Below are 144,179 nucleotides of genomic sequence, written 5' to 3'. Positions count from 1 at the left end.
CATCAGGGGATGGTCCACAGCTGCAGAGTAGACCTTGGGGTTTTTTTGCCAGAGGACACGAGGCTACTTCTGAGTGGTAAATCTGTGGTTTGGGTTGTGGCTGCCTAACAGCAGGTCTCTTTCTTCCTGCCTTGATGAGAAAGCCTCAAGCCAGAAGGGATCATTGCATTTTCTCCTTCAAGCTCCAGGATACGACAAACCACATCTGTTTGAGGTCCAGCACCTGGGGACTGATGGCAGCATCAGAAAATGGATGCTGGATCCGAGGAGATGGAGCGTGGTCCCCTCCCCGCAGCAGTTTATTACCCTCACAGTTAGGGGGAAAACACAAATCCTTTTTCCTGGCTGGAGTTTGCCTGGCTTTGCCCTCCAGCACCAGTTCTTGCAATGCCTTGCTCTGATAGATTGAAGACCCCTTTAGTACCCGGTATTATTTTTTTCAAGAGAAGGTACTTATGGGCTCTAATGTCCTCTCAATCTTTCCGATAAGCTAAACAGCACAAGCTCTGTAAGCCTCTTGCAAGCCATTTCTTCCAGCCCTTGTATAATTTTTGTGGCTGTTTTTGGCACCTTCCTCAATTTTTCAACTTCCTTCTGAAAACGTGGGCATCAGAACAGTACTCTGTGTTCCAGCATCGGGCTCGTCAGCTCAGACGCTGTCTAATCAGCAGGACCATTTCCAGTGTCAGTGTCTCGGAGGAGGGAGAGGGGGAGGGAGGAGGAATCCCTGGCAGCAAGCTGTGCCTCGTCGAGGGCCCTCTGCTTTGGGATTTTGCACTCTTTTCCCAGCTACAGAAACCAGCCTCTGTGCGAGCACATCTGGTTTAGAACCATAGAATGCTTTGGGTTGGAAGGGACCTTAAAGATCGTGCAAGAAGACCTCGTCTTGTACCCTCCAGGACTCCTGTTTGGGCTGTCCTGGGCTTCAGCTGGATTTATGCTTCCTTCTGCGCTGTGCAAACATGCATACAGAAGGCTTGACGGCCACATATCACAAGCCTTAAAAATCAACGGTCTGGTCTAACCCAGCTCTTCGCTCCCTCCTGGCTCTGTAAGAGGTAAGCCTGAACAATCGTGAGTCTCAGGACACCGGCCTGAGGCACATCTCTGCCCGTCTGCGTGGGGGCTGCACGGCTTACAACCGAACAAGACGTTATTTATAGCCATTCCCATGTCCTCAGCAGCTCTTCCTTTCGAGGATGGTGTCACCGTTGCTTTACCGCCCCTGTAACCACGCCAGGGCTGAGCTCTTACACCGGTTTGCAAGCCGTCCTGGTGCTATCCAGGCAGCACAGGAACAGATGAGTGTTTGGCTGTTGGCATCCCCGAATCCAGCCGGGAGGCAGGGAGTGCTAAGGTGCTGCTGCAACCCATCTGCAGCGACAGCCTCTCCATCTCTTACTGTTCAAGCAGGGCTTCTCACTGTAGACAGACGAAATCGCAAGTTCCTGAGCTTTGCTTTTCGCCCCGCTGCACCTCTCCAGCCTCTCCCGAACTCTTGCGTTTGCACCCAGGAGCAAATCCCTCCACCAGGAGTCCTGATAAAATAGATGTCATTGATAAAGGGTCTTCCCCTTATTCCCTGGACCTACGGCTTCCAGGCTCCCACTCAGAGAAGTGGGCTCTCCACCGTGCTACCTATTTAGTGAGTGCATGAAAAGACAACCCGTCCAGAAAGACAACCAGGGAAGTCCTCCCAACACCATGCTGGTGGTTGCACGCACAGGCAAAGACGTGTGGCTTTGCAAAGCAATAGATTACACCAGCAAAGCAAGTGAAGTAATGTCTTATTAAAAGAGCCAGGCTTTTCCATCGCTTTCCTAGAACGGAAAACACTTTCAAATTTATTTTCATGAACACCACCCTATTCATTAGTAAAGTCATGGATCACCTTCTGCTGCCCACCACCAGACAGCCACTTTTCTGTAAAACATTTTTTTTTTTTTTCACAGGGGTCTTGTTCTTTCGATGTAGAAATAAGGTCTAAAATAACATGTTTCAGAATAAATTCTCTTCCCAATTACGTGAGTGTAAACTTTAGGTTTCTCCTCCTTGACGCCTTTGCGATTCAGTCTGTGTTTCCAATGGAGCAACCAAACCAAGTGGGGACTCTCAGCACCCGGCCTGCATGAAATGAAAGCTGTCGCTGAGACCTGTCAAGAGAGTCACACACTTCAGCGATTGCTAATCATGGAACAAATGAATGAATACTTCAGATCCAGCCAGCTACTAGCATGGTCACCAAAGGAAACATTGAAGAAATAGACCAAAAATGGAAAAATGTTTGGGAATTAATCCAGATTTTAGTGCAGGTTTGATATACATGGTTGTGAGTGAAGGTTCTACCCGTCAGAGCAATGTGAGGTTTTCTTTTTTCCTCCCATTTTCTCCATCTTTATGGAGCTGAGGAAAATGCCCCTGATGCTTAGTACCCACAGGTGCTCTGGGAACAATAGCAGCCTGGGCTGAATTCAAGATATGCCCAGAAAAAACATTACTCATTGCTGCTAGACATTTTTATGGACCTCCTCAACGTATCCCTTGAGTGTCTTACAAATATTAACATATGAATCCTCACGCTTCCTTCCTCTAGGAGGCTGTTATTGCCTAGACTTTAAAAGTAAGGAAGCTGAGGCTGAGAGGTGAATAGACTGGCCAAGATCACATAGGAAATCTATGATCCTTGTGGTATGGACACTCCTGACCAACAAAACCTTAATTTGGCTTCTTGCCCATGGCAGATATGAAAGCGGAAAGTTTTGAGTCACGCTTTTAAGGGAGAGTTTCCACCATGTCATGGAGGAGCAGCTTTACTGGCCCATGCATACAGCAGCACAGGGCTGGTGTGTCACCATCCCTGTAGGGTACGGTGGGGCATGGACCTTATCGGCAGAAGGCAGGATGCTCTCCCTCTGCAGGCATCCCAAAGAAATTCTTATAGGAGTCCAGTGGAGACTTCTGCACTTTTATTTTATTTTTATTAGGACTATTATAAAGGCAGGTGCTTTTGTCCCTTCCTATCCAGCTAGATAAAATTCAAGGGCAACCCAATAAACCCCTCTGCATGCTCTACCGTGGCTTTGCTTCGTTTAAAACCGGCGCCGGTTTAAAGTTCAACATCTCAGACTCTGCTCCGGCATCTTCCCCGAGATGACAGTGAAAATGGCAGCGCTTGGAGGAATTACTGGCTGGAGCACAAACTCCGGCTGTATGATTTTCATTAGCACTAACGAGCATCAAGCAGCTGACGTCCTGCCTAGGAAAATGACTGTATCTCTAAGTATTCATCCCAAATCGACATACTAGCAGAACAACGGGCTCTGCAGCCCTGGCTTTCACAGCTCTACAAAGGGACTTAACTCTCCCAGGGTTTTGCTTCTTTTGGTCTGTTTTGGTGATTGTGACATTTGATAACAAGCCTGTGTATGATTTGGCGTCTGCTTTCCCAGCTCCCCCAATCACGTCAGAAGTCTATTTGGTTTATTTAAATAAGCCCGTGGCTCCTGGAGCTGTAAACTGTATGCAAAATCTCTCTTTGGTTTTTAAGATGATTTTATGAGTCTCTCATCACTGCAAGGAACACTGAAAAAGTGAAAAGCACTACACAGTCCAACCCTACGTAGTGCAGCCAGCCAGGAAAAGTACCCCACATATGCTTGTTTTTAAAAAAACCCTGATGGAGATATTTTTTCGCCCAGTTAATCTCAAGATTAACTCAAGATGCTCAGCTGACTGTGCAGCTCTCAACCCTCTGCCATCCTCCTCCTGCACCAAAAAGCCCGTCCCTGCCCCACCAGGTTGTCCCATGGAGCAAAGTCCTCGGGGGAGTCACTACCTGCATCGTGGCTGACATTTCCCCCGTTGTAGGTGGAGGTACCAAGGAGATAACTGGAACAAATAGGAGAGAAAGGGAGGTGGGTTCCTCTTCCCCTGTGGCCCCACCATGACCACCGTGCTTGGTCCACCAAGCTTGCATGCATTCAGGGGTCACAGAAGTTTGCTAACAGAGCTGAATTGAGTGAATTTACTACTGCACATCAGTGAAAATCAAATAACTGCTTAACAGATAGCTGTGTGAGCTCTCACCCCACTTTGCGGTCAGCAGCCGTGGCAGAAGTTCCCTCTGGTGCTACTGCCCATCCCATCATCACTGTCAGGCCTTGCCTCACCCTGAGGGTGAGGGGTGATTCACGGTCTCCACCAGGCTCCATCACCGCTGCATCTCCAGAGGAAACCTGCTGAGCTCTGCAGGTCTGGCCTGGTCTGTGTTTGCAGCTCATCTCCGCTGACGTTAGCTTTCAGCCGCAGCCTTAGCTCACACTGAAGTCCAGAGAAATGAGGCCATTGCACCTCTCAAAGCAGTGTGGTAACTCCAAGGACAGTTTTATTCTCTCTGTAGCCAAGTGAGCAAGAGGCAATAAATAACATCCCCATCCAGGGAAAGGGCAGACGTTATATGTAACGGGGGAATCCAGCCACAGTGGTGAGTAGAAGGACTGGCTTCTGAGGAGAGACTGGAGAGATGAATAATAAGATATATATCTTAGCTAAATGGCAACCATGAGAGGCAGAACTTGAATCTATATGTTTTTCAAGAGCATATCCTGAGATGAAGAATATTTAGTGACAGGCCAAGGGGACAGCAGTCAAGAAACTGATGGTTTTTCAATCTGTATTAGTAAGAAAAATAAAGTCCATGTAGATACACTGGAAGTGATAAACGCCAAGTAAGGAAATGCCTGAAGAGTCTGAACGCAGACAAAACAGCCAGGATGGAAACACTAAGTTTGTCTTTGTGGCGAGTGGCAGGGGATGGCTTATCACAGGGCTTTAATCATTCATGTTAAAGTAGTACCAAAGAATCAAAGACCAGAGTATCAGGCTCTATACATCCTGGAAGATCTTTCCTGCACTAAAAGTTGGTAGTTTAAGGTATGGAATGAAAGGTGAGGGACGGAGAACAGCAGACACCAGGGTCGTACGAGGGAGGACCAGGCAGCTCTGGCACTGCAGAAGGCAGTGGGCTTTGCTGTCAAGCCCTGGGCAAGGAGCTTATAGAGGGAAAAAATTATTTGCTTTGGCAGATCTCCTTCCTGCTGACAGTGAGAGAGAGCAGGGAAGATATTTGTGCGATGATCTGAGCAGGAAGGACCAGCATGTCCATTGCGATGACATACCTGCACCATGCCTTCTCCTTCCAGTGCTCCACTCCTCCTGCAGAGCTCAGTGAGTGACATGGGGTGAGCTGGCACCCATCTAGGCTGGGGGAGGGAGACCTACAGCCTTAGTCCTGGGGGCATCCAGGCATTGGCCCACTTCTTTGGACCCCTTCTTCCATACTCAGGACAATCTTGGGAGCTTAGGATAGGTTGAGAGGCCACATTTGCAAGCAAGGATTTGTTTTAAGTAGCAATGAGGGACCCGACCTCATCAGATGAAAGTGCTGGTAGGAAAGGCAGAGGGGAGAAGCCACTCAGGAGCTTGCAACTCTCTAAAACAGAGGAGAAAAGCAAAGGGAATTTGGCACCAGCCATGAACCGCCAAGAAGCAGAAGCCAGAAGAAAGAGATGGCATCTCCCACAATGGCAGTGAGCAGCACACTGGGCAGGCGTCCTGGACGGATACAGACCTAACATTTTTTCATAGCTCCTTCGCTCCCTCCTTGGTTCTTTCGTCCACCCATGACCTGCTTCATCACAGGGGCTGGGAGAGAGCTTAGCACAGAGATGTGCTCTCTCCCCGTCTGCTGGCAGGACCACAGTGCTGAAGGACACAACCAGCCCACCCTGCTGTCCCCCAAACTTCCTCTCCAGGGAGCTCCTCGTGAGCTGCTGTTCCCTTGGAGATACCCACGAGCTGCCTCAGCACCACTAAATCGATCCTGCATGGATCTGCAGGTGACATAGACCAGGCAAAACATCCTTGGGGTGTTAAAATCCCAGGTGGTGTGTGGATGCTGACCTGCCTCGGGAGCAGGTTGTGTCACCCCTGAGTGTTACCCACCCTGTCTGGGAGAGGGAGAGGACACAGTCCTGCTGGGATGTTTCCAGGATCACCCACTGACTCTGTCACCAGCTGCTCTCCATGTCCCACAGGCTCTCCCAGGCTGCCGTGACTGTGAATTTCTGAACCACACACTCACTTGACAAAAATCAAGTTGGACACTGCCATTTTGGTTGATGCACTAAGAGAATAGTTTCATCCTTAGAGATAAACACCTGCATCCTGAGTTCAGTTCGTATCAGAGGTCACAGCCCAAGGAGCCAGGGCGAAAGTACCCTGATTTCCAGCTGTGCTGCCAACTTGTTACATGTCCTTGGTCTATTCACTCAAATTCTTCACCTTGTTTTCCCCAGGTATCATGGGGGTAAGATTCCCACCTCCCCTGAAGCTCTGCAGAAACAGGGTCTATGCTGTGTAAAACACACACTATATGGGACACTGCAAGCAGAAATGCTTCTCTGTCCTCCATACACACTGAGGGCTCACTTGGAGAAAGCAAAATCATGAGGCAGCAAGTATGGAAGAGAGAGAAATCTAATGGAACATTTTTGGGGTTTTTTTTTAAGACAAGTATTTGACCTCTAGAAGCCGTCAGAGGATGTTTAATGACAGACTGAACAGACCCTCTGTCCCATGCTGATCAAAAAGCCTGAAAAAGCTCTAATCAAATGCTCATGAGCACTTTTTTCCTACTGTAAAAATGGAATTTAATTAAAAATGGAGAGACAGAGACTCAGCTGACTCAGTGGGACTTTGGCCCCTGCTTTGCAGAGCACTTGGGGATATCTTTTAAGTCCCAGCTGATGGCTGTGGAGTATCAGCTAGTGGCTGGCTCCAGGGTGGATTCCCCACCATGTTTAGGGGCTGTGCTGTTGGGATATGGATTTAAGCACATGCTTAATATTAAGCATGTGCCAAGCATCTTTCTAATTCACAGCTTTTCTGAGAAGGTGCTGGTGTCATTGTTTCTCCTTGGAGCTTATCCCTGTGCACATGTGAGAAGACACATCACAACAGTCTGGAAGAGCAAAGCATTTTGCAATGCTTTTCCAGACAGTAAATTCAGGACAAATTCATTTGGTTTGAATATTTTGGCACTTTTGAATGTAAAATTCTCCTGTTTCCATTTTCCTCTGCTTTCCACTTAGAACAATATCAATATCAAACTGCTCATGGTCCGAGCTCTCCAGTCTTTGGGCAAAGTAAGTCTATAAGTGAGCAAATTTGCAGTTTTCCCAGGGCAGAGTTGGGCCCAGCACATCCCTATACATCTGAAGCTGCACTGCTGGAGCCAGGATGGGTAAAAATTGTTCCCAAGTATCCCAACGCACTAGCCCCGGGATAATAGGGGCTGATTGTAGCAGGTCCTGTCTTCATTCTGCTGCTGGAATGCTTCTTCCTGGAACTTTAATGGCTCATGCCCATCAGGGAGGGCCTAAAGCTGCCAAGAAGGAGGTAAATGGAATTAATAACTTGGACTCAACCTCATGAGCAAAGGACCAGCCACAAGGTCGTGCCAGAGAAAACCACGGAGATGCTCCAGCAGGACAGACAACCTGTGGGACAGATGGCAAAAGCTGCAAACAGCCTGCAGAGATTGCTCCCCAGGGTGATGGTACCAGTGCTGGGAAGGATGCTTTAATCTACTCTCTTGTCCCGAGGTGATTTCAAGCCAGCCCTTGGCTGTGGGCAGAAGATGCATTTAAACCCCACTGGAAAGCACCAGAATAGCAGATAGCCAGTGGCTCTGGAACACAGGGTGAGATACCAGCCTCCATTTAAGGGGTCTAACCAGCAAATCAGACTGCCTCTCCCTTGCTTTCTGCCTGCCCAGCCTGATACTGTTCCTCTCACGACCTGTGCTACTGCTGAGCCCAACTCTCAGACCCAAAATCCGTCACCACTGCCTGTTCTTTGAGGGACACTGGAACGACCTGCCTGACAAGGAATGTCATTATTAACGCTGCCTGTACACTGCTGAAATGTTAACGCTTCTATTAACACACTTTATTGACTTGCTTTTAACACCACAGGTGGCTTTTCAAGAGCTCAGGCTTGATTTAAATCACATCCACTGCTTATTGCTTTAATTATGGAAATGGCCAGAGCAAGGGAGCACGTTTCTGGAGTCAGACTCTCAAGAAAAGCAGGAGGGAGGCAAAACTGCATGGTTTTATTTTCTGAGCAGGTACACGGAGATCAGGAATGGGAATGGGTGTGGATGCCTCTCCACAACCTGGCTCGGACCTTCCCCAATGATCTACCATGGGCATAAAGTGAATCCACAATTCAGCGTTTTCTTGTGTCTGTGGTGGAGCTGGGTTGAGAAATACAGAGAGTCTCACCTCATCTTTTAGCTCAGAGCTGTGGCCCACCTCCGGACCCACGATTGCCTATGAAACCTGGATCCCATCATGTTGGAAAGCCGCAGAGATGCAGGACCACAGCTCCAGCCTTTGGACATGAGCAGGAGCCTCCTCCAGGTCCGTCTGCAGGGAGATAACCGGTCCCAAGGCTTCACTGCTCTGCTCCCAGCTGGAAAACCCTGACCAGGAGGAAACAAGTCCTCTGCCATGTCAACCATCCCTCGTGTTACCTCTTATCTAAAGATAGTGCTGGATCCTGCTGGGAAGGCAGCTCAGCGCAGGAGCAGGGCAGGCGGGAGTTCATCCTCCCCCCACCCTCCCTCTGCCAAAGGGCAAGGGAAAGGGGCACGTCTCCATCTACACTTCAGAAGTGGCTGTGATGGAGGAAGCTGGAGAGGTCCCTTCTTGCCTTTTCAGGCACAGCATTCCGCTTCATTGTGGGGTGCCTTCACTTTCCAGGGTCCGAGGCTGGAGCGTGCAAGGCCAGCGCAAGCCCAGAGCAAAGCCCTCACTGCACAGGAGGGGGCCAGGACCCTTACCAATGTGCTTGGGTTCAGTCTCAGCAGCCAGGGTCTGCACAGAGAGGGTGGAAGATGGCATACACCTGTGTGACCATCACTGTCTCTGATCCCATCATCCCACTGCAAAAGGATGTGATTTCCCTGCTCCTCAGTTCCTGTAGGGTTGCATCCATCCCTTGGTTTCCATCACACGGCCTCCAACATCACTCTGCGTATCTCCCTGCTCTGGAGGCATTTCACAGCTTCTTCCGAGCCTCCCCCAGGCACGTTCCTCTCCATCCCCCCCTCCGCTTCGCTCTTCCACCAGCTTCTCCCCTGTTTTTATCTGCATACCATTCATCGCACTCAGCCCTTGTGCTGTCATGCAAAACCGTGAGGAATGAACCGAGCAATAAAGCAGCCAGGACAAAAGCATGGAGGCTGCAAACCCCCTGGTTATGTTTCGGAGCCATAAATTACACCCTCCAGCAATGGGTTAAGCAGGTCATTAAAAAGTGAAAACACCGGAAAAATTTTCAAAAAGCAGCACCCCCTCCTCTTCCCGCCTCCCTCACTGCAAGGGACCTAAATCACAACCACTTTACCGGTGTGCTGGGATGCCGTCATTTATGCCAGGTATTTTTGGCATTGCCTTGGCTATGGCGGTTAATTACTATTACTCTGGCTGAGCTGACACCCTGCCAGAAAAGTTATGGGATAAACTGAGTGACCCCGGTGTGGGGATGTGGGGTGGGCGGCTGGTACATGGCAGGGGGATGGCAGGGGCTGCGTGTGTCATATTGGCTCCAGCTGGAAAATATCTGTGTAGTCTCGGGACCATTTCCACAGTCGCTGTCAGGCTAAGGGGCTGCTGGAGTCAGGAAAGTACCGTCTCCAGAGCAGAAATGTGGGAGGAAGAGGTGATGAGCAGGTCCTCAGAGTTAACACAGGTGAGGACCGGAAAAGATTGGTCCATGGGTACAGCCTGGTACTTTCCAGCAAGTTGGAGCTTATAAATCATTTTGACAAAATAATTAAAGCATGTATGTGCTGTGATTTATAATACCGCCTCTCGCCTGTAACACCCTAACCTACAGTGCCTCTGGATACAGAGATGTATAAAACCAAGGGAAAGCCAGTCTGAGATACACCTGAAAAGATTATTCTTGTCCTTGCACCGTGAAGTCTGAATCCAGAACGACTCCAGATCAAAGGTACCGCTCTGAATCAGTGCTGCTGTGGGTTTGGTGGCTCCACTAGAGCTGAGGTCTGCTGAGATCAGTCTCCACCACGAGTCAAAAAGTGGGGCTTGGCTGTCTGACTGCAGCCTCCGGACTGCTTCAGAGGGAATCGTGAGGAAGAAAGAATAAAAACTGAAGGCACGAATAGCCACCTTCTAAAGTCCATGTAGTATTAAACTAGAGAGAAATCCTGTTGCGGAGGCAATTACGGAAATGCACATGTGGACTGAGAGCTTAGCCTGACCTACAGCTTTCAGTGATGGGCAGACATCATTATTAAAGTTTGTCAGACCAGATCCCATGCTGTGGAGGCCAGCTGAAAACACCAGAATGACGTTTACTATTCAGCTTTGCTTGGTACAGTCATAAAAGAGAGAAATAAAGTAATTTAGCATCAAATTAGTCCTTTAGATGGAAGAAGAGCCTTGGCCCTGGCGGTTTAACAAGGAGGGGACCTAAAGAGTTTGGACAGAAGGGAATGGCCCCTTATTAATGTGCAGTGATGAACCACATAGATCTTCATGAGAATTTAATTTTATTGTGACCAGTCTGAGGGCTAGTCCAAAAATTAATAAACCAAAATTATTTTAGGAGACTGTTTTACTGGGGAAGAAAGAGGTACACAGGATTCAGAAATACTGTCAGATCTTCTCTAAGAGAAAAAGATGTGATTTCTCAACAGCTTCATCTAGACCACCCTTTGAGGACACACCACATGAACCTTGAGATCCTGGCCCTCTGAACAGCCAAGGCAGGGATGGGAGGGATGCATTGATGGTCCCACCTGGGCTGTGCCCCCTGATATCCTTTCCCAGGAAGGTCAGAAGGGAGCAGGAGCAGAGGGGAACGGGGGCTCAGCCAGCTGTGAACTCAGGACAGAGCCAGGAGATGACTACCACATGCCAAATCAGCAATGTCCACGGAACAGCTCAATAAATGAGGAACTATTTAGGAGGAAAATGAGACCATTTGGCTCTAGATTATTTGACTGACCCAAGCAACAGCAGAAAGACTAGGTTGGGATCTTGATTTTAAAAGTTTCCTCTTTTTATGCTCTAGATTTGATCAGTTCTGCAATATACACATTCATTTCCCTCTCCCCTTCCAAATCAACTGCCAGTGAGTGACATTTCAGCGGAATGGCATCCTACTGGTACATAAATGAAGCTTTTATACATTCTTGGAAGAGGTAGTCGTCTTCTGAAATTCTTGGAATTCAAGTCAATGATGAAAAAAAATGTATTTTTTTTAAACCTGCAAAACTATTTTTTTTTCCTAACAGATGCTCTATGCAAATGTTGAAATAAGTATATTAATATCAAGCTCAGCCATCTGTTTAAATAATTTCTCAGGGGAAAAAAAATTGCAGCAAGAGTAACATGAAAAACTAAAACTGGGTAGCAGGTTTCAACAGGGTATATCCCGTCAGATTACACGGACTAATGAATGAGACGGTTTCTGCAGGGAGCAGCCTCACTTTCAGAAGAACTGGTGGTTTTCCAGCAACAGCCCCAAACGCTGCTCCTTACACCCCTGTCGCTGCAAGATCACCCTCTACCACACATTAGTTTTAACTCCTGCAAGGCCAGGATGCTACTGAGTTTTCCAAAGTAAAAAGGGCCTGATCCAGCATCCAAAGGCAGTCAGCTCAGCTCTCCATCCCAGGCTCCCTTTGGAGCTGATGGAGAGATGTAGTCACTTTTAGGATGTGAAACATCTGCCATGCTTTGGGATGAGCTGAATCATGCCCTGGGCTCTTGAGCAGGCATGCGGGAAGGCTACAGGGCAAGGGAAGAACCTCCCAAATATCCTAACCTTGCTGCTAGGTGGGAGAGAGGAGGTCCAAGCTGGGTGGGCATCGTGACACATCCTGGATGCTCTGCAAACATTGTGAAGGTCAAACCTTCTCCAAGAGTGAGACTGGAGGGTATTCTGCCTTCCTTTGTTTTGGGGTCATGCATTCTTGTAGGGGTCCTCCATCCTCAAATAGGGCATGGCAGTGATCAATTGATGACCTGTGTATTTGCTCCCCAAACCTGTTGGGTCCCCCCCACCATCTCCCCATAGGTTCTGAGCGATGCTAGGGAGCGCAGGATGAGTGAACCTGCCCGGCGGGAGGGTGCTGCAGTGCTGCCCATGCAGTCAGTGCGAAACAAACCTCCAGCAAGGCAAAGAAGGCTCATTAAAAATAATCAGCAGCCCTTTCAAGCTCCAGGAAGTGGTGCTGCTGAATGGAGCTGCTCTGAATGCGCGCAGATGAGGGGAGCAGCTGTGCAGAGTCGGCGAGCTCTGCAAGCGCGCCGGGGCTGCGCATCCCCAGGGATGGTGCCTGCACCCAGAAGAGGACCTACTTCCCATCCCTGCTTCTCCCACCAGCTCTGCCTGGACCACCACCTCCCTCTCCATAAGGTGGTGGTGGACTTAAACTGAACGTAGAATCATAGAATGGTTTGAGTTGGAAGGGACCTTAAAGACCATCTAGTTCCAGCTCCCCCTCCCACCAGACCAGGTTGCTCAAAGCCCCATCCAACCCTGGCCTTGAACACCTCCAGGGATGGGGCATCCACAACTTCTCTGGGCAACCTGTTCAGTGTCTTGCCACCCTCACAATAAAGAATTTCTTCCTAATAGCTAATCTGATGCCTGTCAATGGGAAGAGCTCTAGGAGAGGCGGCCATTAATGTGGCATTGCACATTCCAAGGATCACTTTCTTTCTCCCAGTGTGCATCCCTCCACGTCCCAGGGTTTACCATCAGACCAAAACACTTGTCTGAACTCTTCCTTGATGGCACTGAAGTGAGGATGGAGAGAAATATATCAGCCGAGGCAAAACAGGGAGTTGAATTGACTTCCATAAATCCTCTCTCTCCAAACACATATGAAAGGAACAGACAAACAAGGGGACTCCCCCTCCACCCATCCTCTTCAAAGATTTTCTCTTACAGGAGATTTTGGGGGCTGGGTGGTGACCATCAGCAGCACATGAGATGGAGGGTCTCACCCAGCATGAGAGACAGGTCCTCAGCTATGGGAGGGGACGGTGGGATGCACCCCTCCCTTGCACTGCCCCAGCAGAGAGATGCCCATGCTTTGTCCATCACTCCCACCTCATTGCATCAACTCAACCTGGACCTAATTGGCTTATTCCAGTTCTTGTTTGAGTTGTTTCTACAACTGCCAAAAAAACCCACCAAACCCAAACCCAATCCCAAACTGTGACTCATTCACGAGGCGTATGAGTGGAGCTCAGCACAAGTGACTTAAGACATCGGTGGTGGAGATAAGTCCCAGTGCAAAGCCACACTTAGCGGTCGGGTTCCTGCCAGGAATTTCATGGATGGCTCTTAAATCCAGAGGAGAAATTTTCTGCATGTTTCTGGGCAAATTGGACAAGACGTTTGGGAGGCTAATGAGGCATTGAGGAACTCCGCTGGGCTTGGCTCCTGAGCTGTTTTTCTAGCTTATTTTTGCCTTGGCTCATAGTTCCCAAAACATCCATCTACCCTCAAAGCCCAGGCGGGTCTGCAGGGGAACGATGCCCTTGGCTCACTTTGGGGAGGGCATTATTTTTCCATGTAGAGGTGAGTCTGCATCCTACAGCTGTACTTGAAAATAAAATGGATCAGGGCCGGCTTTCCGCACTGAATAGCTCACATCCTCATCTTCCTGCGATCCCAAACAGGGCTGCAGTGTCCTGCCTGCATGTTGGGTATAACGCTGGGTACCATCTGTGGGAGAATTAATTGGTCTGGGACAATGCACATGCCATGGATCATGCTGTGGATGATTACAGGAGCCTTGGCTCTGGCCCTGGTCTTGTTTAGGTTAATAGTCCAGATATAGTTGATGTGCTTCTAAGACAGAGACAAAAGCCCTTAAAAGCCAGTATAAAAAGGCCCTTTCAGTACTCTCTGCATATTACCATCTAAACTTAAGCCCTTTCGTTAGGAAAGCGCAGCGTGCTGAAGCATCATCCTCAGTAAAATTAAGCCATAGCTGTTGACCCATCCCTGCTCTGCACTTCCCAGTGCTGAGAGGCAGAGCAGAAAGACCCATGGACCTTGTCAAGGCTGGAAGTGGATTTGCACTTGCTCAGTCCAACTTCCAAGTGGCCACCACACAGGAACTTCCATCTGGTGCTCATTGCTTGTTTAAGGCACGACCTCTTTTAGAAGGAGAACCTACCTTGATCAAAAGACCAGAAAAGCTGTCTAATTAATTTTTACCTTCTTTCCTCATAAATGTAGAGTGAGGTTAAATCTGTGAGGTGCCAATGACCCATGTTGGGTAAGACTTATCTGAAGCTGCATGTGAAGGTAAATAAACACAGTATTTTAGTTTTCAAGGGTTGTAAACTGACTCTTTAGTTACCTGTTCTTAAGCTACATAATAGGTTCTCCCTTTGGAAAGCTGAAACACCTGCTTCAGTTTTTGGACCAGTCACCCTGTGACACCAACCTTAGAAAAGTGATTCCAGTGGTGTCAGATATGAGTAAATGACCTTTAGCTCTGGGGAAACAGCATTAGTGGGACCTCACATCGGTCCAGAGCACTGTGTCAGGATAAATGAGGCTTGCAGCTGAGGAATTCAACTGACATTGCCAGTTCACACCATGCTGTTGGAAGAAATGGGCCAGTGCTGTTATTTATGCATCATCCCGTTGCTGTAGATGCCTTGCAGGTAGAAAAGGATTGGTGGGGTGCCACAGTCACCCCAGAGTTTCTCTTTGTTAATGGCCACACGTTGCTGGATCCAGCATGATGGTCCGTATGTCCCATCAGCATCTTATGGTTGTCTCTGAACCCAACCTCTAAAGCAGGGTCCCACGTGGGACCTACCCTCAGGTCACCACCCCATGGTGAATCCAATCAAATCAGCAGCAAGGTCCTCCAGACATGGAGGGACCATGATGTTTCCACTCATGGCATGAGTAGAAGCCACTCATAGCCACGAGTGGAAACATCTTAATCCTCTCCATCCCCTACCTAGTTTGGCATGTGACTCTGTCAGCTTTAATGACATGGCTTGAGTAAAGCCATTATGCCACCATGGAGGTCCCAAAGGAAGGAGATCAGAGCCCATGGTTAGCAGGACCCTGTGTGATGCCATGTGGGTGGGATTTTCAGAAGAGCTGCAGCATCTTCCCAGATAACATTCAGGAGAGCAAATTTGTCAAGGGAGAGCTTGGCCAAACCTTTGGGGCCCAGAGGAGCCATGTTACCACCTCCACTCCCTCCACACCCCATGTCTTCTACTCTCTGTCTCTCAAGAAATAGCCATTAATTACCAAAATTTCACAGCACGTCCTACCCTCATCTGGGTGACAGTCACCTCAGGGAGCTCAGGTAAGATCTCACCCTCCAGAGGGAGGTGGCAGTTCCTCTCTCCTAAAGAGAGAAGGAGCAGAGAGGGATGAGAGCCCTCCCAGGGACCTCAAAGGTGTGCCTTCAGCCGGCGGGAGTGAGTCCAGGCCCTGTGATCCCTTCCCAGCCATGCATACCGTCTTCCTGCACTGCATCTGCCCTGCAGAAAGCCCCATCCCATCTTCTTTGCTTTTAGCTGCAGAATGCAGCTCAATCCTCTAGTGTGAGACCAGGGCTGAGAAACATCAGAGATCAGAGAAGCGAGAGAAACAGCAGGGAGCAGCTTTTATTTACTGCAAACACAAGGAAGGGGGAAAGATGAAGCTTTCCTGCCCGAGGAATTTATTAATTTTTTTTTTTTGTTTTTATTTTTTTTTCTGAGATGCAAGATGGATGATTAAAGAATTTCCCACCCCGTTTGCAAAGGAGATGAGCATATATGTCCCACCCTCTGGGCAGATCTCAATGCAGGTGATCGCTGTTGCCATTCAAAACCATCCCTGGGGATTCCCTTGCACCCAAAGCTCCTTCCGTCATCCCAGACTTTTTCTCATTTACCCCAGCATGGACGTGATTGATTGCTCATGAGATGATAGCATAACCCAAGAGGCTCAGCCTCTGTCTGCAAATGCATGTAAGAAATTTCCTCTATGCACTGAGGCTAAACCGAATCACTCTGGGCTGAGACAGAACCAGCTTTCATCAAATATTAAGTGAGCAAAGATTATTCCTTTTTTTCATCATTTGGGGCTTTCCTGATATCTGCTCATACAGGTCTGTTCCTCTTCCACCAAGGTGGAGAAGATGATGCCTAAAATCAGTGCAAAAAAGGCTCCTTCCAGGTGAGAAGTCCTGGGAAGGAGGATTATTTCCATGCCAAAGCTGCCACGTGGGCTGTCACACTCATCCCTGCTCCTCCCCGAGCTGCCGGCTGCTGATCACAGCCCCAGATCCTGACCAGGGAGCCACTGGTGTTGCTCGATGGGTCACCAGAGCCTTTACCTCATCATTGCTATGAGTCATCTTAACTCTTTTTTGATAGAGCAAAGGCAAGGACTGCCAGACTGGAAGTAGGAGAGCACACACAGCAGTAACAGGACCAAACAACTCCTCTAACATTAACAGCAGGTGATAGATTTTCGCTTGCTGCTTGTTTTCCCTTCCCCCATCACCCCTTTGACAGTGCGGTGCCAGTGCCCTTTGTTTTGTGTTCCACTGTGTGTGAGTTTTTTTTAAAAGCAAAATAAAAAAGCACATTTTACACCATCCGCACATGCAAAAATAGCAAAGGGAGCCTTGAACAGAAGCCGCATTATGTTTGGAGTGGGTTCCTCCCGCCAGGCGTGATGTGTCACTCCTTTCCAAGTCTTGGCATGTTTCAGAGAGCGTCCGTCCTTCCTGCAGGCACTCAGGATGGCCGGGGCCAGAAACCCGACAGCTCCACTCGCGGCTCCTGAGCAAACCCTGTGGGCAGCCGGCCACGGCGTGAATCACAAGCCCCGTGCACTTTTGCAGGTTCAGACTTCTGGTGGGATTGAGGCTATTTTTCTCCCCTCTTGGCTTATCCAAGAGAGGTGGGTTGTCCTACCGCCTCTGGTTTAGCCTCTTGAGGATAAATCCCAAATTTAATCCCAAATTCCAAAGCCTTTAGAGATGAAAATGGGTGGTTTTGTTATCCCAGTAAAGGCTGGATAAAACCAGGCATGTTTAATTTCAGACCCTCACAAGGAGGTGCCCATGGAGACCAGAAGCAGCATAAGACATTTACCACCTCAGGTCCCATGGGTTGTGACAAGCTGTCTGGGTCTGACCAGGGACACCGACTATTGAGCAACCGGATGCTCAGTGGACAAAATCAGGTAATTCTGGGGGTGTGATTCATCTGGCCTGTTTTGGACACCTACCTCTTGATATTCACTAGATCTGCATGGCCTGCAAAGAGAGATGACATGGTGAAATCCAGTGCTGGTGCCCACCCAGGGCATCCTGCCCTCTGTGCCTGGGAGAAGCAAGTAGAGGTGACAAGGAGACACCAGATGGGGAGCTTGTTCCCATCCCCATGAGGGAGACCAGACCAACCCAGCGACAGCACCTATGCAGAGCCTGATGCAAGGAGAAAGGAGGCCCAGGGAGCAAAATATCTCAGCAAAGTTCTGGACCTTTGAGGACATGAAGTGTTAGGATATTCCATAGCATTTGAGTGCATAAATATTAAATAAGCTGCAGTGAGAAGAGAGATGTCTGTGCTGTTGGCACCCTGGGGCAGGGAGCAGGAGCCGGGCCATCGCATAGATCCCAGTACAGCCCTGTGTCGGGCACAAAACGATCCGCGGGCTTGGGCAGCAGCACTGAGCATCCCTCGGGGAGCTTCTGCTTTCATTCAGCAGCTCCTCCACAGAGGCTGGCCCTGAGGTTCCCCGCTTGTTTTCCGGACCGAGACACTTAGCAAATCCCATGTAGCTAATTACACTCCAGTTCAATGCCTCGTTGCCTCTGGTATCGTTTCTTATGTTAATTAGCAGTACCCAGTGGGGGAGCATGCATCCCCACCGTGTCTTGCTTTCCCCCTGCCACAAGTGAGAGATGAAGACCGCTGATGGGAGCTCTCCTCCATGTCCCCATGAGGGGACACTCAGATTTGCTGCAGTCAGATTTGCTGCAGTGATTTTTCTGTGGTACCAAAAGCAACTGGGTTGGTGGGGTAGAAAATGTCCCTTGTCAAGACCTTTCAGACAACAGGAAAACTCATGAGATGGGTTATGGTGCGGGCAGCCGGTTGCAGAAGGAACAGACATCCCTTATCCTTGGGCCAAATCTCCTGACCATGTTCCCTATGGCATTATCAGGCTGCCGTGTTCCCCATGGGCTGAGTGGCTTGTAGCACCTTTGAGGATGTCTGTGCATTAATTTAGTCTAGATCAATCTTCTCCTGGTCCTGTGAGGGCCGGCTCAGCTGGCAGCATCTGAAGCCCCTTGATGGCACATGAAATCTAAGCAGGCACAGGTAGGGGACAAGCAGCCACTGAGTTTCCTGCAAAACCATCACTTCTTGGCTTGGCAGGAGGAGACTGGAGGCAGACGCTCTCCAGCTGGCACAATACCAGCAGTTCCTTGGCTCTGAGCACACAGCTGGTGGCATGGGGCATGGGGAGGGCTTGCATACAACGGCAGCTGTGAAATATAGGTGCCTGAAGCCCTGAGGGGCTGAAGAGCCAGCGAAGTGAGTATGGATCTCAGCTGCTGCAACCTCACCTGCAGAGATATCTCCAGGAGGGTCAAAAGGAGTTGGACATACCTCATGGGGCACCTGCAGCCAACATGTCTCTTCTTTCAGCCAGGAGATGGCCAGACATTAGGGTTCAGACTCAGATCCCTTGGCTGGTGGTCCCTCAGGCTGGGTCTTCAGTTCTGGAGGAGAGGGTCTAACCCCGTAAAGGTACCTGGGGGAGGCAGAGGGGACCTGCAGAGTGGCAGACTTGGGTGCAGTGTTGCAATGAAAGCTGGAGAGCAGGAGAGCAGGGAGCATTGGTCTGGACCCATCCTCTCCTCGGCAGCAGGAGGAGAGCATCCCCAACTTGTGACCATCAGTTCTCCTGAAATGTGTCCCTTCGGTGAGCACCCACAGCAAAGGGGAGGCAGGGTCTTTCCCTGCAGACCTCTCCTCCCATGGGGGTCTGCAGGGACCTCACTATTTATACCACCTAAAATCCAGCCAAACAGCCGTCAGGGTCCTGCACGGTGAAAAATCCCCAAATTCCAGCCCACAGCCAGTTAAAACCCACTAATACCCATAGGCATCCGGAGCGTGGGGAGGCCCTGGGACACCCAGAGAAGGTGCTGGGATCCTGTCATGGCTCTCTCGCCATCGGGCTCAGAAAGCTGCAGTTGTTGCCTCTCTCCACCCCACCTCGACAATTTTTTTCTTTTCTCCTTGGATTAAACAAACCCTGCGGTGTTTCCAGCGTGACTAATTCCATAATGACAGCAATATCCCCTGCCTCCCGTGCAGCCCAGGAAGGTGCCAAGCGCCATTAACGTGCTGGTACACATTGCTATTGCATAATCAGCTGGATCTTCCTGGGGGAAAATGAGCTGAATTAGACAGTCTCCTTCTCTGGAATAGCAGGGACCAATGGGGATTTCCACGAGAGAGATTGTTATAAAAGGAAAATCCATATGATGCCATCAGAAACAGCCTTGAAAAACTGCTGTTGTCTGACAAATGCCAAAAAGGAGTCTGTAACTCTATCTAACACACATTGATGTGGCTGCAAAAGTGAAGGGGCTCTTTTCTTCAGTCCTCCCGTGCTTCACACGCTGTTACCCTCACACACTGCGTGGTTCTGTTCATTCCTTCACTCCAGGGCTGAACCTACAGCAAAAGGTGCAGAAGGGTTTATCCAACACCCCTTGAACTGAATTGAGTTGAGGTGTATCTGTGTATCCCCCGTATCTGTTCCTCGCCCTGGGCTGCTAAAGGAAAGTCTGGACAGCTCTGGGACCACACTGGGAGAGGCTGAGCACAACCCACAGACTCCTGGTGAGACCTCAGCACGATGCTTTGCCCCTCGGACATCCCATCTCTGCAAGGAGGGGTGGCGATGCGCTGCGGTGGGGGACATGTGGCTGCCACGTACCAAAGAAAAGGACTGGCTTAGTCTCTGTGCCATTATCCCAGAGCGATTTTGGACAAGTAACTAGGTAAACAGCTGAATTAATTATTCTGTTTTGGCAAGGAAGATGCTACGCGTAAAGTCTCTTTACTGATGCATTGCCACAGAAATGTGTGGCAGGAGGGAGGAAATCTCACCTGCAATATCTCTAATGTAATTCCCTTCCTTGTGCCCAAAATCAAAAGCCAATGACTGGAAATGCAGCTGAGAAAGGCTTTACCTTCCAGCCCTTAAGTGTTGAAAACTGACACACCTGATGATGGATAGCAAAGCATCTCTTTAATTTCATTACGGTTGTCAGCGATAACAGCCTTTGTTGGCTCTGATTTCTGGGCTGGCTCTCCTGGATCAGGGGCAGGCAGTTCCCCATCCCCTCCTGCATTTCGCAGCTCTGGGTATAGCCCTACGCCGACGTTCCTGCGTACCCCTGTGGTCCCTCTTTGCTCATCTGCTAAATTTCCCTGACTTGGAAGCACTAGCGTTCATACACGGGATGCATGAATGTTCCAGACGGCTCTGTTTATTATTAATAAGCTTCTATACGTGTGTGAAAGTCCCTGCTGCTCCCGGCAAAATGAACCTCCAGATGCAGATTTTGTATCGCTTCCCTTGGCCGGCTTTCCCTCTCCGCAGAGCACAACGCAAATGGGTTTCTAGCAGCACGTAGAGGCTAACGAGCAAAGAGGGACCAGATCAGCCCTTGGGATCCTTTTTTGCTTGTGACCAAAGGTGTTTTCTAAGTGATGGCCAATCAGTTAATTGGAAGTGTTACGTGGATTGTTTCCTGCCCACGATGGCTATTGTTTTATAGCCTGAAGAATGGTGTTTGCTCACCATCAGGTTGGTTTGGGAGATGGATGCCGGTTAGGACATCATCCAAGTGAATCCAACCCTCACGTTTAATAAGATCATTCGGTGTTTGTCAATAGCTTGTTGAAGAGCTTTGGAATGGTTTGTAAGTATGATTATCCCCATCTTACAGAGAGGAGACGGAAAGGCGGACCACAAGCGGAACAAGCGCAGAGCTGGGACTACAGCAGAAATCACGACTCCCAGCACGGTGCCTTTCCCTGTGATTCATGTGGGAAACAGGAGGACAAGAAGGGCTTTAGGGGAATCTTTTTTCTGGGGAAACAACAGCCTTCCCACGGTACCACCAAGGCTTTTATTTTTTATTATTTTTCAGCTCAGACAGGCTGGATGAATTGTCCTCCAGTGGAACCACCAGTGCCGCCTCTGATGCTGTGCCTTCGGATGGCTTTGATCTACAGCACAGCAGTTGCCCAGGGCTTTTGTTGGAGTAACTGAGCAGAGAGCTCTTAGTTTCCTCTCCCATAAAGAAGTTTTCCCCAGGCTTTGGTGTACACATGTCCAGAGAGCCATCACTATGCAGGGGACACACACACAAAGTTTCCCCCATTTCCAACATCCAACAGCTCCTGAGCTCTGCTTGACTTGCATCGGGGGTCACAGAATCACAGAATCACATGGGGTTGGAAGGGACCTCTGGAGATCATCTAGTCCAACCCCCCTGCCAGAGCAGGTCCACGTAGAGGAGGTTGCACAGGAACTTGTCCAGGCGGATTTTGAATGTCTCCAGAAACAGAGACTCCACCACCTCCCTGGGCAGCCTGTTCCAGGGCTCTGCCACCCTCACCGTAAAGAAGTTCCTCCTCATGTTTAGGTGGAACTTCTTATATTCAAGTTTGTGCCCATTTCCTCTTGTCCTACCCCTGGGCACCACTGAAAAAAGATGTAAAGCCCCTGTTGGGTGTGGAAGGACCCCAGGCATGTTTCACACTCTTACCTGTTGAAAGAGGAGGAGATGGTTAATGTGATGGTTGCCTGGACAACTTCAGGTGGTTCACACACATGTACTCCCTCCTTCTCACAAATGGCCTGCTAAAGGAAATCAGATTGACCTCCACTTTATTTATCACCACCATCACTTGCTCTGCCTTGTCAGAGATTGATGACGGTTCCCACTATTTGCACCCCCCCCAGACCACAGTCGAGAAATACTATAAGGCCCCACTGCCTTTTTGGAGAGATGCAATCACAGAGCTATAGGCAATTGGCCAGATTAATTTCTGATTACAGCACAGAATATATGGCCGGTGATTTTTAAATCCCACAATCAGCTGGTTTAGGCAGCCATAAAATAAAATACTGCTCATATAATGGCTGAAATCCATCTAAAACACCAGGAGGATTTAGTCCCTTCTCCTAGGGATGACTCTCCATTCCTCTGACCTTCCTCACAGATCTCTTCTGCACCCTCCTTTGGGTTGAAACCCCCCTCCTTGTACCCAGGGGACCTGCATACAGCATTCAGGGTGAATTCTTCCAAGCTCCCCATATGCCTGATAGAAACACTCCCCTGATTTTTAAATCCAGAGTAACTCAGGTTTTCCTGCCACATTTTTCTGCCATCTCTTGCTGACTTTGTCACACTTCATGGGCATGCTTAGATGAGGAATTTTTAGGTCGATACAGGATTGCCTGGGAAAAGTCAAGTGAGAAATGCCTTTCATAGAATATCAAGCTGGATTCAGTATCCGAAATCACAGAAGTGTTGTGACAGGGCATATTTCCTTCGTAAGCCAAAGAAAAAAAAGAGACTAGAGTGAACACTTAGGTGGGCTGGTTAATTCTGGTGATGGGAGATCCCTGCCAAAGCCCAAAGTGTCAATGCTAAAGATATCTCTGCAACCCACCCTGTGCTGCTGGACCCCTCAGGGTCCTGAAGGAGTTAAATGAAGCCCTAAATTCTCCCTCAGTGCCTTCTCCTAGGGGCTGCCTCTAGCAGGTAGACCTGTTCCCAAAGGATTACCTCCCACATCTCCATCCCCTGCCCCAAGCAGTGCTCCTGACCCAGCTCCACAGTGCAGGCGCTGTCATCACCCTGAGCAGCCTGTGGTCCTCTCGCAGGAGGCATGGTCTCCCCCAAACCATGGCCACTCAAGGCCCCTCTCTGTGTGCCGGAGCTCTGCCTGCCACATATCCACACTGCAGCCGTCTGGCAGGGTGGCACGTTGCCTGCTCACAAGCTTCGTGCCAGTGTCCCCCAGCTCCTGCTGCCAGCCTACACATGGGGGGCTTACAACAGGGGTCCCCTCGCCCGGCCACCGGCCCCTCCAGAGGGTCTGCATTCCTGTGTGAGACCCGTGCAGGTGGCCAAGAGAGGCTTTCTGAGGTCTCTCCATCCCTCCCAGCCCCTCTCTCAGCATGAGGGATGCTCGCACAGAGGAGGAAACATATGTGTGGGTTTGCTAGAGAAGCAGCGCACTGCGTGGCACCTCTTTGGGACATCTCCCTCACTGGAGACCTTTCCCATCCTTTTATTCCTGTGCGTGGTGGAGAGCTAAATCGCTCCGCGAGCATGGTTTATTTTTAGAAGGCTGCACAGCCAGAGACATGCTTTCAGTAGCCAAAGTAAGAGGACACCAAATGGTCCTGACCTTTCTCTCCAAGGCCCCATGTCGGGCCCGTGCACCGAGCAGAGCAGAGGGTGGAAGGTGGAAAGGAAGGAATTTGTGTATATTTGCTTGGCCGACTGCCCTTGCCTGGGGCTTGCACTTATAGAAAGAAGGTGAGGACACCACACAGGGATGAGGGTTTGTTGGCCATCACGGGGTTTGGAAGCTCATCTGACAAGGTCACGGGCTTGAAAACGCTTTCAGAAATCTCCCCAACAGGTCTCTTGGAAATGCTTCTCCTCATCTCACCCAGGTGCCAACCTGAACATGCACAGTGACTCTACCTAGAGACTGTGGGTTTTTTCCTGTGTCCTTATGACACCCCAGTGCTGCGGCAGGAGCACTGATGCGGTCCTGCATGCATCCAAGCCATCATTTAAAAAAATAAATACAAAATAGCACGGGATTTATCCCTGTATGCGGATAGGAGTCCTGAGAGGCAGATAAAAGGGGTCTCACCTTTGCTCTGCCTTGTGCAGAGCCTCAGTTGTCCTCTGTGTTTAAAACAAATCTCATCACGTCGAGGTGTGGTGTTTATTTCATAGAATCATAGAATCATAGAATCGTCTAGGTTGGAAGAGACCCTTAGGATCATCGAGTTCAATGATCTACCCTACTCTACAAAGTTCTCCCCTACACCATATCCCCCAACACCACATCTAAACGTCTCTTAAACATATCCAGGGATGGTGACTCAACCACCTCCCTGGGCAGCCTGTTCCAATGCCCGACCACTCTTTCTGTGAAAAATTCTTTCCTAATGTTCAGTCTAAATTTCCTCACTATTTCATGTCACTCTTCCTCCAACTGTACGCTGCTGTGACCAGCTCTGGCTGAAGGATGTCTTGGCTGCTGTGACCAGCAGGGTGGTGTTTAGCAGACGGCCCAGCTCTGCCACACCAACCACCTCCCCTCCCTTCCTACCCCTCGACTGGTGACTGCACAAGGCTGGGCGCCGCAGCCAGGGTGGTAGATCCACACTTGAGCTATCCAGGTCTGATCCCTGCTTTTCTAACGGACTTTTGAAATAAATCACTGCCATCCTCTCTCTCCCAGACTCACAGCTGTAAAATGGTACTGTTTGAGTTAAAATTATGCTTCCTGGGCATGGAGCAGGGTCCTGTGGTTCTTGCTGCTACACAAACTAAGAAAGGGAAATTCTGGCTCCAACAAATTTGCAGGATATTTTTAAGACAGGAGAATCAGAGAATCATAGAATGGTTTGGGTTGGAAGGGACCTCAAAGATGACCCAGTTCCAACCCCCCCTGCCACCGGCAGGGACACCTCCCACCAGACCAGGTTGCTCAAAGTCCTATCCAGCCTGGCCTTGAACACTTCCAGGGATGGGGCATCCAGAACTTCTTGGAGCAGCTTGTTCCAGTGTCTCACCACCCTCAAAATAAAGAATTTCTTCCTACTACCTAATGTAAACCCACCCTCTTTCAGTTTAAAACCACAACGCCTCATCCTATCACTCCACTTCCTGAAAAAGAGTGCCTCCCCATCTCTCCTATAGACCCCCTTTATGGACTGGAAGGGGCTATAAGGTCTTCCTGGAGCCTTCTCTTCTCCAGGCTGAACTTCCCCAGCTCTCTCAGCCTGTACACCAATGCAGATGACCAGGGTAACAAGATACCTGCTGTGCCTTTTTCCCCAGCTTTGCAACCTTCTGGCCCATAAACACACAGCAGCAAACACAACGGTGCAGCAAAGGACTCAAGCGTGTACCACAAATCGGATAATTAATATCATCAGCCCCAGCCCTTGCTTGGATGTGAAAGCCAGGCCAAGGAAGCCTTTAACATGCCTGGAGCTGCTGCAGACAAAGGGGAGGCTGGATCCCTGGGAGGGCAGCAGGAGGAGAGGAGGAGTCGCTGCTCCATGACCCGTCAGCTCTCCCGAGCATAAGGACGCCTTTGTTTGCTTCTCCTTCAGCCTCCTGCTACCCAGAGGGGGAGAGGAGGGAGACGGCAGAAACCTGGAATTTTCAAACATTTTCTGAGTCAGATGCAGTGGGAGAGGAGGAGGAAAGATTTCCCGCACCCAGCCAGGCTGAAATAAACAGGCTGGAGAGCGTGCAGTACTTGCCTTGGCCGAGAGCAGAAATCTCGCCTGAAAAACAAAAGTGCCCGAGCAAACCCTTAGGGACTTGGGGGTCTGCTTGGCTATCTCCCCTCAAATCCACCATGGGCAGCCCCTTGCCTGGAGGTAGCATCACCCACGGCCTTGAGTTAGGGGTGGTATCATGATGGGGGCTGGAAGTTTTCCTCCTCACAGCCAGGGATAGGCAAACCGTTCAGCTTCCCACTGCCCTCAGGCTGCCCCAAGCTGGGGGTCCCCCCTCATCGCGCTGTCCTTTCCCCAGCTCCTGCCTGTGTCAGGGCTGGAGCAGATGGAAAAGTTTTCTGGCTCTGAAACACAGCCTCCCCTATAAGTTTATTCAGCGGTTTGTCAGTTGGGGGATTTCCCCCCCTCCCCCAGTTATTTTAGACAGAAGGTTTAAATTACACCAATTGTCTCCCTGGTCCCTCTTTCTCCTCCTGTGCAATTGTTGTAAGAGACTGGAATTACCTGAATGTTGAGATTTCATCTGAATGTCAGGAGGAAGAAGGCAAAAATGCCATTAATTATCTCCAGTTGCTTTTATTTATCAGGTATAAAAGAGCAACTGAAAGCTAAACAGACATGTGGGGAAGTATGTTCAAAGGGGCTGCTATCATTTAATGGATGAAATGATAAGGAGATTTAGCATGAGGTTGAATTTAGGGTGATGCTGGCAGAGAGCTCTAGGGTTCTTTTTCCAGGCCAGAAAGAAAAGTGGAGGACAACCGCACTGGCTTCGGCTAAACTCAAATATTCAATGGTTGTTCTTAACTTGTAGTCAGTTCGAAGGCATAAAAAGCAGCTCCAAACCTGAAAAAAAAGGATCATGTGCCTGAAATCCTGCCTGACTTTTTCCAACTGTATCATCTAGTCGAATAAAAGACAGTAACTCCTCCTCCCAACCTTGCCTTGCTCATAGCCTGAAAACACCAGAGCTTCAACAATGCTACTATAACAAAGGGAATGAGTCATTCATCAAAGCAAGCATTTGTGCTCGAGACCTTCACAAAAAAAAATTTCTGCATATTCATTTATTCTTGTATTTAGCTAAAAAGATCTGGTTTACCTGTACCAAACGAAATTTAAAAGAAAAAAAAAAAAAAAGAAGAAGGAAAAAAACCCACAAAAAAACCTGTGGCTTCTTGAAATTCAAAATCTGGGCGCAAATGGCTGAAAAATATATCTGAGCATGAATAACATATTTTTTTCCAGCCATAAGCAGAACAGCGGGAACAAAAGACTTGCTGAAGGATTACAGCTAGAGCAACCTCTGGGGAAATCATTTCAGCAGATAGGTGGATGTAAGGAGACCCAAATGTCAGGAAATGGCACCCAAAATCTGACAATATCCAGATTTCCTGAGCACGCCGGGCAATGAGGAAGCTGCTGCAGTTTCATACCACAAATACTGATCGTCTGCATACAAAAAAAGAAAGCCACGCGGCTTCAGAAATTTTCTGGAGTGACAGAGAGGTGGTGACCACAAGGCGGGCACGTTGTCAGCTGCAGAAATTTAACAACACTCCAAAACCCCTTTTAAAAATGGGTTAATACGTATGGCCTCTAGTCTACACAGCAAGCGGATGGTCTGTCTTCAAAGACATTTCCCTAGATCTTCATAAAGCTTTTTTTTAAGTGGGATCCGTGCTAGTTTGTGTCTCTAAACACTGGGATATGCTCCCAGGATCAGCATAGCCAGGAATTGCAGCGGTGCTCTGAGCTGAGGCTGCTGCTGTCTGAACAAGGTGTCTTCGCCCCAGCACCTGAAGAAGTAGTGGGTTTTGGTAGCTTCAGTGAATCTTAATTGCACCCGTCCAAAAGTAGTGACCTCAGCTCTGCTAACCATAAAACACTGCTCACTTCTTGGGCTTAATGGTGTGTGGCCTGCCAAGGAATCTTTTTTTCTCCCTTTCAGAGACAATCTGTGGGAATTTATTGGCTTTTTAAAGCTGTCTGATCTTTCAGGGAAGGAAACTAATGGAATATCAATGACACCAGGTATTTGTCACAAGTATCGTTTATGCAGGAAATATGGGTCTGGCTTAGGAAAGCTCTCCTGCACGTGGTTAACCGATTCCACGCACAGGTCCGGGCAGCAGCTTGAATCAAACCCATGCTTCTCTGCAGCTGCAGGCTTATCAGTCACTACCAAACACAGAAAAGCAAAAAGCATTCCTAATTCAGTTAACTAATTCAATTTAAAACCCCAATGAGGACAAGGCAGCTTGAATTTTCATGGGAGGCTGAATTTAGGATGGCACCTTCGCAGCTACAAAGAAGAATTTTTGCTTGATTTTAAGCACCTTTTCAAAACAACTGGTCAAAAAACCAACTTTATAAAGATGAAAACATTCATTTTCTTGTTTTTTATTGGTGTCTCCATTTTTTTCAGCTCTAACTTTTCACTGAACTGCACCTTATTTTGTGAAAGGTCTGCTTTTTCTTCATCTCATTTTCATAGAATCATAGAATGGTTTGGGTTGGAAGAGACCTTAAAGATCATCCAGTCCCAGCCCCTGCCCTGGGCAGGGACACCTCCCATTAGACCAGGTTGCTCAAAGCCCCATCCAGCCTGGCCTTGAACACCTCCAGGGATGGGGCATCCACAGCTTCTCTGGGCAACCTGTTTCAGTGTCTCACCACCCTCACAGGAAAGAATTTCTTCATAATATCTAATCTAAATCTATCTTCTTACGGAGGTAGATTGTCTATCCTTGTCTACTCTTTTCTGACAAGTTAAGAGTTATCTAAAAGAAAATGCTACCTAAGAAGTGCCATGGTAGATGTAAGTCTTCAGTTTCTAACAGAATAAAGCTTTATACACATGCCACATGCTTATGGGGGTCATCTACCCCACGGGGAGGACTCGAGCCTGCTTTGCCGAGGTCTCACTCCACAGGGCATGGTCAGAGACGTGGTCAGGTCCCCCTTGCTGAGATGTGCAAACATCCAACGCTCAAACTCCAGGCTTCGGGACACAGATCTGCTTTCAGGTTTTTCTCACCAGCGTTAAATCCAGCTTGGGTTTTCAAGAGCCCGCTAAGGACCATGCCCAGCAGTGAGCCTTCCTGAAACATGGTGGAAAAAACTGCTCTGAAAAACACAAAATGTGCCAGAAAGAAATAAGCAACATGGCTCATTCCTCAGATTTTTTTGGAACAGTGCTTGAATAACAGAGGGGATGGAGGCAAAGGGAAAAAAGGCCACTTCTGTGCTCAAAAGACTGCAGAAATGTTTAAGTACCTGAAGCTTCGTGTTAAATTAGTGCAAAACATGCTGATCCGCTGCAGGGTTTGGATTTCAGCTACTGCAGACCTCAGGGGAGAGGTGAAAGGGAAAATGCGGGTCCTTATTTGGACCTCTGAAAACAGTCTGAAAACAGTGAATAAATTAAGCCCGGGATCCTCTAACCCCAGGAGTGTGTCAGGAGAAGCCTCCATACACAAAGGCAGTGGGAATTTCCCGCAGAGCTTTGACAGTGCAATTAGCAGCGGGGCTTGATCAGGCAGGGAAGGAGAGCAGGAGCAAAAGTAGCCGGGGGGGGATTATTTGTTAGCTCACATGCCGCTGAGCTGCAAAAGCCTCTAGAGCTTATATTCACTTAGACCTCACTTAAACCGTGATGCCATGTCCCCTGAATTCAGCCCTTGGTTTGGCGCATCACTGCCACCGCTTGCACCCACCCACCAGCCCACAGGGGAACCGCTCCTGTCTTGCTGGGAGAGCTCCTACCGTTTGCCTGCTTTACTGGGGAAACTGGGCTGTGATGGGAGCAGGGACGGCCCAACATCACCGATCCCTTTAATTCCTCTGTTCCTTCAAAGGTACCCACAAATGAGACAGAGACCCAGATTATGGTGAAAAGAGGGTCCAAAATTTAAATTTTTTTTCTGGAGTCAATTTTTTTCTGTGGGTTTTATGGACTGATCCTTAAATCAGAGCATGGCAGTGCTGCAGGTTCACATCTCAGCTGTCTCTAGGTTTATCTACATTAAATGCTGGCAGTTCCTGAAACCGAGAGCAAGAGAGAGAGGGAGGGAGAGAGCAAGCAGGAGGGAGATGTGCTACAGATACTCGCACGCTACAATATCACATGAACATGTTTAGTATTTTTCCAGTGTTATCAGGGGAAAATATCATCCAAGAGGCATAATTATATCTCGGGTTCCCCTTTTTTTATGGGGCTTTTTAAGCAGTTGTTTTCTTTCATTCTTCTCCTTTTTCTATTTTCGAATTACAGCATTTGCAGAAATAGGAGGAGGATGACAGTTAACACAAGAGAAAAGCCATGAGTGCTTGAAAGGGAGAGAGGGGGAGAGAGATGCTGCTGCTCCTCACCATTTGGCAGAAACCAGCACGGTTCCAGCCACGCTGCTCAGGTTTGCCCTCCACCAAGTATCTTCTACCACTCTCCAGACTCCCTAGTCCAAGCTAAAGGTCCAAGACCCATGATGCATTTGTGGGTACCTGGTTCAGACAACTGTGTTCCTCTTTTAGATGGAGGCTTGAGCACCTGGCTCACATGAAGACATCTACAGAAAAGCAGCTACATTTAGGCCTTACTCTTCAAGCTGACTCCCACCCATGGTAACTTGCAAAGGGACTCTTGCTTGACCATCTCTCAAAGGACAAGACCTTGGGAAGAGAGAAGCTCTCTGAGTTCCCACCATCCCAACAAGTCTGGAGCTCCAGTTTCCCTGGGAACATCCACAAGAAGTTGGTTAAAACAACTCAAGTTTTGTCCCATTGTACTGAGCACTGATGAGGCCGCACCTCAAATACTGTGTTCAGTTTGGGGCCCCTCACTACAGGAGGGACATTGAGGTTCTGGAGTGCGTCCAGAGACGGGCAACGAAGCTGGGGAGGGGTCTGGAGAACAAGTCTGATGAGGAGCAGCTGAAGGAGCTGGGGTTGTTCAGCCTGGAGAAGAGGAGGCTGAGGGGAGTCCTTCTTGCTCTCTACAACTCCCTGAAAGGAGGTTGCAGAGAGGTGGGGGTTGGTCTCTTCTCCCAAGCAACAGGAGATAAGATGAGTGGAAATGGCCTCAATTTGCACCAGGGGAGGTTTAAGATGGATATTAGGAAAAATTTCTTCACAGAAAGAGGTGTCAAACATTGGAACAGGCTGCCCAGGGAAGTGGGCAGTCACCATCCCCGGAAGTATTTAAAAGACAGGTAGATGTGGTGCTGAGGGACATGGTTTAGTGGTGGTTTTGGCAGCGCTAGGTTAATAGTGGGACTTGATGACCTTAAAGGTCCCTTCCAACCTAGGGAATTCTATTATTCCCTGATTCTATCCTGATAGGTGAGACGTTCACCCAAAGTCACCATCAGCCACCCAGACCCAGGGGACTGCTCTCCCTTTTCCCTGTCATCACTCCTAGCCTTTTTGTGCTGCTCCACGGGCTCCGTGCCGCAGCTGGAAGGCAGCAGCCCTTCCAGCTGATGCCAGGGGAGCTGGGAACACATCACGTTTCCACAAATTAAAGTGCCTAGAGGCACCTAACGTTGCACGCTCTCTCCTTCTAGGCTGTCACCACAGTAACAAGGGGCTTCCCAAAAATAATCAACAATACGATTATGAGCCGCTCACTTGTCATCTCATAATTAGCAGCGACTCAACATTTTGGCTGAAAAATGGTACCAGCAGGCATTGCTAGTGGATGTTTCAGAGGGGAGTTTTACACGATGCACCTTGTGATTGGTCACCTGTGGGCATCTGCAGTGCGCGGAGGACAGATTCCTTCCCGATGCCAGGAAGCTTTCTGTCCTGAAGCATGAGATCTGATTAGAGCAGAGAACCGTGAAAGCTATTATGGGTCATAAAGTCATTGAGGTATAAAAATCTCTATTTACTGTTTGAGATCCCAGCTCTAGTCATTGCCTCCCGTGGCAGAGGCAGACACCCTCCAAGGAGGAGTTTCTCGCGGTTTATTCTCAAGGCATGGAGGGGGTGATGTTGTCGGCGATGTTTTTATTCCTCATTCCACTGACAGTGTTAACCTCTTCAGCGAGGATGTGCACTCATTTACCAATCTTAGAGGGATGTCATTGACTGGAATTAGCTTTTCACTTTAGGATTTGTCAAATTGCAATTTTACTAAATGCTTTACTGGTTGCAAAGTGACAGCCCTGATGAAGTTAATGCCATGACCCATTGGCTTTGAAGCACTGTGACCAGACCCCTTGGTCTCTTCATCTCCTCAGGATTTGCATCTACTGAGATATATGTCACAATATTTTTTTTTTTTGATTTTTCAACAGAATACTTCTTTTTTATGTTTTCTGAGAATTTCAGAGCTGCGCCTGGATCATGTTTTCAAATTTATTTCCATATTTACAAGGCTCTGAAGCCTGTTTTTATGTCTGCAGTCATTTACTTCACCGAGCATCGGAAGTAACACTGAGTTTGGGGGTGGAGAATGGAAGGACCAGGTCTCACAATAAAATCAGGTGAGACAGCAGTACAAATAAGCTGCAGGGCTGTAGTAAGGACAGGGAGAAAGGATTTCTCCTGCAGAGGGGAAAGAGCCCAACGACTGCAGTGGATTGTGGCCCAGACGTAGCTGGAGACTGGGAGCTGAAAGGGTAAGATGCCAGTTGGTCCAGAGAAGATGCAGTAGTATCAGATCTCCTGGTCCTTCCTGTACAAACACCTTGTGCCATCACACAAGAGGGTGCTCAGAGCTTGGAAGATCCAGCAGGAAAAAAATCCCACTGATCTTAGCTAATAAGGTGTCTAGTCCTATTCATAAATCCACGTGTCAGCATTAGGCACTGTAAATTGCTAGAAAATGCCAGCCCAGATGCCCAGCAAAGAGATGTTGTTTTCTTGTATGATGGCAGCCATTCTTAAAGTGGCACCACTGGGATGTGACACCACTGAAGCACACCTGGCTGATGAGCATTTGTGATGAATTAAACTCCAACTGCCCTCCTGTTTTCTCTACAAATGTCCCATTAGGATCTAAGCAACAGAGTCGAGAATGCAAAGACAATTATGCACTAGAATTTAAACAAACCATTAATTACCAAGATACTCTGGCAGATGATGGCTCCAACAATGCTTATTACAAGAACCTTCATCAAGTTATCTGCTTTTTCATGTAAGCAGAGGTAACGATCTTAACTGAGATGAGAAAAATAATTAAAAACCATATAACAAGATGCTTTGTTAATGACACGCACGTCTCCATCGCTCTAAGAAAACTGGGCAATCTGTTCCTACACCACAGCTCTCCATCAAGGGTTTATATTTACCATCATTTAATAATGACTTGCTAAAGTGCTATCTCCTTCCCTTGGGTTGGCTTGAAGGAGGAGGGGAAAAAGGAAGCATTTATTTATTAATGGCACCCATTGAGGAGCAGTTCTATGGCACAAAGTGAGGTAAAAGAGGAACAGAAAAAAGCATTGCAAAGAAGACCCCTGCTTAGCTCACAGGGCTGTTTTCACAATGAGGGTGGTGAAACCCTGGCCCAGGTTGCCCAGAGAGGTGGTAGATGCCCCATTCCTGGAAACATTCAAGGTCAGGTTGGACGGGGCTCTGAGCAACCTCATCTAGTCGAAGATGAACTTTACAGGTCCCTTCCAACCCAAACTATTCTATGATTCTATTCTGTTTTTAAAGAAGGTCCTCAGCAATGCAACAACAAAATTATAAATTACTCAAAAAAAAATCTCTAGGAAAACTACTTCCTCCTCCCAAAAAACCCACCTTGTTTTCTCTTTACAAATCTAGGTCTGTTCTCAGTTGACCTGGTGTCAAAGGTCTTCAGTGGGAGCAGGAGCAGACCCATCAGGGAATTTGCAAGGTTTGGTGAACCTGAGTTCAGTGATGGGACCACAGAGCATAGCCCTGGGATGGGAAACTTATTTTCATTGCCCTTCATAGAAAGTGTAAGGTTGACGTGTCTCAAAATTGAGGACGTGTCTCAAAATTGAGGTCCTCTCTTGATCTGTGATGAAACCCCCAACAAAACAAGCTTTTCTAGACCGCTCCATCAATTTGCCTCAGTGCTGCCCCCGAGGACTGCACAGGAGCATCCACTCCTCCCATCCTCAGGCTGGCACTGACAGTGGAGCCACCAGGGAGATGACTCACCAAGGTGCTGAGTGCCTTCACTGTTCCTACTGAACTCTAATTTACTTAATCACCACAGATTAAAGCGTGTCTAATTAAGGATAGATGTTAGATCTGATGGGGACTGGGTTCTTGTTCTGTTCACACACTTTCTGGCTGGGCAAGTCCGATGTCCCTCACCTGGTTTCAGGCTTTCAAACTGAAATGTTTTCTTCCTTTTCCAACAGAAGTTCAAAGTGTACATTTCACCGAAAAGATGAGGCTATAGAAGAACCCAATTTTCAGACCCCCCCCGAAAATCTTTCAGGGGAAACTTTCCCTCTGTCCCAAGTATTGATATGAATGTGCTGGGTCCCAGCAGGGATTCAATATTGTCATAACACAGAAGGAAGATCACTTGCCACACGCTCACCGCCCAGCACGACCATAGCTCTGCATGGACACCAGGAGAGACCAAGACCCTTCTCTATAAGGACTGCTTTGTTCTCCTAACCTCATCTTTCCTGAAGGTGCAGTCTCAAGCTATGTGGCGCTGAAATCAGACCGAACTCTTCCACATATCACTGTGTAGCCTTGAGTGAGGCACTTAACCTCCCTCAGATGCACATTGTATGGCTAGAGAGGCATGGGTACTCCCTTTCTGCCATCACTTGGCTGATGGGACTGTCAGGTGTCTATGGTGGCATCCATCTGTTACCAGGTGTGGACAAATTTCTGACATTGGAATAAATAATAATATCAATATTGGGCTTCTCTAAGGCACTTATCACAAGTAGATCTTGAAGTGTTTTCTAAAAGGTGTAAAAACTCATTATTCTTAATTGGTAAATGGGACCCTAACCCTGGCAGGAGTGTCCAGAGACTACCACAGTGCCTTTCTTCCACTGTTGTCTTTGAAACACAGTAAGCAATGGAACTGCCTTGTAGGATCATCCAGGGCTGAGGGCCACCAGTGGTTCATGACTCTCATTCATCAGAGCACTTTCATAGACATGTCTCCCTGACCTCCAGGAGAACCATGCGCCTGCGTAGCTTACAAACAAGCTTCAGAAGGTGCCTGCTGGGCTGGCACACTGGAGAAGCTCAAGTTTTGCTTCCCAAGACGATGAAGCACTTGTTTAGCACTCATTTGGTTGGATGGTGCAGTGAAGTTATTTAACCCTACCAAGGTTTCATTACGAGAAAAGACAAAATAGTTGGTCTAGCATGATCGGGGCTTTTCTTGGTATTTAAAGGTCAATAATTTCAACAGAAGAAGCACTTGCCTAACACTGAGATGAATCACGGCATGCACAGGACAATGCAGCACAGTGAGCATCACAGGCGCCCACCCTGACACTGTCATCGTGTGGCCAACAGAGGCTTGAAGACCTGCAAAGGGTCTCCGGTAATAGGTCACAACATGGATGTGCCAATGGCGTCCCAAGGGTCTTGCAGGGCTGGGTTTGTAGGATGCGGAGTGACCGGCAGTGTCAGCTTTCTAGTCAGAGGAGAAGAGGCTGCTGGAAGGTCAGGCTGGGAGAGCAGGGTGCTGCCAGCACCGTCTGTGTCACGAACGCAGCGATGTCGAGGGAGCGAGAAGCAGTCTATCGGCCAGGAAGAATACGAACCCAAGGCCAGAAGCAGGGATATCTGCCCAAGAAGCAGCAAGAAATCTCTCCCCCAGCAAAACCCTGTGGGCTCCCAGCCTCTAACAGCTGGCGATTCGGATGATGCAGACACCCGGTGCCGGCAGTGCCCTGAGCCATTCACAGAGGTGTCCACCATGGCATTGGGGACATTTGTTCCTCCCCAAGGCCCACCAGCCCACGCATGCTACGGTGAGGCCCCAGCTCTGCGGGCACCTCATTGGGATGCCAGGCGATGCCGAAACTGCATCCTTTCAAAGCAGAGAAGGAAACAGCAGGGAGTACACGTCTGCATGTGACCTGGGTGACACAAGCTAGCAGGACCAAATTACATACTTCACAAGTGACATTTGCTGTCATAGTGGGAGGTTTGAGTGAGGCTGTTTAAAATTCAACTAAACTCTGCCTGGAAAGAGGAGGGAATGTGGTCTTCTTTTCTTTTTCACTCCCCAGGGTAACACTGTGATGTTGCTAGCAAGGAAATCCCTCTTCTGCTCCCAGATTTGGCCGTGGGTTTTGCCCCAGGGATGGGATTCACATGTTGCATACGAATCTGTCTGCTTTGCAAGCTCCAGGCCAGAATCCTTGCCAATAAGCCCCATGGGAACTGATGTACGCCATCAGAAGGTCTGAGCTAGACCACCTAGAGTTACGCAGCCCAGGAGAAACTCAGTAGATTTGTCCCACCGGCTCCACTGTGCAGAAGGAGAAACCGAGGCACAGTGGCTCCATGTGCCTTTCCAGTGCAAGCAGTCGTAACAAGAGGTCATAACACAGATCTGCTCACCTTGTTCACATAACCTGGAACAGCGTCCACCTCTTCTTTTACACTATCTGCAGTGAGAGTGATTAAAGAAATGGTAGCCATGCCCAGAGGCTCCACCTGGGATCAGAAGCACTAGGTGATAGCGAGCAGGGGGGGCCTTAGCACTCTTTTCTGGGTTGTCGTTCAAGTTTTTCTCGTTTGATGTATAATACCTACATGAAGGGACCTCTCTCTCACTCAGCCTTGAATCCTACTGACTTCAGGTATCCTAATTGCCTATCTTCTGAGCATCTCTCCCATGGAATAAGAGGCCAAGATCCTCACCAGTGAGGTTAGTCATGGTGCTGGGGCACATTCTGAAGGGGATGAGACCACCTGGTAGCCGCACAATTACATTTAGCCTTCCCTCCTCTGAACTTTTCCCATTGCCTCTTCTAAGCTGCTGTGCAGTTTCAAGTGAAGTGAAGTGAAAGAAGCTGAGTGAAGACTCAACATCCTGTTCCAAAATCTGGGATAAAAGAAAATATTCTGAAGAAAATAGTCAGAAGGCTTCAAGAAGGGCATCTGTTCTGGGTTATACTGGAGCAGTTGTCAAAATTAAGAGTTGCTTCCACCAGGAGAAATTATTGTAGGATCAAGATCTCCACAGTACAATCCTGTTCATGGAGAAAATCTTTTCTTTTTTTTTTTTTTTTTTTTTCTCTAGAAATCGTGGAAAAGAACTGAAAGCTATTTCTGAGCTCACATCTCCAATCCATTTTCCAGATAACTCAAGACATGAAATCAAATGTATTCTCATTCTCCTTCCCTCCGTTTTCTCAGCATTCCTGTGACTACGTCCATTGGACATTCTGTCTCCAGTTTTCTGGTCTTTCTGACTCTCTTTGGACATAAACACTTTGATATACAGTTAAACTCACCCGTTCCTATGTGACTTGCACATAGCTTTGCTCAGATTTGTCACAGATGGCTGTATCACGATGATGTTGTTAGTAAGTCAGTTATCTCGTAGCACGAAATTACTTAATAATTTGCTCCATTTGTCCTCATTGACGGAAACAATGTGTTCAACCATGTGTTATCTCAGTTCTTGGGAATTTTAAGCAAACTTTCTAGGCCTTGAGCAGCTCCAGCTCTTTATTTTATCAATGGAATGATGAGAATATATGACTCACTGCAGTGCAAAAGGATCCTGCAATCTACTTAAGAGAAGCAGGACATAGACTGAAGCCAGAAGTTCAAACCAGGCAAATACAGATGACACAATTACCAGTCATGGGGAAAATCTCTCAAATGAATTGGTGGACTGCCCATCTCCTGAGGATGCAACTCTTCTGATTAAATGACTGTATCTACATGGAAAAGCCAATGCCGAGTCCTATCCCGCTATGCATCTTTTAGACCCTGTAGAGATCTAGTCTATGTGGTCAGAAGAACCAAAGGGTTATTCTTGTCTTTCTAGAGAAGACATTTAAAATTGTGCAGATGAATCATGCCCTTGGAGTGCACATTTCCTACCACCTATGGTAAAGGAGCCGGGAGCAGCCACGTTAGATTTAACAGTCTATATTATGAATGTCTAGTTAGGAGAGAAGAGCTCCAATTTTGGTGCTCAGCTCAGCTCAAACAGATTTGTCTAGTGCTCCTTGGATATGTTAGGTATCTGCACACTTATCTGCTGGCAGATATGATAAATGACCTATGGATACCTGCACCTCTCTGGAATTTGATGTCATCCAGACCTGGTCCCCTTTCAGTCCTTTGTCATGACTGCCACTACAGATGCCATAGGTATCCTGGGTATCAGCCACCTGGGATAATCTGGAGCATCTCACATGGCAAAAGGTGCCAATGCTTAGAAAACTGTGTCCCTCCTAATGCAGTCAACAGAGCTGTTCATCTGACCAAACGAGTCACTCACTGGGGTCCGTTGACTGGAGGGGCAAGATCTCCACTGACTGTAACTCAGTCAATGCTCATGTGGACACCATTCTGCAGACACTTAAATTTAGTTGTCTCCATCTGTCAGCTGAACCCTACCCTTCATATCATGCAGAGAACTCAACTCTGTTGACAACACAGATCTCTCACACCTCTTAAGGGTCTTGGGGGTATCTTGCCCAACTTCCAACAGCTGGTCCAAGAGGAAGGGAGCCTTTAGGCCTGCATCATTTCCTACCAGACTTGTGTGGATGCCTCAGATTCCCACAGCATCTCAAAAAAAACCAAAACAACCCCGTACACCTTCATTTAAGCAACTGAACAGTGCCCTGTATGTTTTCCAGGAACAGACGCATTACTCAGGAATGCATTGCTGGACACAGTGCAGAAATACGTGGGTGAACTTATATGGCGTGTGTGTACAAGTCTCAAGACTCAGACTCAAAGATCAAATAGTGTTTCTGGCCATAAAGTTTTTAAATGCTCCTTACCTATCTTACAGGATGTTTGCTTTGCTCAGTTTGCTGGTGTAGGCAAGACACTTTTACTGTGCTTTATCGCAGGATCTCAAAGTGTAAATGATTTATATGAATACCGATGTTTACTCTATCAATGGGAACACTCAGTGAAGTTAAAATATAGACAAAGAAGATGCACTAGGACAGAAATCCACAAGTTGCGTTTCATGCATGCCCATAAACAAGCTAAGCTTATCAGAAAAAACAGGTACAAATGTGTAAGGGGGGCAAAGCGAGCTCTTGATGACACAGCTTCGAGTCCCTAGCCAATGTGACTATTAGACGCTTTTCAGATGAGCAAGTTATAATCTATGTTGGCATGTGTGAAATAAGGAATTGGCAGCACTTGTTAAGAAATAAAAGAAATGGAAAAACATGAAAAAGTAAGTAGCTTTACTAGTGTTTCCGTTTCCGGTGTTGAATCATAGGCATTCAGGGCTGTGGCCAGGCTAGGGTGAGGAGGCGTCTAATTTGGGTGCCCAGTACTGACAAATTCTACTAAGGAAAAATGCTAACCCTCTTCCCATAAAAGAAGGGGGTAAAGGAGGGTTAGAGCTCAGTTGCTGCAAGGGATTCTCTTTCTCCACCCTCCCCAGAAAAGCCATCCCCCTTTTCAAGCTCTCCATTCCACCCTGGTCAGAGCCCAGCACTCTGCTCCCGGCCCCACAGGCTGTCTTCAGCCTTATCCATAAAGGCTGCTCTTAAGATGTTCAACCCCTGCTTTCCCAGCACAGAAAGAAAAATCCTGGCTGTCTGGAAACCAATGGCAATATTCTCAGAGACTGCAGGGAAAGCAGAAGAGGGCTTCGGCATTTTCCCCATCTTCCTGTATCCAAGCCCTTACTGGTGCAGACTGGGAGCAGACTCTGGCCCCTCTCACCAGCAGTGCTTTCCCTATGAAAATAGGAGTTTCCAACAGAACGAGTTTTCCCTAATTGTTCCTGGCAGGCGTTTCACCGTCAGCCTCTCCGTGGGCAAACCAGCTACCGGTCCCTCCACTAAAACAACAGCAAACAAGGTCTGGAGAACAAAACTCGAGATGACAAGGAGAGCCTTAATTAAAAAGGAAGGAAGGAAATAAAAAAAAAAAAAAACCCAAAGTGGCAGGCGCATAATCAAGTGAACCAAAATGCTTTTCCACTCTACCGACAGCCGGGTGATAAATCTGCCCGGCCATGGTGCGAGGGGCAGAGCAAGTGGCTCAGCAAACCATCCAGGGGCTGAAAATCAGCACCCAATGATGAGTCGCTGGGGCCAGGACTTGAGTTTGGGGTGGCTGGGAGTGGAGAGGACAACCTAGTGCTGCCTACAGTGCCGGCTTTCTCCAGGGAGACGCTTGTCGCCCGCCTGGTCCAGCACTAGAGGGTAACAGTGAGTCAGGCTGCTGGAGCCACATGGCTGGGACAGGTCTTGCTGGTGGAGATGGAGGGCTTGGAAGTGGTGATCCCAGGGTGGTAAGAGCAGGCAAGAGCAAATGAAGGGGCAGGTTGCACTCCCCTCGCCACCCTTGCTATGGGGCACTTGTGGGGCTGGGCTGCACCAAGGAGAGAGCAGAGGGTGCACTGGGAGGGTGTCCCCGTGCGCTGGTGGGAGAAGAAATGAAGTGGCATCAGAAATGCATCACTAAGCTTTGTGGCAGCGCAGGGCCATGGGGTGGGAGCCCAAGGAAGGGGATGAGGTGCCTGGTGGAAGGCGCTTTCTGCCCCACACAGGACGATTTTGGGCAAGGACTCAACTTAGTGCTCTGCTTCTGCACGCAGAGCAGGAGGTGTATCCACCAAACTCCACGTGCTATTATCAAAGCCCTGGTAACCTCACACTGCTTCTTCAGTTCAGGACCTCATCTTCTGGCCATGCAAAGCCCTGCCAGCCACCTGAGCTGCCCGCGATGGCAGGAGCCAGACCTGCTGCCCGTGTCAGTTGGCATCCAGCCCAAGACCTCATGCGTATGCAGAGCATACAGCAGATCAGCTCTTCTTAAATAGTCCTTGTATTCCCAGAGGGGCTGTGCCCGGTCACGCATCACTTGGTAAAGTTGTAGTGAATTATTTTTTTCCTTTGAAGCTCCAATATTTTTTGAATCTTTAATCAAAACTGTAAAACCTAAGAGCAGGTTTTCTAGCAATTGATGTTAGGTATCTGGTGGTTAGAAAGGACCCGCAGTCAGGACTCCTGGGTCCCATTTTCAAATTTCCCACTGACTCTTTGAGTGACCTTGAAGAAGTCAATTAATTTCTGTGTCATTTTCCAGACAGGTAAAAATGAGGAGATAATTCTTTCCCAGCTCGCTGGAGGATTGTGAGACTTAATTGTTTGCAGGGCACTTTGCTCCCCTCAGATGAGAGGTAAAGGACTGCTACTACACCAGAGATGGAGGAAGGCTGAAGCTCAGCGTGGAAAGCCACGAATACTTCAGGACCGAGGCTGCAGTGCTCAGTGGACACGTCTGCCTTTGCTGCAAGGAGGCAGAACCACTCGACCCTGAACCCCATGCTCTACACATGCAGATAGCAACTTTCCAGCAGAGAAAACCAGCAGTGCTCTGCACCTGGGGGTCCAGCTCCCCCCATCAGCTGCCCCAAGGCTGCCCTTCCCCAGGCTTTCCTGACCTCTGGAGGTTGATGTCTCCTTGCAGTTGTGTTACGGAGACAGAAGCGATGAGAAGGAACCAGCTGCCTCCACCCAGAGCCACTCGCATCCCCCCAGGCTCCCAGCTTTGGCACGTTGGCTGATCCTCACCAGTAACGTGCTGATACCTCACCAACGGGGATGCATCACCAGCTGGCAGCCTCTCAGCATCCAGCCACAGCTACAAAGTTCCATCTGGGCTATCAGCTGCTTTGTGGACCCCATCAAAAAAATCCCTTAGGACCTTAGCTTTGCCGGAAATCTGAATATTTTCACATAGAGAATGAGGTGATCCTTTTGTTGGAGTGCTCTGCTGAGGTCAGTGGAGCTGTGTCAGGCCACCCCAGCCTGCCCTGGGATGTAAATGACTCCTGTAGGAAAGGATCTCTGAATTTATATATGTGTAAGTTTATTTTTGCCTCGAAGGGAAGCTTGTCACTGCCCTGTCTGCAGAGCTGATCACTGCACAGGTTTCCCAGGGCAGAAGAGAAGAAGAGGAGCTGCCATCAGGGAACCCCATCCAAATTAACCTACTTACCAGGCGGCTCTCCTATCTGCACCAGGAGGGTGGCTGTTTGTTTGCTTTAGGCCATTTCTGTGCAAGGAGTAACTAGAGATGAGCAAAATGCAGAAAATTTCTGCTCCCAAGGGAAATTTCTGCATTTCAGAGGTCGGTTTGCATCCCAAATCAGGCCAGTTCAGCAAAATGAAATTCTGGTTGAACTCACTCGAAACACTTGGATTCTCCCCAGTGAAAAACTGGAATCTGGGGAAAGACAAAGGGGGAGAAATGGGGGAAATTTTCTTACAGGAAACTTGCCTTTTAGAGAAATTGTATTTTTCACTTGTTCCAGTCCCAAACTGCTCCAGAACTAATGCCAGGAATTCCCTCATCTATTTATACTCAGTTTTGCTGTCTGGGTCTTATTGTACCTGGCATTTGCTGTGACATATGACTGTGTTGCAAATAATGCCGGGAACATTTACCTTGTGGAAGTATCATGGAGGGAAGGTTTCCAAGAGCCCTTTGTTAACCTGCTGTCACCAACCTGCAGAGACCGTCCCAGGTCCCTTCCCACCCTGCCAGCAAGGGTTCAAAGCCCTGTGGCTTTTTAAACACTGCAGCTGCAACAGTGTGAGCGTATTTTGGGGGGACTAAATGCTCTTTCTGGTGAAGAAAAAGCAGCAACACTGTGAATTTCTGTCAGTCTTGCCACACGAACTCGTTTAGAATTAAAAAACATAAGTTGCTCGAGATGGGATTTCACTATGAAATGTCTCTTTGTTCAGAGATTTCCTTTCACTCTGTTTTTCTTCTTAACACGAAAAATGCTTAAAAGCAAACTGAAATGTTTTCTCTGGGATTGAGTGAAACTTTTTTATTAGATCAGGAACAATATAGATGTGTGTAATTATCTTTCAGCGTTGCCAGCAAACCAAAACATCTCTTACTCACCTCGTTGTAATTGAAAGCGTCGTGGGACACCCCGTTAAAATTGAAGCCGTTTGCAATTGGCTTGAATCCAAACAAATAACTCTTAACTGAAACTCTTGTTTTTACACAAGGAGCCATGAAAACATTACCATAATGAATATCTGTCAGAGCTCACTTTGGGGGACAACTGCCAAATGGTGGTTCTGAATCTGATCTCATCAACACTGCTGTAATTACAAGTAAAATCAGGTCCGTGGATTGCTGTTTTCTTGGTATTAAGCGAATGTCAACGTGAGACGGAGCAGATCCGGGATGAGGTTCATCTGATTGCATGTAAAATATCTATATTTGAGTTCCCTTTGCAGTCACAGAAATCTAGTTATGACACTCCATGGTGTCTATGGAACAACTCGCCTCCTCTTGAAATAGGTGTCTAAGACAGTTTGGTTAAACCACACCTTGAAAATACGTATGTCTCTACGCCGACTGCGAAAACAGCCCAGGGTGACCAGCTCTGATGGAGACACAGAGGGTGTAGATGCGCAGAAAGGAATGCAGGTGCCTAAACACGTGCCTTTGAGATGCCCTGGTGTATCTCACCTGGCTTCCAGTTGCCGCTCAAGAAGGGCACAGGTTTCACACAGGTCCCATCTCCCATCCGTCAGCCTCATGCAGGTGTCTCTGATAAGATCTAAAGTGGCAGTTGATGCCTGATTCATTCCCCTGAAGTTGGATGAGATGAAAATTATCCCGGAGTCCTCAGGAGGGCAGGAGCTGGAAATGCACAATTTGGAAGCACTCCTGTTGGGACTGCATTTCCAGAGATGGATCACATAAGGGCAGCCAGCAGTGTGACTGTCCTGCCTGGATTTTTGGGAGGTTACTGAAGCCCAGTCTCTCGTTACCACACATAAGATACATGGCGAGAGGAGGAGCTGCCGTGGAGACCACATGGTGCTTTCTTGGAAGGCTCCTGCATTCACTTCCAACCTTTTGTCACCTTCCGTATAATCTCTTCCGTGATTTTCCTGCTGACAAGTCACACCTTTTACTCTGGGGGGGCAGCGCCATGCCAGACCGCCCTCCCTCTTTGACACGGCGGAGCTTGCTTGCATCACGCTAGGAAGCAGGAGATTTACACCAGTGGGATTGCACAACCGCCCCAGATAAGAGGAATGTAACATGTCAGCAGTGTCCGTGTCTTTATCTCTGTCGGAAAGACATACAGGAACACGCAGATCTTTGCGGGGTTGATAGAAAAAAGTCCTTCCCCCGCAGTTTGTCTGAATGTGAGCGGTGTAGAGTGGAGAGCACCGTTTGACCAACAGCCCCAGTGCTGCTTATCTGCTGTTAGACCAGAGCTGGCACTGCTTTAAATCACACATTTCCCTTTCGCTGTCACTTACAATCAACAGAGATATTTTATGTTTATATAGCTTCCTTCACCCTAAGGATCCCACGGTGTGTTATAAGGCATGATCCAGACGCAGCTCTCCTGTTCTGCAAGTAGATCAGCTCAGGAGGACATCCCAATGGGCTTTGTCCAGGGGGAATCCATCTGTGTTTTCTGCTCTGGTGGCTTTTTGGCCCACGGGTGGCCTGGTCAGTGGTGGTTTCCCCAGTAAGTAATGGAAAGAAGCACAACCATCCCATTCAGATTTCCCTGCTACAAAATACTTCCTAGAGGATGGTTTGAAAGAGAGGTATGGCCCAGGGCAAGAAACTCATGAAAGTGTGATTTCTGCAAAGGGCCATATGTGCAGATGGTTTAGGGACCAAATTCACATCGTATCTTGGAAAGAGGGCAAATCCATCTCCAGAGATGACTGACTGAAAACAGACTGAACAGAGGTTTTATTTTACAACGCTGGGATCTAGTGGAAATTAGACTCTAAACCTGAGGCTCTCTGACCAGATCTGGAGATCTCAGCTGTAGATGTCTATCTCTGAGCTTATTTGCTAGACCCCGTTAGAGTCCGTGAAGACAACCAAGGTCTTTTAGGGCATAACCCAGTAGGGCATGTTTTGCAAATGTCTACTTTAGGATGAGGTAAATTGCTGGACTTCTGATGACTACTCAGAAGTAAATGCCCACGTTGCAGACGTCTAAAGCTAAGACAGATGAATCTTACCAGTCTATACCTTTCAGCAGCACCTGTGAGCCCAAAACAGAGCAAGGGACCCAAACAGAAAACAAAAGTCCTGTTTTCATCTTGACCAACACCTTTGTGTTCTCTGCCCTACGCTTTTCAGAGCAACGGAGGAGATCTGGCAAACACCACTCAGTTCTTTGTTGCTCTGGATCCAAACGACAAGCCAGTGAAACAGGCCTGGCCAGACAATCCCTCCAAAAGTAGTCAAAAGGGCGCTTAGGTTAATTACCCAGAAGGCCAGAAGGTGGTAAAGAAATCAGCAAGTGCAGAACCACTGATTCACACATACCCAGAAATAACAATCTTGATATTTAGACCACTGAAATAAAACGAGTGGGCTGGAGATGGGATGAGAAATAGCAGTCTTTAAAACACGACCCATTTTAATGTTTCTTTGGAGATTATAATGAGAATTGTGAAATTACAGGATGAGATGCAAGTTTCCTATTTAGCAAATTAAAGAGAGGTTTCTAGGCTTTCCAGGAGGTTCAGCCAGCTTCAAAACAGAGTGGACCAAAACTAAACATCACTCAGACTAATCACAGTCCTGGTCAGGAGAACAGATCTAAGAATATGCTCTCTGAGCACCTGATTCACAACTGATGGGAGTCTTTCCACTGACTTCTTTAGGTTTTTGGACACATGCAGAGCTTTTTCCCCTTAGATGCAGATGATCTTAGACCCGTGCCTACAGCTGCTAATAGAGGTCCTGCTTGCCCGTCTGCATTCCAGAGCTAATGCACATTCCAGGCCCTGCAGAGGACTTTGCCTCACCTCCCATGCACAAGGTCACCTCACCTTTGATCCTCTGTGGTGGTGTAAAGCCATCCGAGGAGGGCTGCGTAATGACTCAGCAGCTCGCTGCCTGCAATGTTTCTCTCTTTAACTGGATTTTTTGCTCCAGTGAAGCCGTTCTCGGAACGGCTGAAGCCCACATGCCCGATCTTGAAGCCAGGGAGAGCGCAATTATTCAGCAGGTGTAAAGCCGGCGAATGCCAGCCCGGCGCAGCTCAGGCATGCGTCAGGCAGGATGATGTGTCAAATGATTGTTGTCGTTGCCACGGGAATAACAACACAGGAGAAGAGCATCACGTAACACCGTGGCAAACCGCCACGTGTCAACCGGGCATCCACCTTCACCTGCTTCCCCTCAGCTGGAGAAGGGGACTGTGACTTGAGAGACACTGAGTACGTTTGGGAGAAGTTTTCATATGAACTTGATGACTCCTATTTGTTCTACTAAACCCCAGCAGTGACTGATACTCCTGAGCTCATGAGACACCTACCAGAATCTGAAGACGGCCAAAGCCACAAGACAAGTGACCAAAGGAAAGACAAATTGAGGGGAGGGCTTAAGAAGTAGCACCATAGATCAGGTATATCAACTGCTTCTTAGCTTCCCACTGTCCCGTGTGGGAAGGGGTCCAACCATCTGTCTTAGTCCCAAGATGGGCTCATGAGATCAGCCTGAGCAGCCATGCCACCTCCACTCTTTCCTCAACTGAAAGTCTAAATCACACAGCTGCCTCAACACCAGCAAAGCCTGAGAGGCCTCCACATGACCTGGACCAGAAGGGGAGATGCACACGAGTCAACATGCAACTCAACAGCCCGTGTTGGGCCACGCTAGGGGCTTCAGTGGAAAACTTGCCTGGAGTCTTGCCTAATTTTTCTTCATTCCATATCACCGGTGCTCCTACAATCACTGCCACTAGTAAAGTCCCACCAGTCGCTGGCCATCATACCACCTCATCACACCGCTCTCTTCGAACACCTTTAGAAAGGACATGGCTCCGAAGACGCCACAAGTACCCCCATCACACTTGCTGCATTAGTTCTCCCTGACTTTCAACCATCATCAATGTACACTAATTAGTACTGTTGGGAACTCTTGAGAAAAGCATAGACAAATAATGAGAAACTGCTTAATGCCAAAAAAGCCTAAAATATCTTGGCTTTACCTAGTTTATACTGTGTTGTAGTATCCAACTTACAGCACAGGGCACAAAAATAGCTTCCAACGATATTATCACTTTGTTATAATGGGCTAAATTCAGCCCTGAGGGGCTGTAGAAATTAATGGAGTTTGGCCCAACATGTGGTTAATGAGGATGGTCTATTTCAAGCCCATAAGGTACCACACTCTTCTGCCACTACAGATTGGCTGGGAATAATTCACCTCTTCAGAGACGCTGTATTCACTTCCAGCCCTGGCTATGTTTGCTCTAAATAGAGACAGCAAAAATAGACATCAAAACCAAAAACATTTCTTTCAAACTGCAAATGCCTCTGGCTCTGATTTTGATCTCGCATGCAGTAGAAGCTCAAGTGAGTGGAGAGGTTTATTTCTCATTTGTGCCAGTAAAAAAGAAATGGGCCCACTATGTTTAACATTGCTTTAGAATGCAGAACATTGAAGACAATATCTAAACACTTAGTAACTATGTTAACTCTGATTAAACAAGGCTAACCTGTATTTCTTCGGGTCTCTTCCTATGGATAATCTCTTTGCATCTTTTGATTTCTGTAACCTCCTGGTTTCTAACTTCCCTGTCCGTACAGCTAAATCCACCTCCCCAGAAGTCTCTTCTTGGGAACTTCAGAATCAAACTCATCCAGCATCAGATTCCTAGTTCTGCATGACCCTGTCCTCACCTCCAGAAAGCACGTAAGCCCATGTTCACCTATTCAGACCAATATGTGTTTACCTGTAAGAAGAGGTGCATAAAGATGCTTTCTTGGAGTCTGCACTGTTGCTCCCCACTTCTGCATCTTAGTCTTAGCCCCCAATTTGAACTTTATCTTTACGTCTTTGCTGCTGTTTGTTTGTTTTGAACCACAGAGGCTTAAAATATACCCTCAATTCTTGTATCCAAATTCTCCATCATGCCCTCTATTTTCCACAAATACTGAAAACGTCCAAAAAGGCAGAATGCTTCAGAAAGTACTGAACTGCAATTCAAGCGGTGTCAGATCTTCTGAACAGTCTTGTCATCTTTAATGTGGATGATTTGTGTAAAAGATCTCATACATCCCCTCTTCCTCTTTTACAACTCATGTCAGCTATTCTTAGCTGAAGAGGTAACTGAGGAAGGATCTCCCCTGAGTGTCTGAATACGGCTTAACAAGTTTCAGCTACACCTCTTCCAGTGGATTAAATTGTCCACTGGAAGGAGCATTTTATGGCCCTGAAGCCAACTACCACAGTCTGGCTGTGTCCACACCATCAAAGTCCTCCAGCCTCCAGAAAAGAGTGACCTCATCCAAGCTGCCTATGGGGAAAGGTCCCTCATCCATGTGAACTTCCAAAGAGTGACTGGAGACTGTTTGGGACAGTGCTAGGTGGCCTGGGCCAAAAAATTGTGCTAGGGATCATTGTAACAACTGGAATTAGGGGGTCAACACTGTTTGTTTCACTATTGTAGATGTATCCTTTAAAACCTTACCATCACCATCAAAAACACTAGATCTGGATGCCTTGCTTTTAGCTTACAGGTTGTTCTCCTTTTCCCAGAAAGAAAGAATAGCATTCACTGCTGATAAAAGCTGTGCTGAGATGGAGCACATCCATGTCTTTCCTTTGGGATAAGCTTATGATTTCATTCCTATGGCTCATAACCTTACCTCCCCAAACTTGTTGACTTTCAGCAAGATAGCCAAAGGTGGGACTTGGGACTGTAAGTATGGACTCATGTAGACTACAGCTATGTAGATTAGGACTTTCCAAGGAGGCTAAAGAACTAAATGCCCAGCTCCCTTCAAACCCAAAGGCTCTGCCTGGTCTCCACCGATACAGAGAGTACCTCCCACCAGCACCATTCTCTGTTCCTGCAGAGATGAAGGGGAGGATAGCTAAGGTACTACGTTTGGTCTTTTACCACCTCCAAGCATACTCCATTAATTACTTGGATCACAATGAAATAAAGAGCTGATTTGAGATTCCCATCCACTTAGTCATTTGTTAACTTCTGATAAAAATGAGCTTTGTCTTCTTACCTCTCTTTGCCAAACAAAGAGGCCAAGGCCAGCAAGTGAACCTCATCTTTCACACTACTCACCTGATTCAATCAGTCACGTATTGTAGTTGATCATTACATTTTCTAGATAACTACTTGCCCTCCATTCTATGACGTAAAAAATGTTTGGTGGGCTAACCAGCATTAAATGGGAAGGAGGAGAGAAGACAAAGCTCCACTGATATATCTTTGCCACCAGTTTCACTAGTGTGAAACTGGCAATAATTTAGCAATCTGTTTGGTCCATAATCAGCAGCAATAAGTCGTCTCTCTAGAATGAAGACATAATCTTTATGCTCAATATACAGCTGTTACACCTCATTGTCCATGAACCATTGTAATACACAAGTTTTCCAATGAACAAACTTCATCATCTTATTTTTTATCATTATGATTTCTGAATCATCAAAATATGAGCCTAGACTTCCTTCAGGGAGCTTTGACCCCACTTACTCCATTAAACAGTTCAGGTTAAAGGCCTAGCCCTTACTCGTGGATGCTTTATGTTTCTTGGGAACTACCTCTCGAATACAACCACTACCAGCTTTGCTTTTCTGGCTAACCTATCCGCTCCTATCTATCAGGCCTCTCACTTGGAAGATACTGGGACTTTCTTGGGAACAGTTTTTCAAGTCACAATTCCTAATTTGTCACCAAATCTAAGGGGAAAATGGAAACTCTGAAAACTTTCAAAATCAACTTTAGAAACTTCACCGTCGATTCCAAAAATCTCGACTTTGGACTGATGCTCTCTCATGGTGGAAAGAGATCTGTATTCATTTGGTAGTAGTGATATGATTTTACTCTCGTTTATAACAGCGTAATTCTGGAAGTTGATTTAGTGAGTCCCCACAACTCTTTCCTTTGGCTAAGGATAGATTTACATATATGTTACAGATTATGCCCTTTCTCCCACCTGCTCCGAAGCTTTGGCACCACGTGTGTTTGTAGCATTATACTTACAGTAAGCAATCACCCTGCAAAATAGGAAGGCAGCTCCAGAGAGTGCGTCGTTGCCAATAGGAAAGAACTGGTTAGTTAAAAGGGTGGTTAATGTTCTGAAATACTGAGTGGTTAACAACACGTCAAGTGGCTGTTGAGAGAATGCTCGTATTTACTCAGAGGTCAATTATTCACTCATAAATTCCTTGGTTTAATTTCCTTGTAGTCTATTATTTCCTCTATTACATATTCATAATCATCTTCTCATAAGTTCTCCTCCTACAGCTACTAATTATTCTCTATGTTCACCACATACCCTTTTGTGCCATATAGATGGTGAATATTAATTTCCATAGAGCAGAGATTTTTTTAATTAAAGCAATGTTCTTTAGAAATAAATGCAATAACAATCAATTAAATTTAATAAATAAGGAAAAGTCATTAAACAAGAATGCCAATCAAGATGCTGAGCTGAAATTCAAACAGCATCAATCATACTTCTGCTGTTCCAAAAGGTTGATTTAATCAATGCAAAGTCCACAGGGTTTCAGTGAGGGAACCATTCACACACATTACTTTTTGTTTCTCTGGAAGGATGTAGTTTCCAGCTCCGTGTCTGGGGCACTCAAACAGCATCTCAGCTACCCTGGAAAGGGTGTGCAAAAGGTGTGCTCCACACACTGTGCTTCTGAGAAATCAACAGAGAAGACATCTCAGGCTTTGCATGGTGCCTTCAGTCCTCCACGTGAAGAAGATCAGGTACCACAAACAGAAGCACGTGAAATGCACCACTGAAAAGAGGGGCTCACATTCTCTGGGGACTCAAAGCTACAGGAGACAATCAGGTGTCGTTCCTTTTTCAATGAGGACCTTCCAAAAAACCCCAGAAGCACGAGCCTTTTAAGGTCTGCAAGGGAGTTTTTCTGCATCGACACTTCCCTTTTCTGTTTGATTAAGGTAGCTGAGAGGGAAGGACACAGTCACCAAGAAACTGGAACCAGATTAAGAAAAGTAGTCTGACGGGTCTTGCAAAATTCAATACTTTGGATCTCGGTTTCAAGGGAATGGCGTAAGAAACTTGCAGCTCTGGAACTGGATATCATCAGGTATTTATTTCATACAGCTACATGTTACACAGGACTAGAGCAGTTTCACACGGTCATTCATACTGTATTTACACACTACAACAAAAAAAAAAAGCATACAATAATGTGCATTTGCCAATTGTGTTTTAAACACCTATTTGGCCCTGAGTAAGAAAGAAATAGTAACTTCTGTGGTAGAGCAGTCTCTTGGTCCAGAAGCTGGATTGTGTCCTAGAGCTATCTCATAGATCTGCTTTCCAGAGCTGCGGCCAGACACACACAACTCCCATTAAAGTAATTGATTGCTCTGTGAGCTTAATACTTCAATATCCCAGGATCTATAGATTACAATACAACACCCTATATCATAATATATAGCAAATAGCATTGAAGTCAGTTGGCAGCGGCTAAGTTAAGACCAAAGAGAAGATGGATATTAGAGTCCAGAAAGAGGCACGAGGGATACGTTAGAAGCCAGGAGCCAGCTGTGCAGAGTTTAACCTGCCTGTGATATTTCTGTGAGGGCTGCAAGCAGAAAATCCCATCCCATTATCTCCAGAGGAGGAAGAAGGATCGCGAAGAGAGAAGGGTGAATTATTAAAGGATAGGCCAAGTATGACTGAGAGCTTATTAAAAAGGGAGGAGGATGGGTAAGCAGAGAAACAGCTTGCTAGGCTGGTTCTATTAAAATCTAAGGCCAGATCCTCTGTGTAAATTAGCATAGCTCCATTGACTCGGGTTGACTGGTTGACTTCTCCGGCTTTATGGCAGTTTACCAGCTGACATTTTAGCCCATTAACTTGAAGCATTGCATGTTTTCATGTGAGCTTGGTCTTTGTTTGTTCTGCCCCCCACCCCTTTTTTTTTTTTTTTTTTTTCTGCCAGAACTGACAAAATTCTTCAGCTGAAACATCTGAGGAACGACATCTCATCAAAGATGGACGTTTCCATGGAAATATCTGTTTCAGATGAAATTTTTTGAGTCTTTCACAGATAAAATATAAATAACTGGTTGGACAAGTTTTCAATAAATCAAAATAGAAACTTTGCTGGAGAAGCTGAAATGTTGTTTGGGTTGCATTTTTCCTCTCTTTTCTCTAACAAAGAACTTACAATGCCCGAAGAAAAGAAATGACCAAAATGAAAATTTGCTGAAAACTTCCAAGAGGAGACAAAACCGTGTATCAGGTTATTCTCCCCTGAATGCTCACATTTATAGCCCTGAGGGCAGAAAGAGATGATGAAGAGCTGGTAGCACTGAGTGCAAGGCAGAGGAGGGAGAGGGAGAGGGAGAGATAAGCGCTCCTGGCTTCGCTCTAGATGAGGGCCTTTTCCTTTTTCTCCCTCTTTTCCCTGCTCCTCCCTTCCCACTCACTGCAGCTAGTGCCTCAGCCCGTAATCTGCTGGAAAAAAAAACCCAGAGCAAGCTGTGCCTCCCCTGCACCAGCCGTTGCTGATGAAGAAAACCTCTGACACGAATCTAGAGGGTTTTTTCTTCCTTATTTTGAGCACTGATTTACCCATACAAATGGACTGACATTTAATCATACAAGGAAATAAATCCCAGGGGTGAAACTGCTGTGACTGTTTCCCAAAATACGATCCCAAGGAAGAAGAACTGGTTATGGAAGATTATGCACTGAAAATTATTTTACAAACGAATATGGAAAGGAAAATGCTGAGTTCTGTTCAAACACATAGAGGAGTTTGATCACAACGGAAGTTGGTGACTACATCCCTGAGAGTCTCCATTGGGACTCACTGCCCAAGAATACCAGAGGGAGCAGGAATGCACCCAGGGTCCTGGACATATCCTACCACCTTCACATCTGCTCATAGTCCCATGCCCAGAAATAGTGCTGGGGAGCCGCTCTTGGAGGTCTTACCCAGGTAATGACAGCCAAGGCTGTGCTTTACAATGCAAAGACAGTACTGAAACTAAAAGATTCAGTTGAGTATTTCTAGGGCTTTACCTTACCACCACTACCCAGAAAGCTCTCCATAAATGAAATGTTCCAACTTAATCAATCCTTGCTTCTGGAAATGCAGTGCCAGCTTCCTCAGCACAGTTCAGAATAGCAAAAAACGTAAGAAGCCTCCTACGACTGGGGAAGAGAGCAAGAGCTACCAGCTGCTTTGAACATTTGTGGAGGAATACTTGTGGACTGGGTTGCAAATACACCAATATATTCCCCTTTCCAGGAGCCTGAAGTATGTTTGGCAATACACAGGAGAGAACTGCTGGAGGTGTGAAACCTCAACTGGAAGGTTGACTAGAACAGTGCTCCTACACGTGGTTGAATATGGACATGCTACTTTATCGCTGTGCATGAGGTCCCATAACAAATGTGTCATTTGACTGACTTTTCCCACATAACGAATAAAAAACGTTTAAATCATTGCTTAACTTCAGGCAGCGCTTAGCTGCTGACCAGTGTGGATATCACATCCGACGGAGCTAAGGAAAAGACATGCAGATTTGTCATCACTGCCAAAGCAGCTTTGTACAGCAAGTGCTAATGCAGGACGAGACAAGAACTACTTATTTTGGTGGAGCCAAACCCCAGCTTTTCCCGCGAGCTAGTTAGGGGAGGTCAGCCAGATTTAAAAAAAAAAATAAAATAAAATAGTTTGTTAAGCCATCAATGCAATTAAAACCAAAGAGACTGCACTGGGGATAGGTGTTATTCAGTGTGTGTGAGAGGGTGCCAGAATCTGGCTCTGAATAGTTTTGATTAACAAACCCGGGTCTGAATTGTTAGAGAACTGTTCATTTCGTTAAGCCATTATTCATGGCCTGTGACTGGTCATAAGTAATGTTCTGCATCCTGATGAGAGGATTGAAGCTTACACTGGAATGATGAATGCCTGACAGCAGATAATGAATAGTGTACTTCCCTCACAGTTCACAAATGCTCTAGGGTTTCTGAATTGTAAACTACCAGGCCAACTCACTGAACAAGTACATTGAAATAACGTTCCCGAAAGCAGCAGGATTTCAGCCCTTTCTCTATGGGGTAGAGTTTAATTTCCCTAAATCAAAGCAGTTCAGGTCAAGCAGGTGTCCTAGAGCTGCTGGTTGGGTTTCTCGCAGGCCCAGGCGGTCTGTAAATACAACCCGACCCCTCGGCCACAAATTCCTCCTCTGGGAGAGAAGTGGGGGATTCCCCGTGAGGTCAAACCCCAACTCGCCCAAAAAGTACTACCCCACCATGAGCCAGGCACTTCCACTCGTAGTGGGAGCTGCATGAATACTTGCAAGCAATAACCCACACGGTCACATAAATAGCAGCCAATGGAAGCCAAGTAATTCATTTATCAAGATATTGGCCAACAGACTGTCTTAATTATTTAACTATTCTGGTAAAAGCTAATGCATAAAGAACTTAAATGGTGCATGGATCTTGCACAGGGCCTTCAGCCAAGGGGAAATTTCACACAAAACACCAGGCAGTTCAAAGTCTTCTCCGCATGCAAATGGAACAGAGAACGCTTCTGCTGCTCGGGGCTGCAGGATGACCAGCCAGGGGCAAAGCATCGCAAACGATGCATGGACCAACACACTGCGATACTGTTTTCCAGTTTTATAATTGTCTCTAAACACCAGTTTGGCTTGGAGCCAGTCCTATATATATCTCCCTGACCGAACGTAATGCAAGTATGCAAGGAAAATGTTTCAGTTGCTGACCCAAAGGAAAGTGAAATGTAGATCAGCTGTCAAGTGAAGCTTGGAGAACATCACCCGAGAACATCGAGATGCACGTGTTGCAGCTGAACATTCGATAGACAATCACGTGCAGAACACTTTACCCGTGACAGGCCAGAAAAAAGATTGTTTGGCTTGAGATATTTGTACTTTATGGGCTGATCTTTCAACCAAGCTGAAGAAGCAATTAATTGAATTAACATGGCCTGTCAGTCTCCGGAGCACTCAACACTTTGCAACAGTGTGAAGTCTGTTGCTGTGGCAGGCCTGCCCACACGTCTTCAGCTAATAGAGCGACAATCTCTTTGCTTCCATTTACAGCCATCTCTTTGCTAGCTGTAAATGACAGCAATGGCACTTATTAAACTGGTGGCTTGGGACAGGCTTCAAGTTGGGAATGGCTTATGTGAGAACCTCGGTTCAGTGCTATCCTGCTGGGATGACGGCTCCAAAAATAACCAAGAAGAGGCTTCCCACTGACCCAGGGCCAGTCCCATTTTTCACTTGGCTCCTGGGTCCCAGTGGGCCACCTGGTGCTTCTGTTTCTGATGGGTGGGTGGTAGGACCAGGAATGATGGACTCTGCCTGTCTTCCAGGAGTAGTACACAACTTATCACACTATATTCCTTCCTGCGTCTTTACCGGGTTGATTTCAAGATCTTAAGGGATAGCTTCAATCTCAGCTGGGAGAGGTAGCAGACTGGGTAGTCCCAACCCTGCCAGAAATTGCCTGTGCGATCTCAGTTAAATTACTTTTTCTATGCTTTGGTTTTCCACATGAAATTATATTTCCTTTTACACTTAAACTGTAAGTCCTTAGGCTATGGGTCACTTCCTACTACTTTTTGTGCAGAATCCAGCACAATGAGACTAATTTTATTAATCTCAATTTCATTCCAGTTGTCCTTCATAAGTGCATCTTCCTGATGCTTAGACCCTTCTGCTACTTGTAGATATTTGTTAGTGAACCTGTTTCATGGCTTTTTTACTGGAATACAAATTATACAGTGGAAAGTGTAGGATATTACTCCAAACTATTTGGGGATGGCCAGTGCCTCCTACTTTGGGAGTCACCGGGAACCAGCCAAGCAGCAGCACCTCCATAACTTTGCATATTCAGGCGACTGGACCACTCCACTGGACTCCTCTTCATTACGCAGGTGGCAGAAGGAGCAAGTGGAGAAGAGAATGATACTATTCCCAAGCACAGCCACAAAACTCCTTTAAATTATCTTTGCTTTTCCAATATCGAAAGCTCCTTTCCCCAACAAATGCTGCCAGGTTTCTTCACAGTCTCTCCAGCAACCAGATGCTGAAGATCAGCCCACGTTTGAAATGCCCTGCCAGGAAATTGTCCAGGGGAAAGCCACTGGGACTGAAATGTTGAGAGCTGTTAGGAGCTTTTCTTTAAGGATTTCTTATTTCCTGCCCTTTCTGTGGCTCATTTTCCTTTCCTCTGCCTCACCACTCCCTCCATCTACCCTTCCCCCTCGTAGCTCATGTACAGAATCTATACATGCCTGAGGCTCCCTTTCGTTACATCTGCAGATACTCTCCTCTTTTCCTCACTCCAGCCTACCCACTTGGATTTCTCCAATTCCAGATGCAGGGACCACCCCGCCACAGGAGAAACGCTCTTTCACGTTCTCGGCGCTCTCCTGTTCCACTGGCAGCCGTGTGAACAAAATCACAATCAAATGGTCGGAGCGGCGAGTAAGCACAGCTCCAGTGACTTCAAAGAGAGCTTGTGGTTTCCACGCTAGCATTTTCTGTGGTAGTCACTCACTGCTAGTTAGGTCTAGTATCGGCCTTAACCAATCAAGCCACTTCACTTTCCACAGCCAGCCCGTAATTAAAAAAGAAGGCCAATAGGCTCTCAATGATGATGCAACGATGTGTTCTCAGGTGCTCTTCCAGGCATGGGGCCAAAAGCTCAGTTACCATTTATGCAATTTGAAATGAATGGCATAAAATTAGGCACTGACTAGAATTTCTCATTGCAATTCTTAATCATTTTGCCCGTATTTTTCCAACACTCAGCAGGTTTTTCTTCTGAGAAGTCCTTTTAAAAAAAAAAATTAGATGGCTACTTAGCATGACTATCAGTTGACTCAGATGAGAGGACATTGCACCTACAAGACCTTTCGTGTTCCTCGCTCCTCCTTCTGTCTTTCTCAATTAGGCCAAACTCCACTGCCTTTATTCATATTATTGCTTTATTTTGTAGCTCACACTGATGATTTCAGTAGCGACTCCTGGAATAAATTACCACTTCAGTGTGCCAAGATGACCTGAAGTCCTTGCTGAGGGCTGCTTCGGGCCTTTCTCATGCCTTTCTTATCCTGTTTCATCATCCACAAAGCCAGGACTTTCTCACAGCTCATCAGCTGGTTCCTCTAGAATCGGTAGACAAATACCTTCCCATCTTTACTGTGCTTAATGGGGAAGCAGAGTTGCGTCACTAACGTGGCATGCACCTACCATCACTCTATTTAATTTAGCAATCCCATCATGTATCTATCAATCAGTAAGATTGGTATTTGTCATCCTGTTTCAAGGAGGCAAGTTTTATATGTGACAATGGTTGTGTTGGTCAATGCCTCAATGAATCAGGTATTACATTAATACTTCCCACATTTGAGGGATAAAATACACACTTTTAAGACTGGGAACCAGCAATTGGAATGAGAATTCAGAACATTTAGAAGCATTTAAAAGTATGCACCTCTAAGAGTTAGCAAAACATTGTGTACCTATCGTATTTCCCTCCCGTGAAAGTCCAGCCAATTCAGCAGATCACTTTTAAGTGCTGTGAAGATTCCCACCTGAGCGGGAGCACAAGACAGAGCCCAGTTACGGAACCTCTTCTTGGAAATGACTTGGGACATTCGCAAGTACAAATCATGGAGCAAAATCAACGGCTTACCAATCGTGTCTCAGAAAGGATACCGAGAGCGCAAAGCCAAATCCCCCAAAAGATAAGGAATGCCAGAGTTAAGTTGATCATGACCTACTCTGGAAAGGACACGCTGCTACACTGGATGCTGCGTAGCCTCAGGGGAATGTGCAGTAACTGGTTACCCCAGTGCCCTAATAAAATCTACTCCCAGGCTTTCCACAGCAGCTATTAATAGGAGTTATAAACAGCCACGGAACCATAACACAAGATTAGCTGTTATTATATCTGTTTCACAGATAAACTATCTGACAACCAGTAAAACTGAAATGGAAACCAAGCCTCTTACAGCCGTATCGGCAGGAATGCTACAGCAGGATACTGGAGAACAGAGTGCTCACAATGGGTAACCAGATAAGGGCAAAGCCAAGTTTTATCTTATTCCACTGCTGTGCTCAAGTGAAACAGAAGTAGAATCAAAAGTGAAGCCCTGCTACTGTTATCATGTCTCCACTGTGGTTCCCCGATGAGACAGAATTCCCACCTCTCATCTCCATCCAACAGCAGGAAGTTGTAGCGTGGGGACGGTCTGAGGTTGCAGACAGACAAGCAATTACGCTACTTGAAGTCGCTGTTGCCTCCTAAATGGTTGCTTCTGTCCCCGTGTTATTCCTTCCGTACTTTGAAACATTCAGAGTAAGCCCTAATCTGGTTCAGGCCAAATTATATAGGTTAAAGAATTTAAATAGCTGCCTTGAGTCAGCTGGTTTTGACTAAATGGAAGCTTTCTTACACACGTCTCCGCCAGCTGAATTGTGGCGGCAGCTCACCTCCAGCTCCAAGATGTTGGTGAGCACCTCAGGGCAGCAGGAGACTGTTTAAACTTGACCGTGTGAAGCTGCAGATGCAACGAGCGCACCCAGCGAACAGAAGACCTCACCAGCCTTTGAAAAGGCTGGAACACGACTTGGTGGCTTGCTTCAAAAAGCAGGTTCCCCTGCAAAGGCGGATCATTTGCAATTAGGGAGGACTGGATATGCCACTTGTAGGTCACCAGGTGAGGAGCTCTACAGAGCCTTCCACCTGTTGGTCACCAGTTGAATTGAACCCAGCACCAAAATTACGGACAAGCATTTTAATTACATGTTCGCTTCACGTTGGGCTGAGCGCTTTTCAGGAATCGTTTCTCATGTGGTGTCTATCACCTGGCACAATCAGGCCTCATCTCAGCTGGGTTCCTTAATCAACGTTTCTGGATAAGGAGTCCATAGGAATTTAGGGTTGAACATAAATTGTTTGTGTCAGCAAAAACCATATTCACCTTATCATCAGCACTAATTTAACCCAAGCTAAGGACCCACATACGCAGAGTGAAAAGTCAAGGAGAATAAAAAAAACTCGAGAACTCAAAATTTGTAGTGGGCCCTTTTTTTTTTTTTTTTCGTTTCCCCAAAAATACTTTTCTTGGGGAGCAACAAGGGAGACAATTTATGTTACAGTTTCTGAAAGCGGGTTTCACGAAGCTTTCTCAGCTTGACAGTAATACCGATTCCTCCCAAACAACTCAGCCTGAAACAGACAACTCATAATGTTAAACTTAGGTATAGTTACAGTTGACTGAAAAAGGGGCTTAGAATGGAAATTGTTATGCAACTGCTACTTTATGAATTGCTGCCAGATCTGAAGATAATACTAAAAGCAGCCATTTTCTTCTGATTGATTTGGAACTCTCTTATCCTTCTGCGGAATGACAATAGTCACCTCTAAATGATATTATTGCTTGGAGTTTTCTCATTTCTTTTTGCATAGATGAAAAGAAATAAATATATACTGTCCAAAGGCACAAAATCTTTGGAATTCACAGCATTTGGTGAAACTGAAAGTGATCAAATACGTATTCATTTAATAAATTCCAATATGCACATATATTCCAACAGGGAATAAGCTATGTTTTACTTTGGTGAAAGCAGAGTCCCAGCAGACTTAATGCTCTACTGTTTTCTCATCAAAATCTCTTATCAATTGGGTCAGTGTGCTGAAAACACAGCTACGTTTAAGTAGCTTGCGTTAACTTTATGAATGCATCATAAAATGGGAACTCCATAACTTTGTATTGACACTGTTTTACTGTTGCAATTTACCATTGTAATGGCACTATTTAGGAAACAATGAATGAACTGCAATGAGATAATTAAGGGATAATCTCCATTACTTCGAAGTATACAAAGCAATAAACAGCTGCCAAAACTGATTAATAGCTGAAGTGAAGTTAAGACATTTAATCAATCTAATAAACCATTTATTACAAGAATACAGCGGCTTACACTAACTACAAGACATTTATCTTATTGATACAAACTGCAGTATTTTCCTTTCTTTAGGATGTAATATCATGAGACCTTGATTGTTCTCCCATTAAAGTCAAGGATAAAACTCCCATTGTGGGCCCAGGGTCAAGCCTTCACTGAGCTGATATCGATAAAAAGAAATGCTTCCTTTTAATGCAGAACAGTTCTGCTAAAAAACTTTTTTTTTTTTTTCCTCCTATTATAAAACATCCAACGGCATTGAAAAGGGGACACGTTTTAGTGGCAAGGACAAATGTCAGGAGTCGTGATGAAAATCTGGATCTCCCACTAGCTTGTACTGCAATTTCCTGCAAAGTATTGTTTTGTCTGTGCCTCCACCTCCTATCTGTAACATGGAAATGCAACCATTCACTTGTTCCATGGGATTATTTAGGATTTAGTTCATGTGGCATATAAAGAAATACACATAGAAGACACTGTACACGCTTCAGAGTATCTCTAAAGTAAAAGCAGAAAGGAAACAACATGGATTGCTCTTGATTCTGTTACCCCTGTCTCGTAACCAGTGCAGGAATGGGAGTGAGGGGGGTGGCAGAGGCCCACCACCCCTGTGTAGAGGAAGGGACCCGTTTCCTACGTTACAGCCGTGCTGCCAGTACAAGTCCAGCTGAGCTTCTTAAACTTCCATTCTGCTTCCCACTGCTCTGCCCATGGACTTTCTCCAGCTCCTTGTGTGCTGTTGGTATCCGGCTTTTCTGCTCTCCACCTTCGACTGGAGGGGTGAGGGAGGCTGCATGACAGTAGCAAAGAGACAAGCGTGGGGAGAGATATCCCCTCCCGGCACATTCTCTTACCCTACTTCCACCTTATGTATCACCATAAATAGCAGTTTCCCCTCTAAACTGAAGCAAGCACCAAATTCCTTAATAAGATGAATAAACAGCTAGCTGTTCGGCCCGAGTTTTACCACGCAAGTTGCAAAAACCATCTTGCCAACATTTAAAACATCCATAGCACGGTGGCTCGAGGTGAATATCATATTTGCCGAGCCTTGCAAAACATGCTTTTCATCAGACAAGACGTTTATATCTCCTCATCCCTGCATAGGAAAGAGGTATTACAGCACATGTTCTCCCACCACACATTATATATGCCCCTTCCCTGCAAAGCAGTGGAAGATGTTTTTAGTGCTGGATGACTCTCAAACTTGCTCTGAAGCAACCCCCTTTGTCTTAATGCTAGTGGGAAGCTACGTTGGTTTTATCCAAATAGAAATGTTGATACAGAAACGCATACCCAATAATAACCGAGGTTTGAATGTATTGTTTCAGCAAAAGCTCCTATGCAAATTAACCCTCAGATAATTAAAAATACCTCCAGTGCCTGGGCGGGTAAAAAGATCAAGCACTTGCTGGATTACAACATAGCGAGCGCTGTGATAAAGCTTCCTAATAGCTTAGGAGCAGCAGCTCTCAACCTTTACAGGTAGCAGGGCTAATTCCACCAGCCAACATGTACTAACTCCTATTCATCTGTGCCCGACCTAACCTGTAAGGGACTGTTGGCAACTGCAAGACTCCCTTGTCTTGGGAAGCCAAAGCTGAACAGCAGGTTGAAACTTGCTCAATTGGATGCAGCGCAAGCAGTGGCATTGCCCTCGTTCCCTCTGCAAGTGTTTGTCATGGGAGTAGGATGGGCAAACCTAAAATTCAAGTCCCAGAAACCTGCAATACTGGTATCTCTGCATGTACTGCCGCTTAGGGAGTGCTAGTTTTGAGCCAGAGAACACGGCTAGATTTTGAACGACTTTTTCCTGCCTTAAACAAATGCAGCAATTTTGAAGACTCACAACAAAACGTTTAAATGCATTGACTGTAGGAATACACTCGCTGAGAGGGAAACAAGGCCCCAGAGCTTTAAGTCATTTTCCCCAGAAAATAGATGTGGCACTAGCACAGACTAGAAATTCCTCGAGGCTGGGCCCATGGTGTCCCTTTACGGTAAAGCACGGCAACAAGAACAGCTGCTTGCTGTTGCTGGAATTAAACACTACGGTCATTTCTGCAAGCTAGCTTGGCAGTTAAAACGCCGTATTTTTGATAATGCTAAGTAAAATTGTTCAGAGCTACTGACATATTTTTATATATATAAAAAGACACACACTCTGCCTTTCTCTTTTAGGGACAAAAAAAAAAAAAGGAGATAGTTGTAACTAATATTACTGAAATTCACATTCCCTGGGTCTATGCCAGTTACAGAAGGATTTTCCCCAATTAGCTAATGGAATTTAAATTGATCTCTGTCCCTTTTGCAGCAAGGTTGCAATAGAGGCTTGTATATACATCAGAATTTTTATTTTTTTTTTCAGGAGAGAAAGGAGGTTGCAATTTCTTATTTACTTTCAATACACCAACACGCTTTCTCAAAGGTTTTCCTGTGCAACTTTACACTCTTGACAGCCCCATAAAGGAGCCGTTACTCCAGGTGGGCTCCCCCACCGACCTTCCCCACTATCTTGCTGAGGCCCTAACAGCAGGGGCCTGAGGAGGGCAGGAGGAACCGGGCAGTCCCATCTCCTGATGAATCCTCCCGGCCACCAGCAAACAGCATCACTGGGAATTCCTGGAGAGTCAGACATGCACTTTAAGATGCTCTAGGAAAAAAAAAAAAAAAAAAAAAGAGAGTTTTTTCTCTCAGAGAAGCTGCCAAGACAGCCCTCGGTACCTTCTAGTTACACACTGGCCTCTGAAAAAGAAACACTTCACAGCCACCTGCAAAAATATTCCACTGCCCACATCACCTCAGACAATTTATTCCCGTTCCCGAAGGAAATCGGCCCCTGCTTAGCCCAACCGACGTGAGATACGATCCCCGAGGAGAAAAGCGGCACCCAAAACCCCCCCTTCCCGCCTCCCGGAAGCCTCAGAGCTCCAAGGGGCCCCTCAGGAGCGCCCGGATCCCCTCAGGCGAGACCCCGCCCCTCAGAGGAGGCCCCGCCCCGAAGGCAAGACCCCGCCCCGAAACCGAGGCCACGCCCCCGCTGACGGGGCCACGCCCCCTCCTCAGAGAGACAAGCCCTTTGTACGCAATAACAATACCCCTCTCCGCAGCCCCGCCCCCCCGGCCGTAGCCCCGCCCCCTGCCGCCGTAGCCCCGCCCCCTTGTTTACCGCGCGGCGGGCGGCGGGCGCTGCCCCGCTCCCCGCCTCCATGTTGGAGCGCCCCGCGGCGCGGGGGCGGGGCGGGGCGGGCTGCGAGCGCGGCGGGGACGGGGACGGCGGCGGGCGGCTGTGGCGCAGCGCGGGGAGCGCAGAGGCAGCTGGGCTCGGCCCCTTTCCCCTCCCTTCCTCCCCTCTCACCGCGCTTCCCTCCGCGCACGGCGGCGGCCCGTGACCGGGGAAAGGGGGGAGGAGGAGGAGGAGAAGGAGGAGGAGGAGGAGGAGGAGGAGGGAGAGGAGGGGGCGGCCCGGCGTCGCTCCGCCGAGCCCGCGGGGAGGGAGGGCCGGGGCGGGGGTGTGAGGAGGAGGAGGAGGAGGACGAGGAGGGGGGGGCGCGGGGATGAGGAGGAGGGCGGCGGTGGTGGCGGCGGTGGTGGCGGGGGGGGGGTATGTAGGGCTCCGGGGTGCCGTGCCGGGGGGGGGGACGCGGTCGGGGGAGGCCCGGTGGATGCGGGGGGCGGCCTGAGGCGGGGGCCGGGCCGCGGGGGGAGGCGCGGCGGGGCGCGGAGGGGCCGGCGGCACTTCCCCCGCCTCGGGAGGCGGCGGCGGCGGCTCGGGGGGAGCGCGGCGGAAGGGTGAACTGGAGTAATTATTATTATTATTCTTATTAATTATTTTTAAAGGGGGGGGGGTTGATTCGCCCCCCCCCTCCTCTGTGGAGAATTGGCGCCGGGAGGCGGCGGCGGCAGCGCGGTGCTACCCCCCCCTTACCCCCCCCCCCCTTTCCAGCTTGGCTTCGCTCCTGGAGGAGTTAGGGGGTTTTTTTGTTGTTGTTGTTTTTCTTTTCTTTTTTTTTTTTTTTTTAAATACAAATCCGCATATTGATTTTTAAACAAACAAACAACCCCCCCCCGCACGCAAGCCTGCCTCTGGGAGGGAAATAGCCAGGTGAAATCTCACTCTGTTTCCATGGACAACCCGTCCATTATCACCCAGGTGACTAACCCCAAAGAGGAGGAGATCCTGTCCTGCGCTCAGGATAAAGGTGAGCTGCCTTCTCTCTTTCTCCACGGTTTGCCTTCTTTTTTTTTTTTTTTTTTTTTTGGTAATTTTATTTATTTTATTTATTTATTTATTTATTTTCTGGAATTCTCTGCTTAAAAACGCACGTAGTAACAACTTGCATTCTTCAGCGACCGTATAATCCTCTCCAGGCTGCTGGGAATAGAGGAGGGCTTGTTGGGGTTGGGTTTTGTTTTTTTTTTTTTTTAATGTGGGATGAGGATATTTGCATCAAGGTCTCTGAAACTGCTTGCTGGATGGAGCTGGGAACTTGTTACAGTCTTTAAAGATTGCCTGGAATCGGTTATTTCAATAAAATACTCTTTTTCCTTGAGGGTGGGCGAGGTAACTTTGGAAGGTGGTCACTTTGTACTTGGTGCCCTGCTCCAGGGAAAGGAAAGGATACCTGTGCTGGATGTGTGGGAAGGTTTTGAAATCTCAGTTGTAGAGATCTTAATTATTCCTCTTTCCCCCCTCATTTTTTTGGGGGAAAAAAAAAAAAAAAAAAAAAAGGAGGGTTCTGATTTCTCTCTGCTTTTCTGCATTTCTCCCTCCCTCGCATTTAAGAATCTGTGTAGATTTCAGGTTTGTTGTTGGAGGAGACTTGCGTGCCTCGGGAAGAAACATGGGTTCCTTTTAAAAGTGGGCTCTATTTGCTCTGTCGATAAAGAGTTGTCGCTTGCGTAAGGCATTGCACTGAGGCTGCGTTTTACTCCAAAATAAGATGAATCCAGCCTGGCCAGAGGTGCTGCTTCTCCTCAAAAGTCTAGGCGTTGACGATTGACCTTAACCTCCTTTCCTTTGGGAAGCTCGGAGGGGCTTGGGGGCTGTAAGTGGTTGTGTCCTTGCGACTGGCGATGAGGCAGGTACGGGTAAGCGGCAGGATTTGAGTTCTGGGGAGTTGTGTGCAATCACTCTCAGATTTTGGGAGTTATTTGGGTGTCGAGTTTATGCTTTGTTATAGGCAGTGCTGGTAAAAAGGGGGAGAAAGGGCAGATATGAGAAATAGAGTGTGTGGCAATGTTGGTATCGTAATAGAGCTCTGAGTGGTCTTCTAAAAGTGGTAGATTGATATATCCCCCCCCTAAAATTGATGCTTTTAGCATCCAGAAAGCTTCCATTTTTGTGTAGCTCACCTTGTCAACAGTGAGGGGTCCTGTGTCTTTGGAGAAGTTGCTCCCTGTTACTTTTTGAACGAAAGGCTGTACGTGAAATCCCCATCTTCTCATCTCACCAGCGCTGGCTGCAGAAGCAGCATTCAGGTCGATTTAAAGAAAAAAAAAAAAAAAACCATCAGGTTGGGGGTTGTTTGAACAAAAATTGGTATTTCTGTTGGGTACAGGGGTGCTTACGTAACTCTCCAATTCCTATCCCTCGTGAAGTGGTACTTCCACCACGAGGCCTTGTTTGTCTCGAGAGATTTCTGCTGTTTTCCTCCGTTTTGGCGATGTGGAGCGTGGGGCAGCTACACTAAATGAGGTGCTGGTGCTCTGCCTACCGTCCCTCCTAAGACCTGGTCTGGAGGAGACTTAACGTGGTGCTGTGCTCAGATGCTGTTGTGATCTTAACAGCTTGTGTTATCGTACGTACTGGAAGAGCTTCGTCAATATTGTTAGCGGCTGGTTGAAATTTTAGTGTGAAAAAAGCCAGTTGAGACAAGCACGAGGAGAATTTGACAGCTCGGAAGAAGAGCGAGCATCCACATCAAACAAGTGTCTTCAGAGCCCTCGGTACAGTGAGCTACGCTGCGGAGCGAAAATATGCATATAACTTGCATAACTATGCAGTAACTTGCATAATGTGCATTGTGTTCCTTCTATTGGTTTGTCTTCGGCAGAAAAACGTGATGGTCTTTAATTGCGTCGCGGGGGTTCTTGGGGCTGCGTGTGAGGAAGGGTGGGCTGGGGGAGAGCGGACGGAGGGTTGATGGAGTTTGAGATCAGAGGAAACTTCAGCGTGATCTTAATACAGGAGGTGAAATAATGGGGGTTTTCTGTATTTTTTTTTTTATTTATTTTTTTAAATGTGGTTGAAGCCTATGCTTTGGGTTGACTCTGTGGTGAGACTCTCAAATCACACCAGAACAACTTTTGCAGGAGGAGGGTTGTGGGTTTGTCCCTCCTGGGCAACCTTTTTTTTTTTTTTTTTTTTTAACCAAGCTTGCTCCTGCCTCTTCCACCACGGCTTTTGCCCACCGTTGGAGGTACGGAGCTTGGGAAAACCCCGTTGCGCTACCTGCCTTCCTCGCGTGGCTGAATATCGCGTCACCCCATTTTCTGTTAGATTTCTTAACAGTTTTAGCCAAGCCTTTAGGTCCGGTGAGCTACGAGAGAGCCCGGAGCTGCGATGGTGAATGCAGAGAGGTTCCTGGTGGGAGACTAGTGTTTAAAGTGAGTCCTCGCTGCTAATTCAGACTGAACTGAATGTGTTGGTACAAAATGGCTAACAAACATGTTAAGGCACAGTGAATTAACTCTTTATTTAACGAATACAAGAAACGCCCGAGCCTATCTTCCAAAATTTTATAACACGGCACTGTACTGTGTGAGCAAGGGCTGTCCGGTTTAATGAAAACCTGATTTTTCCTCTGAGTTTTGCCGTTGGCTGCAGAAATATGTTCCAGGTTACAAAGCGGCTTGTAGTGGCTTCGGGAGTCAGGGTTTTCTTAGAGGTTTTGGGACTTTCTGCTGGTGTTTCTCGTGGAAAAAAATAGATTTCTTTCTCTTGTTAAGCTGGAGAGAAGCAGTTTTACTGTAGCTGAGCAGCTGCTAAATAATGCATGTGTATACCTTCAAGTGTTTGATTTTTTTCCAAGATTTTTTTTTTTTGGAGCATTTAATCAGCCGTGAGTCCAGCATTTAGCTTGATTTATTTTTTTCTAAATGTATTTATGTTTTAAAAGGAGCTTGATGTGCAGTATATGCTTATGCCAAATTTCTCTCGTGCAAGGGAGCACGATTGGCAAGAAACAGCTGTTCTCTGATCGTGGGGCAGTTACGTTTTTAGGTAAATATCGTGCTTTAGAAATAAAAATGCCTGAATATTTTCTTGCTAATCCAGATGCATTAAAAATGAGCTTTTGAGAGAAGTGAAGCTGTGACAGCTTGTTAAAGAGGAGCTTATTGGTACTAAGATGGAATTGTTAACATTTATTTTTAACAAATAGTAAAACATTTCGAAGGTGGAAAAAAAACAGATCTTGGTACGTGAACCATTGCCTAATATGTTGCCACATGGTGGTGCACTGTATTTAGTTGTCTGTCAAAATGAAAGCTGAGCATGGAAAGTTGCTACAATCATGTTTTATTGTTATTGTAACGTTTGCTCTGAAATGCCTGTGGTGTTCTGCTGCTCCTGGAGGATGTTGGTCCCTATCTGTGTCGTTAAATTAGTTCTGGGAAATAGAAACTTAACATTCTCCCAATTGGAAGTGATACGTGGGTGATAAAAAAAAAAGCTAACAGGGAATTAAATTCTCCATGAATTTAGTGCTCAGAGTATTTTTAAAGTAATGAAAACGGTAGTTCTTCGCAGAAATATTTTATTTTGAGGTCATTTGGCACTTCTGGAAATTGGCAGCATTATCAAGACTTGAAATTAAAATGGAGACATAAGTATTTGAAAAGGGGTTTGTTTTACCAGCAATCAATGTGAGCAATTAAGTAAAATAGAAATAAAAACTACAAAGAAAAACTGAAAATCTGAATCTCCATAGAATCAGTTCTACGGATAAAACCAACTGCTTACTTTGTAAGGGAAGTACTAGTTCTTATTAATTAGTTGAACAGTGACCTCTAATGTAAAATCTATACAGTTAAATCTATAAGAAACAGGGCAGAGCTGATGAGTCTTTCCGCAGAGTGTAGCGTAGAGGATGTGATCACGCCTGGGTAACAGGCAGTCAGTCCATCAAAAGAAGTGAATTTCCCTTTTTTTTTTACTGGCATGCTTTAATTTGATCCTCATAAATGATGCAAATTCTTGGCAGTTTCCATGTGCCAAGTTAAGTAGCAGCACAATAATAGTCCAGTCCTCCTTCAAGTACCAAATCCGTTGGGCTGTGGTGTTGTGTTTTCTCTCTTCAGATACGTCTTTTCTGACTCCTATAAAATTTGTATGTCAGCTGAGCATCCGTTTTAAGCTATTTACAGTAACTGAATGTTTTAGTGTCCCTGCAGAAGTGTATTTTCTTCTGCAATAAATTGTTTGAAAAAGGTTCGCTTTATAATTCTTTTTAATGAACGGTGCAATTCCCCGAGGATGTTTTCACAAACAGGCAAACTTTTTTGCCTTCCTTTCTTTCAAATGAAATCGGAAAAAAACAGCAGTGAGACCAGTATTCATTATCATTTAAAACAACAAGTTCTTAAGATCTCAAGTTAAAAGGCAAAGCAAGTATCTTTAATTGTGTCTTCAATAAAAAGCATTTTGAAAATACATGGAAATATTTTGAATGTTCTTTTTTTTGCCATTACATCATCAGGATTCGGAGTGCTTAAACATTTGAACATATGTTAATGTTCCTGAGACATTGTCTCAAGAAATTTTTATAATATTAACTACAGATTTTAACTTTAAAGTAGCATTTTTTTTTTTTTTTTAAAAAAAAAAGGATGGGGAAACCACTCCAGCACTACATTGGAATGTGAATTGCTCGCAGAGGGTAAAATTTTAAATCATTAACTAATGACATAGTTGTTACATGAAACCGGAGTAACCATACAGTAGGTTTTGTGTTCCAGGGAGACTGTAGGAACCTGTAGTAACCCAAGATTTGATTTAGGGTAGCAGTTAACGAGCTGCAGTGTACTGGCAGTAACGTGAATGATAATTTGCATGAATATCTAACATTCCCTGTCTGTAAGCCGCAGCATTATCAGTTCTTCGTAGCGCGCGTCATCTCCAATGCATATTTGTTTCAAGGCAGCGATTTAACTAAAGTGTTGAGAAGTTTTAACATGCCTTTAAAAAACCAAAGTTGACCTACATTTTGTCGATTCAGTATTCAGAAATGCAAATAGCGTTTCCTGACATAATCAGTAAAACGCCGTGCGATCGATGCTGCACTTCGTCTTTCAGAATTTAATCTGAGTGATACAAATAAGCCCCCGGATAACGGCTCCATGTTTGTTCCTTTAAAGTGATACAAAACTAAAATGCTGAGAAAGTGAAGGCGAAGAGAATTGAAGCTCACTTAATTTGGTCGGTGTTGGTGAAAGACGATGTTCCCGTTTGCCTGATGGGTAGGTTTAACTGTGGGAAGCTTATTTTTCCATCATGGAACACTTAATTTACGAAGTTTACTATCTTGTGAAAGCCATCGTTCAAGCATGAAGATGGTTGCAAATTAGTTCTAGCCCACCATTTTCATATATGCTGAATCTTGAATATTCACTCTATAAGCAAGCACGCCTTTGTTTTCTGCTAAATTTTGAGTTGGAAGAGTTGTTGGCCATGACCACCGTGGTTGGTGCACAGTATTAAATTTCCCATTAAAAATCCAGTTCCAGGCAATCCTGGACATGGAAGTATTAACTTGGGGAGTGAATTTGTTCCTTACTCAACCTTACCTGACAGAGAATTTTGGATGGATTACTTTGAATTATATTTGAAGTGTTTCTGTCCACAAGATTTAACTTTTTTTTTTTTTTTTTTTAAATAGGAAAAGCAAAGACGAGTCTAATTCTCGATGTTCCTCCTTAATTTTTTACCCACTGTGTGGATCAGCCGGGGAAAATGTGTCTCGTTCCTCTTCCTCCTCCCTGCCTGGGGGATATATCTTGCTGGGAGAGAAGCAAGGCGTGTGGTTGGTTGTAGGACCAGGGAGGAGAAGAGACCTGCCCAAGTGCTGCAGCCTGTTTGAGGACAGAGAGGAGGGGATGATGAAGTTCTGGGTCTTGAGGGATGCTGAACCCGTACGGGGGGTTGACAGTGGGAGAGAGAATAGGTTTAGCGTCTGCTACGGGCAGTGGGTGCTCTCATGATGAAGTTGGTGGGTCTCTGTCCACCCAGTATAGGGTGGTTGCGTGTGTTCCCTTAGCCCAGTTCGTAAGTAGATCCAGAAAGGGGCTGGAGTCTTCCAAGTTGAAATAGGAGAATGACTGATAGAGATAATGAGCAAGGCTATTCATAGAATCATAGAATCTATGATTAGCCAGGCTGGAAGGAACCTCTCAGATCATTGAGTCTAACCTTCAACCTAACACTGCCAAGTTCACCACTAAACCATGTCCCTCAGCACCACGTCTGCCCATCTTTTAAATATCTCCAGGTATGGAGATTCCACCACTTCCCTGGGCAGCCGGTTCTAATGTTTGATAACCCTTTTGGTGAATAAATTTTTCCTAATATCCATCCGAGACCTCAAAAACCTAGTATATGTTCAAAGACCTCATCTGGATTGCTGATGAGGGTTGTGTTTGATGCCTCTCAGCAGTGGAGACCTGGCTGGAAAAATCTCACAGTCTTTCTGTGTCTCGTGTATTGAACGATATCGGTAGAAGCTGTATTTTTAGTGCTCATCTTCCTGGGCAGGAGGCTCAAACAGGATGACACGGTGTCATTGGGTTTAAGTGCTTTGCTGAACTTCCAGAGATTTTTGTAAGGGGCTGCAGGCAGGGACAGATGAAGGATGCCTTTTGTGCTGAAACGTAGCCCAGAGATGTTTTTAGGAGTTTCACGTTGGAAATGTTAATCTTCCGTGCATCCTACTCTTGCCAGAGTTTGATGGGAGCTTGCTTTAGTTTTACTTGACGAGGTTAAGGCGTAAAAGGGACATAGATGTGACAAATATGGAAGGCGTAAGTAGCATCTAAATAGATCGGAGTAAAAATACGTTCTGCGTGGTCTACTGTGGTATAATTTTGGCCTTTTTTGTCTTTCTGGAATGTTTTTTATAAGACAAAAAAACCCCAAAGTGAGTCCTGTACAGTCCAGTCCTTCCAGTACCAGCTACTCCTGTGTAACATGGATATTAGCAGTGAAAATAGCAGCTTTAGACAAATAAGCAGAGAAAGTTCTACACGTGGAGTTGGACCTATATAAAATTTGTAGGCTTTATTGTGTGTTGTCAAAATGATCACTTGCATAAAAGTGCCACATCTTGGGTTTTCTCTACAAGACAATAAAGTATGATTTGTGAAAAAAGAAAAAACCCATTATTAGGAGTGATTGGCTGTACTAGAATTCTATTAACTAGAAAATTTATTGAGAGTTAAATCTGAATAAATATATGGTAGACTTGGCTTCTAAGGATGTCGGATTTTTTTAAATGAGATTTTTTTCCTCATTTCTTTTTGCAAGGAAGAACTATTACTCTCTTCTGAATGTTTATTAGTATATTTAAAGCCTGACAGACAGAGGCAAATAAGATACCGCGGGCTATATTTTGTACAGAAGAGCGACCCCAAATGAAGGATGTCTGGTCTGTCAAAACCTACTGTGTATGTAACTTTTTGTGATGTCTATAAAAATTCGGAGCAATTTTGTAGGAAACAAGTATTTCTTGAACGTCAGCCTGAAGTTACAGTATATATATTGATGGTTTTGTTGAAAGTCAAGTCATCTCGTGAGTAACTGGTCAGCCAGTTCTGTTGGTTGTTTTCTGCTGCTGTTGCAGAGCCTCCTTATTTTCTCGGGAGAAAGTGATATATTGATTTTTATTCACCGCTGTGCTCTCCCCCACCCCCACAGCTCTCTTGCTTCCTGACTTGTCCTCCAGGATTCCCAGCAGAATTAGCAGTAAAACTAATCTCGCTCTTTCCTTGTCTGCAGTGATCAGCAGTAAAAATTAGAACTTTCTTGTTTATTTGATGATTTGCAAAGCTCGGTCATCTCCTTGGTGTATAGCACTCCTCTCCTGGACTCTGGGATTTAGTAAAAAAACTTTTTTAAAGGTATGAATTTTGTACAAAGATGTTCCAAACATATATTTAACAATTTGCTTGCAGGGCTGCTTTATTTTTGTCCACAAAGGCTGTTTTATATACACATGCCTGAATGTTTACATATTTGGATTGGTTACCTGTGATTGCGTGTACATGTGATTACTGGGGATCTAATTATCAGAAAGCTTTGATAAAGTTCAGATTGATGGTGGGTGTAGGTTTTGAAGTTGTTTCGCAGTCTAAGGTTTCCTTGAACTATATGACACGGGCAATTTTTCCTAGTGATGCTTCAGATGGAAGTGGTCAATAGTGACACATTCCTAGAAGATAGTTCATAATTTATGTTTGCTTCAGCCAAGCTTATTAAAAGATCTGATATTTACCAGCTGGAGAGAAAAGAACATTTAAGATTATAAAAGATCTTAATAAATGTTCACAAAGGCCTCACAAATTTTAAAAAACAGGCTTATGGGACTTCTTGTAAACTGAAACTAAAATTAGCTAAAGATATACATTAACAATTTGAAGAATGCAGAGTAAAGCAAAGCATTTCAGGAAAAAACAGTTTAAGCGTGTATTTTACAGAGATTTTTGGAGGGAAGCCTTGACCTTCCCTGTTTTTTAATTCTCTCCCTTGCTGTATTTTGCTTTCTTGCCTTTTTCTCTTCTCATCACAAGGTTCTGCATCGTAACAGCTGCATCTTTGTGCTCTGGTGATGCTGAAGTTTAAGGGGCTCAGAGGTGGCCCTGGTGGCTGTGTCCAGCGGTAATTCTGGTAGGAGGAACCCTAGTAGATGTTTGAGGAGTGGGATGGTGCAGGGATGAGGAACCCTGGACCGTACTGCGTGGGCACATTAGCCCCTGGCAAGTTGCCCACAATAGCATAGGAGCTATTGTATTAGGATATGTGTTCTCTATGTTTCCTAACTCCCTGTTAAAATCTAGGAAGATTTCTTAATGCTGGATCACCACTGATGTATAGCAGCTTCGGTGCCTAAAGCCAAGACATTTATTTCTTCTTCGTAACAGTTGGTAATAACTTTGAGTGAATTTTGTGCTGTATTTAAAGCGGGGAGGTGCATAAAAAAACAACCAGTAAAATAGAGGGCTGTTTCTTCAGTACAGCATGGCTTCCAAATCAAAGGCAGAATATCCCATTTGGGTTAAAGGAAGCGTTTGCTCATGCATCATACAGGTGACTTGTGTAATCCTTGAAGACACGGTTGCCAAAATAGTTTATCTGGGAATTCCTAAACAGGCTTAACTGTCAGCAATTTGGATTTATTATAATAAAAGTAATCTTAAGAAGGTACTGAAAAATAATATTGTAAAGGTAGTGATTGTATTTCAGCATATGAATTTCACGTCACCGGTCAGTAGGGGAAGGAAGGGGGGGAAAAAAACCTTTCCATAGTGACCAACTGAACACGTCAAGTATCTGTACTTAACGTTTATCGCGAACTCTCACCGGCAGTTTTCCTGCGATGGGTTATGTGTGCTGGAGGGATGATTCCCTCCGCCGAGTCATTTGACGGCCAGCTGCCAATTCTCATGACTTTTTATGATACGAAGCTGGTTCTGTTGAAAATCAGTAAGTTGAAACTGATTTGGGAGTTTTGGAAGCGGCAGAGGAGAAGGTTATGTTAGTTGGGGAATTAAAAAAAAAAAAAAAAAAAGGAGTACTGAATGCAATCTACAGTGCAATTCATTTGCTAATTACGCATTGACATCAATTGAAAAGTCCCAGAAGGAGGGGGTTTACAACATAACTGTAAAACAATTTGCATCTGTGTAGAGGTCTGTGCTTATCCACAAAGGAATGAGATTTTAAGTGGATTTGTTTAATCGGGTTTTATGGTGAGTACATAGTTGTGGGACTGCTTTTTCCTCGCATTTCAAAATCTCACGTCTTTCTGGAAGATTCCCTCTTGTGTCGAGATTAAAGATGTCAAGGAAGCAAGTATGGTGAAGTTTAATGGAGAATGAAAGTGAAACCTAAAGAAACCCAAGAAACGTCCTTCTTAATTTTAGAGTGGATTGACTACTTGAATGTTTCTGGCTCCAGATTGTCATGATAAAACTGACAGTTTAATGCAAACTGTGCTCTGAAATTCAAATGCTGCTTTTTTTTTTTCCCTGCCCCATAGGAGATTTGGAACACTCCAGCAAATTCTTGCTGTCGGTGTTGGAAAGGATGCTAACTTAGACTCCAAAGGACATTCACTGTTAGTTTTATGGTAGTTTGGGGTGGTTTTTTCTGTGCCTGTCGGACTTGTTGGTGCCCAACACGTTACCTTACGGTTGCTGCCACTTTTTAAACCATGTCGTGACGGGAAAAAGGGTAAAAATTTGAACAAAACGGGGAATCAAACTTGGCAGTTTTGAAACAGGAATCTGTTGAGGTCTCATTCCTCTATTTACTTGTACTATCCCTGCTGTACTTTATGATAAATTACCTGTTTAACATCGTTCTGGCAGGGAAGCGAGCTCTGAGAGCAGAGTCTTTTTAAAAATGTTGCTTGTCAGTTGTTTTGGTAGTGATAGATTATTTTCAATACCTTTAAATCAAACAGTTGTTTATCTTCAACATAATAACTAAACACTGTTACTATCTCATGTTATAAAACTGTAATATTATTAAAAGGAGAAAAATGAGCTCTCAGACAAAACCTGCCCCAAATGCAAGAAACAACTTTGACAGATTCCTGAGGACCGGGTGCCCCTGGATCCATCAATAAGGCACGGTGTCCGTGAGGTGCAGAGGAGCACTCGGTAACTGCAGTACCACGCGTCAAGAGAAGATGAGCTCAGCTTTATAATTTCTATTCAAAAGTGTCCTTTCAGGAAATGTCCTAAACAGAAAGAATGAAACGGTGCCATTTCATTCCGCACTGTGTGATACGCTGGATTAAGCCCTGAAATGCAAACCTTAACGTTGACCTTGCGCTAATGTGCTTCTGTTCAAATACGATTTCCACAGTAGTTGTGAACCTCTGTTGCACCAGACGGTTCTGATTCTTCCCCTCCCCACCCAAAAGTATTTCTTTCACCAAACTCTGTTTAAATAACACTTAAAATCTTCCGAAATTGTGTATCTGAAAAAGTTTATTGGAGCTTTGGAGCATAAAAAAATTTATCCTGTGCTTCTAAAACCAAGAAAATCAAAAAACCAACCCCTCCCAAAAAAAAAAAAATTAATAAATAAGCCAAACCCAAGCAAATAAACAAAAGAATCCCAGCAATATTAGCAGGGGTATAAGCTCTGTAAAGGAAACGAATTGTGAAAAATCTCGGAAGGCAGCCGTGTGATGACGTTAGCAAGGTCACCTGGCACTCAGTCTGTACAAAACACGCTCCAAGCCCTTGAGAAAGTGGGATGGTGGTGTACAAGGGTGTGCATTTCTTTGAGCAGTGTTTGTACTAAAACATAGAAGTAACGTTGGTTTTGTTTTGAAAATATCTTCAATGGGTACTGCAGAAAGATAAGAGTAAAATAGGGCTGGGCTGTCTCATTGCAGAATAGGCTGAGATAGTCCTAAATTCAGCATGGTGAGGTTACTATCTCTTTAGCTTTGTCTTCATTTATCCTTAATGCTGTGGATAGGGGATGTTGGAATTCACTTTAAATAATTTTAGAAGTCCATAGGTAGAAATTCATTATTTTTTTCCAGCAAACAGCAACGCACCTACAATTTACCGGAATGCTTGATCTTTTTTCCTTTGCTAATGGTGCAGGGTTGAAGTAACATGTTTCTATTGGCGGCTTTAAGTTACCAGTTGGAGTTGAGGTGAGAAAACAAAACCAAAAATTTATAGTGTTGTTTTTGAACTATTTTCAAGTAATTGTCAGCCCAATACATGCTGCTCCTTTGGACAAAAAAAAATATGCAATTTTTTTATAAGTGAAGATGATTTCTGAAGTCTCACTGTAGGTGGTCTTTGTATGATAGCCTTCAAGTAACAAATGGCTTCATCTTCTCTTCTGCTAATAAGGTCAGTAAAGATTTCTGGTTTGGGTAAAAATGACACACTTTTGAATGGATAATAATTCTGACTGGAAAACAGCTTCACAGTTTTCACCTTTTTAATAGCTGATTAGGTGCTAGTCAGCTAGCTGGCTGTTAGGAAGTGTTTTACAGGAGTAAACAGGCTTTCTTGCTTTAATTATGACCATATGCGTACAGCAACTGTGATTGTCTGGGAATCTGTATCCTGTATTTTCAGTTAAATAGCTGATAAAATGGTCCAGTTGTGGAAATGGCTACCAAGTCCAGCAGACAGATGTCTTTGAAAACAGTTTTGGTTTTGATTTCTATTTCATCATGCAAAGCAACCAAACGTTTCCTGAGGTTTCATGGTCTTGTACTGTAACAAAATAAACTCTAAATATTTGTCCATGCCTGATAAAGGTTACTGTTTGGAGCCAGTATTTAGAAACACTTTTTTTCCAAACAAATCTCAAGTTTACTTAGTGGCAAAACACCTATAAATTCTTGTGTTTTCTTTGCTGGTTAACTTCTCTGTGAACAGTTGTCTTGCATGTTAAATAATAGCAAAAATGCATTGAGCAAGGGAGTTGAATATGAACGTGTTAAATTCTTGATTTATGTTCTAGTGAAAGGGAGCAGCCAGTATTTACTAGAGAAGGCACTTTTTAATTCTTCTAGAAGAAATTAAGAGACATGTCAACAAGGACTCAGGTGCTTAAACTGAAGACACTTCTTTGGCAACATTTGGGTAAAACTGACCACTGGCACCTTTCCCTCTGGCAAACATCACATCTATTCATATCACTTCCCAGAGGTTAAATGGAGCCCTTGGAACAGCCACAGGAAATAATACCAATGTGCTTTTAAACCATCACCCGCCTTTTGGCCAAATATACCACTTTTCTTGCTTACTAGGAGGACCACATATAATTATCCTTGCCCTGCCCGGAGGCTGGAGGTGCCAGGAGATGTCCTGGGGCCCCTGCACTCACTGCCCATCGCTAACTCCCCTCCCCATTGGCTGATATATTTAATTTTTTTTGCTGTGTTTATTCACAAACACCACTTGTGTATTGATTTCAGCATTTTGGTCCATTATTTTGAGGAAAACCCAAGCCATACGTTCAGTTGTCCCTCACTTGAGGGATGGGTGACCGAAGGAGCTGCTTACTTGGAGGAGTCCTAAATAATGCGGTACTTAAATACCTGGTAGAACTTTTTCAGCCAGATACTTGAGTTGTTGCTGGCGCTGCTATAAATGTTTTCATGTCTGAAAAATGGAAATGTTGCTGTGCCTTACCAGGTGGCCAGCAATGGGACAGTTTTCCTTGCTTTGGTTGAAAAAGTTAAGAGGTCAGGGCGTCTTCCATTTTGTTGAATGTGTTTGAATATTTTTTCTTTTTTGGATTTTTGTTTGTTTGTTTTGATAAAATAGTCTTTGATACTCAATAAAAATTAACATGTGGCTTTGTCATGTGTGCATGTAAATAAGGTGGGTTTGTTTTAATACTTGGTGGAGGAAGCGCAGAAGCTTGTAATTGATTGCAGTGCTGTAGTTGTCTGCTTTGGGATGACATGAATCGCGTCCTGGAAACTCCATTAACAGTAAATGCACAGTGCACAGTTTTCCTCTGACCTCCGTGCTTGGCTGTGTGCAAAAATAGGTGGAATGGAGTTCAGAATCCTAATTTGACAATTTTGTCGTCAGCTCCGCGCGCTGTACGTGCCGCACTGAGCTGTAACCAGGGATACGGAGTTGCAGAGTCCCACCGTTTATCTTTAGCTCCTCTTCAGAGGAGGAGAAGAGGGAAAACTTGGCAAAAAAAAAATTATATATATATATATTTCAGCAGTTGCTGGTGGTGTTCTGCTTCTCTAAGTTTAGCAGCGTTGGGGGTGGTTGTTAAAACGGGCTCTGGGATTTTGAAGCCCTCTGTTCTGAGCAGCGTTGGGGAACGTGGTGCTCCAGCATCCTGGAAGTCCCCCTGTGCTGCAGCTTCTGAAGCCAATCTACCTGGCTGAATTTAATCAGTAATTTAGTAAAAATGGAAGAGATTTAAAAACTCCCCCTGTTGCAGACGAGGATTGCATAGCCTGCTCACCAATAAACTTCAGGCAGCGTATTTAAACTGCAATTTGGGGAAGCTCCGTGTCACACTGAAGTCCTGTCGCTCTCCTCCATAGAGGCAAACCTGATCTGAGCATCAGCAGGGGCTTGTTGTTCTGCCGCTGTAGAGAAACTTCTTCTGTCTGTTACGCAGCCAGGAGAACAATATAGAGGGTTATGGAAAGGCTGCGTTATTCCAGGGGCCTTTCTGACAGTTTTCACAGTTCCTATAGGATGCTAACAAAACTCCCGTTGCAAAAAGCTGCAACTGAATATGATAAAATATCACTTCTTCTAATTGCTTCTCTGATGGATTCTGTGAGCTGGCTTCCCGAGTGAGTACCACCAGCAGTGTTATATGCTTGCCCTTCAGCATTTCCACAACATCTGGTTTGATTGTCTATTTCTGAATTAAATAAGTATACTTATTGTGATCCTTTGCGTAGTTACTTATCAAAAGCCTTTGTAAGAAACTTTTAATTCCCTGCTCTTCTGAAGTCTGCAGCGTTGAAGGGAAATCAATACTCGGTTATGGAAAGGGAAGGGGATTCATCTGGGATGATCGCTAATGCTGGCTATAGGAGGAAGTGGGATGCTGTTGTGGAAGGAAGGGGAGAGATCACAGGTACATGAGTATTTTGAGTGGGATCTGGCTGGATGCATCCCATAAACTTATTGATTGCCCAGGGTGCTGCTAAGGAAAAAAAAAAAGACATCCAAAGTATGCATCCCATTAAAAGACTTGATATACTTCTCTTTTAATGTCATTATTCAGGAAGCAGAAATTTACTGCGCTGATAGTAAAATTAAATGTTCATAGCTCTTTAGAACTGTTTGTATTTTTCTTATGAATTTCCTTTGACTTACACTTTCTGTGGTTTGGGTCTGAGCTTCAGGTCGCTCTCATCAGCGGAGGGAAAGAGGGCAGTGATAGAGGAGCCTTCCCAGAGTGGTGTGGCCGTGCCTGGGATGGAGGGTCTGACCAGTGCTCTGCTCGCAGGGCTTCCCCTCTTCCCAGTATCCATCTTCCTCCGTTTGTGAACTTAAAGCTGTAATATTTTGGAATCTTGTCTCACCCCGCAGGTATGTGTGGCTTGGCATCTCTACAGGACCTTGTTTGTGTGAGCTTAAGCTCTAGTTCAAGGGGAGTCATTTTAACACAGGTACTTGCTGTGCGTTTTGGGGGAAGAGTTTAGAGCCAACTTTAAACTTCTGTTCTGAAATTCCACGTTGGGACCGGATTAAATCATTCCATAAGCTCAGCTGTATGCTCAGTGGTATCATCTTCGTGGTGCTGGTCTGTGATACTAAGGATAAAATTTAGCTCGCTGTTGGAGCTTGACTCAGCAAGATTAATGGTGAAAGTTTGCAATTCAGGTAAATATTTACAAGGCATTTAGCAATTAGTGAGATGCTAACACTTTTCACCCTTTTCTGTGATCAGTGATTAGCAAGGTGGTATTTTATTTCTACTGGCAGGCTAGGGTATTGCTTGCTCTCCCTCCACTAATCATGTCCCAGGAAGTAATTTAAGGGAATGACGATGCCTAGATAGTGAGGATCTGGAAAAAAAAAAACAACACCCTGGTTTTTCTAGGGTAAACAGAAGACTGAGAAAAAGGAGAATAAGGTAGCTAACATAAAACTGGAGGGAAGATGGGTGAAAGCTTTTAAAGAATTCAGTGTGATGTAAATGTCAGGTTAAAAAAAAAATCACATTTCAGATGTCACACAAGCCCTTTTTAGGTTTTCTTATTTGGCAATGTAGTTTTTCAGGATAAAAATACTAAGCTTTAATTTTCTGCTACATAAAAGAGTTTAAAAGAAAAGGCTTATTGTTCACACAAGGCTGGGAAACTAATGTTAGAAAAGGATTTTCTTTTTTTAAGTGGCATTTTTTTTAACCCGTTAGTGGTATTTCAGCTGTCGTAAATACTTGTGTACAGTTCTCTAAATAAGTGAGAGTTAGTTGTTACCTGTGTATACATGAGCACGAGCTATATGTAAAAACCTGTTGCTCATCTGCAGGCGCCAGGGTGTGTTGGTGTGGTAGGTGGTGTCCAGGCTCGTAGCACCACACAGTAATTCAGGTTGGAAGGGACATTTGCAGGGACATCTGTGTGTCCCTGCTCAGAGCAGGGCTGGGGATGCTCCGAGCATTGTCAAGGTTTGACCGTCTCCAAGGATGGAGACTTCTCAGCCTGTTGGGGGCCCTCTTCTGGTGTTAGACCACTGTAATTCCAAATATTTAGGAGGGATTTATCCTGCTGCAACTTGGATCCGTTGCCTCTTCTACTATTCCTGTGTACCTCCAAGAGTCCCACTCCATCTTCTGTCACCTCCCTCTAGGGAGCTGTATTTGCTTAAAACATTAATCTAAACGTACACAGGAATAAAATAAATGCTTGTTTGTCCAAGATTTCCCTCTTCCTCAAGCAGTTCTCTGTTCATTTGAATATAATTAATCTGCAAAGAGCTTTTTCTTCCATTATGTTTGTAGTGATTTTTCAGTTTAAAACCAGTGCTTCGTTCTATTCTCCCACTTGCCTTGGTCCTGTTTTTTTCCTGAGGGTACAAAGATGCTGTAGGTTCCTGTCTTCATGGGATAATACTATTTTGTCACGCTCTCTTATACTCATCTAAGACATTTTTTGGATTAGCATAATCACCTGTTGAAATTGCGTATCCTACTGGGCATGTGCAGCTTTTGAAATTTTCTAGAATAACCAAAAATCCCACTTTCAATAAAGTCATGCCTGATGTTAAAAAACTCTCAATATCGTTAAGTCACTTAGGAAAATGGAAGCTGAGTATATTTGAAAGTGATACTCCTCTCTTCCAGCACTCTCTTGTTAAGGATTTGACGTGCTGGTTCTTGAGACGTTGTACCTGAGTTACTGAGTGCTTCAGCAAATACGTACTATTAATCCAGGAAGTTTTGGGGTTTTTTTAATTGCCCAGTGACGTATCCAGAAAAATTATTTGGATAAGGATGAAGACAAAGGCAGACTCAGGCTGAGAAACACTAGTGCTTTTATGCCCGTGTTGTACGTCTGAGCTATTGTTAATACCCTCCCCACGCACACGCCCTTTTTAATTGGGCTAATTTTCTCTCTCTCGAGAGGAGATGGGGATGGCTGCTCAGTGGCAAAGGGTTCTGCCTGTTGTAGCAGGGTGTGTAATTGTGGGTCTACATCTTGACCGTGCTGGGGTAGGGAGTGCTGTGTGTTAGGGTGATAGCTACAGCGGAGAAGTCAATAGGAAGCACACTTTTACGGTGTTACAGTGCTTCTATCTGTCATGCCTTTACAGTGTTACAGAGCTTATTGCTGCTCGTTACTGTAAAAGCCAAAACACTTAGAAAGCATAGTCTCTCTGGAAAACTAAAACCAGGTGAGTTCAAGAGATGTTGTTAATAAAAATGTTGCATTGGTTCCTATTTCAAATAGAGCAACAACGTGTGCTTTCTTCAAAACCAAACTCCCCAAAAACGAAGAAGGGAAGAATAAAAAAAAAAAAAAAAAACAAAAAAAAACCAAAAAAAACACCAAACAAAAAAAAAAAACAAACAAAAAAAAAACCCCAAAAAACCCCACACAAACCCAAACCAAACCCCTTTGTGGCTTTTTTAATCCACTTTAAGGCCATCCTAGAGAGATGTGTAGCTATGGTTCTACACAAACTATTTTTCCTGGGTTTATATTTATGCAGAGTTAATAGTGCTGTCAGCTCACCTTTTGGAAGATGCAAAGGGAAATAATGAGTTGTTGTTGTTATTATTATTAATTTGTATGTGTTTTTCACTCCTTGACAGACGTGATCCTAACTACGTCGTGGTCTCGCTCCTGAGCAGTTTGCTGTTGTTACGTGCTGTATATTTGTCCTCAATCTTGAAATCAACTTAAGTTTGTCTGGAGTTAAAATTTGGATCCTTTGCCTTTAAAGTTCAGCTTTCTCTGCATTAGAACTTGGCAGTTCATAATGTCCTGCAGCAATTTTGCTGGCGGTTTGGTGTATTTTCTGTAAAAGGCACAGAATCTGAGCCTATATAATCTCAGCGAGTAGGAGTTAAGGTAATGAGGAAACTTTGGGCACTCGTGTCACTGCTCTGCTGAAAATTAGACTGAGGACTTTTAATGGTAGCAGGTAATTATGATTCCCTCCAGAAATGGCACGATGGTACATAAACAGCTCAGTGTTCCTGAACAAGAAGCTTAAATAATTGGATTGCTTCTAAATAAATTGCCATCTGACCACTTTTTACATTTTTTTTTCCTGCATCAGTTACTTTTTTTTTTCCCAAATGTATAATGATTTAAAATAGGATTTGAGATTACAGTGTAAGGTGATATACGCGTGGACTTCGTGTAGAGGAGAAGGTTGGGGTTTGAGAGAACAGCAACGTAGAAGACTTCTTGGGTTTGAGGTGATTTTCAACCTTTCTTTAACTCTGCCTGTTCTTATTTTCTGTGCCAGTTCCGTCTTACATGGCCAGGAAGTTCTGCAGGTCACAAGAGAAATGTGAATGTCAGGCTGGAGTATGCATCCTTCAAAATATTCGTCTTTACTCCAATAAACCGTAGTGTTTGCAGCTGACATAAGCCTTCTCTTTTCAGTTCTGCGCTTCCCTGATTTTCAGTGTGGGAGGAGCAGGGGTTAAGGATTGCAATAAGGGAGAACTTGCCCCTTGCAAAACGCTCTTCTGAGGTTACAGAGAACAACTCTTAAGACTAAGTAGGGAATTTTTTTTGGTGGTCTTAGTGCTGGGGGTGGGTTCCTTGTATTTTTATTTTTTTTTAAAACCTGTGGATAGGATAATCTTTCTCTGCTGCTTGAGTTTAACTTTCCCAGGACATGTGAGAAAACAATATTTTAAGTACTGCTTTTTGCCCTAACTTCTTATTTTGGCACAGAACCTGCAGAGGTGAAATAGTTAAATGCTTCATACAACCTGCTGTTAACACAGCCTCAGGAAGAATGCTTATATTTTTTTTTTTATTACTATTTTAGCATTTCATCAGAATACCATGAGCATTAACTTTCAGTACAGAAGAATCAAAAAAATTATGGGGTAGATATTTCTGTGGGAAATCTGTACGTCGTTTAAAAAATCCCTCTGAATCCTGTCTTCAAAGGGAAAAAAAAATATATTCCTTTTGTGTCTCCCAGTAAAATTCTGACATATCTTTTCTTTACCTTCAGCTTTACATTTTGCAGTGTCCTTTGTTTTATTGCCATAATACCAACTAGTCCATCAGAAGCCAGCTCTTTCCCTTTTTTTTTTTTTTTTAAACTGTGTCATGATAGCAAGTCACTTATATTCTGTTAATTCTCTGGAATAAAACAATTTGTGTTAATTACCGCTTCGGTTTCTCACGTTATTTGGGCACACAAATACTCTCAATAGCACATTTTCTGATTGTTTGTTTTGGTGACAGTATTAATGTTTCACTTCAGTGTTTTGCTTTAAGATTAACATATCATTAAGCTGTGTAATAAGATACAGTCTTTATTCTCATGCAGTGAAATGGCAGGGGAAGGCAGGGCATAGTTTTGCGGTCTATTGAAGAGAAGTTTAAAAAAAAAAAAAAGTAAAAAAAAATCTCTGAAAGTGGATTAGCCAATTACTTGGCGCTCTCTGTTGCGAGATAGCAAGGCCAAAACTGAAGCGTTTACAGTAAAACTCGTGTTCATGGAGGTGGATTATTTTTCCATCGTTGCCAAGTGTTGCAAAACACTGAGTGTTAGTACCAAAATAATGCATGTAGCCAGTTTTTGCATAATTTGGGGACAAGTCTTCTCTGATTTACCAGCAGTATTTGGTATACTCTTATAATATATTGTTCTGTATGTCTCTGGTATGGATGACTAGAGGTCTCTTTACTAACTGTAGTTTGGTAGATTAACAGTTAAAAGAGTGTCTTTGCTTTTGAAAGCAAGAAATTAATCTTTGACAGCATATTTTTGATGTGTTACTGAAAATCATTTTGTGCTCGAGCTCTGCTACTATTTTCGGTCTTGTTTGTGGGGCTCTTTTCAGCAAATCTGCTGTCAATGATAACCCCGTGGTAACAAAAATAGCAGCTAATCAATGTGTGTTTTATCCATGGAGTTAAGTGCTTAACTCAAATGGAAAATAGATTTATAAAAGAAAATAAGAAGTCCTCCAGTGGGCTGTGACAAGCTGCTGCAGCCTCATCTTCTCTGTTTCCTCGTGTGCGTTTGGCTCCCTTTCTGGATCTGAGATTAAAGAGGGGTGGTGTTAGGTGGAGGAAAGGTTGTGTGGTTTGGATTTGTCTCTTTTTTTATGCTTCATAGGGTTTTCCCTTTAAAATGTACTTTCACGTGGAATGGATTATGGTGGTCTCTCTTCTGGCCTTTCATCAGTGTATGCTCTTGAGTTACCTTCTTGACTAGTCCCTAAAACATGTAGGACACCAGGTTATCTATTAGCGAGCTCCACATCAAGTTTAGCATAAAAGCGTTTGGAAACCCGGTGCTCCTGAAATATTTCAGAAAAGTTGGTTCAAAAGTTCTTGAAACACCTTGTTCTTGAAACTCTCTTGGCAGGGGGGCCACCTGCTGGGATGATCCCTTGCTGGGATGTGGTCCCAGCAGTTGTCCACCTGATCTGTCGTTGGGAATTGATTGGCTTCTTTTTTCCTAAAATAAATGGGATGTTTGGAATGTGGTTAATGTTTATTTCTTACATTGCCGTGCACCTACTTTTTATTTAAAAAGCCCTATTCCTTAAAAAAAGGTCCCTTCTGGAAGGATATAGTTCTTGCCATTGTCTTTATAAATGACCCTGTTTTTTCCTTTGGATTCATCCTTTTCTTCCCACTCTCTTTTTGACTTCAGGAGCTACCTGTAGAGGCAGACGTGCCAAACAGGGTGCTAATTGTTGCGGTTGCTTTTACTGGAGTCTATAATAAGACATCTCATGATGGAAAGGTGGTTGTACATGTTGAAAACCTGATAGATGAACGTGTCACCCTTGACATGAAACATGACAAATGTGCCTAGAGTCATTTCATTCATCTCTACAAACGTGATTCTCTTCATCTGCTTGGCATGCGTAGATACGCAGAACGACTGAGCAGATTGAAGCCTGCCCGTGCGTCAAACCAGAGTCTAGATTGAGCATGGTGGTAGGAACGTGTTTTTACAAGAGATTATTTTATGTTTGGGGACCTCCTCTATTAGCTCTGCTGCGTGGTGACGATGGGTATTGCTTGAAAGGTGATGGGAACCTGTTGGTGTCCATTGGACCTTTGAGCATCATTCTGTTTCCTCTTTTATTTGACTTCCTCGAATTCTGCAGTTCTTCATATTTCTTAATTTTTAAGCTTCTTACTACACTGAACATTTTGACAAACGCAGTACTGATCAGAAGTAGTGTGTTAAAAAAAAAATAAAACCAATTTGGGGGACACAATCTAATTTTTATCTGTTCTTGTAAGGATGCTTAATGCTGATTAAAGAATTGGTGGTTGCTTCATATTCTACCTGTAGGGAAAACTTGAAGGAAATGCATTGGTGTTTCACTGGCTGCTGAGGCTGCGCACTTGTGTTTTTTACCGATACTCCATGCTGTCTTCAGAGATTAATTAAGAAACAGTACGAAATTGCAGGAAGTTTCTTGGGTTTTTGTTTTGGTGTTAAAATCCTCTCTCCCAGGCATTTGAGTTCAGAATTAATTTAGAAAAAAAGCTTCAAACAAACAAACAAAAAAAAGCCCTAAAAAAAAAAAAAAGCCACCAAACAAAAATATTTCTATTTCAGTGTGGTTGGTCACAGAGGGAAACATTGGTCTCGGTGACAGCTTTCTTAAAGGGAGCCGGGCAGCTCTGCCACTCAGGCAGAAGAGGCTGTGGTCAGGTCCTCTCCTTTGATCGAAAGGGGAAACGTGCCCTGTCGAGAGGTGCTTATGTGGGGATTTGAGCAGAATTACAGATCGCTTCTCTCTGTTACTGCCTCTCTGGCACTTCTTAAACTCTGAAAATGCAACCTAAAATTGTCTTGGTGAGAAAGGTGAGATTCATCCTTTAAGGATTAATGTGCATCTCTCTCAAAATAACTTTATATTTCATCTAGACGGGAAGATTTGTTGCAGCAATTACTTTTTAAAAATATCTGAGCTGGGTTGTGTGTCTGTGAAGAAGGATCAGTGCGATGCACATGTTGGGGCAACCGTGGCAAAAGTTGGGGTGATGAAAGGAGGGAATCTGCAAAGGGCAGGAAGATCACAGAATCACAGAATCTTAGTGGTTGGAAGGGACCTTTGAGATCATCGAGTCCAACCACATTAAAAAAAAAAAAATGAAAAACACACAAACAAACAAAAAAACACAACACACAAAACCAAACAAACAACAACCCCCCCCCCAAAAAAAAAAAAAAAGCACCCACCAACTAAACCCCACACCCACAACCTCACACACAACACCCCACCACAAACCAACAATCCCAGGCACTAGAGCATGCAAGATGCAGGGGTTGTCGCAGGAGGGGATGTCACTGTGGGCAGAGTCCTTCACCTGTGATGGATGACACCTCTTCAACCCACATAAGAACTTCGGAGATGCTGGAAGATGGAGAAAGAGGCAGTCAATGGTCTGCGCTCACACTGCTCGTGCGTATTGTTGGGTGGACTAAGATGTATTCGTATGAACAGGAGCAGTGGAGATGATAGAGAGCACATAAATAATGTTTGCATTTGCCATTTGAAGCCTGCTGTCCTGCACTACGGTACATCCTGACGATGGGCCTTCAATGCTGTCCTTGCCCAGTAGCTGTGGACCAACAAGAGTCAGCTTCCTGTTCCATGGTGAAGCACCCAACAGTCTTGTGACGGGTCTTTAGGAAATAGTAATTAAATATCTGAACTTCAGTTATGGAGTTACCAAAAAAGAAAGACTGAGATGAAATGTTAGAAATAATAAAACTCACTGTAAAATGGTAGCACCAGAAGGCTTCTGGAGTGGCCAAGTTTCATGAAAGCCCATGTCTCTTCTTAGTGTTTTAGGTTGTATAAGTGAGCACTACTGATGTCAGCACAGTCATGTTTTGGTAGATGTTTTTGTCTTGGGAGCCTTTCTATCCTTTCTGTGCTTTCCTGCTAGTACCTGAGAGCATCTTGCAATTAGCACATGCCTTATGCTGTAGAAGACTCACAGAGTGATTCAAACCACAGATGATGGTGGCGAAGTGATTTTTTGCAAGTAGAAACTTGGGGAAGGAGTGCAGCAGGAGATGTTGTCCAGGACATCTTCCTGGGGTTCACACAGGCTTTGGTGCAGGAAGAGCAGCTGGGAGAGATCCTTAAAGGTGTGACTCTGAATCATGGGCAAGGGGACACCGAGAGCACGGAAGTGGAAAGCGGCTTGGAAAGGGTGGCTGAAGTGGTGGCGTTCATCAGGGGATTCGAGGAGGGAAGAGAGAGAGCAAGAACGTTAAAGTCAGCAAGCTACAAGACGGCAAACCTCAGTAAACTCTTGAGAAGTAGGAGAGATGACTCAGAGTTCTTACAGCTGCAAACCTGAAAGAAAAAGAGGACTTAAGACGAGGTGGCAGTTTAACAGAATTTTTTATTATGGAGACAAGCACAGACTGTCCCAGTTCAAACGGAGGATAGAAAATATAGTAACTCACTCGCTTGATGAGTTTCTCCAGCACAAGAAGGAAGGAAGGAAACCTGCAGAAAGTCTGACCTAGTTTCCAGTACAGATGTTTCGAGCAGGGAGAAGTATGAAAGAATATTTTTGCTTCTCTGATATTACTTGTTGATGTTGTTTTTAATTTATTTTTTTTTTTAATTAATTTTTTTATGTTCTGTGCCTTGTGCTTGCCGGAACGTGCACCTTAGCAGCGCCTGTGGGGAATACACAGAATCAGCGAGCGTTGTAGCAATGAAAGGAAGACAAAGGATTTGGTCTGTCGCTCAGCAGGAAGAGGAAGCTACCAACTTCTGACACTGAAATATTTTATTAAAGTGGGGGAAGGGAAGCTTGTATCAGTCTTTGGCGAAGACTTTAATTGAGAGCAGATGGCAGATTATAAATCACTGGATGCTTAGTGGCTGGTGTGAAACTATACAACTTCAGAGCTGTGAGCTGTTACCTTTGACACCTTGGGAAGAGTAAATAAGCTTAAAAAAAAAAAAAGAAGAATGAACGTAATACTTAAACTGCCTTATTCATCATTTCTAATTTCAGTTTTCAGAAAGGAACACGGAAACGTAAGAAATATTGCAAGAAACCAAGGAAACTGATATTATCCAGCAGATTTTTCTTTTTGAAACCAAACCGTGTCAGAGAAACTGAACTTATTTCTGTAACTTGGTAACAAGGAAAGGAAAAACTAGTAGATTACCACAAGTTGAAGTGAAGCTTTTCAGACTCCAAACGACAAAAATGTGGTCTGCTTCTAAACTGCTGTCAAATGGGTGTAGAATCTTTGCATAATGCCTGAATAGTTCAGGGCCTTCGGAGGGTTTCGGCAGGAGGGACTGGGCAATGGTCTGTGCTGGGTCTGGTCGGTCATTAACCACCCGGGTGACGCGACGGGAGAATCTACTGAATCTGCAGGTACTGAAATAAAAGACGGAGTGGGTGTTTCCACTAAAAATAGAAAGGGACTGGATGACCTCAATGTATATCCTGTGTTCTTCGTGTTACTTCATCAGACTGTTTCAAGATTTTTGTGGAATAACCCACTGTGCAAACTGAGGAGAAAGGACAACTAGTTGTGTTGCTGGTCCATAGAAAATCCGGAGATATTTGTAGTAGTCAGATCTGACACGCAGCAGTGAAGAAAAAAAAAAAAAAAAAAAAGATATATGCCTGTTTACGCATTCCAACGTGACAGCTGATTTGTAAGAACGGTGAGGTCATCCTGCTGTACCCTGTTTTGGAAAGGCGGCTTCTGAAGTGCTGTGTAAAGCTTTGAGCATTAGATTGGGATTTGAGAATTTTCCAAGGAGCAGGGAGAGAGAAATCAGAATAGCTGACCTGCAGTGAAAGGCTGAACAAATTCAGAACCGTTTTTGTCCTGGGGGGTGGGTGGGAATCATGACTTTTATTTATTTATATATCTGTCCATAGTTTCTGTGACTGATGTGACTGCAAATTTCAATAGTTAGTTTGCCAACGGGAATCACAATAGTGCTAGTATTGGCGTTCATTTCTTTATATAGTAAAGGTGTGTTGGTGTGGTTAATTCTGCATGTAGTTAATCCATATAGTCGCTTCTTTTCCTTTCTTCCCACCTCTGCTTGCTACTAAAGCATTAACCATTGCATATAGACGGCTGTGGGATCTCTGTAGTTGAATGAGAAATAAAGGATGAGCATTTAAAAGCATCAGGTACGTTCGTCCCGCTGGAAGCACCTTGAAGCAGCAGGTCAGACAACCTAAAAGAAAGAAATTCATCTCAAAGTAGTAACCCTTCTTGACAAATTACCTTTTCTCTCAGACATACCAAGTGCTCTTTGCCGAATACTCGAGGGACTGATGGTGGGGAGGGTACTCTTTAACACCTCCTCGTTTCGTGGTGCCCTTCGCGCATCCTGCGGTGCTTTCGGTGAGTAGCTGGAGTTACTCAGCAGACCACGGGCGTTAGAAGATCCATCAGCTCCTTTTGATGAGGCTCTCGATATGACGGTCGGTGCTTAAGTCAACAGTAATTTGCTGCTGTGCCGGCTGCATCTTAAATGCTACAAAATTATTTAGAGTAAATCCAGTAAAAGTTGTAGTGGAGTTGGCTGCGGGTCTTAGTCAGCAACTGAAGGAACGGGGAGCCTGGGCAATCCTGCCCTTCTGAAGTGCCATGCATACAATTAAGCAAATTGCAGATGTCTTTATGTTATAGTATAGTAGTTTTACCAAGAGTCGGTAATTGAGGAAGTGCCAAAATAATTGGGAAGGGTGACAGGAAGGGGGTTTTACTCTATTTTAGTCCGTGAGCTTCAGGAAGGAGGAATTGAGGAAGCTGCTGGGAGCACACACGCAAAAATAACATTACAAAATGCTACGTTTCAAGATACAGAAATTTGATTCTTTTTTTTGGTTGAGTTTTTTACTCCTGGAACGTACTGGGGTGGTCCTGGTGATGTTGTAATGGCCGAGAGAGGACAAGGAGATTCACCCTCTTAGGTTGAGAAGGAAACAAGCTGTTCTGGGGATGGAAGAGGCTGATGGTAGAGCCCAGAGACTGGCACGGAGCGAGCAGGCAGAGCAGTAGAGGGGATAGACGCCTTGGCGCAGAGAAACTCTGCTCCTTGCAGACTAAAAGAGGAGAAATTAGACTTGTAGACTCCTCCTTCCTCCCGTTACCCCTTTGATCTGCTGCAGTGGGTTCCCAGGCTACTGTAGCCAAGGTCTTCTGCTTCCAACTGCACCTTCCCCATCTCCCTGCCCATCTCCCCAAGCCGGCTCTCGCTGCCGCTTCCCGCACAGGGAAAGTGCTCGGCTGCGGCTGTGGTTGGCTCACACGAAGTGGGCTGAGAATAAATATAGTATAAAATTCGTGGTTGTAGTGACGTCGCGAGGTTTGTTTGTACCTTCGGATTATCTGCTCTCTGTCTTGATGAATAATGTTCAGTGCGTTTGTTCAGCTGCAGGAATTTGTTACATCTTCCTTTCCTTCAGTTTTCTCCCAGAAATTGGGAGAAATAATCTCACCGTGGGGAAGTTTAGCAAAGATTTGATTGCTAGAGCTTTTTTTTCTTTTTTCCCTTTTTTTTTTTCTTTTTTTTTTTTTTCCCTGGGAGAATACATTTAGTGGTGGTAGCTGGAAGAGAACTGAATGTGCAGGATTAAGCTTGAGGCCCCAGTTTCCTGTATAAGGGGAGAGGAGCTCACGAGCCCGAGCCGGCGGCCAAAAGGAAAAGGGTGATGGACAAACGGAGACGGTGCGGTTTGCCGTGCTGCCTGCCAGCTTCTGCTGGGGGGGGACACACACACACACACACATGGCTTCCTGGGGTGGGACACGAGTGACGTTTGGGGCAGCGACTGTGCCGAGCTGGAGAAGAGCAGATTGGCAGTTTCTCCTGGTTATAACAATTCAGAAAGCAATAAGGTTTTATTTCTGGGAGGGGTTAGGTCAAAGAGCTCCTCATAGGAATTTTATTATTTGAGACTGTGTCGAGAAGTAGGAAAATCAGAGTTCTTGGAAAAAAAAACACAAGGGATTCACCGCTCTGTAGGTAGAGGTTTGGAGGAGGAGGCTCCCGAGCTGTCTCTTGGACACCGTGAAGCTGAGCCACTCGGGAGGGCTGTCTCCAAATCCTTACTGGGACCTCCCGGCCCTTCGAAAGCTCAATTAGAAATGTGGTTCTGATTTGGTTTACAGCTCGCTGCCCCAGTCTCCGATCTGGGAACGGATGATCCAACAGTGGTTACAAACTAGTTCAGTGCAAACCAGGCACTAGAGAGCCGCTGCTTTCCGTGTCTTCCACCTTACAGTTCTCTTTTTGTAGGGAATGTGAAGAGCCACCTGAAAATCCAACCCAAAGTGAAATCTTTTAATGCCGACAACTTAATGATATTTTTTAAAGTATTTCTAGCTAATTGGGTAAAGGGTAAAACTTTCAGTTTCCTCCTCTCTCGCTATGGTAATGAGCAAGAGTATCTGAGCTTGTGTGGAACACAATACCTTAGAAAAAGAGAAATTAAAGGATATCTTTAAAGGATAATTGGGCTGAAAGTTGACTTAAACCTGGAGTTGCAGCCATGCAGTTGAGTGTGATATTTCTCCCAGTCACACTCTTTTGCCCTCGATATTGCTCCCGCATTCCACTAGTCCTTCCAGCAGAGGCAGCGCATAGAAATGAAGACGAGGAAGTTTGTTTGTTATATTTATTCTGCAGGTTGCAGTATGTGTGTGCTCCTTTCTCAAAGGACACCTTGTCCAGTTCCTTAAGTGTCGATAAACTTGCTGGTGGCTTCCTGGAAAGGATACTTGAAGGCTCCAGGGAATTGAACTCAGCGATACTGCCTTTAACGCGGGCTTGCCAGGTGCAAACACTCACAAATACTTCTATGGTAGCAGACTAACTGGGCTCTTACTTTCTGATTTCTGAAACATCTGGGTTCATATTCCACAGTTTGTTTGTTTTTATACAAGCCCTAAGAAGGAATAAGAAGCCCGAGGCCGTAGCGGAGCCATCAGACTGCGGAGTCGAGCCTTAAACAAGCAGCATGAGATGGATGGGGCTGCCCTTCTTAGAAGGACTCTCCTCTTCCTAGAAGTTTTCATCCGTGGAACAGGCAGTTATTTTTCTCCCTCTGCTCTCTTGCATAGTTTTTTTGCTTCTGTAAATGGTTTTGCTTGTGGGATTTGGTTTTATTTACATAGTCTATTAGTGATGCAGACTATAGATGCCTACTTGAAATCAGGATTCTCGTTGTCTCCTTCATGCAAACAGACCGGTTTTCATGAATGGCTGAGAAAATCTGTTCCACTTCAGATTATAGCACTGAGTTATTGACCAAAATGTATTATTCTCCTTATTGTGGATACGGTAAGCGATTATATTTTTTGATGGCAGTTATAAAGCTATACAGTATTGTCTTACAATTGATCTGATAAATGGTGAAATAGTTTGTTACAGCTTAATTATGGAAACCAGGAGCTTATGGTTTACACTTACTCAAATGTGTACATGAATCTTTTCAAAGTAATAGGGCAAATATACTACTGTTTCTGGAGGCTTAAAAAGAAGATTTGTTCTCTAATATTAAATTTTTAATGTATTATTCATGAGGAAAGCAAAGCTGAAAGCTTTTTTTCTCTCCTCTGTAGAAATGAACTTGAAGAATACATTATCTGTATAGGAAAAAAAATAATGTAAAGGACTCTAACTCTTCTAATACAGGAGAGGTACATGCAAGTACTCTTGGAATTTCCTCAGGGAAAAGGAACCAGAATCTTGTTGAAAACAAGCTGATAGGATCATTGAATAATTCGTACAACATTATTGGAATGTGATTCCTAAAAAAAAAGCCAGGGTAATTCTAGTTAGAATATGCTTTTCGGGGTGATGAAGTGACTGTTTATTGAAGTTGCTTTCAACTCCACGGATATGAATTACCTCTCTGGTTTGGATACAGGGCTGGGCTACATATTTTTATTACTTATACCACTTCCAAGCCAGCTTTTCCAGATGTGTGCATATGCATGCAATGTATTAACGCATATATGTATATACTGTTGGTTTATTAAGGCAGGGAAAAAAGTGTGTGAGCTTTTCTATCTCTGGCATGTAAATGGAATTTGGAAAAACATTTAAAGCTATTTAGCATTATGTAATACAATGGATTCCTTCAATATGGAATATTTTAAACCTGGTGCAAACTTATGTTTGTGATTATATTTTCTGTTGTCCTATCACTATAAACAAGACGTATAAGCCAAGTGATGTAATCTTTAGTGAGCATATACACTTGTACTTCTCAATGTACTTTCTCATTCCTAGATCATGCTTGGTTTAGTTGCCCGAAATGACTCAAGGGAAAGAAATATCAAGTTGCATGTTCAGACAAGAGCTCTCAAGATACGTTTTTTCCATTGCCTTACTCAAATCTTACGCAACAATTAGTTTATTAATAGGAAAAATATCTGTAATTAGTAATAACCAAACACCACAATTATATTTTGTGGAAAGCGTAACTTAAATTGTTAATTAAATGGTAAGGACCTCATCTAGCAATATTTCCTGCATATGGATAATGTTGCTTCTAGACTGTGTTGGATGAAACAGTGTGTGATACCACTGCAGGAATTTATACTGCCTGTGAAAAGGGAATAAAGTCGGATTGTTAGAAGCTAAGTACTCCTCTAGACCTTACTATTAAGTTATATGAGCACCTCTCAATTTTTAATATATATTCAGCCCCAAGCTCCTAGTGAAAGGCTGTATGTTTCCCTTACCTAATGATGAAAATGAAGCAGGAAATATTTTGTAGGTGTTTTTTACCTTGGGTTTAAAAAGTTGTTCTGTAGACAAGGAACCACAGCACAAAATGTCCGAAGCCGCTTTTCCAAAAAAAATAATGGAAATTTGGAGTGGAGCAGAAAAGTGAATCCAATTCTCAATCCAACTGGGTTGACCTTTTTCTCTTTGCTTTGCAGTACATATATCCTATTAAGAAGTACAATACAGTATTGTCTTTTGTCACTTGATCCAAAGTTTTAAGAAAACCTCAATTTGATGTCCCTACTTGTCGCTTGGAGCAGTTGGTACCTTCTGGCATTACTTGGATTTTTGCATTGTCTTTCCTTGTAATGGCAGTGTCCAAAACTTACGGTTGCGGGAGAAATCTATTTCTAGCTGTCTTTTTTCACATACTCACTTCCAGCCACATTCCTTCATGTTTGCTGTGAATTTTCCAGTGACATAAAACACAAACTGATGCTGATGCAGATGTTCGTACTGTAAGCGGAAGAACAGGAGGAATGTCACAGATTAGTAGAACTTGCGTTTTATTATTTTTTTTTTTTTAACATTATTCATGAAGATAGGTGTATCTTTGGCATTGAACAGGAGACTTAAGATAGCGGTGGGAAACTTAAAACCTGTGGCCAGAAAGCAGGCACAAACATTGCACAAGAGCTGTAATTACCTGGCACTGTTATCGGGTGGTGGTGAAACGTGTTTTAACATGTGGCTTGTCGAAGGTATTTGGAAACTGTGCTTAACCTTCATTAAAGGAAGGGGTGAAACAGCCTCTTCAACGCTTGGGCTTACCTGTGAATGTGCACTAGCTGATTAAATAAGATTTTTGAATAATCAGATTTTCTCAAATGAGAGAAGAACCCCCGAGTTTTGGGGGTAATGTGCTTGTTTAAGTACTTTGTAACTCGGCGTCCAGGGCGTCCACTGTATGAACAAATGTTCCACTTTCACCCTTGGCAGAAGAAGGAAGCAAAAGCAGAGGGGAAAAAAAAAAACTGCAGTGAAAGCCCATCCAGCAGCTCTGCCCTGTTTGTGTAAGCTCTCTCCCTTGCAAATTGCGTTGTGGTCTTTGAGTACGCGTAATATTTCGAGCGAGTAATCTTCCATGAAGTATGCTGTCATCAGACTTGTCCTGTACCGCGGCGATTTTTTTGCGGGATATCACGGAGGACTCGCTGGAGACCCCAGGAATCGTGGAAACCGGGGTACGCTCAGCAGCAAATTGGGGGTGCCAGAGGTTGCGTTTGGTGTCCAGCCTTCCTGAGGAACCTCGTGTTGAGCCCTAGACCTGTGTTGTGTTTTTTTCACATGGACAACATTTTCCATTTGTGTTTTGGGTATGCGGATTAATAGTTTGGAGTGGGTAGCAATTAGTTGACGGGGGGTAGAGGAGCAGAAGGAGTAAACGAAGGGGTTATTCTGCAGCGTTTTGAGGATGAATGAGCCGAATGGATTGTTTCTGCTCTTGGCCAACTCCACTGAGTTACAGGAAAGACTAAAACCGTTCTGTGGGGGGATGGTGATCTTTCCCCTAACTGTAAATGTTTGTAATATAAACAGCCGAGCCATTCATCAGTGGATCTCAGTGGAGGAGAGCCGGGGGGGGGGGGGGGGAAATCGACATTTTTAGGGTGGGTTCTGGTGTAGACAAATGAGATGAATTATGTCGTACAAGCGCTTATCAGCTTGGCTTTGTGAACGCTGCCTGCGGTCAGCTGGGCCGATGGCTGAGCCACCAGGAGGTTAAGGAGAATATCCGCAGAAATTACTCTGCAGCTATAATGATGTCATTAAAACCAAAAATAAAAAATAGCTCTCTTCAAGGTGCAGATCCATTACCATCTCAGAACTTCCCACCACCAGCTGCCTGGGGTTTGGCAGGAGATTTTTGGCAGTGGGTGGCTTAAACACAGGGGACCTTGCGTGTTTGTTTTGTAGGGCTGGAGTTCCTTGCCCATGCTGGGACAGCGAGAGGGGACAAGTGCCTGCCGCCTTCCACACGTGGTACTGGGGTGGAGTTCTTTGGCAGAAGGGAGAATGTCTCCCTGGTATTGCAAGAGTTAGCTCCGGATTTGTACTGTGCGTCTTTGTTAAGTTTTGGGCTGGGAAAATCGTGTTTGGTCATTGCCGTTGTTTTCCTGTGTCCCCAAGAAAAATGTGACCGTGTAAGCAAGGCAGTAATGACGCCGATAAGCAGCTATTTGTCCTCCTCCTTGCGGGTCTGGAGGAGCGGGAGAGCTGCCAGGTATTTATGATGTTCTGCAGCAGGCGTGCGATCGCATACGGCACCTCTCTGCTTTAGCTTCGGGAGATTAACTCAAAGGCAGAAGTCTGTTTCGATTTTTATTATTTCACTGAATACGCCAGGGCTGGGCAGAGGGAGAGGCTCTGCCCGAACTGATAGCGCTCAGCCGGTATCCAGAAGAAAGTTTTTAAAATTGCATATGCCTTGTTACAATACAGGACATAATACTTACTATTATTTGGGGTTTTTAAGCTGTTGGGGTAAACAGGGTGTTCAGGTGTGATGGTCCCAGGCACAGCTTTTCTCCCTGCTGATTTTGGGGGGTTGGACTAGATGATCTCCAGAGGTCCCTTCCAACCCCATATCATTCTGCGATTTTTGCTGCCTGCGGCTGGGGTCCCGGTGGCACCCATCCCCTTTTTGGTTAGAAATTGGTGGCGTTGTCCCCCTCTTCTGTCCCAGCTGGAGTTCTCACAGGCGTTTGCTGTGTGAACACCCGCTTGAAGAGCCAGTGCCGGCATCCTGGGTCCATCCCATGCTGCGGGCTGGGGCTTGGTAAGCACAGAGCTGCTTATTTTGGGGAGAGGAGAAGGGGCAAATCCTAAAGATGGCCTTCTAAGTGCTTGAGTATATACGTAGGCATAGACTTAATGTGATTTAACATTTATGGATCCATATGCTTGAGATTTTCCATCTAAGCTAAGTGCAGTAAATGTACTGCATCAGTCATCTGGTCCGGGCTCCCGCATGAGATCATCAGCTGCTTCTCTCCCCTGGGCCTAATTGGGACCACTGCTATTAGAAGCCCTGGTAATAAGACAAGGATCCTACCTCCCTACGAGATGAAGAGTAAGTGCTCTGCAAGACCTGGCTTTCTTTAGCACCGAGAACAACAGGACAGTAAGATCCGTTTAATGCGAACAGTAAAAGTCTGTCTCTTTTATCCCAAGAAAGAAAAGGATGCAGAGTGGTGGGGACACTATTGTGACATTATGTACTAAATGAACTGCTCGCCCTCGCCACTGCAGCCATGATGAAGGAAAACAGCTTTTTTTTGTTTGTTTTTTTTGCCAGATTGGGCAGAGACCAGCTGAACTGGAATCATTCTGCAGAAACAGCTTGGGCAAGGATGTAGGCTGAGAGAGAGAGGCTGGGACCTGGGCAGGCTGTAAAATCCCAGTAATTTCTGTTGCTTCATGCCTTGGTTATCTCTTAAAATTAGCACAAAAACACATCCTGAAGAAGTAAGCTAGGAAAGAGTTTTAATTTTGTTAATGGACACAATTGCTATTTTTACTTTCTTCTCTTCTGCCTTAGATAAGGTCAATATATGGCCTTTTTGGGGGGGATAACAGGAGTGGGTTTTGTAGAATGTATCCACATAATTACAAATGTCATCATTTTTCCTCCAGCAAACAACAAAAAGTTACTGTAGTGTTTTGGTTTTTGATTATTTTTTTTTTTTCTGGTAGAATGAAGGAAATAGTTTATTTTTAACTTCTCCAAACTTGTAGTCTTGAAGACACTGGTTATTTAACATGTCAGTTATTATACAGCAGTTAGTCATTCATGTTTTCTCATGACTTACAGGTAAACCAGCAAATGGCCAGCTTTCTGCTGCATGGGATTGTTAGAAGTTAAAGCATGGGTATTAAATTGTGCGCATTCCTTTTAGAACAAAGTTTAGGATATTTCAAATAGGTCAAAAGTGCTTGATGTTCTGGGTATTTGGAGAAGCAATTAAACGTGTCTGCAGCTGTTCCAACCTGCAGCTGAACTGTCAGCTTGGTAGAGGCATCGAAGTACTTGTTTAAGGCACCAAAATGCTTTTTAAAAATCCCCTCCCGTTAAGCTTAGTGGAAAAAGAAAAATGAATTTATTTTCTTTTTTTTTATCTGTATTTCAAAAGAGGCAATAAAATGTGGCTTTGTTCTCGAAAGGAATTACTGGAAGTTGGGCAAGTTTTGCTGCTTTTTTTGTCAAAAATGTAGTAACTTTATCATACAAAGCTTGCAGTTTCCTGTATCTTTTGTTTCATTCTCAATCTAGTTTTAGCTTTCTGAATGTCGTATTTCCAGGTGGGAATGTGCAGCTTTTAATGGTCTGGGAATGCCGAATGGGTAAAATAATCATGAGTCCAAAGTACAAGGTCAGAAGAGGTAGGGATGAATATTTTCCAATTTATTTCTTGGGATCGGTCGAAAATACACTTAATATTAAGCAGTACTTGCAGTCCATGCTGTTACAGTGGTTGCTGGTGTTGTCTGAATTACCTTGTTGTCTGCTGGTAGTTGTCATTTCAGACGTTTTAATTCTCAATATGAAATACTACATGATTTATTTTTTTTTTTTTTTAATATACATTATGGACTTGTTGAATGAGGTAAGATGAATGTTTTCTTAAAGGTGGTTTTGATATTTAGTTCAGCTTTGTGTTTTGGTACACCATACATACCCAGCCAGTGAGGAAATATATCTCAGTATCGGACTCCTAAGCATTTTTAAATAATGACAGATGTATATTGGGTGTGGCTATTCCTTCCTCTGCAGTCAGGTTGTTTGGTTTTTTGGGGTGTTTTTTTTTTTTTTTGTAGGTGATCAGGATTCAAGTAGACATTTAGGTATTCTAAATTTAATTCAAGTACGGTATACTTGGCTTTCAAAAATGACAGCGTGTATCCTACTGGCCTTTTTAAATACACCATAAGGAAGAGGAGTTTGAAAGCCAAAGAGAGGGGGCTCATGCTTCACCAGTGCTAGGTGTTTTTAGCAAATTATTAATGAGAATTTGCCATACGCTTCTGTGGCTTGGTTTTTTTTTTTTTTTACTTATCTCTTTGCTTAGCAGTATAACAGTAGATGCTCTGTTACAGAGAGATGAACTGCAGCTTAATTTTTTTGTTAGAGATACCTGGCAGTGCTGCTGTTCTCCACGTGACACTTCCATGGAATTGAAAACCCACAGTGTTGTTGCAATTACTTTAGATTTAATAATAATTACTGATATGCGTAGAACATACTGAAAACAAATTCATCGGTATTTTTTGTAGTTTAACTGGTGAGCGTGGACGCAATAACTTGAAGGAAAAAAGTTAGCAAATAAGATTGCAAACACTTTTCTTTCTGTAATATGTGCTTGTATTACATGTCCCTAAATATTTAAGTATTTCAAAAAAATGAATTTGTGTAGGGTAATCTAAGGCTGGGTAAAATCTACTCCATGGAAGCTGAAGCTGGAGGAGAAATTACTTTGGCAACAATTCCTCTAAGTCAGATTCTGTCTGAGCAGATACACTCCAGTGTCTTACAGACTGCTCCTTGAGAAATCCCTGCAACTAAGGATGCAAGAATTAAGTTTGTAATCAAAATCTGATGTTTGAATTTTGCTCCAAGAAGGACTGGCTTCATATAACCTGTTAAAGTGATACTAACTGTGTGCTGGCTATAACTTGATTTCAAGAGCGTTTCTAGTTGTTAGAAACAGCAATTACTTTTAGACAATGATGATACCGTGATTTAGAGAAAGTTTTCTCTTCCAAAGGGTCAGGGTTCCTCTTTCTTCCTTTTTATCTGGGTTTCATAACATATAGAAATGGGGGGGACGACCGGGAGGAACAGGGAAAAACAGTAATTGGTCCAAATAACTACATTTCTGTTGAAGTCAAAATCTTTTTGAAGTTTGAACTTCTATTTTTTTTCTTCCAAAGAAAGAAGGTAAGTATTTCTTAATTAGTCATGCATGTTCCTTACTCCATTAAGACAGTCTTTTCCAGAAATGACTTGATAAAAATGGCTTTGGTTGTATTTTGTACATCTTACCAGAAACATCATCGTTTTAAATGTGTACTTTCTCGCAGGGTGGATGTCTTATGAGAACGGCACTCAATAGCCCCAAACCAGCCATGGCTTGGGAGAAACAAGCGATCATTGGAAATAGGCAACCGAGGTGCTACGAAAAAATAAAATAAAATGGGTGTCCTAGTTTGGTTTGGTGGGTTGTTTTGTTTTTTTTTTTCACTATTAATGATGTATCTTTTGGGGAGCAAACTTCGGATGAGCGATTTCCCGGCAGGATTTTTTTGTAGCCTGTCCCAAAAATATCCCCAGGGAGTGACTGAAAAATTCATAAAGCAAAATGGAGAAACAAAACTTTTCCGTGCGAGGGAGCGCCCTTTAACAGCATTTTTGCGAGATGAATCCATTGGAGAAGAGCTGTTTCTAGGAAAAAGATAAGAAAGCTTGCAAAAATAGATTTAGATACTTTAGATTTGATGTCTTACCAAAGGATTTTCTGCAAAAAGTACAGTTGGGAATGTCACCATCTCTATGGGAACATCTTACAGCTATATTTAGGAAAAGTAAATTAAGCTTATTCTCTTCAAATGAGCAAGGGTTTGGTACAGCTTTGGTTGGCGGTTTGGTAGTATTTTTGAGGGAAAAGGGAGTAGAAGAATTTCTTCTACATTTTGATTTGATGAATCACTTGTCTCGTTTTTTCAAATCCAAAAGCTGTCACCTGTGTTTGAGTCGACCTCTCTGCGGCGGGAGGCAGAAGGAAGCTCAGCTTCATGTTTGGAGCCAGACCTCAGGTTGTGAATTTGGTCAGTGAGGAAGAAGAAAAAAAAACCAACCCCAAAAATCTATTTATTGAACTGAACAAAGTTGTTAAGAGAATGAGGCGACCGTAGGTGTGATGGCCAGCAGTATTCCTAAGGTTCACGCTTCGACTTGAAAAATTAATTGATAAAAAGTTGATAAAATCTGTGGGGCAGGTGGGTAACTTGGGGTGTCACGCTCTGTGTGGTGCCCGTGGAGCACGGAAAAAGGGGCTTTTACAGGTTTTTGGTAACTCCGTACCAATTTCATGGCGTAAATTCTGCGGGAAAGCGTGGCCTTGGGGCTGCAGGGGCCAGTGTGTGTCTGTCCCGGTGTCCATCTGTCTGTCTGTGCAGGCGGACCATGGGTGATAAGGGAACACTCTGCAAAGGGCTGTTCTTCAGCTTGTTTTTCACTCTTTTCTCTTTAATCAGATTGGTACAAAGACTTTTATTTTATTAGCTTTGAATTAAATTCACGTTTGGGGAAACCAGAGTGGCCTTGGCTGTGTGACGGCATCAGATGCCCCTTTTATCTGCTTTTCTTGAGTTTTCGCTACTCGGCGCTGGGCGAGTCGTTCCTTTCTGCCTTTCCCACCACATTCCGTGTAAGCACAATCCGAGGCGGAGCAGATCGGATACTGTACATATTTTTCCTCTATAAACACATGCTTGTTTACATTTGCTCCATTGCCATTTTGACTCGAATCCTCTTCCGATGCCAGAGGGTACGGGCTGGGAGGAGCGGACCCCGAGGTGCTGCCCCGTGGGCTGCTCATATTTCTATTTGCTTGTTTCTCCTTTGCCTTCCCTCCCAAGTGTTTAACAAATTATTATTAAATATCTTCCAAGATTTAAGAGGCCAAACGGGGAGCAGTCCAAGAGTTGAGATCCACGAGCATATGTTCTGGTTACTAATTCTGTTTGCTGTTTTACAGTTGAAGCGCTGAGTTCTTATTCTTCAGTGTTTGCCCATAAAATAAAAAAATCCCCTTTTTTTGCAGATAAGTCTTTTTCTGCTGTACAAAATTCAGTTCTGATCGACTGTTGCAGCTTGATTGTAAGTCACTGCTAATATTTGGCAAAACCTTCTTAAAATAAACCCTCTGACATCTGTGCAGGGACTGCTCGCTTGCAGGGCGATGCAGAAGCTCAGCGTTGCACATTTTTTGCATCTTTTAAACTTTGCAGGGCTTTTGCTGATCCAGCTTCACCAAACCGTGACGTTCCGCCGCCATTGCGAACGCATCGAATTCTTTTTATCAGCAGAAAAGGCTGGTTTGGATTCGTGGGCCACATCTGCTGGTGAACTTTGTGCAGTCTGCCTTTTTTTCTTCTTTTTTTTTTTTTTTTTCCCTCCTCTCTTTTTACTAGAAGAAAGGGCGGTTTGTTGGGCCAGGAATGCGATGCATGCACAGACCGCGCAGTATTTCCTCTTCCCCTCCCGCTCCAAACCTCGGCGCTGGGAAAAACTCCAGAATCGAGCAGCTCAGGCCTGCCTCAAACGACGAAGAAATGCTGCAGCTTCTGAAATGCTTCCTTTTTAATTTTTTTTTTTTTACAGAAAATATAATACCGTTTTTTAAAAGTGAATCTTGGTGGTGTGGTACTGCTTTAAGTGTATCAGATTCCATGGATAGTGCTTCTACACTATTTATAGATTACTGTGGCTGAGACACAACATAAAACTTAGTGAAGTGCTATAGGTGAGCTATAGGTACAGGGAGATGCCTCCATAATGTCACTGCAAAAAAGTTATGTTTATTTTATAGCATAATACATCTCCATAATGCTGCCTGCGTGGTTCAGGTAGCTTCGCTTTCCATCCAGTTAAAAACGGTAGTAATCTTTTGGCACTGGAGCTACTTCTGCGTTATTTGCTGTATTTTATTTTGCCCCTAAACCGTTGAAGCGTCGCTTTTGCACTGCGTGCGTTTTCCTTCAGAAGTGAAATATTTTCTTTTGGCAAAAGGATAAAAAAAAAAAACCAAAAAACAAAAAACTTCGAGCTTGATCACTTCTGCCAGCAAACAATAAACGCTGGTGCTGCAGCCTTGCTTTGTGTGTGGTGTGAAAGTGAGATGAGGGGGTTTATTTCTTGTCATTTTTTATCTTTTGTTTTGTTTTTTAAGGTGGTTCCGGTCCTTTGTACCTGTGGCAGCTCTGTTACCTTTTCAGACTACCAGGCTACTGATGGAAGAGTGACTGGGGGGTGGGGGTAGTTATGTATTTTATGTATTTATTTTTTTTTTTTTTAAGCAGATGTGTGTTTTGAGAATTTGTATCCATAGGCTCCTGTAGAAGGTATGAAGTGCTGTGGCTCTTCTCAAAAAAATCAAATACTAGGAAAAAGTTCGACTTTGAACTGGGTGTATATGCATATACAAATTGCACCAGGAGAGGTTTAGATTGGATAAGAGGAAAAATTTCTACACCAAAAGGGTTATCAAGCATTGGAACGGGCTGCCCAGGGAAGCGGTGGAGGCACCATCCCTGGAGGTATCTAAAAGTTGGGCAGACGTGATGCTGAGGGACATGGTCTAGTGGTGGTCTTGGCAGTGTCAGGTTTATGGCTGGACTCGATCTGAAAGGTCCCTTCCAACCTAAACAATTCTGTTATTCTATGATTCTATATATGCATATACTCATTTAAAAAATGTTGTATATCCTTGTAGCACGTTCTTTAGTGTGTTCAGCAGCTACTTAGTCCTAGGTGAGAAGGAAGCGAGCGAGCTCAGGTCAGTCTTTGAAGACAAAGGCCCCCCATTCCGGGCCCTTGGTCCTCGATGCTCCCTCGAGGATGCCAGGTGCTGGGCAGGTGGATGGATGCCAGCGTGGGACAGGTACCGAGCACGGCTCGGGCTCTTCTCTAGCTCGGAGGAGAACCCAGTAGGGGCTGAATTAAATGTTCAGCTCCTATTTAAACACTCTCCAGCTGTTTACATAGAAGGCAAAGGTACAGCAGCTCCTTCCTGGAGGAGTTACTGGAGTGTCACTGGAGGTGGACATCTCCTAGCTTCTCTTTCATATTCTCATCCATCTTCTGTCCCTGGCTGTTCCAGTGGCAAGCGATACAGGCACAAAAAAGAAAGTGCTAAGTGTTAATTAGTTCCTTCCTGGATCACAAGGAGACCTACTTTTCAACCCTTTGGAGATACAGATCTACACGTGCTGCTTCTTGAAATTGGAAGTGGTCTCAGTGTAGCCCTCTTTAGCCTGTCAAGCACTGGAGCGGGAAAGGAGCCAGCCAAAATCTGCGTTGTTTAATTTGAACTTGAAGGTATTTCACTCAGAACATAGTTCAGCGGGTTAATTAGGTTGTTAAAACACTTTTTAACATTTCAGCTTCATTATGAAATGTGGATGCCCCTGAAGGAATGGATCTGCCTTGAATCTTCAAGCTGAATAAATGCAAGGAGTTGGGCTTTGACACATACATGACCTTTAAGATAGCGTTTCTTAGGAACAGCCCTCCGAATTTCTTGATTGCTGCAACACTGCAAGACAGCACGGGTGTTTAGATCATGGTTTATATGAGAAGTTGATGCATATGATATGGTGGTTATACCATCATGTGTCTGTCCAACTAAACCTCAGCGTGCAGACTGAAGTGTACCAGCTCCTTTATGGTTTTGTCATTTCCCTTGGGATCCATCGCGTTTATGTGCTGTTTTGAGCCTTTTCATGGTTTCTTATCCCTCCTTGTCAGTTAAGAGTTGCTGGTTTTAACATTTCCTGGCGGTATCTCATAATGCATCCCAGCCTTGCACAGAGACAGCAGTGCTGGGTTCTCACTCGTGTATTTAAAAAGTGACTTCAGAATTTCACTGCTTCTGATCCTTAGAAAATGAGCATCCAACAACGACAGGTATTTTCATTCACCCGGATTTGAAGACTGTAATAAATAATTTATGTAGGGCAAAAGATGTTTTTTGCTTTAGGCTGCCACAATAAAAATGTTCCCAAAGCTTTATTTGGTTCACTAGACAGAAGTGACAGAAGTCTTTTTTTTTTTTTTCCTCACACAGCTTTAGCTGTCTTGAATAACATTCATCCCAATGACTTTTCTCCTTTTGTCCTAGGTAGTACGTGCAAGTGTGTTTTTATAGGACTTTCGCAGGTATGGAAGGCAAACTGTAGTGTTCTGATATCCACTGGATAACTCCTCTGCGAATGTGATAAGCTGTTCTTGCGTAACCACTTGATCTAAACGTACAGGTGCAACTTCGCAGCTTGTTTTCCAAAACATCATGGAGTGGGTTAATGAGAGTAACGTTCCATTTTTCCCTCAAATTCCTAAAAGTTCATAAATTATATTGACGTTTTTTCAGATCCGAGTGCAGTGACCTCCTTTAGATAGATTAAAGTGTGAGATAAAGATTATCTCAAAAGAGAAAATAAGTTACTTGGTTATTTTTCCCGTGTCCCCACCTGTTTTATGTGTTTTAAGCTTTTATTCATTTTATTCATGGCCTCTTGCCATGCGATCAGCTCCATCCAGAGCAGGCTGCGAATGCAACGGATGGGAAAGGCTTTGGCGGGAGGTGGGGAGGCGGGGGGCGAGTTAGTTAAATGTTTTGGAAAGATTTCTTTTTATTTTTCACTACGCTGGTCTGGGATCCCTCCCTTCTAGGAAATAATTTCAACGGAAAAACCAAAACCTTAAGTTTATTTAATTATGTTTTGGAGGGAAGAGAGGTTGCCAGTTTCAGTTGAAATTAAGATAATTCTGGGGTATATCGTGCCGAATATAAACAGAGCAATTTGCTTGGGTTATGTGTGTTTGAAGGTTAAACCAGTTGTGGGCGGTTGTTTCAGGTATGTGACAGTGCTGTTACTGCTATATTTTCTGCAAAGCTTCTGTGGAAGATTAAACCTTTCAATGATAAACTGGAAATGGCAGTTAAGATCAAAGTTACGTGGGCATCACGTGCAGGTTTGGCACCAAGCGTCGTAAAACAATTTCTGTCCTGGTCAATACGTAACAAAAATGGGGGCTGTATATGCAAATTAATGGTTTTCTGTGAATTTAACTCTTTATAGCTTGAGTCACGTGGGATATAAAATTTTATTTTCCTAATAAGATTCAGATACAGCCTCTTAAGACTGAGAAATCATACATCTCTAGTCGTGTAAATTTGGAAACTGCTTCGTTTTGAATAAAGGCTTTGTTTAATACCGCTTTATTCTGACTCGTGTCTTTCCATTTTGTGTCATAAACAAACTTGTTAGCGGAGAGCTCACAATATGCAGATGTTCATTTTATTGCATTTAGCAAGTTCATCTGTAAGTGCACGGAAACTCTCTTCATTACCCAGTTTATATTATTTGAGAGGACTGGCTGTTGCATTCATTTAATTAGGAAAAATTCAGCGGTAATTGGCTCACTCGTGCTCTGCGGAGAGATGGGCTGGATTAGGAGCCTTCCAGTCTGTCCAGCGAGGGGTTTCTTGTGCGATGGCTGCGCAACAGTCTACTTTTGTAATTTCACACAACTGCAGTAAAATTTTATGGGAGAAGCCCTGAACTAAACTTTTTTAGAATATGGTGCGCGAAGGAAAAACGTTTTTCCTTACTGTGTAACTTGTGCTGCTGTTGGAACTGTCTTGGTGGGAGAACAGCAGCGCAACCCTCCTGCCTCCAAAGGAGGTTTCAGAAGATGCTGTGATGACTTCTATCAGCATGCTTTTGTATTAATTTCTATTATAACATGCCCAGAGAAGCTGTGGATGCCCCATCCCTGGAGGTGTTCAGGCCCAGGCTGGAAGGGGCTTTGAGCAACCTGGGCTAGTGGGAGGTGTCCCTGCCCGTGGCGGGGGGGCTGGAACTCGATGGTCTTTAAGGTCCCTTCCAACTCTAACCATTCTGTGATTCTGTGATTTGTCTGTAATGTTTGGGGTTTGGTTTTGGGGTTTTTTTTCCTTCCTGTTCTCTTTGTGTGACCACCCAGTATGGTATCTTCTATTTAAGCTGACATGATTGCAGTGATTAATTTTAAAACTTGCCTTTATCTTCCCTTGAACCCCTCCCCAGGCTTAGTAGCGCTGTGGGTTTGTTAGAACTTGCCAGATAACCTCGATAAAGCACAGTTCTGTGGACCATCCTTGACTTCCAGAAACTTGCAGGCAATTCAAGAATTAACTTCTCCGCAGTCAGTGGGCAGCACACAAGTTACAGGTGGGGAGGCTTGTCCTTAGAAATAGTGCAGGAGGGCGTCTGGAAATTATAGGTGAGACTTTACACTTCAAAATGAGGGGAAATCTGGACCCAGAGAGACTTCCCTTCTGGCAGGGAGAGCTGTGTTCCTGTTCCTGACCCTGTCTGCAAATAATCTTGTAGAAATTCGGCTAATTTGACAGAGTGCTTTGCTGAAGGCTCGTGCAGACCTCCGTGAGATCCCTGGGGAAGAAGTTACACAGGGATCTGTGCAATTTACCTTCAAGTGTAGTCTTAATCTGTATGGAGAAGGTAATAAGGCGACAAAAATTGTAAGGGAAAAGGGGTTGTGTGTGTTTGTGCGTGTATATGAATGTGTGTGCATATATGTGCATCTGTATATAGATTTAAAACAGCTGTGAAAAGTTGCAGGAAGGCAACATGTTTTTGAATGGCTGGCCTCTAAAATAGCAGTTGAAATTAAGTGTAGATACACATGAGATTTTCTGCATGGGAAGAGATAAGAATTCTTGACTTGTATTTGCAGTGATGCCTGAAGTATCTACTAATGAAGAGATCTTGATGTTATAAGATCTTCTGAAAAATCACATTAGCCCGATGCTCACTTGCTGTAAAACACAAATAAGATATTAGGAATTATTAGAAAAGGAAGAAAACAAAACATTATGTGGGTGTATAAATTCATGGTGCGCTCTCCTTTCATCCTGGATACTGTGTGTGGTTCTAGTCCCCCTCCTCTTGCTCAAAAATGTGAATTGGAGGAGGTACAAAGATAAGAAACAAGAAGGGTCAGAGTTAATGACACAGCTAAGCTGCTGGACCTTCTTACCCCGGGATGCTTTTGGCACTGAAAGCTGGGGTGGGTTGAAAATGTGGTGGGACAAAGTCACAAAAGAGGAATTAGTTGAGGACTGTTACATACGTGGTTGATGTCTCCAGGTAGGGAAGTCCTTAAACTGCAGCTACACCTGGGATGGTGTTAAGGAAAAGCATCGCTCCGGTCTTCCGTGGTTCCTTTCTTCAACTGTTCTGCAGATACCTGCTGGTTACTGTCTTCTCTGTGGTCACGGATAACATGCTTTCATACTGTGAAGTTATTTTGCCTGGCCTTTTTTGGTATGCAGTGTTTAAGATTGTAAAAGGTCACTTAAAGTTGTCTTCAGCATTCAGTGGTGATAGGGTTAATGAGTACACTACTTCTGTGGGTGCCTTGGTTTCCAGAAATCAAGGTTGTAACCTTGGAGGAAGGGAAAAAAAGACAAAGTCCTCTAAATTCCACATGCTGGATGCTGCTCAGATGTGGAGTTTGGATAATTCAGCTTAGCATTCCAGTGTCCTCACTGCCCAGGCTTACCTATAGGATTTTAAGGAATGCTGGGTTTTGTTCCGAATACCTATATTTATGGTAGTGATTCGATATTAATGCTTCGTTACGTCTTCAGAGTTACGGTTGTTACCTCTAGGTACTGTCAGCACTTAAAGGAAAGCGACTCTAGCAAACAGCACAGCTATTGCCTTTGGTGCGGTGTAACTACGGAAGGAGAAACTCTTTTGTGGGATGCACGACCCTGTCGTCGTTGCTCAAAATGACTTCGGGCTGCGCATCGTGTGCGGTACCTGCGCGTGTAATACTGCGCGGCACGTAAAGCCGCTGGAGAACTTCTGTTCCTTGCAGATTCCGAAATTATAATTTAAATCACAATAGAGCTATAACATATTTAAAAAAAAAAAAAAAAAACCAACCTAAAACAAAACAGATATCTTTAAAATAATAGCTAAATTAGTGGAAAGACCTATTTGAAACACCGCTGTGTTACGAATGGCAAAAATGGCACGATTAAAGCAACCTGAAAGAATGTTTTTGCCAGAACAAATATTTCACTAAGCGAACGAGTGGCCATTTGAAACGTATAATGTGATCAAGGACAACAAGGATTCTCAAGTCTGAGATTTTTGGATGTTTCTTTAGACTGTTTACTCTGTTTGCTGCCTCTTTCAGGCCTCTGCGTAGAAAAGACAGAAATGTTAGTTCCTCGGTGGTCGTGCTGTTCCTGCTGATCTGCCGTGCAGCTGAGGCTGTTGTGAATTTAGGAAGTTGAAAACGCTGCTGTAATTCATACCTGATTGTTCAGCTGGCTCCAAGCGGCGAGATCAGACAGACCGAGGGATGGCTGGAGATGAGGAGCGTCTCCTGGCCACGTGCACCTTTCTAAAACTGGACCCGTGGGAACCCCTGCAGCATCCCTGCTCCCACTCCTCTCCCTTAAACATTGTAGGTGTTACTGGGTGGAATTTCTCTTGAAAATTTACGACTTCGTCCTCTAATCTCTTAATACGGTTCTTTGCCCATCCATGATCTGATCTTTAGCGTTACGAGGTTTGGGGACGAACGTGATGTGGTTTAGGTACATTTTTGCCTTCCCTGCTGCTCTTTGTATCCATCGAGCTCCCGAAGACAAAGCTCAGAACAACTTTGCAATATTTCTGATGCAAACATTTGATACTTAGTTTTTCTTGCTTAACGCTCTCACTTTTTATTCTTTTTATTAGAGAAATGGATCCTGTGTTGAAGACCTACCTCAGTCCCAGCCTAGAACATAGACTGGACTTTATTACAAAATGCAGTCTTGGCTTTGGGGAGACTATTTTATGCATAAAAATTGTTTGCAGAATGAAGTTCAGTGTTACGTTCTTGTACCTTACGAAGTCTAAGAAAAAACCCAAAAGCTTATGATAAATGCTGTGTAAGAGCATTTCTATTTTAAGCATTCAAATTTGGTTATTTCCTGTCATATTTTTAACTAGAGGCTGAAAACAAAATACAAGTTATTAGGAAGGTTTGTGTTGCAGTAGCTGTAGACAGCGTTGTGCTTCCTTTCGAATTTCAGCATATTTCAGTGTTTAAGGTCAGAAAGGAGTCGGCCTTTGCCGGGATGATACTGCAACAAACTTGCTTGTGCCTGGGATACAGATTTTTCTTGAGTGCTGTTTTGAAAAAGTCCCTCCTGGCTGCATAGGCATCCCTTGGGGATTTCTAAATGCCTGTTTCTGCAAATTTGTTGCAAACGGAATGTGGCATTTTTGAGACTGAGCCTTTTACTGTAACATATACCACCAATGGCTATAGTTCTGCATATGTTTTCTGTTTCACTGCAGTATTGAAAAGCAGTGATTAGATGGGTTTCAGTTTACAAGCGTCTTTAAAGTAATGAAACACTTCCTTAAACACACAGGCGCGCACAAATCTCTGCGCGATCCTGACTTTATTCTGTTACCTGGGCGCTTTTTAAATGGTGAAGGTTTATAACACCCATTTAGGTTTTGCTACGGGTATGCTTTCCTCTTAATAGCAATTAATAACTGAACCTGAGCATTGCTCACTCCCTTAAGGCGGAAAAAATATTTTGGCAAATATGGAAATACACACTAGGTGGAGAACAGAATATTAGTTGGACCCGTTGGACACCTTGGAAGTGCTTTGAGAGGAGAAAATGTTGGTGTCTAGCTTATGCTGACTCTACAAAATCAGAAGACACTTTATATTTTCAGAGTGTGGTTGAAAGTTCACTCAAAATCTGCGCCATGTGGTTTCTTTGTCAAAGCACACGCGTGTACCCATGAACCTTCTGACTTCAAAGCACGATGGTATCCCTTAAGTCTTCCGGGGGAGTTTTGTTCTATTCCATACGTAACTCTTCTTTCACGGAAATTCTCTTAATATATTGTATTATTTTTATTTCTGTTTTCAATTGCCTTGATATATTCATGATACCGGGAGGAAGGCAGATGCATGTGGCCGTTCCCTAATAATCTGAGAGAGGAGGAAAGATGAGGAATTGCTTATTGATGTGTGTAATGGGACTTAGTAAGAATTTCACTCATCCTCCAACTTTGGGCTGGGGGACTGTTTTGTTCCTTCTAGTGCAGAATACAACTAAAATATTTGGTAAATAGATTGCTATTAATCTGCTTGGTGCTAGAACTTTCACAGCATCTTTCTTTCTCAGTGTAATCTACCTTTTAACCGCTTTAAGATACTCTGCTGCGTAGCCGTGAAAAAAGAATCAAAAGAAAAAACTTGCTGGGCCTCGTTTGCCTGTATTTTAAATGAAATAATTTGTTGACTCTGAAGAGGAAGCCGTGAATCTCTATAGTCTGAGATATTCCTCTGCTGGGGGGGGGGTGCACTGTGTTCATGGGGATAGCGGTGGTGGAGCAGTTATTGACGAGATGCACGTGGCACGGTTGTCTCTCGTGGTACCCTGTGATGTTCACAGGTTGAGTATGGGTGGTGATCAGTGCCGTATGTCGCGGTGGTACAGATGAACATCAGAGAAGAAGGGCTGTGCGAAAGGTGCGAGATGAAAAGGGTGCGTCTGCCTGTTCCTGCCCTGGAAGAGTGCTAAACCAGCCGGGTATTGCGGGTATATAGGGAACAAACACTTCTAGCTAATGATAAATCATTAAAATAATTGGCGATCAAATCAAATATTACTTAAAATATTCTAAAAAGTTATTTTAGTTTTGTTCAAGATCTAATTTTCGCGAGTTTGAATCTTAGGGAGATGACTAGGAGTCTGATGTGCATTTCTTTTCTGCAAACTGCTGCTTTTATCTATGTTTTTTAGCCTTTAAAAACGCTACAGTAGCTTCCATTGAGCTGTATGTATTTTTGGGGGCATGGTTTTGGCTTTCCTTTGGTTTTTTTTTTTTTTTTTAATCCTTTTCAGACCGATAAGCAAGTTAAACAGAAGTCCTGACCTTTCTTTTCATGGCACCTTCTCCAGGCTTGTTCCCGCAGCTGGTGTTGCAGCTCCCAGTGCTGCCTCTGCGTCGTGTCTTCTGTCCTCCAGCAACGCTGGCAAACAGTAGCGGAGGAAACTCTGAAACATCTCAGCTCTTTTCCTGACCCTTGTAGGACTTTAAATGTTCCACACACGATCGTGTATCTGGCTAGAAAATACCCCCGGGCATCAGTGGGCATTTACTGCATCTCTTCTATTTCAGATCAGTCCAGAGACATATTTTAGCAGCAAGTTATTTCATGTCATTTACAGTATTTACTTTTGGATATTTCTAGGAAAACTCTCAATGTAGTGGCTTAGGTCTGGCAAGACCTTTGATTGTGCAGAGATCCAGGTTGGTTAGCAATAGCCTAATGTCACTGTGGGCGTTTGACAGAGAAAAAATGTGTCGAAATGGAAGAAAAAGGGGTCTCAATATGATGGAAAATCTCTATGAGGTTATCTTTAGACTTGAGAAGGACTTCTGAGGCAATAATCATAAATCTTAAATGTAGTCATTGTGGTCTGAAAACTACTACGTCTGTATGACATAAAATTTATTTTTCTGCTTTTTTTTTTTTTCCTAGTGTCCCAATGTAATATCAGCTTGAAGAAGCAGAGGAGTCGAAGTATCTTTAGCACCTTATTCTGCTGCTTTCGTGACTACAATGTCGAACCACCATCTACCAATAGCACCAGTGCTCTTCCTCCTTTGGTGGAGGAGAATGGAGGACTTCAGAAGGTCAGGCTTTTATCTTATTTTGCTCTCGTATGGGTCATTTGCAACCAAGGTTTAACTCTGCATTTCCCAAGGTTTGTCTTAGTAGGTTTCCCTCGTGGGGAATATGTTAAGAGTTATAGAAAAAATTCCCATTTTGATGGTGAATTGCCAATACTATCTATTCAGCTGCAATTTAAAACTAACTTTTCCATAGCGCTATACATTTTATAAGCAAACAACATTTAAAACCTGATTAAGACACTAAAAAAAACATGGACTTCTCATAATACTTCAGATGCCAAGGTGTCTCTGGCTTTGATTCTCTTTCCCAGCTCCAGGAAGGTTGAAGTGTGTCCACTGGAGCGTGGTGGAACCGCTTTGAGTGTCAGTAGAAAGGGTTTTCAGTGACGTAAAAACAGCTCAAAAAGAGGGAGAACTATAAATGTTTGTATCTTTTTTCTAACCAATTCACCTACATTTAATGCACGCTGAGTCCACAGGTATCAGCTTTTGGCCATTTTTCCAGGTTATTAAGTTTTGTTTACCTAATAAGTCAAATTAATTGATAAAAACTTTTAGCGCTTCAAAGCATTGTATGTAAGAGCAGTGTGTTCCTTTCATTGAGTGCTAGTAATTACATTGCTTTGCCATATTCATAAAATCACAATGCAAGTAATTTTATGTTCTTTTTTTAACCTGATAACACTGAGAGGATTTGCGTTATGTTACTGAAGAATTTCAGTTCAACCTAGCAAACACAGGGACACGATCCTTTCCGTACCATGTTGTTTATCAGCACTCTAAAAACTCCACCAGTGCTAGACTCTTAATTGAAACACCATTCCCGTCCTGTTTTTCCAGGACATTAAAGGATCTCAAGTATCGGTGTATCCCCAATGAGGAATAATAGCAGAAATTGAGAGATCTCTAACTTTTCACCCTTCTCTTCACGCTAATTTTTCATATTTGATGCAGCTGATTTCTTACCTTCCTTGTCCAGTCCATTTTATTTTGTTTTGAATTTCGCTGGTTATGTTTGAATTCCCAAAAGCTCAGGAGAAAGAGCGGAGGAACTGCTTGGTGGGAGAGAGGAAAGGAAAAATAAATGGAAGTGACTGAGACGAAGAACACGTGGTGGGGGGTGGGTAAAATCTGAACTGCAACAGTTCATGCTGAGACTGCTCACGCAGGGGTGAAGTACGCTGAAAATTCCTCGGCCAGGAGGAGGAATTGCATGTGTATTTTTAGATGTCTTTTTCATTTTGACTGAAAAGAGGGAAATCTAGGCTGGATGTGCTGAAGGAAAAGCTGAGTAGCGTGTAGCATGTATGTGCACGTTCACCTGAGAAACGAAAGGAATGGGAGACCAGTAAAATTGCCTTTTCCACTGTGCTGGGGAATGGGAAGGAGGCAGAGGTGAAGCTATCAGTAAAATTACAGCTGAGAGAAGATGGGAGTTCATTAGAAAGAAAAACAAAAAGAAAACAACAGTTTAGGGGTTTTTTTTTCCTATAGAAAACACGAGTTTAAATGGTCTGGAATCAGTAGTTTTCAGATTGCATTTTGTAAAAAACTTAATTACTATTTTCTAAATATATCTTCTGCCTTGAGCGAGCGGTTGCACATACATTCACACAAGTTGCCATCCTCGCTCTGTGCTACCTTAGTGAGCAGTTTGGAAGTTGTCCATCAGCCCAAGACACAAATCACAGAATTCGTAGCATTACCAGAGTACAGCTTAATGGAGTAAAAGAGTTCAAGGAATACGTTAAAAAGAATTTTTATTAAAGAGTGCATTTTCTTCATGCAGAACAAAATGCATTCAGATGTGTACGGATCTTTGTGGAAGAGATCAAGTATGGCTAAGCTTTTGGGTAGTTCTTAAGTGAGTGCAAATAAGCCCGTAACATTCCTCCTTTAAATGCAATATTGAAGGCGAATAAGCTTTGTATGTGTTTTTATATGCTGGTTTTATTTTCAGTGCTAATATGGTTAGTGTAAATAGGAAATTCTTTTTAAGAAAGAAGACGAGCATTGAAGACTTGGATATATTTGCATATTATTACACTGTCAGGCCAGTGCTTTTTACCAGGAGAGCTGTGTGTTAGGACTGGGCAGGCTGGTTGAATCTGACCGAGTTACACTGAGCATCTGCTCTAAATTCAGAAGTGATACCTACATTGGGGGAAAGTACATACAACACTGGGCTCAGTTTCTAAATTGGTGACATTAAATGACCAAGAATGACAAAATTACCTATTTTAGGAGAGAAAAGAAATCCTGACAACGCAATGCTTAAACTCCTCTGCAGTTTAATTAAAGCCAGGTTAAGAATAGTTTAAATTTTGTTGAGCTGCTGTTCAAATGGTCACTCGCTTATATCTGCTATCTCTTTTGTATGTTGTATTAATTATTTATCACATAGCAGGTGACCTCTGACCATGGCCCAGTCAGTTCCTGTGTTGTGACCCTTTCCTTCAAAAAAAGAAAATTGTGCAATAATGTTAAACAGTTACTATTGGAAACTAGTATAAAATGGCTTGGATGTACTTTCCTTCTGTCCTCACTGTTCAGTAAAGCTGTTACATGAAAACTGGTGATAAAGACTTCAGAGGAAGGAAAGGAATGGAGAAAGCTTCTGCTGGTTTCATAGGAATTCAATTTTTGTTCTGGGTGGCTTCTGGCATATTCTTGAAGTTGATGTGACAAACTGACCTCCTTCTAATTAGGAGTCTCAATTTCAATGCTAACCTGCTGTAAAGGAGGGAAAGCAGCAAAGAGCATTTGATAAAGTAAATTAAAAGGCAGTTCTGAAATTGTCTTCAGAGTAATTGCCTTGTGTGATTCAAAAATCTTCTATTATTATTTTGCTGTATTAAAAATCTCTGCTTCAAATGAAATCGGTGCTTCATTTAGTATTTTACCAGATGATGCGAGTTGACTATTCTTGGCAAGTCACCTGTCATGTCGCTTCTTCATAGGATTGGAAGAAACACCAAACTGAGCATGGTTTTGAATAAACGGGGTTTTTCAGCCCTGACTTCTATTCCATTAGAGGGGGGGAAAAAGCCCAAAAACTTCTTTAAAGTATTGAGTTTTACACTTTTAAACCTTCTACTCACAGAGCAGCTGCTTGTCCAAGTGTGACTCTAATACTGGTAATGACTGTAGTTCTGTCTCTAAAGTTTCAATACAACATTTTTCAATAATAACTTGTATTTACTGAAACTATTGTGTGTTTGTTTTTCTTAAAATCCAGCAGCTTTTCAGTGCAGCACAAAGGTGTATTCTAAGATGTAATATCTATTACAGTGGGTATATCAGCCTGTCTGCAGCTTGGATGCCAAGCCAGATGTGTCATTGGGAGCACACAATGTTCAGCCTCATAAAATCCTTGCTAATTTTTTCCTGCCTCCTCAGCAGCAGGCAGCTCACCAAGACCTTCCAGCCAGTGTTTTTTTAGGGGCCAGAATGTTGGAAGAGGGAAGATTTATTTTTTTTTTTCTTCTGAAGAAATTCAGATCTCAATTTCTGCTCTTCAATTAGCAACTTGACTCAATTTGTGTATTTTCTGAGCATGCTACGGAGCATAAAGGGTTTTTTTTTCTGGGTAAGTTTGTTACCTGAATTTTGAATTGTTTGCAGCTACGGATTTCATTTGCAGGCTTCAAGGAGGGATCCAGGTAGAGAAAGATGAGAAAAGCCAGATGCAAACTGGTTCTCTCTTCCTTTCGCCTTCTTTTGTGGTGGGTGAGGGAGCTCTGACAAGTCTATCGGCACTTTGCTGCTTCACTTCCAGCCCACTTCCACCAGAGTCATCTCTGCCTCTGCTTCACGGTTAGATACAAATCGGGCAGATGGCTCGTGTTCAACAAGATGAAGCATGAATGAGGAAAGGCTTTTTTTTTTTTTACACCTGTTGGATTAGAAGAAAAGGTCTTGATCCACGCTCAACGGGGAAGAAGACAGAATTAGAAGGTGGTTTATTCTGGGGGCAGCAGCTGCCCCCGCTGCTTTCCCTGTAACAGGAATGAAGCCGGAAAGGTCAAGTCCTTGAATTTCCACCTCACCCATCCCAACCAGTTCAGAAGTTAGGTTTCCTTCTCCTTACTGCTTTTTGCTCCATAGTGCTGTCCATAGTGCAGTGCTTTTTGCTCCTGGGTGGTGCTGGAAAGCTGTTTTGATGCCTGTTGTCGTGTCTCCAGCACCTTTGATCCTGGGATTTCTGTTTCTACACACTTGAAAGTGCAGGGATGGGATCATCTCTCTCCAACGTGAAGATGGTTCACCAGAGTGAGAAAAACAGCTTGTAGGGACCATGTTCTTGAGGTCAAAAGTAGCATTTCCTTGAGGTCTAAAGTACCATCTCCTTTGTGCAGGAGATGTAGAGGAGCCACATGAGCATGGACTCTTTCTTGGGAAGTCGATTAACAGCGTACTTTCTGAACAGACATGGAAACTGGTCTCACTCCCCACTGTGGAGGAAAAGAAGTGAGATTAATGTCAGTAATGGTACTCTATTCTCCTGCTTAACCTTCGGTGATCAGAGCAAGACAGTTCCTAGTGTTTGGTTCTGTAGGTCACCGTCAGCACGTGGTGTGGCAGGTCTATTTAGGAAAAAACCCCTCTGCACAGCTATGGTTCCTCTCTCTCTGCCCACTCATTCTGACCTTCTGTGTCTCCCCAAAATGTTCTCTATATTCAGAGGCAAAGCTCGAGAATTCAAGTCAATGAAAGAGCCAAGTAGCTACTATAGTACTGTTTTTAAAGAACATATCACAGTCTAGGATAAGCTTTCTGTTAAAGAAATGAAGATGGTAAATCTGTTCTTCTGATGGGTGATTTCTTTTAAGGGGTTGTTCTTTACGACGAAACAGCTCCTTATCTTAGAATACAGACTGTTCTCACAAAAGCAAAATACCGTGGTCTGTCACTTGGGGCTCATTGATCCCATACGTGACCGTAGACAGACAGCATTAATAAACGGACACGGCACTGAAAATGTTGTGTGTCTCAAACTAGAATTACGTAGCTAAGGGAAAAGGTAGGATTTATCGTTTCATCTGTATATATTGTGCCATGAAAAAAAAAACCTGATTTCAATAGCTGGACAAATCGGTTCCTGGGTTATCTTAGTGATACAGCGGGGAAATTCCGGCATTCTAGGAACAGCTTTGTCCTGTTACCAGCATCAGGAGTTTGTGGAAAGACTTCAACAAATGCAGTCATCTGTCATCTATTTCAAACGATAGCGTTATGACCTACTTCCCTTCCTGTTCCAAGGCACCAGGAAATGAGGCAGGACACTTTTTAAAAGTTTCCCATAGCGGGCTTGTTTTTAAAAAGCATTTGCCTGTTCATGAGCACTTACGCTTTACCAGCAGACTCTTGCATTATCTTTCTGCTTGTTTTTCCAGTTGTCATCATTACCATTTTGATTTTTGCAAAGGCACTTTTAGGGTTCCTCTTAGGAAATTCGCTTCTTTTCCTTGCTTTTTGATTTAGGAAACTCTGCATGAAAAATGAAGGCGAAGAGTAAGGCATGTCTTTTAGCAACTTAGATTCTGGATTCCCATGGAAGTCAGGCTTAACAGTTGCGGCTCTTGCTTCAAGAGATTGCTACAATAGAAAGCAAGTTACGCCACAGCGAGTGCCTCCTGAAGCCCGTGGGAAAACCTGCTGCGATACACAGCTATATTTGTGTCCAAGAGTAAGATAATCTCGTACCGTAACTGTGGCTGTGCCTCTACCTCTCATATACTGTTTTCAACTCTTGACAGAAGAGAAGCCCCAGTTGTATTTTATTCTCTACCAGTGAATGCAGAAAATGCCTTTCAAAACAAAACAAAACTCGGGTTTGCAATCTGTGCTCTGCCTGCGTAACCGTATCCTTGATCACAGTTTGATCTCAGGCCAGCGAATCCGAACTGTCAAGCTTCTTGATAGCTCATCGAGGTGGTTGCTGCTTTCTACCTCCTTCATCAGCTTCTCTGGATTTTGGTCAAACTTCAGTAAAAATTTCTGCTGTTGCAGCAATAAAACAGAGGACTTCAAAGATAATATTGAATTACTTCTGTTTGTCAGTGATTTGTCAACACTATGTTGGACTCCAAAACAAGGGAGCGCAAGAATTTTTCAGCTGGAAGAGGATGTTTCAGTGTTGAAAACGGCTCTCAATAGATAGTTAATCTGCTGATAGAGTCTGTGTTCTCCAAGTAATTAAAGAATAAAACCATCTACCTAAGCAACATCTGGGCTAGAAAGGTCAGCTTCCTTTTTTTTTTTTTTTTTTTTTTAAGTGCTATACCCACCAGAAAACAAATCCTGGTTTTTGACATGTTAGAAAGATTAGAAAATATAGTTCTTGTTTCCCAAAATGTCTTCCATGTTGAATTGGTGACCCTGTGACTAGCCTTCTCCATTTGGAAGCTGTAAATGGAAGTGTCTTTCTCTCCATATGTTTGGGTCCCAGGATGAGAAGACAAGAAGTTGGCCAAGACTGTCTTGCCTTCTCCCGAGTACAATACAAATGGGAGACCATGGGAAGAGCACTGATGCTCTTGCCTTTTTCTGGGTGAAAAAAGTGGGATTCCTTGGATTGGTTTATCATCATCGCGTCCTTCTCAGACGTTTTTGCTGTTGCCTAAGTGAAAATGCTGTGTTTTCTGAGGCAGTTCTCTTCAAGTGAAGTTAACTTCAAGAAGTGGGCTTCTGCCCTGCTCCTAGGGTCTGGCTGAGCCTCTTGTTGCTGCAGTGAAAATAGACAAATATACCCAATAATAGATGTTAAAGCTGAAAAAGTTACAGTAAATACAGGTACTTTCTTATTATCATCTCTTATTAATCATAGCATGGGTTTTACCAGTCCAGTCTCCTAAAAATCATAAATGCCGATATACTAACAGATCATTTCAGCAACTAAAATGCAAGATCCTGTTTTCGTATTATTTTTTTTTTTTTACCCTGGTTTCTTGAATACTTTGAACTTTTGGTTTAAAATGTTTTGAGTGCTACATTTACTGCTTCAGACCTTTGTTCTACCCTTTAAAAGTCATTACCCTTACAGTGATTTTTTTTTTTTTTTTCTTTTTCCCCAGGGTGACCAGATGCAGGTCATGCCTATACCAAGTGTATGTATTTTTATCCCTTTTTCTTTTAATAATTTTCATAACTTTTGCTTTGATTCATCTTATGTTGCAGTCTAACAGGTCTGTTCTGTGTTGCATGTTAACAAAAGGATTTTATGTTCTGTCTGCAATGTTGTATACTCAGAGATGAATTGAACTGCACGTGTTGTACAAGGACTAAAAGAAGGGTTTGGGTTTTATATGGTTTTCATCTTGCAACTCAGTTAAATTCGTTTCTGAATTTTTATCATTTTGAAAATACGTGAAGTAGTCTCAAGGTTGAAGACAAAAGGTGACCCCTCATCATGATGTGGGACACAGTTACAAAAACCTTTTCCTCTAATTTTTCCCTGTATTCCAGTTCAAAAAGAAGAGTTAGAAACAGCAGGATTTGTTTGAAACAAGCCACTTTAGGGAAAAAAAAAAGACCATAGCTGCATTACTGCACTCATTCGAGACGATGCTCTCAGTATCAGCTGCTGTTTTATGGGCCTTAATATTTCTGCTTATCTTCCCTGGATTAAACTTGGAATGCCATTTGGCATCTGAATTATTTTACAAAACTAAATAAAAGGAAGGAATAATAATAAATAAATTATAAATAAAAGGAAAAGTTCTTCAAACTGAAGAGTTTAGTTTAATTAGGTTTAACCTTTTTTGGTCAAAAGCTGCTGCTTTTCTACTTGTTTTTTGATGTGGATGAAGACATAGGCTTTTAAAATCTGGAAATACAGGAGGTTTTGAGCTCTTTGCTGTTTGTAATACTTGATTATTGCAGAGTTCTCCAGGAAGTAGCAGTGCTGATGTATGGAGTTACTGACACAGCCCTCTCTCTTGAGATACTTGGTAGCCCCTAAAGACCTGAATATTCCCCAAAATACCATTTTTTAACTCTTTCCCTTCCTTCTCATGTAGCCCAGCGTTACAAGAGCTCCTGGAAGAACCCTGTCCCTGCTGCGGTGCAGTGGTGTCAGGAGATCACTTAGAACTGTGCAGATCACTTCCCTCCTTCACCACTTTTTCTTGGGTTTAAGAACCGTTAGAAATTATTGCTTACCTGTTTATTTACCTATCATTTCTAATAGGAAATTACTTCTAATATGGCTCATGCTTATGTTTGTTTGCATGTGTGTATGTAGACACACACATGTACATGCCTGTAACTTGTATATATGCAGGTCTGGGCATAGAAAACTTTGGATATATGAAAATACTGATTTCTAAATTACTTTTCCTTTTACATACCTGCCAGATTCTCTTGGGTGCCTGTGGTTGCTCTTGTTATTTGAACATAAAACATGTTCTGGCTGTGCTCTGACCTGGAATAAAATTTTGCCTAAGAGTGAGTGTAGGTATTAATGAAATAAGAATTCAAACAGAACAAAATTTTGAAGCTACAAATGAGTACAGGTACAAAGATGGAATGAGATACGGTGGTAGAACACCATCTTTCCCATGTTAAAGTAGCACTGTTAGATTTGGGTAGTGGTAGGAAAATGAAGGATTCAAGAAGGGGATGGGGTTTTGGAGGTTTTTTGGGTTTGGAGGTGGCTTTTTTCAGGATTTTTATTTTTTTTCAGTTGTAGCCCAACTGCAGTTTTGCTGACCTGTATTCCCAGCACTTTATTAAGGCAGTAAAATTAACTTTGCAGTCATGACGTTGAGTTCTCAGGGAGCGGGTGACATTAAACGTGCCCGTTCCTCTTCTCCGGTGCCATCCGATGCCTTCTTCCACCAGGACATACACGTGGTGTCAAGCAGCCCTCGCCCCCAGGCACTTGTGTGACATTTACTGTCCCGGTGTCAGTAGAAGCCACCCAGCATTAGTAAGTCATCTTCTAAATAAAGACAGAAGTGAGCTTGCATGTGGAGAAGGTGGTAGGAACGAAGACGCGAAGCCAACGTTATATTTAAAAAATGCCTAAAATTAAAGAGGTCCTTTTTGCCGGTCTTACGAGGGCTGTTTGTCCTGAGCATTCACCCTGCGACAGCTCTTAACCGTGTGTTTAAGACCCATTAAGGCAGAAATTCTTGATGCTCTGCTTCACGGGGTCATGGCTGAGGAACGGGCTGGTTGAACTGCCTGGATTGTACATACCAGGAGAAAAAATCTTCTAAACAGACCCAGAGTGAGCTCGGCCACGATCAAGTTGGACATTTACTTTTTATGGGGCTCACTGCAAATGTAATCACTTCAAGTGTTTAGTGAATTCCTTAGTGACTCTGAGAAGAGCACTGCCCGCTCCCTACTCATTAAACTTTCAAGTTGAAGCCTCCAGTCGAAATATTGAGGTTTTCTGGAGCTTTATCATGTATAAAGTATATAAAATCTGTCAGTCTGCTGAGGTCACCTGTTTGAAAACTTCCATTGCCTCACGCACATACGTGGGACGTCAGAGAAGTCTATCTTCTGCTGAATCACAATTTTCCCATATTAATTGCACTTAATTTAAAAACCTGAAATAATACAAATTTTCACTTGGTAATTTATTGATAGAGATAACTGCTAAGCAAAAAAAAAACATTCCAGCTTCGAGTTGGATTCTTCAGAAAACAGAAACCGCGTGACTTTGTTTTTTCAAAGATGAACTTTATCCTGTTTGTATCTCGGGTTCTGAAGCTGTTTCAAGATAAGGCATAGATTAAACAGCAGCGTAATTGATTTTTTTTTTTTTTTTCCTAATACTGCAAAATGATTTATTTTTAGGGCCGAAATAAACACACACAAAACTAGAAAAAACAATAGCAGCTGAGAGTTGAGCAGAATAGTAATCCGGGGGGTTTTGCGATAGACTTTGATTTAAAGATACAGTAGGTGTAGCTCAGAACCCCTCTGCTTTCCTGGATTTTTCTCAGCTTTGTTTGGAAAGGAATATGGCAGAGAAATCAAAGTAGACCCGTAGCGACTTCAGCACTTGTTTTCATTCTTTTGAATGAAAAGGTAGATGGAATTACAAAGCCATACCCCGGCACCCGCCGAAATGAGTTGGGGTGTCCATTTCTTTTGTTCAGTTTAAAATCCCCGTATTGAGGCATGGAACCAAAAGCAGCCCTCGGAATCCCTGAGAACTTAAACTATATTGTTTCTTCACTTGTCCTCACCTACGTTAAGACAATTTCTTGTAGTAACTTTTTTTCTAGAAGAAATTCTGTGAACTCCCTGTTTCACAACAGGAGCTGGCATCTCTTGCTAGCTGTGTTTTAAGTGGGACTAATTTATCATCTATTAGAGTATTTCTGTGCATAACTGCTGGGAGAAGCTGTTGGCTATGCAGAGCGTGAATTGAAGGGACCATGAAGAGGGAATTAATGCGCTGCACTTACGCTAGGCGATATTTCCAGTATACAAAGAAGGGGCTTATTAATTCTGATACTTGTCTCCGTGGGAAATACGGGCCTGCAGGGAAGAAAGGTTATGAGTGTTTTATACAGTAAATTTCTGAAGGGTTTGTGTTGACCAGCTGTTTATGCTTCAACCAAAAGTCCTGTTTTCTTGCCACCACCACCCCCCTTTTTTTTTTTTTTTTTCTTAGGGAATATACTATTGCCGCGGGACTGAAGCAGTGCAGCAGTCGTTTCACTACAAGGTCTGTTAAGCTGATCAGCCATGAGACCTGGCTGGAATGCATAAATCCCAAACAGTGACTAGTTTAAAAGCTTTAACTTGTATACAATTTATTTCTTTGTTGGAATTGAAGACCAAGCTAGGACTTACAGTACTGAGATGCCACTCATGTTATTTTTCTGCTGAGTTCTGTGGAAGCCTGCAGTATTTTTGGAGAGTATTACATTGTAAATATGAGTTTCTGTTATCCACAATTAAATGCTCTTAATCATCTCAAGTATCTTTAAAGCTACTATGTGTAAAAAAAGGAATTATCGAAGATCCATAATTATTTGCTATTAACTATCATGGAAATCTGGTAATTGTAGCTCTTCTTGGGTATGTCTCCATTAGTGAGGAAATTAAAATACAATGTTGAGTAATCCTTGTTTCTGCCTAAAAGCTTTGCTACTCTTGGCATGTGGAAATTGCCTTAGATCAGAAAGCTTCAAGGGCAAAACGAATGGGCTGATGCCGGACGTACAAATCCTTTAAGTTCCTAAAGCCTCAAAAATGTCATCCTTGCTCCAAAGTCCTACACCAGATGTTCAGCAGTCTCACCACTGGTAGTGCCTTTGGCTGCAGAATAGTTTCCTTGTCCCTGTTAGATTATCAGGTGGCAAATGTGTTTTCAGAGTTGAGAGTAACAGATACAGGTTTTGAAATGGAAAATCTTATTTTTTCCCAATCTTCAAACATGCAGACTGTTGACCAGACGTCTCTGAAAACGGGATCAGATTGAATTCAAGAAGCCAAAACTTGTAGGAAGGTTGATGTGCCCTAGTGGGAGACTTTCCCCAGGAAAAACCTTGAGCTGTAGTCTTGTTAGATACAGTTAGGTCAATAATTACACGTTATGTCCTAAGGCAATTCTGAAGAGGGGGAGAAACTCTAGGGATCACTAGCATGTCCCTGTAGATACGGCAGGTGAGCTTGTTCCTCTTCCAGCCGCTGGGTTTGAGAGAGCAGAGCTGCAGGTGGATGAGGAGGATGGGAACAGGCTGGCCCTCACCTGCAGTCAAGGAATGCAGGTTCACAGAGTTGGACGTTCTCACATTTTATAGTCCTTGGTGTAAGTTCATCCTTTTCCTGATGACAGGCATACTAGTTTTCAGCTAAAAACCAAAGATACCTGTGATGTGACAGTGCTCATATTTTTCATATGCATGTTTTTATATGAGGGAAGGTCTATTTCCATATAGTTTCCATATATATATTTTCAGTTTGACAAAGGATTCATATAGCAGAAGATATTGCTGGCTCTGAACTGCTTGTGTAAATTAGGCAAAAATTAGGCAAAAAAACTTAGGCAAAAAATTCAGAATAAATACTAAGGGTCTTGAGTACAAAAATTAACTGAACTGTTAAAAAAAAAAAAAAGCGTGATTAAGGTTTCTTGGGATGTCCCTACCTTTTTCTCTTCTTCAAAGACAAGAGATCAGTATCAGAACGTGGGTTCTGAAGATTATTCTCTAAATGGGTTTGTTTTTTCTTTCACTAAGCTTTTAGTCTATTTAGGTTGCAAGTCTGGATCTTTCTTGCTGTGAAAAACTGAAATAGGGACCTAAATACCTTTTAGGTTTTGAAATAGGAGGGGAAAACCTAAATTCCTTAGATGTGGTCCTCATTGCAGACAAGCGAAAGTAGAGCTCAAGCAGTTGTGGAAGTAATGTGTACGTAGGGCTATAATCTGGAAAGGGTGTCCTATAAATTTCAGTCTGGTTCTTGTGACGGATGCGTATTCACAGGCATTAAGCAATTTTTTCTTGAAGGTCATTTAGATTTGTGCTGAGAGACAGTGTATTAAGACTAAGTGCCTTGTAGGCAAGGCAGCTTCCGCTTTGGTAGCTGAAGAAACTGTTACTGATGTTAATTGTAAGGAACTAAATTACTTTCCTTGAGCGCTCCTTAAAATCCCCCAATAACTTATCCTTTAGCTAAAAACGCTTTTGCTTATGTCCAGAATCTCATTTGTTAGTTACTTCATTTAAACTAGAACTGCTTAGGCACCACTGGCTGATATCTATCAATTTAAGATGACGTCTGAAATCAATCAGTGGTTAACGAAGAATCTGTCCCTACTGCTGGAGGGTGTTCGGAGGGTGTCAGTCCTCTGTTTGTCACCCCCCATCTGCAGAGGGGTGGCTCCAATCTCCGCAAACGCTTCTGCAAAAGGCTGTTGAAAAGAACAAAACCCACGACAGATGCATCCGCACCAGAGCAGCATTGTCTGAACAGATAAAAAGATAGCAAAAGAATGAACTTGGAGTTCTGTATCCAATTCTTGATTAATTTAATTTCCTCTCAGTCTTGAGCTTCTCCCTATTGATGCTTTTCTATAGAGCTAGGCTTTTTCTTTCAGCAAAAAAAAACCCCAAACAAAACTCTTTAAGCCAGGGGCAGCAGTGCTTCGGCTCCAAATGGAAGCATTTTCTCCCATATTTGCTAATTCAAGACATATCCAGTGCCAAAGTCTAAAGTAGCCTAACTGTATTACAGGTCGGGATGTTAAAGTGGGGAATGAGCAATCAGAAGACTGTGTGTCTGTCTGCATTGCCTTCAGAAAAATTGTCAATTCATGTAATTGGTACCATTTTTAGGAAGGGCAGCGGGCTGTAGGAGTTTGGTTCAGGAGGGCTTTCTTTACTGCAGTTTTACTACCTTGATTTGGAACATAATTCACAGGAAAGCTCATGGTCAGCACCCTCAAAAGTGGTAAAAATGAGTGGAGACATGTCCTGGAAGATCAAATTAATAATGGTGTCTTCCTTCAGAGTTGGTTTCTCCACTTCAGCATCTTTTATAGCAAACAGAAATAACGAGTTGTGTAAACGTCCCTCAGTGTGGTGTGGCTGGAGATGGCACTGACTGAACAGGGTAACAGCAGCGTCCAAACCCCAAGGCCTTAGGAAGAGGGTCACTGGAAAAGATACCGGATCAAATGTCCTATTTTTCTCAGTTATTTTTTTAGCTAGCGGTGCTGGTTTACCGCTTTCATTTCCAACGCTTTGGAGATCATTCTAAACAAGTTTCTCATTTACAAAAAGAAAAAAAAAAAAAAAAAAAATTCTGTATGGGTATTGCATGAGCCGTTAATTTCCATACATGTACTTGCAATGAGCCCAGAAAAACATTCAACTTCGAGTCATGTATTTCAGTTCCCAGTAACTGCAGGAATAGTAATGTTGGCAGAAGAGTTGCCCCTTCAATAGAAGTTTTACTTTTTTTTTTTTTCCTGTTGTCTTCCTTTCTTCTTTTTGTTTCTAGCCACCAGCTAAATACCTCCTGCCAGAACTGACAGCATCAGACTATGGGAAGAAGTGTGTGGTCATTGATTTAGATGAAACTTTAGTGCACAGTTCATTTAAGGTAAGTAAATTCAAAAGCCATCTCTTGCAGCTTGAATCTCTCAGTGTGAATGTGGTAGGAACTGTTAAGCCTCTTAACACATTAACTAGTCTTACAGGCTCTGGTAGTTCTCAGTGTTACTCCTATGATTATTCCTCCTAATTTAGCTGTAAGAGGAGTAACAGACACTGCTATTTTTTTTGATTCTTAGAAGGTCACACTGACTGCGACAAGGCCTGGAATAGTTATTGACTTTATGGCTATAAATGATAATTATTCCAACAAGGGACCTGTCTCTTAACAGGAACAAAACCTGTTGATCTGAAAATATGGTTTTGTTCTTAATGTTTAAATGATTCCATAGTTAGTCTAGGAATTAATTTTAGTTTTATGCTGGGTAGATGTACCTTAAAACAGTAGATTTGGGGCAGCAGTGTTTGCTGTGCTCCGTTGCTGGAGAAGATGCTTTCAGTGTCAGGCTGCTGTCCCCATCGCAGTAAGTATTTTTAAGAGTTTAGCTTTCACAACAGGGAAGCAAATAGCATTTAGCTGCTGATGATGAGTCAATCGTCTTGTAGAAGCAACTTTTACAGCTCTTCAGAATTCAGCATGTGCTGGAAGTAGTGGTATTTTTCTATTGTTAAGCAGGGCTAAAGTTAGAATAAGAGAATTCAGAAATACAAATAACCTACATTAGCTCAGAGTACTGGTAGTATTTCTGTTTAGCAAATGTCAGGCACGATAAAGCATCTGCTAGTTTTATACTTCGATACTGGAGAATTTATAAGAATCAATGTCATGTTTCCTTACTGGTAGCAAGCTAGAGATACCACCAGCTTCATAGCCTTCTAGTCCTGGTTGCACTCCGTTTTTCACTGCTAGCATAAACTCACCATTTTAATCCTGCAGGATTTAGTTGCCAGCATTTAAATATGCAAACCATAATTCATGTTGCGGTTCGAATTTGGCAACGGCTTGTCTTTGTTGACTTAAAGAAGACCTTATATGGAGATACTAGAACAAATATTGCTGTGCCTCAAACTGAAACTATGATTCTGCTCTGTCTTTATTGTGCCTAATGGTATATACCAATTAGTGGTGCGTACAGGAACCTCTTAACCTCAGTGCCAGATCCTTGTCTTCTGTACCCAGACTGAACTTGCATTTGAGAATTTTTCAGGGAGACTAGAAACGCAGCTGGATTGGGAAAGGGGCCACCATGCCTTCTTAATTAAACCGGAGTCAAAAATAGGAAGGGAAAGCTAAATTTAAAAGTCTTAAGTTTACATAAAAATAATGAAGTATTAGGCTTAGTGTTACCTGAAATTTAAAAGTTTGTTTTCTGAATGCTGTGGGTAACTTTGTACTGTGATTTCTCTGGATTTTGAAACAAAATGAGATTCAGTTCAGGTGGTTATTAATTTTTTTTAACCATTTTCAAGGAATACATATTTAATGGTTGACGTGGTGTAAATCCTTTCTTGTAGGATTGAGGTTTGCTTTTATTGCACAGTCCTTTCTTAGTACACTTGTTTTAATCATCCCATTTATTGAAATGACATTTAATGGGTATTTAAATGATGCTAAATAGATACTTTAGAAAAATCAAAAGGTTATTCTGCTTAGTCTTGAACAGTGAATAACATGTTTTTGTTAGGAAAAGAAAACTGGTCCTTTTTTCTGTGAAATAAATAGTGTGAGGCGAACGCTGGAATTTCTGCAGCATTTGGAGTCTTACAACTACGATGGCGTTATTTTAACACGAAGCCCCGTCATGGGAGTATGTAAGAGACAACCAAGCGTTGGAGTAAATGACTTCAGTTTTTGGTGCCTGGCACTGTCCGGCGGTGCCATTTAGATTTTGTTTCACAAGGGGAGGTACTTCAGCTGAAGTAAGGCTGTTATGGCCATCAAAAATACGATGGATTTCCAGAGGACCAGGGGTTTTAACACCTATGTGCACACTGCTCTGCCTGAATAATCAAGTTACTTTTGCCATTTCTTTTGAAACATGCCTGCTCTACCCGGCAAGTCCCCCACTTAAAAGCTGGAAAAGCATACATAAATTTGTGATTTTTAGTACAAAAGGCTTTATTTAAAACACATGATGTTTTAGAATTCATAATTCTGTTATGAAATAGGCTTCATATTTCAAATGCAGATAATTTTTTTTTTTCTTTTAACACAACCAGAGAGGCAGAGTATTTAAAGTGTTCTTTTATGAAAGCAGCAACATCTGAAGGAGGGTAATTCTGGTCTTTTTATGCCCCTGCATATTTGTGAAGCTTTAAGGAGATACTAGTCTTTCATGTTAAGTGCATATTAAAGGCATAAAGTTCGGGGTGCTTTGGCAAGAGTAAAAAAGGAATAGATAGACATTATAGTTATCATTCCCATCATAAAACAATAATAGAAGCAAAAATCATAAATTATTAAATCAAAGAGATGTAAACATGGTTTTGTATAAAATGAATTAAACCACATGCAAGTCTGGAATGTAGTCATATTCAAAACTGGCTGTGAAACTGTTTTTTAGAACATGTAAAATTCTGAAACACTCTGTTAAATAGAAACAGTTCTAACTGAAGTAAAGCTTTTTAATGGAAATACGTTGTCGTCTTTGACATTCTCTCTGCGGTTCCCGCTCGAGACATGTACGTGCTCCACGTGTGCAACCCCAGAAACCTTTATCCAGCAAACTCTTGCAGGCTTTTCTCCTCTCTTCCCACCGTGATGAAGCACAGAACCCGCCGTCCATGCTCTCTTCCTTATTGCTTGTGCCAACAGGAAAACTACGTAGCGCCGAAAGTACAAGTTGGGGAAGCAAATACACAGTTAAGAGTAGCTTGGTCAGTGTTACAGAGTCTAAGGGTGAGTTCTATTTGTTAGCAAAACCTAGGTTGTCTGCACAGAATGTGGTTTTCTCTGACACCTGGTTGGTGTTGCTCCTGTTGAGAAGGTTCAGTAATAGCTATATTTTTATCAGTGGGTTTCAAAACCTTTGCGAATTGCGGTGACCTGTTCTTTTTCTGCTGCTACAGAATATTTATCTTGCTTAAGGGAGTCATGCATATATAAATTCTTCAAGTGTGTGCAAGTCTCTTCAAAGTATGCACAGGGCTGGCACCCGGTTGAAAACTTTGGTGGCTGAGTCTTATTGACAGTTCATTTGGGTTTCTTTTAAGGTGAAGCTTCAGAACATTTTTGTGTACCTGTTCGGTGGCTGTTAGAGAAGCTGCAGAGTATCCTCTCTGCCCGAGGGGCTTCATGCAGGTGACGGATGGGAGCCTCCCCTCTGTCTTTCTCAGAAGATATACCTTGGAAATTGCTTGATGTCAGCTAAAAAAAGATAAATATCTAGATTGTATCTGAGGGTATCTTGAGGAATTCTTTCGATCGTACGAGCACAGTGGTCATCAACAGGATGGAGTTCTCCAGCATCGGCTGCTCTGGAGGTTTGGTTGCCAATACTGGTTGGTTGCAGTGGATTCAGTGTAGCTTCTCATTTGCCCTCCCACCCAGCACTCGCAGACATCGGATCAAACCATCTTCCTTATTAATTACTTCGCTACTCAGAGAAGCTGTTACCCTCCGTATAAATTCTTACGGTCACTTTGCTCTCCTCGCAGGAAGGTCATTTGACAGTCAAATTAGAATCACGTTTTTCCAGGATCAAAGTGATGCTGTCAGGTTCCTACTGCAGGATTCTTTTTTCCTACCATTTTTCACGGAACACCTGTTTAGGCAAACCAGTTTGTGATCTGCTTCTCAGTCTCTTTACCTTGGCTGCTCCTCTGCTTTCTTGGCACCCTTTTGTCCCCCCGGAATGGATTTGAAGACTGTTTCTAGCTTTGCAGATTCTTCAGGGCCACCTCCTTAGTGGTACTTAAGATCGGTCTGCTGGCTGATGCGGAAAACCAGGTGAGAAAGTCTGTGCAAGTCTGATATAGAGCTGAGTGAAGATGTCTTCCAGCCTCAGTAATGCCATACCAGTTACCAGCCAAACTACTCCCAGCCTTCGTTTTAGGCTGTTGGCCATGAAGCGTATTGTCTGTTCATCACTCCCCTTAAAACTATATTTGGCAGCTCTGTGCCTCAGCCATTTCCAAGCTGCAGATCATTGGGCGAGTTACAAACTACAGCTGGGCATGTTTACATGATTTTTTTATTATTTTTTTTTTTTATCTCGGATGTAATGCATGAGCCGTACCGAAGGATTCTGCCAAGTTCGATGTCCATTTGAACTAGTAAACATTGCTAGCAGCCTGTTCCCCAACCACCGCTACTGCCTGGCCAAGATTAGACCATGTACTCTTCAGCTGGCTACAAGGACGCTTTTCTGCTTTGCCAAAATAATTTTACCTGACCAACAGCTTTTCACAGTAGAGTCTTAAGAAGTAAGTTTCTATTCAACAGGCTAGAAAAAAGGATTCAAGGACTTGGACAGAGTGCGCCTGCTCTTCCCTTTGGATTTAAAATGCAGTTTTACATGATTAATTTGATTAGTATGACGTGTTCTTTTGAGGTATCACATCTTGAGAATCATTTAACTGTATGACTTAAGTCTTGTTGCAGCTCCTGATTCAAATATAACCTTTAAGTATTACTTTTACCACTGTTTTTATTTTTAATTAATTATTAATTGGTGATCCAGAGCAGAATAGGTGAAGCACATAGCTAATTCCTTTGTCATCGTCCACACAGACTTGATGAAAGAGTTATCCAAATAGAGATTTTTTTTTTTTAATTTTTTTTTTTTTTTATCCTGGTAGTGGGTGTTACTCAAGCAGCAAAGTGTATTACGTTGTATGAAACTTAAAAAGATGAGGGAAGAGGGAAATACAGTATTTGGCGAATCGGGCTGCCTAAGGCTTCTGACTTGTGTGTGTAAAGGGCACACACACAGAGTGGATTTGTGTAATTAATAATGCTTATTGCCTTGTTCCTGAGAAGTAAGTACTCTTATCTTTTATGCCTCTGAAATTTTCCCTGTAACGATCGTATTTTTAATGTTGATTTATTTCCTTGTCATTCTTTCTAGCCAATTAGCAACGCTGATTTCATCGTTCCTGTTGAAATTGATGGAACCATACATCAGGTAAGCGCTGGTGTTCCTTGTTCTAGTAATGGAACTGTCCTCAGTGTCCCTGAGGACCCATGTCCTCAGAGCGTTGTCTTTCTCCCATTTGCTGCTTTACATTTGACAGCTTGTCCTTTTGCAAAATACAAAAGCTGTGAGCTCTGGAATGTTTCATCCAGACAGGAAATCCCTGTTTGTTCAGGTGTATGTCGTTTCTAACTCCTAAGTCTCGATTTTAACTTCTCCAGTTCTCCAGAATATCTCTCTTAGGACTTCAGTTCTTGACTGTCAATTTTAAAACGTTTTCAAACAGGATTTAAGGATGACAGGCTGAGAGAGCTGGGGTTGTTCAGCCTGGAGAAGAGAAGGCTCCGGGGAGACCTCATAGCAGCCTTCCAATATCTGAAGGGAGCCTACAGGAGAGCCGGAGAGGGACTCTTTGTCAGGAGATGTAGTGACAGGACAAGGGGTAATGGTTTTAAATTGGAAGAGGGGAGATTTAGATTAGATATTAGGAGGAAATTCTTTACTGTGAGGGTGGTGAGGCACTGGAACAGGTTGCCCAGAGAAGCTGTGGATGCCTCATCCCTGGAGGTGTTCAAGGCCAGGCTGGAAGGGGCTTTGAGCAACCTGGTCTAGTGGGAGGTGTCCCTGCCCATGGCAGGGGGGTTGGAACTCGATGATCTTTAAGGTCCCTTCCAATTCTAACCGTTCTATGATTCTATGGGTTTTCAAACGTTGCTGGGCCCAGAAAAAACTACTTGACTACTGTGTTTTTCATTCTCTCCGCAGACGAACAGGATATAAGTTGTCTTTAGTGTCTGTTGGTAGTTCATGTGGACAAAGCTTTATAAAATTATTAAGGAAGAACAGACATTTCTTCAGTTTTTGTGGCAATTTTTGTTTAAGTTCTGTCCTCTTTTCTTTCTGTAAGTAATTTAGGTTCCTCTGATAAGACTTTTTATGTACTTCAGCATCTTTAAAAGGTCCAGACAAAATTGCAAGGAGACTTAATTTTTATCTCTTATTCTTTAAGAACTTTGCTTAAGACTCTGTGAAATAGTTTTTAGTAAATGCAGAACACCCATAATTTGAAAATCAGTCCCCTTCATGTAGCTTAGCTTGGTGCCTTTAATCAGTGGTCATTTCTGAAAACATTAAATGAAATAAATTACAGTGCCATAAATGTTCCTCTTCAGACAGACATTAAAGTTCTTGCTGGAGATGGGGTTTGCTGGTTAATGTGAAGTTGAGCTTTTCTGATGTATGAATCCTGCAAATTGTTGGAAAGTTCTTTAGTTGGTTGGTGTAGGTTAAAGATAATGCAGCTATTGAGTTGCAAATCTTCCCTGAATGTAATTTAATGGAGATTTTAAATACTTTAATTTTTGAAATGTTGTATTTTATATGGATTATTTTTACTTGGACAAATAGTTTTGTTATTTTGATCTTGGAACATAAAGTTAGTTCATAGTTCTGTTTGATTTCATGTTATGAAAGCCATCCGTGTGATCGTCACTCTTTAAAATAATTACTAAATATGTCAGTGGACTGAAATGTGTTTTAAAGTGATAATTGTTTGACAGTTTCTACATTGTGTCTGTTTTATGTAGGAAAATTCAATATCTAGGGTACTTAAAGCTGTAATGTTCCCCAGAGCTGAGTGCTTAAAACACGTGAATGATGTTCTGGGAGATTTATATTGTGATATTGTCTGCCCTCATTTGCGGGAGGCTTTAATTGTGTTTGGTGCTGTAACGCAGACATTTTCTCTCCTATAACTTTCTGGAATGCTTTTGAAAGGGAATAAAATCAGTTGTCTAACAATTTTGAATGGCTTAGGATCGTCATCGCCTAGCTTGTCAAGATTATATATTTACGTTTTGAAACAAAACCTGAGAAAAGCCTGTTTGGGCTTTACAGTCAAGCACCTCAAAAAACTGTTGCTTTTCTGTTCCCCACTGCAGACTTTGAGATTCTCCACCAAATGTAATGCAGTTAGGCACGTGGAGAGAAAAAAAATAACAAAACCAACTGGTTAAAGGGAGTAGATTTGTCCATACCCGAAATGTGAACAGGAGGAAAACTGCTCTTGACAGAGAAGGTCAAGTGAAGTTGGTCTCTTGACTGTGCTTTGCTGGAGACTTCCTGCGTAATTTTTAAGGGAATTGTGTAATCTCTTTGTATTTCAAATCCTTAATCTCTAAAATAGGTAAAAATCTAAGTCGGATCTGGGTGGTTGAAGTTAATTGTAAGGAATTCGTAATCTTTGAAGTGAGGGTAGTTTATACGATATGCAGAACAGGCAAAGTCTTGAGTTCCTGGGTTTGTAATACCTTTGCAGGCAAAGTAACGTACTATCATCCAGCAGTCTTCTTTATTTTAAACTGTGATAATCTAAAAGGTGAAAGTGGACATTCTGGCTTAGTGTGAGTGTTAACACAGGCTGTAGAGCTTTGACAACCACTTCCCTCTTCAAACCTGTAATTTTTTTATTCACTTATCAACAGATACCTGATACAGATATCAACAGATATCAACAATTTTTTTGTTACCCATCGGAATTTGTCATCTGTGTAATGCCTGTCCATTTTCTTAAGCAGTTTATATACTCAGAGATTGGGAAACGCTTCCACCTGTTTAAAATACCACGGGGTATGTGAAATACTGCGGAACCACCCTGTCCGTAGTGCGTATCCCCACCTGCCTTACCAGTAACCCTGGTGTCTTATCGACCAGGAGATTGTGTGACGGAGTATTGTTGTGCTTGAACTCTGCCTTAGACAGAACCCCGAGGAAAACAAACAGAGAACACCGTTTCAGAAGTACCCATTCAGAAAGACGTTTGAAATGACCCGAGATTCTTCAGGTCTCTTATAGCACAAATGCAAGCTGTGGCAAATTCAATTGCTGTTCACTTGGCAGAGTTTTGAAGACTGACTTATCTAACGAGTTTTGTTTGTGGTAAATGTTGTAATTTTTTGTTGTGCAACAGAGGTACTCAATAAAGGCTGCCTTTAGTTTGGGGAGTTTGTTGTCCCTTATGTCATTTATAATCCAAAGGTCAGAGAGACTCTTTTTCTTCTATAGGGAGAACAGTTCACATCATCATCTTAAAGAGTGCTTGGGTAAACCAGCTTCCCTAGGTTAAAAAAATAGCTTTTCTGAACACTTCTTGTCCCTCTTCCATCTTTCTTTCTCTAGTTTAATTTACCTTATCTTCAGAAAGGATTTGTCATTTTTATTTCTCAAGGAAATAACTCATGTGTGGAGGTTCCTCTCTTCCCTTCTGTTGTGTGTCTTGGATGCCTGCAGAGACTGTGCCCGTCTACAGGGCAGCTGAAATGACGGGAGATGAATCCCACGCTTTGTGTTGGCAACGATGGCACAGATAGAAAAGGGCAGCTCCGATGCAAGCTGACGCTCTTCCGGCCGGTTCTCTCCTTTCTCTCTGCTTCTCTGAATAAAAGGAAATCAGAGCTGGTCCCCTCCTCTACCAAATTGTAAGTGAGAAGCTGAGGGAAATGTGTTGCCGCTGAGAGCACGCTTTGGAGGAAGTTTATTGAGGATTAAAGTAGTGGCTGGAGGAAAGATGTTCTACCTGTTTGGTACCTTTGATGTAACTTCTGCAAGGACACATCCTCTCTTTTGGAGCCTGCTTCCCATTTAACGAGCGCAGAGCAATCGCAGCCCCCAGATTAGAAATCATGTGTTAAATATAGCTTTAATCCCCAAGGGGTAAAGATTTCTAGGGTATGGTGGTCATTTGTCTTTCATCCAAATTGACTCGCAGTGCCTTTGTGCCTTGCTGTCGGTGTCAAAGAGTAAAGAGGGCGGCCAGGAAGAGTTTGATTTGGTGTTACTTGGAATTTCATTCTCAGATGTAATCTGCGTGTTGAGCAAAACAAGTTTTTTAAGGGTTTGGATTTTTTTTTTTTAAATTCAATTAATAATTGCTTATTTTTAGTAGTTGAAAGCTAAGGACGTGTCTGGCGTGTCTACCTTGAATGTCATGTACAAAATGTTTTGTCTATCAGTGGGGGGAAAACGCTGTTCGAATGATAAACTTTCTTTCTACAAAGGATTAAATTCCTTAATTCTCCTGCAGAAGGCTGTGGCCTGGTTCAAGTAATCCAGGATAGGCTGTATCCGTTCTAGCTGGCCTATTCTTGGTTACTTGCACTGGGAGGCAACCATGACTGTGTCAACCAGACAGAGGAGGCTGGAGAACGGATGGTGTTTTCTGCTCGGTGTAGAGAAGATGCACCCGGCCCACGAGACAGGAGTTTACAGGAGCTTGAGTTGTCACGGGCACATCTCTCGTCGTTACTGGAAGATTTCGTTATTGTAAGACTGGTTTTGAAAGGCAATTCTTTGCGTCCTATTTAATTGATTAAAATTGAGCTGGGCTGCTCTTTCAGTTTACAAATAACTGAGTCTTTTTTTAGGTTAAGGCTGCTTTGAGGTATAGAAAATGTACGTGGAAATGCCAAATGCTTGAAAACAATTAAAGATAATTACTTGTGTTCTGACAATAGCAGCTGTAAGTACAGAATCTTGTGAAAACCTGCCTAGTGCCTGATTTGTGCTTTTACATTTTAAGAGTAAGGTTCATTTTAAATAAATTAAAAAAAAAAAGACTGTATTCCCCTAAATTCTTGCTGTGATAAGGAAGAAATCAGCGTACAATACAGAAAAAGTGGAGGTTGGTGGATTTTTTTTTTTTTATTTTAATGCCCCGAAGACAGTATATAAATCTCAGAAAAATGCCAGGAGCCAGTTAGTCTAGAGACTTAAACTGAAGACATCAGGCAACGGAGGAAAAAGCCAAGCCACAAATAACCATGCGGCATTGAGATGCAAGTCCAGCCGCTAACAAAGTGAAGGGGAAAAAATGCCGAATGAGGAGGAAGAGGAGAAAAGAGCTGCACTGTCAGCTGAAGAAAGCTTTTTATGTGAAGTAAACCAAAGGGATTTTGTAGCCCAGGATACCAGTGCGCTTGCAGTTGCTTCCAGGATTTAAGTAGGACTTCTCAAATAAAAGACTTCAAGGGGAATAACCACACAGAGTATTGAGATATGTTATTCTGAAAAAAAAGTAAAAAAACTTTAAAAAAAAAAAAAAAAAAAAAAAAAAGGAGGAGAGGGAGTTGGAGCTTTTTAGAGAGGGAGAGAATTAAGGGACGTATTTGGCGAGACCTCATCCTAAGAGAGAGCATTTATTATTAATAAGGCATTTGACATGAGGAGCGAATCTCTTGGCCAGAGCCCAACACAGAAGATTTGAGGCCAAACAGCAAGAGAAAGCTCAAGTAGAGGAGGTTGAGGGTGCTCCGTGGTGGATCAGGAGATCTAAACTGCAGAAGGGAGACAATACAACTTAAAATGCTGCGTACTTAGAGCTAATAGTGACTAGTTGCAGTATTTGGAGACCTACAAATTGCCAAAAGAGCGTGTATTGCAAATATTTGCTTTTCTAAGCCCGCTCCTGTCCTCAGGCCTGTGGTTAAGGAGCTCTGGGTCTGTAGCTGCCGGCTTGATTTACTGTGCGCTCTCTTTATGGAGGAGGTGGGTTATGTTGCAAGCAGCAAAGTTCGTACCCTTGGCTTGGAGTTTGTAATTACATTCCAAGTGGATATACTTCACCGACACAGGCATAGATAGGGACAGAGAGCAAAGAGGAGACTTCTTTTGCTGTGGCTGAAAACACTAGGTTTTAAAAGGGAAATTAATACTAAATTCCAGCACTTACTATCCAAGAATGACTTTAAGACTCTGGGTTGTCCGTTTTGTGCTCTCAAAAACAAGTGTAGGAATATAATTTAAGGCTGAAGAATTAACAACTTCATAATTATGAACTGTAGAGTTAAGGAGCAACTTGCATCCTCCTGTCTTTCCTCTTAGAACCAGCAGCTCAGGTTCTTTCTGGGTACCCAAACACACAGGGACTGAAATGTTTTTCCACCTGTGTCTTTAAAAAATTTGAAGATATACTTTAGGAAAAAAAAAAAAATTGTGTAGTAAGATTTAAGTGAAGAATTAATTGCATTGTTACAGGAGAGGAAATTACTTGGCTTATGCTTCGTGAAATACAGGAAACTGCTGTAATTATCTGGAAAGAGAGCAGCGTTGAAGGACATCTGTTAACTGTCTTTAATTCATAAAATGTCACATTTATTTGATTGGTTAGGTGCTGCTGTGGTTGTTTAAAAAAATAACAAATTATAACCCAGATTTATTTTTTATCTGTATCAAAGTTTGACTGTATTGTTTGAATATTGTTTGAATTGCTTGAAATAGGTTAGTTAAACTTCATAGAAATAATTCAAAGCTGATCAAGTCGTCTTGCTATGAGCTATATGCTACATAAAGTGGAAAAGTAATTAACATTTCTGCTTTAGTCATTAAGGTACAGCTCCATCATATATGTTTTTAATAAAACTTTGCTTTCAGGTTTAGGTTTTCAATTTCAAGTCTCTATTCTGCAACTTTTTTCTCCTTTTGCTAAAGGCTTTAATTGTCACACTTCAGTTCAAGCTGGCATTTCTGTATTTTTCTCCTTCAGCCTTTTTCTCCGAGTGCCTTATATTTTTACCTCTCTATTAATAGGAATCTAGTAAAATATATACAATTCATCTAGTTCTCCATATCAAAGGAAGAAATTCCTGAAATTGCATCAGTCTTGCAATTCTTCCTGAATTCAGTTCTATGCCAGACTTCTCCACTTGAAATTTCCAGTATTAAGGATTATTTGCCAAACGAAGAAGATAAAATGCTGCCAGTGTTTTCTCTCAAACTCGTAATCTAACTGCAAACAAGATAGATAAATATTTTTCAAGCAGACTCCCCTCTCCAGCTTCCCAGTGTATTGTGAACTACTTGTAAGCTTTTTGAGCAGCCTTTATCTTATCTTGGTATTTTCTGTGAGGGCAAATCATGTTCCTTGCTCTGAAAAGAGAGGCAGGGAGGCGGTAATATCTATTAATCAGGTTGTTGACAGTAGGCAGCCAAGCTGCCTGGATGGTTGTCAGTGCAAAAAGGCAAGAGAGCGTGGCTGAAACCGAGCTGCTCGAGAGGTTGGAGATGCTGAGCATTTACTGCCTTTATTATGGCAAGGACACAGTAGAAGATGCTGTGGACTTCGCCACCGAATTTTGAGAGCAGCATTTGCTAGACATTCCGCGTGCTGCTACGAAGCATTTTGGTGACAGCTCTCTGCAGAGCCGGATGACTGATAACTGTCCCTAGTGAGATACAGTACTTGGCGCCTGGAATTTAAAAAATGAAAGAATTAGCCACAGGAAGAAAACAGTTCCCTATTGTGCAATTCCTGTCATCATAGAGGTTTCATCAGATTTATTCCTTTTGTAAAGCTCTTCAGGACTGAAGACACCAGCACCAAAACCGTTTCGGTTGAGAGAGCTGAATCCTCGCTTCTTGAGAAGCCCTACTGTCTCTCTTTGCCTTTAATGAGATTTGTTTCAAGAAGCATCGCTCCAGATGATGCACAGTATTTGCAATTGCATAATCAGCATGGGTCTTGGCAGCCCATGCATTCAAATTTCTCATTACTGGATGTCTACTTTTATCTTGTATACTTTTTCTTTTTTTTTTCCTTGCAGCATTTCATTTGAACTGCTTCCGTGCTAACTTTTTGTTTCTTCAAGTGCTAGAGGGTTAGGGTGTTTTTTCTCCTTTTCTTTTACCTTTCACACCGTTTTGACCTAAATAGCTGTTGTCATTCCAGGTTTATGTATTGAAACGACCACACGTGGACGAGTTTCTTCAGAGGATGGGAGAGCTCTTTGAATGTGTACTCTTCACAGCCAGTCTAGCCAAGGTTTGTTCCTCTCTTCATCTCGTTAGCCTCTTTAGAGTGCTGATCAGTGGACTTTTGGTTGGGTTTGCTATGGATAATTATTTCCACAGTTGGTACTGTCTTAATTTTCCCCCTTCTTTTCTGCTTCTTTGTCTGACAGCGTGTACTTTTGTCTGCTAGTGTGTGGGTAAGTGTTTCCATGGTAACACCATCACATATGGGCTTGTCTCATAATGTAGCCTCCATGCATTGCTCATAATGCCAATATGAAAGGCTTACAAGTTACCATGGTTATAGTGAGAAATTAGAACAAATAGCGTGCGAGTAAAGCAGTATATTAAAGCTGGGCATGAAATAAGAGACACTGTATTTAACGCTATCTACGTGATCGACCGGTGATTCAGAAATTTGCTGCTTATGGAAATTGGGAGCACATTTTTTGTTCTGTCAAGGTGCAATTACAATCTGGAGTTAGAAAAATCAGACACTGTAAAGCTTGAAACGCCAGCAGGAATATTTTGTGCCCTCTGGTCTGCAGTAGCAGTAGTACCTCGTTGGTAGTTTTGTGGTAGATGTTACAGTAGTAGACATCTTAAATTCTTCACTTCTTTGGATGTATTGTCGTCGTGGTGTCGTGTTTAAAAAAATTATATTGTTTATTTCTAAATAATACTCTAGCATAGTAAGCTACTCCGACCTAACGTAGAGGTGGTGGAAGGGAACAGGACCCTCTTTGGTGTGATAGAGTGCTGCCTTAGCAGGGGATTCTCCCTGCACTCTGTTTACCATGTTCTGTTCAGTCACACTGTCAAAATCCTAGATAATGAAACAATTTCATACTGCAGTTAGATCTCTAGCAGTTTTCATAGTCAAGAGATGATTGATTTCAACATCAGTTTTGTTTCTCAGTTTAAAAGATAGGAAATGGTAACTCCTGTCCTGCAAAAATAAGTTAAAACTGCCATTTTCAAGTACATGCTTATTTCATATTCTGGTTTATTTGATACTTTTCCTTGGGCAGTTTATATCAATTGTGGGGTTGTAAGCTGTGCCTTACTTAAAGTATCATATATAAAATGAGAATTTCCTAGTACTGTAGATGGGTATTTTTCCTAATAACAGCTTTGTCTGATCTTTTATGGCCCAATTACGCAATTTGGTAATCTTAAGATTTTTACCGACCCAGTGGCTCTGTGGGCATCGTTTGAAAAAGCTGCATCAAGCTCGGATGCCTTCATTGCAGTTTATTTTCAGAGGCACATGGAAATGAATCAGCTGTGGAAATGGCTTCGTATAGATTTTCTGTTAGTGTTGGTTGGTTTTATGGTAATGTTAGGTGAGATCTCTGGATCCATCAGCTTCTAGGGTAATTATAAGTTGACCCTAAGAATAAAACCTAATTGATAAATCACAGAAAACATTAGAGTGCGTGTTAGCCTTCCACAGAAAGATAACCGTCCTACTTCTTCATTATCTATTAATCACTTCAGGTTTGCAGGCGTATAAGTTAATTAACAAGGAGCAGGAAGAAAATGAAGAAAGGGCGTTTTATCTGAAATTATTTTCTGTCCCTCCTTTGTATAGTTCTGTGAAATAGCCTTGTTTGCGCATTGCTAACTTCACGTTTCTAACTTCTGTTTTTAAGTATGCAGACCCAGTAGCCGACTTACTGGATCGCTGGGGTGTGTTCAGGGCAAGGCTCTTTAGAGAATCCTGTGTTTTCCACCGAGGAAATTATGTGAAGGATCTGAGTCGACTGGGACGTGAGCTGAGTAAAGTTATTATAGTAGATAATTCTCCTGCATCTTACATCTTCCATCCTGAAAATGCAGTAAGTATTCCTAGTATTCAAAGTACTCAAGCGTAACTTTTGTCTTCTTGGTCCTTGCCCAGACTTTCTGATTCAGAAAATAGCTTTCCAGAGTGCTAACTGTATGGGTTTCTGTATTTTCTTAGACTGCAGGTAGGTTCTAGTATTTGCTGCAGGATGGTGAAGGACTAAGGCAAACTGATTTTGACAGCGTGTCATAGTCATGACTCTTGATCTGCTTTCAGTTTCAGTTTTTGGTATGAAATCCAGCAGTTCTGAGAAATACCGAGCGGTAGAGAAGCTAAATAACCTACCTCTAAAAAGTGAAGCTGCCATCCAGCATAGTTTTTTTTTCTTCTTTGGAGTGGTGATTACAGAAAGGATGGTTTACTTGAACTGCTTTTGATACTCCAGCTTTTTTCATTGTGTGAATGATAATATTTATTAGACAAGATAATTAATGTTTTACTGGTTACAATCTGAGTTCTGTATTTGTGGCTAAGGGGAAGGAAAAAAAAAAATCAAGATCTTGCTGTGTTAATGCTTCTCCCTTTAAGTATTTTTGTGATACCTCGCTTCATAATTAAAAATGTTGGTTAACAAGTTCATTAAGTTTTGGGACTAAGGACAAAGGGCAGGCCGCAGTACAAGGGAGATTAATTAAGAGCACTGAGCGTTTTTGCTGTGTTTTCTTATCTGCTCAGAAGCTCTGCTGGAATGGTCTGGCACTGGCTCCATCCATTGCTGCAATCAGGACAGATGCTCACATCTGTTTTCTAGCTGCCAGGACAGCAAGCTGGAACTCCCCTCAGATCTACTGACTTTTAAACAACCAGGCTGTGCAATGTTTTCTTTGATGTTTTTAGGCTGCCTTTTTCGTGAACTGTTCAAATTAACCTAGGAAATTTTTATTAGGGACCCGGTTTTGCATGGTCCCGCCTCTCTGGAATAGCTTTCTTTTTGTAACGTGAGCTGTTTACCTCGCAGCAATCAGGTTTCAAGTTCAGATTCTGATAAATAAGTTCAGATTCATCTGATAAACGATTGGTTGAAAACATTTTTCTGGTTGGTGCCACACACGGGTTAAAGTTGCTATTTATAATGACCAGGAGCTGTAGCTCTAATTTATGTTCATGGTTAAAATTAAAAACCTGATCCAGATCGTCATTTGGTATCTTGGAATTCACTGCCAAGAAAATAATGAGCTGTAGATTTGGGAGATGAAATTAAGGGCCTTGTCAGAGTGGTTTAATCATGTATAGAAAAGTGCTGTTAGCTAACTGTTACTTGAGTCTCTGCAGAAAGCAGAGCTGGTAACAAGATCCAAGATAGTCTTTAAAAGACCTCGGTGTACTTCCATAGTGAAGATACACAGAACTCCCTCCCCAAATCCAGCCCACGTACTCAAGAAGCGTTGTTATATGCATTATTTTCTGAACCCGCACTCAAGGTCTTATATTTTAATCAGAGAACTGTTCTGTACTCGCTGTTTAAATATTTCCTCCGCAGCCTCATGCCAGAAGGGGTTGTTGCTGCATGCCTGTGTTCAGTGACTCACGCTCATAGTACTTGGGGCAGGGGGGGGAAAAGACTTGCCCGTAAATAAAGTGTCAGTACAGCTTCATAACCCCTGCCTGCCTTCCCGTATATTCTGAGTATCGAGGAGGCAGAGCAAATTGAGCTGCCCGGTGGTGGGTCATGTAGGTTACCTGGACGCATGGGAGGAGGTCAGCTGCATGCCAACTGTTCTACAGTTTCACTGAATTTCACTGAATTTTTAGAGTTGGAAGGGACCATAAAGATCATCTAGTCCAACTCCCCTGCTGAAGCAGGTTTGCCCAGAGCATGTCAGAGCACGTTACTCAGGACTGCATCCAGGCGGGTCTTGAAAATCTCCAGAGAAGGGGACTCCACACCCTCCCTGGGCAGCCTCTTCCAGGGCTCTGTCACTCTCACCGTAAAGAAGTTTCTTCTCATATTTGAGTGGAACCTCCTATGTTCCAGCTTGTGCCCGTTGCCCCTCGTCCTCTCACTGGCAACCACTGAAAAGTCTGGCTCCCTCCTCCTTCAACCCACCCTTTAGATACTTATAAGCATTGATAAGGTCTCCCCTCAGCCTTCTCTTCTCCAGGCTAAAGAGTCCCAGCTCTCTCAGCCTTTCTTCATAAGGGAGATGCTCCAATCCTTGAATCATCCTCGTTGCCCTAGTTGGATTTGGAAGGTCAATTGTTCTACAGTTGGATTTGGAAGGTCAATTGTTCTACAGTTGGATTTGGAAGGTCAATTGTTCTACAGTTGGATTTGGAAGGTCAACTGTTCTACAGTTGGATTTGGGGTTGATGTTGCATACTAGAAAACATGGACTTGAACCTGGTACTCTGCCTGAATGCTAACAACTAGCAATTTGCCTTACTGTGATGGCAGTGTTACAGGACATCCACGTAAGGCAAAACTCACATGTTCTTCACATCGAGAAGTCATCTTAATATTTATCGGTTGCTTCGTTTTCAGGTGCCTGTGCAGTCCTGGTTTGATGACATGACAGACACAGAGCTGCTAGATCTTATTCCTTTCTTTGAAGGACTAAGCAAAGAGGAAGAAGTTTACAGTATGCTTCATAAACTCTGCAACAGGTAGCCCTTAACTTTGACTGACTTCTGCTCCTAGATTGCAGTTGCTAGAGGCTGTCTCCATCTTTTCCAGCTCTTTCAAATGTAAGCTTTGGGGAGGTCACCCCTGTCAGAAGTGCTACTCTTGATCTTCCTGTTACATTGGACACGAAGGACAATCATGAGTGATGCTATTAAGCCTTCAGAAGCCTGACTCCTAAGGTCATGTGTTCAGACTACTTTTTTAAAGGAAAAAAAAAAA

At 43.6% G+C, this 144,179-nt stretch overlaps 1 protein-coding gene across 3 annotated transcripts; it reads left to right on the top strand.

The window, feature by feature from the left end:
• Positions 1–63,962: 63,962 nt before the first annotated feature.
• CTDSPL (CTD small phosphatase like) lies at positions 63,963–143,945 on the top strand. 3 transcript variants are annotated; one of them, XM_074157364.1, is made up of 9 exons: positions 63,963–64,038; positions 112,387–112,541; positions 119,618–119,650; positions 123,181–123,234; positions 126,519–126,620; positions 131,641–131,697; positions 139,427–139,519; positions 141,144–141,329; positions 143,820–143,945. In XM_074157364.1, exons 1-9 carry the CDS (start codon positions 63,963–63,965, stop codon positions 143,943–143,945), a joined length of 882 nt encoding a protein of 293 aa, XP_074013465.1. The 3 variants fall into 3 exon arrangements, with proteins under 3 accessions (XP_074013465.1, XP_074013466.1, XP_074013467.1); XM_074157365.1 differs by lacking the exon at positions 123,181–123,234; XM_074157366.1 differs by lacking the exons at positions 119,618–119,650; positions 123,181–123,234.
• Positions 143,946–144,179: the final 234 nt, after the last annotated feature.

The sequence above is a fragment of the Numenius arquata genome, chromosome 12, assembly GCF_964106895.1.
Source record: "Numenius arquata chromosome 12, bNumArq3.hap1.1, whole genome shotgun sequence".
Classification (NCBI taxonomy): domain Eukaryota; kingdom Metazoa; phylum Chordata; class Aves; order Charadriiformes; family Scolopacidae; genus Numenius; species Numenius arquata.
Note: the sequence above shows the minus strand (reverse complement) of the source record. Positions and strands in the feature narration are given on the sequence as shown.

Bases quoted from the DNA above. Each gene is read 5' to 3' on its own strand.
- CTDSPL (XM_074157364.1), top strand. From the start codon at position 63,963: ATGGACAACCCGTCCATTATCACCCAGGTGACTAACCCCAAAGAGGAG. The intron at 123,235-126,518 runs GTCTGTTAAGCT...TTTTGTTTCTAG, and splicing joins AGCAGTCGTTTCACTACAAG to CCACCAGCTAAATACCTCCT. The intron at 131,698-139,426 runs GTAAGCGCTGGT...TTGTCATTCCAG, and splicing joins TTGATGGAACCATACATCAG to GTTTATGTATTGAAACGACC.